The 121,768-nt window shown below is 32.6% G+C and overlaps 5 protein-coding genes and 1 long non-coding RNA gene across 8 annotated transcripts; 1 reads left to right on the forward strand and 5 right to left on the reverse strand.

The window, feature by feature from the left end:
* Positions 1 to 6,296: 6,296 nt before the first annotated feature.
* On the reverse strand, positions 6,297 to 24,288 carry LOC128186978 (uncharacterized). The gene is made up of 11 exons (XM_052856977.1): positions 23,910 to 24,288; positions 22,346 to 22,376; positions 21,313 to 21,353; positions 19,946 to 21,118; positions 19,498 to 19,574; positions 17,466 to 19,044; positions 15,619 to 15,678; positions 15,371 to 15,418; positions 13,088 to 13,129; positions 8,632 to 8,724; positions 6,297 to 6,466 (listed from the first exon to the last, which is right to left on the reverse strand). The coding sequence occupies exons 4-11, from the start codon at positions 21,087 to 21,089 to the stop codon at positions 6,297 to 6,299; spliced, it is 3,213 nt and encodes a 1,070-aa protein (XP_052712937.1). The 5' UTR covers positions 21,090 to 21,118; positions 21,313 to 21,353; positions 22,346 to 22,376; positions 23,910 to 24,288.
* Positions 24,289 to 24,292: 4 nt separating this feature from the next.
* Positions 24,293 to 37,803, reverse strand: LOC128186980 (N-lysine methyltransferase KMT5A-like). 2 transcript variants are annotated; one of them, XM_052856982.1, is made up of 6 exons: positions 37,305 to 37,803; positions 29,938 to 30,031; positions 29,612 to 29,647; positions 28,280 to 28,376; positions 26,884 to 27,037; positions 24,293 to 26,537 (listed from the first exon to the last, which is right to left on the reverse strand). In XM_052856982.1, the coding sequence occupies exons 2-6, from the start codon at positions 29,965 to 29,967 to the stop codon at positions 26,312 to 26,314; spliced, it is 543 nt and encodes a 180-aa protein (XP_052712942.1). In that variant the 5' UTR covers positions 29,968 to 30,031; positions 37,305 to 37,803; the 3' UTR covers positions 24,293 to 26,311. The 2 variants fall into 2 exon arrangements, with proteins under 2 accessions (XP_052712942.1, XP_052712940.1); XM_052856980.1 differs by lacking the exon at positions 37,305 to 37,803 and adding an exon at positions 36,723 to 36,956.
* A 2,529-nt stretch (positions 37,804 to 40,332) lies between these two features.
* LOC128186979 (dysbindin-like) lies at positions 40,333 to 45,167 on the forward strand. Of its 2 annotated transcripts, none has more exons than XM_052856978.1 (8): positions 40,333 to 40,480; positions 40,789 to 40,887; positions 41,180 to 41,240; positions 42,049 to 42,181; positions 43,239 to 43,394; positions 43,497 to 43,637; positions 43,914 to 44,039; positions 44,720 to 45,167. In XM_052856978.1, the coding sequence occupies exons 1-8, from the start codon at positions 40,422 to 40,424 to the stop codon at positions 44,926 to 44,928; spliced, it is 984 nt and encodes a 327-aa protein (XP_052712938.1). In that variant the 5' UTR covers positions 40,333 to 40,421; the 3' UTR covers positions 44,929 to 45,167. The 2 variants fall into 2 exon arrangements, with proteins under 2 accessions (XP_052712938.1, XP_052712939.1); XM_052856979.1 differs by lacking the exon at positions 40,333 to 40,480 and adding an exon at positions 40,511 to 40,626.
* Positions 45,168 to 49,215: 4,048 nt separating this feature from the next.
* LOC128187592 (uncharacterized) lies at positions 49,216 to 55,970 on the reverse strand. The gene is made up of 4 exons (XM_052858007.1): positions 55,961 to 55,970; positions 54,762 to 55,310; positions 51,319 to 52,450; positions 49,216 to 49,246 (listed from the first exon to the last, which is right to left on the reverse strand). The coding sequence occupies exons 1-4, from the start codon at positions 55,968 to 55,970 to the stop codon at positions 49,216 to 49,218; spliced, it is 1,722 nt and encodes a 573-aa protein (XP_052713967.1).
* Positions 55,971 to 61,065: 5,095 nt separating this feature from the next.
* On the reverse strand, positions 61,066 to 66,185 carry LOC128186981 (uncharacterized). The gene is made up of 3 exons (XR_008244015.1): positions 65,599 to 66,185; positions 64,746 to 64,781; positions 61,066 to 61,150 (listed from the first exon to the last, which is right to left on the reverse strand). It is a non-coding gene; the product is annotated as an uncharacterized LOC128186981 (long non-coding RNA).
* A 19,354-nt stretch (positions 66,186 to 85,539) lies between these two features.
* On the reverse strand, positions 85,540 to 99,164 carry LOC128187593 (uncharacterized). The gene is made up of 7 exons (XM_052858008.1): positions 98,883 to 99,164; positions 90,797 to 90,904; positions 88,727 to 88,757; positions 88,443 to 88,496; positions 86,548 to 86,690; positions 85,829 to 85,912; positions 85,540 to 85,544 (listed from the first exon to the last, which is right to left on the reverse strand). Exons 1-7 carry the CDS (start codon positions 99,109 to 99,111, stop codon positions 85,540 to 85,542), a joined length of 654 nt encoding a protein of 217 aa, XP_052713968.1. The 5' UTR covers positions 99,112 to 99,164.
* Between the last annotated feature and the right edge of the window lie 22,604 nt (positions 99,165 to 121,768).

A 121,768-nucleotide genomic window follows, 5' to 3' on the forward strand; every position in this document is an offset into this window, starting at 1 on the left:
TCGACAACCTGTTCTATAATCTAGCTATATATTCTTCATAAGACAATTTTGAAAATCAATTCAATGGATCCAGGTTTTACACCAAATGATATGTTAATAAAAATAAATAACTCTGTTTTTTGAATTTTTACCTGTATATACATGCTAGATTTATTAATGTTTTGAAACAGAAAAAATGAACTACTAGTATATGGAGGAAAGTCTTATTTCGTCCAATTCCAAAAGGTGCTACAATCGACTCAAGAATACCTTTAAACTACGGACGAATCAGCTTATTATCTGTCGTTGCAAAATGATATTGCACTGTTTTAAATAATAGAGTTCAACGTTAACAATTTCTTGAAGAAAAACGGCTAATATTCTTTGATACATAGAATGGCTACCAGCGCGATATATAGATATCGCGAGGACCATCTTTTTACCAACGCAAACCTTATATTCAAAACCGCAAATCCATATACATGTATATATTCATTGATCTTTTTAAAAACACTTGATCTCGTAAATGAAGACCTTAGAACTACATATATTACATATATTTCAACTTCATGGAATCAATGGTCCCAATATAGAATCTAAGATAATGCCATTTCTAGTTTATTAACAGAAACATTTTCGTATCATGTGTAAATGATATTCGTACAAATTGGTTTCTTTGTTCAAATGGTGATTATATATGCCGACGACATTGCCATGCATTCTTTGTGGAAACGAATATGAAATGCAAAATTATCCTGATATTTTTTAATTTACAGATTGGTGTATGCAATGGAGATTGATTGTGAACTGTGCTAATTTAAATTTTAAAAAAATTATGCATTTTAGAAGACGAAACATTTCCCAAAATAAATTCAAATTCAGAATTAGGAAATGAGGAGATATATACAGTACGTATATATAAATTATTTGGGTGAATCCGGAGGGAGAGCATTATGGGCAATGATTTACAAAATTTATAAGAATAAAGAGGTTGGACTTAATACCCTTGAAAACTATTTCATTCTTATGTAGTGCCTATTTTACAGTATTGTTCCGGAGTCTGGGAATTCAAAACATATATATATATATATATATATATATATATATATATATATATATCTGCTTTCAACCTTAGGGTGACTATATATTTTTTTGAACCTTAAGGGGACATTTCGTATAATTTGATATGTTACTCTCAACACTATATGAGTTACATGAACATTAATTGTATGGTTACCAAAGGCCAATTTTTTATAGAAAATCATAAAACTCGTAAAGAAAAAAAATATACAATTTTCGTGTCCCCTTAAAATTTAGAAACCATGTCGCACAGTTTACGGGGACATTTGTATATTTATTTACAATGGGCACTTTAAGTAGACCAGATGTATATTGATATATTCCAACTTAAGGTGCCCAAAATTTTAATTTATCTCATTTAAAGTGTTACATTGTGTTCTTTTTGTATTTATAATGAGATAATTTTAAATAGTTTAGTGAAACATTCCTTACATGGCTGAAGGCCCGCCATTAGGATAAATTTATAATATCATCAAGTTATTCTTACCATAAAGAAACTTCTTTTCTTATCAGTTCTTTAGTTCTTTAACTTCTAAGTTTGCGATGATTCCTACTTTTTATTATATATATTTTTTAATCTCTAATATTACAGAGGTTAAAATTCAGTTAAAGGCATGTCAAAAGGTGAAAAGGTGTAGGTATTTTCTGACTTTGAGAAGCGAGTGACAAATAAAAAATAACTACACAAATGTATGAGATATTTAAGTGCCTACATAAGTGTCTCAAACAATACCAAAGTTCCAAATTAATTCATTTCATTATCTGCATCTCAAAGTACAACTATTGGGAACTTAAAAAAATACCAGAAAAACGAAATTGGGCTTTCTAAAATTCTTTTATTACATATTCAAACAATTTTATAGGAACAATTTAATTTGTTCTAACTTCATTTCTTTAAAAACAACATAGAAAGTAAAACATTAATTGTACTGTTTTCAAAAATTCTTGAGCAAAAGTCAAAGAGAATTACAACAATGTGGAACATTTTAGTCAATGTCTTTCATGTTTCCCTTGAATGACCAGTCTACATTCAATCAAAGCTCAAAGCTGAATTTTTAATTCAGCAAAATATAATGCAGTCTGTCAGTTACAAAGTGATTCTTAACCAAACTTTTTTTTCAACACTTTGCACTTTTAGTTGAGCAAGACCGTGTTAAAACTAAATAATATGATGTTCAGAAGACAATCAAGTTTTAAATTAAACATCCATTTAAAGTTAAGAAATAACTACTGATCATAAAAGTAATTCATTATTGCATAATCTACTATATATAAATGTACAATCTAATATTTTTTCTCATTTTACAAATTAAGACTTAAATTCTTATAAGCAAGTTCAGAACAAAAATGTTATTCATCTTCAGTGCATCATTAATTTTTAATACTTTCATTTTTTTCTCAATATTTCATAGGATTAAATTCAGAAAATTGATGAGTTGTTTCATCAAACTAGTAATCTAATACATAAGTTTGCATCATTACTTAAATAAATGTCCATTTAATCAGAGTTATTTCATTCAATTCTTCAGTAGACAATTTCACAATAATTCAATGTTTTTGTTTAAATTTATTCTATGCACCTTTTCCAACACACGACATTATCATAACTTACTTTAAAATCTAGAAAATTAAACAAAGCATCTTTAAGATCAAGATCTAGTACATGCAATGTGCCTACAGGATTATGAAATTCAAGATATAAATATTTTCATTGATGCTTCATAAAAACAGCTTTGTTTGATTCGGTGTGGTGGGGCTAAACTTTTGGTGAACACTATGAAAAATCATGTTTCAAACATTTTCAATAAAATATAATGTAGATAAGGCTCGCGCCATGTTTTTGTTTACATAAGTTCAATATACCGGTAAAGGTTCTTTTTCAGGCTGAGTTTTCTAATTACTAATTCGTATGTAACTTAAAGAAACAGTTCCTAGCGTTTGTAACATTCATTTTTGGTCTAAACCTGAAATTTTTTCCTCAACATTTAAAATGTAAACAAAATCATGACCTCAGCTTTGGTTACATAATCAAAATTGTGAGCTCTATATCTCGCTTATAACTCCACGACTGAGGGTTTACACTCAAATTTTTGGTTGGTTATTAGAAATACCTAATTAAGTCATTGTAAACATTAAAAAGAGAAAAATAAATTTTGAACCAAATCGTGACCATGCCCCTTTAATATAAAAGGCATCAAGTTATTTGCAGTATGTAACATTTTGCAACACAGATCTTTTCTATAGGGATGTACAGGTTACATCTGCAATTATTTTTGGTAACAACAAATATCAATTTTTTTTAAAAGAAACATAATTCTAAAGGTCAATTCATTACAAACAAACAAGATATCTGTGAGCCAATACTCAAAAGTGATACCCCCGCTCTGATCTGAATATACAAAATAAGCAGTCGATATTTAACAGGGAGTTGACATCATTTTTAAAAAAATGGATCCCACCATATGGCATGCCTACACAAAGAAGTTAAAATTTTAAGCCTCTGCTATTAATAGGTGCCGAGAAATTTTTGACAACAATTTGTTTGAAAATTTAAGCTAAAAAAACAGTCGTCATTTAACAAAAAGTTCACATCTGATTGGTACAAATTTGGATCCAACAATACAGCATACCAAAACAAAGAGTGTTTTAAAATTTAAAGCATTTGCAATCAATAGTTCCTGAAAAAATGAGACAGAAATTTGTACAGAACAAACAAAAAGACAGGCAGACAGACACACAAGGGTAACGCAGTATACCCCCTCTCCTTTGGAGTGGAGTATTAAAATACAATAAACCAGAACAATAAAAATGCAGACAATATAGCAATTCACAGAATACTGCATGTACATATAGGCCACGTTCCATGTTTGTTTTAAAAGGAGCATGGTCATGATTTAGGTCAAAATTTATTTTTCTATTTTGAATGTTCATCATGCTCAAGTAATGCATTTCTAATAGTCAACCAAACTTTGAGTTTCAGTTGTCCAGTTTTAAGCAAGACACAGGGCTAACAATTCTTTGGTATGTTAACAAGACTTGTGCCATGTGTTTGTTTACATTTTGAAATTCCAGGTTAAGACATGAAATGAATTTGACAAATACAAGGAGCTGTTTATTGATGTACAAAACAAATTAGCAGATAAAAAAAAATTCAGCTTGAAAAAGAACTTTAACCAGTATATTAAACCAATGTAAATTAAAAAAATAAGACACAAGCCTTTTTACAAAACAAAGAATTGAAGCTCTGCATCTGGCTCATAACACTACAACTAACACTCAAATTTTGGTTGGTCATTAGAAATGCATTATGCTAATGCATTATAAACAATAAACAAGAGGCCCATGGGCCACATCGCTCACCTGAAGAGCAATAGGTATGATAAAATCAGCTTAATGGAGTCATAATACAAACAATCTGGAAAATGTACAATAATACATGTAAATTTATACCATTGTGGCCCCACCCACCCCCAGGGATCAAGAATTTCACAACTCTGAGTCTACACTACCTGAGGATGCTTCCACACAAGTTTCAGCTTTCCTGGCTGATTAGTTTCTGAGAAGAAGATTTTTAAAGATTTACTCTATTAATTCCTATGTAAAACTTCGACCCCCCATTGTGGCCCCACCCTAACCCCGGGGCTCATGATTTTCACAACTTCGAATCTACACTTCTTGAGGATAATTCCACACAAGTTTCAGCTTTCCTGGCTGATTAGTTTCTGAGAAGAAGATTTTTAAAGATTTACTCTATATATTCCTATGTAAAACTTCGAGCCCCCATTGTGGCCCCACCCAACCCCCAGGGGCCATGAATTTCACAACTTTGAATCTACACTACCTGAGGATGCTTCCACACAAGTTTCAGCTTTCCTGGCTGATTAGTTTCTGAGAAGAAGATTTTTAAAGATTTACTCTATATATAACTATGTAAACATTCGAGCCCCCATTGTGGCCCCACCCACCCCCAGGGATCATGAATTTCACAACTTTGAGTCTACACTACCTGAGGATGCTTCCACACAAGTTTCAGCTTTTCTGGCTGATTAGTTTCTGAGAAGAAGATTTTTAAAGATTTACTCTATAAATTCCTATGTAAAATGTTGACCCCCCATTGTGGCCCCACCCTAACCCCGGGGCTCATGATTTTCACAACTTTGAATCTACACTTCTTGAGGATAATTCCACACAAGTTTCAGCTTTCCTGGCTGATTAGTTTCTGAAAAGAAGATTTTTAAAGATTTACTCTATATATTCCTATGTAAAACTTCGAGCCCCCATTGTGGCCCCACCCAACCCCCGGGGGCCATGAATTTCACAATTTTGAATCTACACTACCTGAGGATGCTTCCACATAAGTTTCAGCTTTCCTGGCTTTATGGTTCTTGAGAAGAAGATTTTTGAAAATTTCTCAAAATTTTTAATTAATTTCTAATTATCTCCCCTTGAAAAAGGGCGTGGCCCTTAATTTTCACAACTTTGAATCCCCTTTGCCTAAGGATGATTTGTGCCAAGTTTGGTTGAAATTGGCCCAGTAGTTCTTGAGAAGATGTTGAAAATGTGAAAAGTTTACGGACAGACGGACGGACGGACGGACGGACAGACGGATGGACAGACGACAGACAAAATGTGATCAGAATAGCTCACTTGAGCTTACAGCTCAGGTGAGCTAAAAATGCAAAAATAAAAATCTGACCAAAATCGTGACCACTCCCCCATGAGGTGTACTAATTGCTAATATCTGACTATAGTCTGACCCAAGATATTTATGCTGCATATTTGAACGATTTTAAATAAAAATACACATACCTGTGACTGAAGTGCAATTAAAATCGATGAAAGGGAAAATTCCCAAGATAACTTCATTCATACATTATCATTTTTCCCTCGTAAAAATTCACAGGAACGAAAACAGATTTCCTACGGAGATTTATAATGGGGAATGTTGACATCTTTTCTCTATTCGGAAGTACTCGGGACACCTTGCGCAATTTTTCAACGTTATCATCCGGGCGTCTTCATCTCCTTGGCAATGGAAAAACCTCGTAGACTTTTTATTTTTAGCCGTGTACTGATACCCGACAAGCTATAGGGGGCGTTTCAAAGGGGAAATCTTGGGATTTTTCCATACTATTGAATGAACATCGTTTGAACCAAGAAGTACTTATAAATATTGAGTAATTTAAGAAAATATGCGGCAAAAATATCTTGGGACAGACTATAGAAATTCACAAGATTCATACAGCCACCAACTCCAACTCTGCAAGTTTTTTGGAAGTTCTTAGCCTCGCCGTTTTTCTCTCATTAAAAATCTTTGTTCTGGCTTTAGAAATTTTTGTCTTTATATGAAGACCATCTAATGATGGTACGTTATTTGTCTGCAGGAAGTCTTCAATTTCTTTCTTACCTGTAAAAAATAAAGAGGAGTGATGATTTGTCATTGATTATATTTTTAAAAACATGTTTATGAACACCACATAAATAGGCATAAAGTCATAGGCATAAAGTCATCATTTTAAACATTAATATTTTAATCAATCTCAATGAAATAATCCTAAATTCGGTAACAAATTCCCCAACCGACTTCACTGAAGGGAACTAGAGCTTTTTTATCCATCTGTCTATCCCACTTCAGTTTTTCACAATTTTTTTCATTATGGGTTTGAAGAATATAAATATGAACTTGCTTCATAATGTCAAACAACAGATCAAGTATACATTTTAGTAGCCTCTGGTCGTCATATTTTTGAGAGAATTGATTTTTACATTCCAATTTTTTTAATGACTGGATTCGGTGTATGTACTCAATAAATGAGGCCAGTATGTGGTCAGTAATAATATCATGTACATGTATCATTACTTTTATCATTTCTTACAAACAAAAAAGTTCTGTAAACTGTGTCAAGCATTGTGCTGTACATTTTATCGGCAGTTTTTTTTGTATTATAACAATCCAGTGTTATCGTGTCTGGGCTGTTAAATATTAAAGTTTGGTTTGAGGTTCGGAGTACAGAAGACTGTGATGATATTGAGTATGACAGGGAATTCCTCTAGCAGGAAACAATTAACTTGGCAAAATTATACGAGATAAAATAAAGAGTATTAGTTTACCCACTTTGTATTTAATTTCAACATCGACTGTGTCTGCTTCGCTTCGAATATGTATTTTTAAAATGGATTTTCAAGGTTGCTAGCTGTTTGTTGTAATTATTTTTCATAATTTCATACTATACAAGAAGTCTTTAATTTCTGAAAATTTCAACATTTATGATGGGGGATATTTAATACAAAAGGTCTCAAAATTTTGCCATTCTTAATTAAAGGGGTACCAGTAGGGAACGTGTATTGTTTATGCAATACTCTCAGTGAGCTAATTTTTTAAAAAGTTTTAGTTATTGATTTATAAGCAAGACTCATTACACACAATTCATTACAATGTAAACAAAGCCCATGTCTTAAATCTAAAGCTGTTTTATAACCTTCATGTATTGCCATGGCAAAATTTGAGGCCACATTAAACCAATTTTATAATTCTTCTATACATATGAAGGAGTCTAAAATTCAGCCACACCTTCCGTTATAGCTACCTTTAACAAGTCGCCAGTATCAATGTTTTTTTTTAAATATATCTAAACTTATTTTAGCAACAATCTGTCCACCACAGTCAGCAACAAGTGTTTTTAGGTCCCATGTTTTGAACATGCCTGTTTTCAAGGGTCAATTTGTCTGTTTTGTCACATGACTTATGTCTAGAGGACAGACTTTGCCTCATGGAGAGGCAAAACATAATCAGCATCATTTAGGTCAATCATAGTTAATGTGAACATATGAATTTCTGAATTTGCTATTAACTTATAAGATAAATTTCAACAATTGAATGACAACAATTTAATTATTCAATATCTAATTATCAAACAAGTGAGAACAATTTATATTTATCAATATTATCCATATGCGTGGCCTCTGCTTAATGTTCTCTGAACGAAAAACAACTGCCTGCAATTTTTATGTAAATTTATAATATAAAATGTATATAATAATATATAATATCAAAAATTAAAATTCAACCTTTATAGTCAACCCTCCCCCATTGTTGCCCACCCTACCCCCAAGATTAAAAGGTCTATATGTATGATAAGAGTAAAATTTGGTCCAAAATGATTCAAAATTTTGAGTATTTAGTCTTGTATTGATAAATCTTTATTTAAGAGGTTTTCATTTTTCAAGCCTGCACTCAATGTTTTCTAAATGAAAAATAACTGAGTTAAATTTTACATAACTTTATGATGTAAAATTTAAATTATAATATAAAATATTATATAATAATTATTTAACATCTAATGCAGGTTATGTATTTTTTGGCTTGTCGCTACAATCATATCCTGCAGGAATCACATTGCAATAAAAACTTTAACTTAAGTCTATTCTCATGCAGTTAGTGGTCTTGTGACAAAATAGTCAACAGACAGGAGGGCTAACAGCTACAACTACATGTCATTAGCCAGGTTCGCTTGAAGTTACAATTCAGATGATCACCTTTAATTTACAGTTCATGAGCAAAGTGTAACTTACATGGTAGATTGCCTGTGTTATGGTCTTTCTGAGTCAATATGTACTTCCTGAAAAAGGATTTCAAATTGGCTGTATCTTCCTTTGACCATTTCACTGTTGAAATACAGAAAAAAAAACATTGATAATTCAAATTTGTTGGGTTAGGTGATGTAAAATTAACATTACGTTTCTCGGCCAAATTTCTCCTAAAAAAAAAATGGAGGATGGTGGCAATTTTTTTTAAAGTAATAAATAAATAGATGCGGGAGGGCTTTTTTATATATTCATTGGCCATCTTGGGTTGCAAAAGCGCATACCTTATGAAATTGTCATCAACACAACCTGCCCCCTCCCTCCCCCCCCCCCCCCAAAAAAAAAAATTCAGGGCCATACTTAAACAAGAAAAAAGCTGTCAAAATGACAGCAAACCAGGTTTTCTTTTGTGTGAACAGTATCCATTATACATTTGTCAATCCTAAATTGATATCCAATCCAGAAAATTAAGACACTTTATAATCTATAGATAAAGTACAATATTGTCTATATTTAAGGAATAAAGAATCATTCTTTGAGTATTTTGATGTGATAAATTTGATCGAGCGTGATCAAATCTAATAAAGCCCAAAGGGCTTTATGATAGATTTGATAACGCCTCAACCAAAATTTTCACCTCATAATATTCAAATAATGATTCCTTATTACTTATATTTATATATTTTTTGGTTATTCTATGAGTTTTTATTTATATGTAAATTTCTTCTCAGAAAAACTTAGGAGGAATTATCAATACAAAAGGAGTACCCTTTTGGCAGTCACCCATCCGCCCCCCATTTCCAGTTTCAAAAACTGGATTTTTCCTTCAGAAGACCCTGTTAAAAATTGTTTGTTTGGAATTGCCACCTTAGGGTTTTCAGATCCAGGAGAGAGGAAGGAAATTTCTTTTTCAAATTCGTTTGATTACATAAACATAGGTAATCACAGATTACAAAGCTCACCGAGACGAGGCATCACCCCTATGAGACCACCTTTATCATATTGTATGAAAATCATACTTTATGATCTTGGATATTCATGGATTCTGTTTTGACACAAAATCATATATCATCTGTTGAAAAATTGTATGATAATCATATGTTCATATATTAATCAATATAATAATATAAAATTAAATATTGCATCCTATCATACTAACAATATATATCATATAATACAATAAAATACTGCAATAAACAAAGATGATATTGTAAATATGAAATGACATTGTATTGTGTTTAACCTTATTGTATTTGATCACATAATACAACATTATTATATATAATACAATATTGTATTATATGATACAATATCATATTACATAATACATCATAACATTGAAACATATGATATTATATTGTATAATATAGTATGATATTTTGTATTGTATGATATTTATATAATATGTATAATATTTGATACATAATATGATATTGTATTATATGATACAATATAATTTGATATAACATTGTATCATATCAAATGATACAATATTATGTGATAAAGTAAAATATTATATAATACAATATTATATAATACAATATCATACATACATATTGTATCATATGATACAATAATATATCATATAAACCAATATCATATTATACAATATCGTATGATACGATAATATATAATATTACAATATGATATAATACAGTTTCGTGTGATATAATTGTAAATTACAGAATCCAATATCATATTATACAATATCGTATGATACAATATAATATTGTATCATAATATACAATACTATACAAAACAGTATCATGATACAATATCATATCATAAAATATCAAAAAAATTGATACAATATCATATCGCATTATATAAGTTTTTACAATATAACATATGATATTATATTGTATCATATTAAACAAAAGTGTTTCATATCATACAATACTTTATCATAGGAATCATGTTATATCATTTAACAACAACCTCATCTTTCTATCAAGCAGGTTTAAGTGAGGTAGGAGATTTCTTTAGCATCCTTGATAATGGAGATCAGGCTCTGCATCTGAAGCAACCTCTGCGTTTCATTTATATTATAGTTAAATCAACTATGCAAGCTATCATCTATAAAACATGTGACCTGTTCAAAAAAATCTAAACCTCATCCAGCATCCGAAACCTTTAACTCAGATTCAGCATTCAAGCCTGTCAGGTGCATCAGTATACATAAGACGCATCTCCATGCAAGTTTGGTGAAGTTCAGACCAGTAATAACTAAGATATCATCATCAGAGGGCACTAGCAATTAAAACTTAACCTGCTCCAGCATCCGCAACCTATGGCTTAGATTCAACATCCATGCCTGTCAGGTGCATCTGTATCATAAGACACACCATCCATTCAAGTTTGGTGAAGTTAGGACCTGTAATAACTAAGATATATTTTTTAGCATCCTTGATAATGGAGATAAAGCTCTGCATCTGAAGCTTCCTCTGTGATTCATTCATATTACAGTTTAGTCAACTATGCAAGTTGAAATAGTACTATCATCTATTAAACATGTGACCTGTTCCAAAACACTTAACCATATCCAGCATCTGAAACCTATGGCTCAGACTCAGCATTCAAGCCTGTCAGGTGCATCAGTATCATAAGACGCATCATCCATTGAAGTCTGGTGAAGTTAGGACAAGCAATAACTAAGATATAATCATCAGAGGGCACCTGTTTCAAAAACTTTAACCAGCTCTAAAAACCTTAACCTCCTCCAGCATCCGAAACCTATGGCTCAGATTCAGCATTCAAGCCTGTCTGGTGCATCAGTATCATAAGACGCACCATCCATAGCAGTCTGGTGAAGTTAGGACCAGTAGTAACTAAGATATCATCATCAGAGGGCACCTGCAACAAAAACTTTAACCAGCTCTAAAAACCTTAACCTCCTTCAGCATCTGTAACCTATAGCTCAGATTCAGCACCCAAGCCTGCCTGGTGCATCAGTATCATAAGACACACCATCCATGCAAGTTTGGTGAAGTACGGACAAGCAGTAACTTAGATATTGCTATCAAAGGGTACCTGCAACAAAAACTTTAACCTGCACCAAAAACCTTAACCTCCTCCAGCATCCGAAACCTATAGCTCAGATTCAGCACTCAAGCCTGTCTGGTGCATCAGTATCATAAGACACACCATCCATGCAAGTTTGGTGAAGTACGGACCTGCAGTAACTTAGATATTGCTATCAAAGGGCACCTGCAACAAAAACTTTAACCTGGTCAAACAACCTTAACCTCCTCCAGCATCTGAAATTTAGGACTCAGATTCAGCATCCTAGTCTTTCAAGTCCATAAGTAGGTCCAGATGCATCATCCATGCAAGTTTGGTGAAGATAGGACAAGTAATAGCTTAGATACAGGACATGCAACAAAAACTTTAACCAGGTCCGGACGCCGACGCCGACGCCGACGCCGACGCCGAGGGTATAGCATAAGCTCCCCCTGACTTCGTCTCGGTGAGCTAAAAATTGATAAATACTGTAGAATCATTAGATTTCGTGGTGGCTCAATTTTCGTGGAATTTGTGGGTACCTCTCAACCACGAATTAACATCCTCAACGAATTAATATATTAGGATACAAAAAGTCATATTTCCTTTGTAGGTTTCAGTGAATACACAAAATTACGTCCCCATGAACCTGTAAAATTTAAGCAATCCACGAAAATTGGCCCCTACGAAATTTAATGATTTCACAGTAGAAACATCAATAAACAGGAAATGTTTCTTATCTTTGTTCTTGTCATTCAATCTTCATATATGATTAAACTTTATTCCATTTCTTTACTGCCGATTTTTGACAGATAGTGAAGCATAGCATGGAAAAAGATACTGGCAGAAAAAAACAATGAAATAAGTCAAGTCCAACATGTTGAAATGAAAATGATTCATGTTATGCTTTGCAGGATGTGATGTAACGAATTTTTGACTCACTGAAAAAGTATCAAATTAACATTTTAACTATAATATTTAAAAGTTACATACTCCAAAGTCTTGTCAAACTGATGGAGATCATTTACTCTTCAATGCTGGGATAAAATATTTCTGATCCAAGTAATTCTGATAATAACTGAACTGTCCCCTCCATATTTATTTCAATTTTGACATGTGAGACTTGTCTGATTCCACTACTATCTTTTTCCATGTATCATCTTTACTAAAACTGCTTATCCCATTACTTTATTTTTACTTCACCATTTACTTGAATGGAAATATATGCATAAAGGAGAAGTTTTCCTCCTCAAACATTATCTGACATTTCAACTGAACTAACTTGTAAACAATTAAGAAAAATATGCAATTTTTTTTTAGCAGGGGTGGGGAAGGAAGGGGTGATTATAGTTACTGTTTCAATTAGGCTGGAGGCAATTCCAAACAAACAGTAATTCTATTTTGCCCCAAAATACATTGACATTAATAATACATAAATATTTACCAGTCTTTGGGTTGTTCTTCTCTTTTGACTCTAGAATTTCATCTAAGTAGGAAAAAAGACAAATTAATCATAGGCCTATGTGATATGTTAAATATATGGTTTCACATCATCTGTCATTCAAGTTGCTTTTACATAAGTAATATTAACATTAAGAATTTAAAACTAAGGTGGCCAATTTTGGATTTTGTTGCACATGCTTTTGTGCTTGCCATGTCTATACAAATTGTTTTGATACCATTTACCAATATTAAACCAAATAACAAATTACCAATCAAAACAATTTGGGATGTTTAAAAATCTGGTAATATAGTAAAGATAGGTAATGTATTTTTTATGATGCCCCCTAAAATAAAACCAAATGATTTGATTTTCATAAAACACTGCAGGTACAGGAGCACTTAAAAGGGACTTGGACACAATTTGAGATCAAAATTCTTATTTTTATTTTTTTCGTATAAAATGGTTAACTTGTGCATTTTAAATGATTGACAAAAATATTGAATGTTAAAATCAAGTTAAAGCGAGATACAAAGGTAAAAATTGATTGTTATGTAAGCAAAGCTCAAGTCTTACAGTTGTTTGCAAAAAGTGTAATGTAGAGAATGACCATTTCTTAGACAAAATGACATGTAAAAAACAATTTAAACTAATTCAATATATTCATAAATACTATTATCAACAAAAGAAAGATACAGCTGATTGAAACTTACACCAATATAACACATATGTAAAAAATGACAATATTTGAGCTTTGTTTACAAAACAAAGAATTATGAACTCTGTATCTTGCAAATAACTTGATATTTGACGTAGCATTATAAACTTCTATATTTATAAGTATAAACATTGAAAATAGAAAAATGAGATTTAATTTTTTTAAAGTCAAATTGTGTCCAAGTCCCTTTAAGTCGATCGACTGAATATTAAATATGTTTTTCCTATTACAGCACTGATATAATGAAAGTTGACAAAACAAAACAATCCTATTCTATCCTATATCCTGTATCATGCATCCTATACTGCAAACCAGCTCTGTCCTATCCTGTCCCATACAGTCCATATTTAGGAATAAAAGATAAATGAAACGAAAAAAAGAAATTCATGACTTTATCAACTAATATTATGCTTAAAAGAACCAATTAATACAGGTACATAAACTTGAGGATTTTCAGAGCGATGTAGCATTTTAACCAGTGCATCGATAAATTAAATAGTATGTGAAATGTACAAAATTATGTTAACAGACAGGTACACAATTATGGTTTTGTTTTTATTTGATGTTCATATCATAAACTGCTAAAATGCAAATAAAACAACTAATATAGATGCAAGGAATTATTGATTAATATTTTTATCAATTACTTTTCCGTATCGTTTAAATTCTGAGTGATTGATGTTCTGTCGATACGGGAATTTATATTTACTTGAATCAATCAAAATTGTTTAATCATTTGATTTTGTTAAAATATGAATTTGTACGAATTTATGGTGAGTTGACATTACTTAATTCAATCTGATCACTTAATTATCAGGCAGGAATATACGTCCAAGTTATCGGGCATCGTAGACATTATGTGAACGTGAACATATGAGTGCACACATAAAGTATGTTTCGTGTCTATTTCTGTATTTTTCGAAATGACAGTCAATTAAAACAGTTTAACTGCTGCGTTCTGTACACGAAGCGATAGAAATATACTTAATATGTTGAAAATTTATACCCTGTATTGTGAACACTTCCTATGTTATCCACGATTTGATAAAATGTAACATACGCATCAAAATTTTTCACCATTTAGTTAATTCAGCACAGTGCTAGATACTCATTAATGTTTTACTTTGTATAACAAATAAAATTGATGTTTTAAATGTATTAATTGATGCTGTAAGGTAATAAATACACTGATTTTCGTTTTGCAAAAACGTTATGAAATTTGATTGGCTACTGGATGCAGAAAAAGATAGGATAGGATAGGATTTAACTTCTATATTTCTATCATGTATTGTGCGTCCTGTATCCTATCCTATCCTTGTCAACTTTCACTATGGCAGCACTGTACTATAGTTTTTACAACAATAAAATAATAACAAGTTGTTAAAAAAAAGCATTAAGAGATATTTATTCCCCCCTCCCATGAAGAGGAGCCTAGCCCTTCCTTGAACCAAGTAACAGCCCTTTACCATACAATTTGGCATTTGTCATTCAGTTTTGGGGTTTACTAGATGTTCTTGCATTTAATGCTCAGATTTAAAGCTGTACATTTAGATTTGGTCACAACTTACCATCCATATCAATTTCTGGACCCTGTGATGATTCCATATCATCCAATTCTAGTAAATAAAGACAATTGCATTGTTTGTTCATGTTGTATGAAGACATCAAATTTTAGTTAAAAACCACCTATAAATACTACTGACACTGAATATATTAAGTGTCATTCAATTATGGGTTTAAATTGTAACTGTTTTTCTCCCTCATAATAATAATTTGAAAAGAGCAGTAATATGATGATGACAATACAATGTAATACCTTCACTGGCCTCTTCTTCCACCTTCTTAGAAACCTCTTTAGAAACTGACATATCCTTTCCTAAAATTACAAGTGAATGAATTTTGGAAAATATATATAAATAAGAGGGAAGAAAGGGACATATCCTGATTTTTGTTAAGAGCTTTGATGATTTTATATTGTAATTTTGATGCATGATCAATGCATTTTTAGATCCATTAAAAGCGAGTTTTTAACTAGTTTGTTCTTTTAATGAATAAAAAATGAATAGAAAAGGCAGGTCTAATAAATAGAAGATTACTATACGAAGAAATCAAGCAGATTTGACATGACTCATATCTAAGATATTGCTTATCAATTGGCAATCAGAACTGCCATAAAAATACGACTTAAAATCAATATATTTGCATAAGCAAAGGTTAGTCACATCAAACAAGCTTACTGAATAGGTTGGCAAATAACACTTACATGTAAGGTCAAGCCAGTTCACACGTACAAGTTAAAAAAAATTGAAATGGGCAAGACCAACTGAACTAATTTGCATCTTTTAAACAAGAGAACCATGGACCATATTGCTCACCTACAGAACAATAGCCAAAAAAATACTGTGGTTTCATCAATTTTCGTGAGCAACAATATTCATTGATATAATGAATATCACAGTTTAAAGGATAAGTAAATTATTGGATAATGTTCATAACAATACAGATTATTATTAAAAGTTGCACTTCAACGAATATCATATTTTGTTGATTCAATCAACAATGAAATCCACAAAAATTTGTATTTAACAAATATTGATGAAACCATAGTAATTGCCATGATAATAAAATAAGATATATGTAGTCATTATAATAAAAAATATTTGGACATGAGAATTGTTTATCTCATCATTTAAAGCCCCTTGTATCTTCGGTGTTCAAATTATTGCAAGTGGAAACAATAAGAATGCTAGTATAGTTAAAAATACTACAACAATTTAACAATAGGCCAACAGGACATAACACTCACCAAAGTACCATAGCCCACACACAGAACTGTGGAGGAATCTCATAATTTAATGCTTGTATAACTCTTTTAATCATTACATTATTTACAATGATTCATTTTTAGATATGAACAAGCAAGGGAAGAAAACTTCATTTACCTTTAACCCTCCCCCCTTCCCATCCCACCCAAGGGGACATGAAATTTACTGGTTCAGGGCTTTACTAAATATGCAGTAAGTTTCAATTCATTGCCAGTAAGATAACGGAGATTAAAACATTATGTGCAATGGTTCTAAATAACCATTTTAGCCCCATCCTAGAGTTAAAACCCCTACTCTGACATTTATAATTTTGGTAGAGGGCCTCCTGGTCTTCATGAATTCAGTTTTGGTATACCGTATTTTTCGGGCATAGGCTATTTTTTTTGTCTGATGCATAAGACTTGGCTTATCCCCTGGATTGGCTCATTGTAGGCTCAAAGTAGAAAAAATCAAACACTAAAATACAAAATTCAAAATGGTGGTCATGACGAACCCTCTTAGTATTAAAATATAGTGATTTTATTATTATTTGTAATGACAGGCACATTTTTTGCCCAACCGCAATTATCTTCCTTTCATATGAAAAATAAACCATGAAAGCCTGTCGCCAAGGATTCTTTGTACCAAGTTGGTTGAAAATGGCAAAATGGTTCCATAGAAGAAGATGGAATGTGAACGTTTCAAATTCGTTGGACAAATTAGAAAATCTCACTTCGGCTCAGATGAATTAAAAACTAAATGTTGCAGGGGGTATCAAAAGGACAAAAGCTGAGGCTTAGGTTTAAAAATCTACCATTTGATATTGATTGCATTCATTTTGAACAAAGATTTTAAATACCTTCATCTGCATCAGTCAGCATGCGTCCCATTACACGCAGAGTCCTAATTCCAGCTGGGCACTGATAGTTGTCTTTATTAATTTCCTTCTCATGTCCCATATGATCCAAAAATATTTCCTGGTTTTGTGGTAGCATGTGTAGACTTGCATATATAGTGGACAGTCTATGTCTCATTTTGCCTGCATTTATGGTCATACTGACATCTGCTCTACTGCACACATTTTTTAGAGCATGCCAACCGGAACAATGTGACTTCCCAGATTTTGTTGCAAATAAAAATGGGTTTTCTGCAGAGATACCATACAAGGTTCTATATTGGATAAGAAGTCTTATTCCTGGAACCAAATCTTTTGGAACGAGAACTGGAACAAACTTTTTACCTTTCCCTTTAAGGTAAACAAGTTTAAACTGTCCGACCAGGAACTTTTCGGCCGCATCTTCCACATTTTCTACCTGCTCCTGCGGAACCCAGACATTTTGCTCAGCATCTTCCCACTCTGCTCTCAACATTCTAGATGCCTCTTCACCTCGCCTTGCATTAAACAGCGTCAGTCTTGCTACAATCAAAGTTCTAAGCCATGTATATCTTTCCATGGTAAAATTGGAAACATTTTCAGAAATTTCTTCACTTATATAGCGTTTCAGTATCTGAATATCAGTCTCCTTTGGAAGATTTTCAGGTTTTCTCAATTTCTCCATGCTATTCTTAACACACATTTGCCGTGCACCTGAGAATAACTCACATGACTTGAATTTGTATGCATCTTTGAAAATTTTCAGTTCTTTAGCCTTTGCGTCTTGCATTGTTTCCGCAAAATGCCCATGCAATGCTTTGATAGATCTTAGAATAATTGCATTCAAGAATAGTTTTTGTCCATGTTTCTCTTTCCTTTCAGTGTGGTCATCAACAATAGAAACCTGTTGGTCAATAGCATCATAGAGATCTTGTAAATGACTTCTATTAAACATTGTTTCCACAGAATTTGTTTCTGATTCACCACTTATGTCACAAAATGTTAAGTAAAGTCGAGCTAATTCTCTCATTTCTGCCATAACTACCCTTTTCACTTCATTTTCTTTTCCTGTTTCATGTCTTCTTAAATTGAAGTGCCTGAAACCTATCAGCTTTATCATTGGATCTGACCTGCATAACTCACCAACTTGGCCATCACGAAAACTGTTCAATATTTCCCTGAACTGTTTATCATCATCCATTCTGGTTTTTGCTTTCTGTAGTAATCTGGGTTTGACTGGATCAGGCTGAGAGACAATACATTTATGCTTGTAAAAAAACCTACTGGACACAAAACTTTTGCATGAAGCACAAACACGCAATTGATCCTTTTGGTTTGGCTGTCTTTCTCTCATCAATGGATCTCTGTTGTCTGAGATTAAAAGTACGTTATATTCATATATTCCATCCTTGCGCTTTCTGTCAAAGAAAATGTTTTGTTGCACGGTACTTTTTTTCAAAACTTCCGCAACTTCGGGTTCTGATTTGTGTTTCCTCATTATATGCCTCTTCAGTTTGCCATTGTGGATAACTTGCCTACAGTACACACAGTACCTGTCAGGTTTCTGAAAAAGATGTCACTTAAATAAATGAATATGGAAATATTGTAAAAATTTCATGGGGGTATTTTTTTTTAGAGATAGGGGCCTGGGGGCACTGCTTGAAGTTCTTGGCAAAGATTCTGACTCTCTCTTAGAACCTATGACTGCCCAGCATCCAGATAATCAAGACCAAGTTCTTTATCTGAAGCTGCCTCTATTTATATAACCCATTAATAATTCTATCAACAGTGCAAGTTTGACTGGGGATGAACATGATTTACTTCATCGTGTAACAGGCTCCGAGACAATTACACAATTGGAGAAGTTCTAAAATCTTAACCTGCCTAAACATCTGGATAATCAAAATAACTCTTTGTAATGTATGTAAAGCTAGCTCTGTGGTTCATTCAAAAAGTAAACTCATTCATGCATGTTGGGACCATTATTTACATATATTTTATGTCTGAGCAGACATACCTTGTACACATTCGTTTTCTTCTGTGATGCATTTTCTGATTTACAGCTATTTGTGTCACCTGTCAATAGCATGTCACCTGTCAATAGCATGAAGTAAATATTGGTTAAAACACACTTATGTAAAAAAAAAAAATAAACACTACACATTCTATTGATCACTTGATATATAATCAACATGTAACCAGTATGCTATTTAATTGAATAGCTTTTTTTTCCAACTACATGTATCATGAATATGGTTTCAATACCAAAGATACCAAAGTTAACAAATTCCAAAAACTTGACAACTTTCCACAATAAATTATCTTAAATAATTGAGAAAATAGGTTATTTGTCACAGAAATAAATTAATATTGATCATGTCGATCATGTTTAGAAGATATGCATCTTTCCTCTTTTAAATTTTTAAATAACTTACACAATTTACAACAATAATAAATATAAATACCTTTCAATGGCATTTCGGCATTACTGGTGTCCTCTTGGGTGTCCTCTTGGACAGTCAAGGAAGACACTCTTGGCATTTCGGCATTACTGGTGTCCTCTTGGACAGTCATGGATGACAATCTGGACATCTTTGCATTTCTGGTGTCCTCTTGAACAGTCAAGAATGACCCTTTTGGCATTTCGGCATTACTGGAGTCCTCTTGAACAATCATGGAAGACACTCTGGGCATCTCAGTATTACTGGTGTCCTCTTGGACGGTCAAGGATGACCATCTTGGCATTTTGGCATAACTGGTGTCCTCTTGTACTGTCAATGATGACACTCTGGGCATTTCTGCATAACTGGTGTCCTCTTGGACAATCAAGGATGACCCTCTGGGCATTTCGGCATAACTGGTGTCCTCGACAGTCAAGGATGACCCTCTTGGCATTTCGGCATAACTGGTGTCCTCTTGGCCAGTCATGGATGACAATCTGGACATCTTAGCATAACTTGTGTCCTCTTGAACAGTCAAGGATGATCCTTTTGGCATTTCGGCATAACTGGTGTCCTCTTGAACAGTCAAGGAGGATCCTTTTGGCATTTCGGCATAACTGGTGTCCTCTTGGACAGTCAAGAATGACAATCTGGACATCTTAACATTACTTGTGTCCTCTTGGACAGTCAGGGATGACCCTCTGGGCATTTTGGCATTACTGATGTCCTCTTGGACAGTCAAGGGTGACACTCTGGACATTTCCACATTCATGGTGTTCTCTTGGACAATCATGGATGACACTCTGGGTATCTCAGCATTACTGGTGTCCTCTTGGACTGTCATTGACGATACTAGGGGCATGTTGGCAATTCTGATGTCATCTTGAACAGTCAAGGAGGATCCTTTTGGCATTTCGGCATAACTGGTGTCCTCTTGGACAGTCAAGGATGACAATCTGGACATCTTAACATTACTTGTGTCCTCTTGGACAGTCAGGGATGACCCTCTGGGCATTTTGGCATTACTGATGTCCTCTTGGACAGTCAAGGGTGACACTCTGGACATTTCCACATTCATGGTGTTCTCTTGGACAATCATGGATGACACTCTGGGTATCTCAGCATTACTGGTGTCCTCTTGGACTGTCATTGACGATACTAGGGGCATGTTGGCAATTCTAGTGTCCTCTTTGACTGCTGTGTTCAAAAAATTCATAAAAATCAATTTTAAGTTAGAGCAAACCAAATATTGATAAATTAAAACAATTAGCCAAAATTAACCTACTTTGAGAAGAAACATAAATCAATTTGAAGAATCACTTTATGAAAAATTATTCAATTCTAACAACAATCTTGCTGTACATTCCCACAACCATTTTTTTCAACATTACCTGCCAGTGATGAAATGGGCCTTTCAGCATCACATTCCTTCCTAATAAAGAATATGAAAACTAGGATCATTTTCCAAACCAAAATATTTAGATATCAATTTTCTGAATTCCAAATTGAGCCAAGTATGAAATAGGATACTACTTATGAATAATGATCAATGGTGTGAACATTGTAAATATTTTTCATCCGAAAAATGACACAATTTTGCCAACCTTGAATAAATCATCATTATGCCTTCTGTCATTTTCTCTATATATATTCAATACTCATCTATTTTCGCATAGTATACAAAGGGATGACAACCGCGGTTTTTACAATTATGAAACGTAGATACATACGATTGACATCGAACAATGAATATAAATAACCTTTCCAAAAGCACATAATACTGACGGGAATTCTAAAGCTAAAGTTTCAAATAAACATTTGAACAAATTGATTAAACATTTGTGAACGAAATTGTACTTGAGAATCCAGAAAACCCTATTCTAAATGATGCTTGATATAGGAATATATAGGGAAAAATTAAATAAGATTTTGTCTGCTAAACAACTGAAGTTTCCTCGGTAGAGTCCTTTGCATCTCATTTCTTGAAAAGAACATAAACGTTTGTTAATTTATTTATTGAACAGCAACTTGTTGATTAAATAATCAATCAAATCAATTGATTCATTTGAATGAACAAACGTTTGCCTTTCTGGTGACTAGACAACACTCGAACAGCTACTTATCGAAAGGCACGCCAGTATATTCAACAGTCGGCATAATAATAATAATAGTGTTGTGCATATACTATGCTTAAATAGTGGTCAGAGTTTGATACAGGCTCGTGCACTATATATCAAACCCTGACTACTATTTAGGCATAGTACTTGCACAAAACATCACTATAATATAAATATGCAAAGAATTGTTTTCAACCTTGAATAACCTAATTTAAGAATGTGATACTATTTAGATTTCTTTCCATTATTTTGAAACAGTATAACACATCAGTAAAATTCTTTCAACATTAAGTTCTGCTTTACTTACCAAGACAGTGCGTTCAGTTCAGAAAGAGGAACTGTAAAAAGATTTTGTTGAAAGATTAATGTAAGGAAATAGTAAGAATCTGTACATCCTAGAAACAGGTTTTATAAATCATTTAAAGGGTTTTAAGTTTAGTGAATTGCATGCACTTGACTGCCTCATGTCACATCATTAGGCATAACTTCGGTTTAAGAGGGCTAGATGGTCATTGTCATTTTTCAACAATATCAGTCTCCTTTAAAAGAAGAGCTCTGTATAAAACTACCGGTATATATATATAAGCTTTGCTATTTGGATTTGTGTTTTTCTGATTATTATGGCCAACATAAAAAAAGAATTGCTGTAGTTTTCAAGTAGTATTTGATAGGCAACTTGTTGATTACCCAATGCCCTTAAAAATTACATTATCAGAAGCGATATATATTTTTAAAGGGACCAAGACACGATTTGAGCTACAATTTTTCATATTTGGTTCTCCATTTATAATGTTTAGAATTGTAAATATGCATGGTTATCTTTAAGGCTTCATCTAAATTTGAAAGTCAATATCGAGTAACCTGCAAGGAAAGAGTTTAGAATTCTTTGTTTTGAAAACAAAGCTCAAGTCTTGTTATTGTTTACTATGTGTTGTATTGTATACATTTTGATCAAGTGTTTCTTTCTTTGCTGACAATATTATTTATGAACATATTAAATCAAATTATCTTGTTTGCCACAAGTCATTTGTGACTAACTTTACTTTACATTATCTGTAAACAAACACAAGACTTGAGATGTTTTTTTGCGTAAAAATGAGTTTTCATCTCTGTATTTAGCTTGTAATTTGACTCCTAACATTCAAATTTTGTCTGATCATTCATAATGCACATTCAAACCATTTTAAACATAAAAAAGTAAAATTTTGACCTCAAATCGTGTCCAATTCCCTGTAAGTTATGTTAAGTAAGAATAGTGTATGTAGGACTAAGAGCTGGTCCTCTTATAGTTATCCCAACTTGGAAGGAAGCTACCCAAAATAAAACACAGATAAGTACTTGAAATGGCCCCTTAAATCATCCCAACAAAGATGCACAAAATCTAAAGTACACAAACAAAAGATATGAAATTGGTCCCCTTAATCATCCCAGCAAAGATATACAAAAGTGGTCCCCTTAATCATTCCAACAGATACATAAAATGTAAAGTATAAAACAAAAGATACTAAATTGGTCTCCATAATCATACCAACAAAGATACTCAAAATGTAGCGTATATATACATAGGTTATTGAATTAGTTCTTTTTATCATCTCAAATAAGAATCATTTAATATGATAAAAAACACATTAATAAATAAGTCCCTTAATCATTCAATATAGGATAAACAACATGATTATGACCTACTCTTTAATAAGAAACTTAACTGGTCCCCTTAATCATCCCAAAGAAGACACACAAAATATAAAGTACACATATATCACTTTATTGGTCTCCTTAATCATCCCATAGAAGATACCCAATACAGACGTCACTAATTTGGTCGCCTTAAAAAACTTAGATGAATAAAGAAATGTATGATGAATTCTTACCTACAGAGGAGAGACTATCGCTATATGAGTCTTCCACCAAAGATGACTCATTTAAGTCAAATGGATCTGAGTCACTATCTGCAAGAAAGTAACAATTATATACATTAATGTCAATTTTTTAAAAATAGATTTGCAGCAGTTATGAAAAAAAAAATTGAAAAAAAAGTGGCCCAAATCATTCTTTCTCAATAACTTATGATTTCACAACTGACAAGACTTGTAATAAAAATGATTTGCCATGACCAATCATTCACATCATGAACTCTATGTGAAAGATCTTGAATACATGTATATCTAAGTTGGCATAATATTGAATTCAAAGCCTGATAACTCAATCTCCAAATTGCACAAATTAAGTATTTTTTTTTGGGGGGGGGGGGGGGGGGGTATTAATATGATAAAAATTCACAAACTATTTGGAAAACAGCAATTCATTAATGGCCAATTCCCCTTTCCCTTGTGGTGCATAATTACCACAAGATGCATCATCCAGCAAAATTTGGCAAAGAGTAGAACCAATAATTACTTAGATGTGGCCATCAAAAAGCACCTGATTCCAAATATTTGACCTGCTTCAAAAACCTTAACTTCCTCCATCATCTGAAATTGACTGCTCAGATTCCAAACATCCAACTGATCCAAGCATGTCATTTGCATTTAAAGTATCATAAGATATACCATTCATGCAAGTTTACTGTAGTAAGGACTAGTAATTAATAACTTAGTAATGGCCATCAAAGGGCACCTGCTCCAAAAAATATAACCTGTTCAAAAACATTAAACAACTCAAGCACCTGAAATCTATGGGTCAGATTCAGCATTAAAGACAATTAAGTACTTCAGTATGAGAAAATGTATTATCCATTTAAGTGTAGTAAAGCATTTAGATGTTTCTATCTAAGGGCACATGCCCAAAAAACTTTCACTTGCTCTAAAAACATTAACCTCTTTCATCATCTAAAATTGATGGCTCATATTCAGCATTCAAGTATGTCAGCTGTATATGTATCATAAGATGCCATCCATGCAAGTTTAGTAAAGTAATGACTAGTAATAACTTAAATATGGCCATCAAAGATTGATAAAAAATAAAAGGAATAAGTTATCAAAACATAGAAAAACAGCAACTAATAATAATTTTGTCAACTAAATGCAGATAATTCAATAACTGGAATAAGTTATCAAAACATAGAAATACAGCAACTGATAATAATTTTATCAACTAAATGCAGATTAATGTTGGTGTAAAACCTTCAAATAATACAACAATAAAAAATAGTATTTTTCCAATTACCATAGGTATACAAATCAGGTATAATTTTTTCCTAAAAGAAAAGGATGAATCTTAAATTGATAATTGGCAAGACTTAACCATTAATTTTATTGATAAATATTAAGACTTTTAAAGTCCTATAACACACCTGGCCATGTAGACAAATTGAATACCGCTTATTGACATGGTATGATAATTTGTCTGCATGGCCTGGTGAGTTATAGGATAGGACCAAAGATATCCTAAAATAAGCTTTTATTTATATTGATTTTTATGTTTATTTGTAATTAAATATTTTTTTATCACACTAAAAAGTCATTATACCCGCTCCTTGACCAAAATATGAATAACAAATGGAGCAGCAATAAAAAATGTTTAACAGTGTGCTTCTGCTGCTAAAAACTTTGCCCAGAAAATTCTTTTTAAGACTGAATTTTTAAGTTTTAACAATTATTTTTTAAAAGTATGTATCAAATTGTTTATGTAACTTTGAATGTTTCATTAAATCTTACAATAAGAAATATATTAAAAACTTTTAACGTTCACTTGTGCTCGTACTCCGTGATCAGATTTGACATTATTAAAAATTGAATGTCACAGATTTCCATTGCAAACATAAGGGAAAAATAACATAAACTGGCATCTGAGAACTTTGGCATTTTGTTAATTCTTGCCTTAATATTCTAAACTAAAAGATTCAAATATTTACAGAATTCTTATTCTTTTTTTTCTTTTTTTATAATAAACCATTTCTGCACTGAAACTGGGGTATATTGATATAACTTTGAATGCTTTAATCATCCAAAATTTTCATAATTAGCTGTAATTACAGTATACCCTATCTGAACTATACAACTGCACATCACATCCCTTCTCCACAATTATTACAGTCAATGCACATTTTGCACAAAATACAACCAGCCAAAAAAGCTTAGTGCCTGTCCAGCAAAAACATCTCTAAATCAAATAAGATGATACTATTCATTAAGCTAATAAGATTTTCTTGTTTAATTTTAATTTAACAGGCATTTAGCACACTCCTAGTTAATAAAATATTGATTAACAGACATTGCATTACCTAATTAAAATTCTTTTTAATAATAAACCATAAAAAATAAGCATTTTAAAATTAAGTTTCAACATAAACAGAACATGCCTTTTTTCTCCACCAAAGATTTTTGTCATCTCCATATGGATAAGACAATTCGTCGCCTACTCCTATGTCTTTTGTAGCAAAAAGACATAGTTTCGGCCTCCCATCGATATCCAGTAGTTTCATCCTGGCGTTTGCGTCCTTGACATTGTTGTCGTTCACATACTGACAAATATGGTCAACACAAGATGCAGCATCAATGCTGAAATAAAGAGCAAAATGAAAGCATCATAATAACTATATAATTTATATATATTTATATACATCATTAACAAAGTAAATTATTGATATACATGTATAACTTTTTTTGGCAACTTTTATTGATATGAAAAATGAAGATACTGTGATAAGTAAATAGTCATGGATATTGATTTTCATGTATTAAGTGAAAATCAGTTTAAAGGGTAGAGTAATGACCCTTTAAATTCAACTTGTTATTAGATATTGCATTACAAGAACACTCGATTTTAGTAATTTTTTAATCAGTTCAACAACGAAAACTACAATATTGGTTTTCAATGAATATTGATGAATCTACAGTAACTTACCAGTATTGCTTTCCTTTATGAAAAAAATGAAATATCATGTTACAATCCAGCTTCTTGGAACGAACAGCAGACTCTTCTGGTGAAATATTTTCACCGCAATATTCCAGCAAAAACTCTCCTTTTTTGAACTGTTCTTTTGCAAAAACACCAAAACCTTTAGGATGATAATGAATAACATATTTTGAGTGTTTCAATTTCTTCCTTTCAATTTAGCGTCATTTTGGCTCTTCTCAAATACCATGAAGTAAGAAAGTTAATCTAGTATTTACATCAATGTAATGCATATCATTTGAAAATTTGTTATGCTTTGTCTCTAGCTCATCCTCATCCCTAAACAGAAAACCATTCTATACTTTCAACGATTTGTGTCACATACTTTACCCGCAACGTTATTTTTTACAAGATAGACAATAGGATAGGATACACGCACGATAGGATAGGATTAACACACGATAGAGCAGGATACACGCACGATATAATAGGATTGATACACGATAGGAAAGGACTCATTATCACTAAGTTATAAGCAGAAATTTTATTTATTTTCAAACCAAATATATTGCTAAATATAGATGCGTCATTTGAAATTAAAAAGTACTGAAAATATAAGTTGAGGTTGTCTAAAATTATCTGTATTGTAGATATACACTAATGTTGTTTACGTTACTGATCAGCCGATCGCGGAACAGCTCAGCCTGATGAAAATTCACAGGGAAAATAGTGGCCTAGAATAAAATTCAATCTTGTTCTGAATTATTATAAAATCTATTATTAATATAATTATTTTTTTAAAGATTATTGCATAAAATATGTACATCGCGTAACGTACAAGTTGTGTGAAGCAGTAAGACACTCTCGGTGTACGATGTAATAAATTAAATATACAGGTAAATATGTTACCTTGTTCCTTAGAATTTCGACTGCTCATATTACTCATATTACTCATTTATATCCGTTGTGTAGAGATGATTATATTTCGTTTATTTTTTTTTAAAATATCTTTGAAATAAAGTAATTGGCTACATCTAACTCAATATTGTTCATTTGATTGAGTGCTTTATCTAGTTGTGCATTATTATTCGATAAATTATTGTTTGCTGCTTACTGAATGACTTTTAACTTGAATATAAAATCATTTTCCCACGATAAGGTAGCATATGATTAACACGACAGGATAAATGAAAAAACTGATAAAGTAAACGATAAACATGATAGGATTAACGCACGATAGGATAGGATTAACGCACGATAGAACAGTATACAAGCACGATACGATAGGATTAACGCACGATAGGATAGAATAGGATTGTAAAAAATAACGTTGCGGGTACTGTAGCTCACCTGAGCAACAGTGTCTCTAGATACAAGTATATGTATTGTATAACCTCAAATTTACCTTTGAAATCAGAAATGTATTTAACTTGAAATCCGTCTTTATCCAGACCAGACTGAATATAAAATTTAGCATCCTCCTCTGGTGACAATCGCCTTCTCTAGAAAAAATTATGTAGAAGAACATTAAGTAATTTTTGGACAAATATGGTGATGCTGGCTAAAAGAAGAATTGCTTATTTCAGACAAAATTCTGAATTTGCCTTGTTGAATCAAGATTATGGTGTGGTTGGGGAAACCCTACAGAAATGAAAAAAAATTATCGTAGGACACTATATACGAACTAGTTATGGTTATTGATAAGAAAACAAAGCCTAAATCTGAAATAGCTAAGGATTTTGGGATTAACCCAAGTACGCTCACAATTATTTACAAGCAGCGTTCAGCAGTGATTGAAGCGCTTGAGTACGGTGATTATTCCCTAAAATGTAAACGAATGCGATCAGGGAATTATAATGAGGTTAAAGGTTGTCTTTTACTTTCTCAATTAAACTTTCAAATAATATTATTCCATGTTCAATACATGTATCCATTATATAAACGATGATCAAATTAATTTGTTCGGGTTTGTTCTTCTTTATTTAAGATCGGGATTGAACTTTTACAAAATTGCGGCTTCATGTCAGTCGATTTCGCTTATATTGAATTACGGATATATTGAAATAATTTGAATTGTCCCCTGAAATTCAATATTTCCGGAGTAGGCTGTATATTCAATATTGGCACTTTTGGTGATGCTACTTTCTTTAATTCATTGCAACAAAGTCACAATTGTGTCTAGTGATATTTACTCTATTGCGTTATTATATCTGTAATTTCACATCACTAATTAAGCTACAATATGCTTTTCCAATTTAATTACCATTAAACAGGAATTTATAGACATAGACAGGAAGACATATTTGCTTCTTTTTTTTACACAATTTAGTTTAATAAATAAAAAAATCTTTCAATATTTTCTCTATTTAGGAATGGGAAGTTTCTTTCGTGTATTTAACAATGTTTAGAAGGAGTTGCAGTAGAAAATTCTGCACGATCTTAAGAAGACTGTCGAGCATTGCAAAAATCTAAGACAACATACGGAATACAACATGTTGGCCACACATTTCAGTTGTGAAGATGCCTATTTAATAGCTGTGTTCAGCTTCAAGGCTGCAGAAATAAAGCTCAGTAGCTGGTTGCAAACACAAAAACTTTATTATGCAAAAACACTAAGTAACTAGTAAGTAACGTATGTGTTACCAATGTTAACACAAACGTTGTTGATACATTGCTTGGTTGCGAATACAAGAACTAAAGTATGCAAACACATTAGGTAATGTAATATGTTACCAACCTTTCTAGGGTCATTCTTCTTCAATCCTGCTTTCAGCTATGATTAATAAAGAAAAGTTTTTTAAAACCATTTTATCTAAAAATACTATTGTGTACATGTATAATCATCCAATAAATAAAAAAAGCAAATTGTGATTACCCAAAATAAAACAAAACACAAACATAACTCCTTCCCAATATATATCTTTAAAAAAATATGACTGCAAAAGACTCACTTTATATATCTAGATGCTTTATCTATCCAACAATTCAATTTAGAACAGAAGCATATGGATGAGAAAAACAATGCTCAACTGTATTGTAAAGCTATATCAATAAAACTCTCACCATGCGTTTTCCATAAGACAATGCAGCCATCTTCTGAAAGCTAGTTTTTAAACTAGCAACCACTTTCAAACTAGCAACCACTTACTAAAAACATCTGAAACAAAACACAAAAAAAATACATTGGAATAACACAGTAGTAATAGCACCTACAGTAATACATGTACAATGTACATGATGTACGGCATGACAATCAAAGTACTGAAGAACTGAAAGCCGGGCTCTTTGGATGTGTTATTATGCATATTGTGCAGAAATGACCAACAATCCCCCCTCTCTCCCCCCTCCCCCCTCTCTCTCTCTCTCTCTCTCTCTCTCTCTCTCTCTCTCTCTCTCTCTCTCTCTCTGTTGACAAAGCATCAGAAAGCGACTAAACATCAACATGCTTTTAAAGGAAATACAACAATATTCTTCTCATACGCAATTCTCAGGGGAGTTTTTAAAACGCCAGAGGACACAAAACCAACATACACTCTGACGTCTCAATAACTTTATATAAAAGGAAATAACTCTGTTATGACAGTAATTCGAATTACCGAAATCTCTCTGAATTTTCGAACTCTAAGAATCTCACAACAGCTAACAAATAAGGACATTTCTTCGGAGTTGGATAGGTGTTTGTAACCTGCCTTTATTTGAATGACTACATTTGGTGAAATAAGATTTTGAGGATTCCATTGATTTCCGTAAATTCCAGTTATTAGGGACTGTACATGATTCTCATGGGAGTTTTAACAAATCAATCTTACTAACATTGCCGGAACGATAGGTGTGCCACCTCAAATTTTAATTTCGTGGGAAAGTGTCCCAACGCATGTAACCCTTGAATTACAGGTTTTGACGTGTTCCCCATTAATTCTGACGATTTCTTTGGTCAATAATTTTAGAGAAGTGACCCTCACCTTTATGTAATGACAAAGCCCGGGGAAAATCTCAGAACAGCATGGGAAGTAGCAATGTTGATAATCTTAGATATGCATTTTTACAATTTAAACAATTTATTACACTGTTACAACACATATGATATGTATTTGAAGATAATGTGTGACTTCTTTAAAGTCATTATTTGCCGTGATATACTGGAAATGCTGCAAAATCTGCAGGTACCCTCAAACCGAAATGACCCGTTTAGTGAAATGAGAACTGTAAACAACATGTTGACAAACCAAGAGTACTGGCTAGTATACGTTTCATGTTCTACTTTAAGAAGTTATAATTTATTTGACTCAATTAGGACAATTTGTTAAAATAAATTCTTGTTTGAATCACTCATTCACTATGCTGTCATGGAAGTTACAATTTTCACAAGTTATTAAAGTAGTTGCAACATTCAATTTCAGTTTAATAAACTAAAGACGAGTTAAGTTATTAATTATCTTAATCCATATAAAAGTGTATTTAATAACATTAACATGTTAATTTACACCATCTAATAGTTATACAGAGTTGGAGAAATGGCCTAGAAATCCACCAGACATTGTGTCCTATAAATTTTCAAAATTTGCCAGACATCTTGACAATTATTCAGACAAGTAAATAAAATGACAAAAATACACGTTTAATATGTGAAAACATTTTCATTGTTTATATTTAAAGCCACTCGGCTTGAATTCTGTTTACTTCAATATGAACAGTTCTGAAATGGTTTTGCAGTGTTTGTTTCGCTGCAGTTTTGTCAAAATTTTGTAATGCCTTCTCATGTTATGTAGAATCTTGGTAAAGTCTAGAGGCTTTATGATCATATATACTGCTGATGTTTAAAAATAAGTTAGAATACCCTTAAATACTGAGCCTAGCAAGGCTTATATAAAGGTAACACATACCTATATGAGAAAATCATTTTCAAAAATAGAAGTTGAATTAGGGTTAAAATCATCAAGCATTTCTTCCATTTCATTGGCGCCGCCATATCGGCCGCCATTTTTTTAACAAAGTTAACTCGATCATTAAATGGTTGTTGGTCATTTATGTTTACTACTTTTAACTTCCTCTGAACTTGATACGAACGTCTTATTACCGGTAAATTGATAAATGGAGGAAACCCCCAAATATCAAACAACCAATCTTTGAGTTACTCAATTGAATTTTGTTTTCTATACTGCGTTTCAAAATTTACCAGACACAATGTCCAACGGAGTTCTAACATTTACCGGACAAACATAACTAGAACTGTCCTAATGGGACTAATACCCCCGCTAGGCTAATTTCAAATGGGACAAATAATTGAATTGAATAATAATTAAGGTTTGGAACACATACAAAAAAAAATTCTAGAAAAGTAATAAAAAAAAAAAATAGTTAACAAAGAAAACTTATAATCAAAATTGTCAGAATTTCACTGTAAATACATATCTATAACAGTAATACATTTATAAATGTATGTATTTGATGATATATTTTTTTAATTTAATTGATTTAAAGAAAAACCAACAAAATGACAATAACCCCTCCCTTTGCAGTGTATAGAAATACCGGTAGCCAACCAATGGTCTTCTGTTGATAAAACTTTCAATATCTTTCTAATAAGAGTCTTGACAGATGCAATTAGTTGTTTCAAATTTTCCTCACTTTCTCCTATGGCACAATTGAACTCCAAATCAGAAAATTGATCCCATAGGACTATGATTTTCTTTGATGAGCTTGTTAAATTTAATAAACTCCCAAAACATGACCATAATTACAATACTATGTAAAAATATGTAAAAAAGAAAATTTAATATTACAAACAATTTTAAAATTGCCAAAACACTTCAATCATATCAGTAATTTTGAAATTCATTTAAATTAATGCCCAATAGGGTCACTTCATCAAATTACTTGACAAATAAATTTAAACAACCTCTAAAAATAGTTTAACTTCTTTAATAATAATTATATTATTTATTTCCTTATAATGATAGACCTTTTGGTTTACATGAAACAGTTTTAAAATAGCCCCAAAACCATCACCCATTTTACAGATTATCAATTTCCCCTAAACACATGCTCCATCTGAACCATGGCTCAGATAATGGCTCCCTTGGGACAAATGAATTCAGCCACACTTGTCTTTGATGTTCTCATTAGCTCCTAAGAATTTATCATTGACAAACAAAAACTTTGCATTGTCAGTTGATAGAATACTTATAAAAAATAATTTTTTTTTATTAATTAAGACATAAAGACAAAAAACTCCATCTGGATGTATTTATATAAATATATTTTAGAGTGTTTTCTATTAATTAATTAATAAAATCTGTAAGGATTACCTCCCTTACTTTTCAACATTAGTGTACAATATATAGAATAAGGAAAATGAAAACTGTCATAAAATCATTAAATCTTGTCTGATCTTAAAAAAAATTGCAGGTGCACATCTTCAGATGGTGTTCAACATATGTACAAATTTTCAAACTGTTCCATGCAGTAATAAAAAATTCTATAGGGGGGACAAAGTTGCGTCTACAGACAGACGGACAGACGGACAGACGGACAGACGGACAGACAGACAGACGGACAGACGGACAGACGGACAGGGTGAAACCAATATACCCCCCTAAACTTCGTTTGCGGGGGTATAAAAACAACCACAGATCACTGGCAATCCGGCACATTTCGCCAACTCTGGTAATAGTAATACTAAAAGATTGAAAACTGTTCACACTGCTCTTTCTCAACGGACATTCTGGACATTCAATTAACATTTGGTGAGTGGATTTAGTATTTTTTATTAGAAAAAAAGCCTAAGAACAGATAGTTGTAGAAATCTAAATAAAGCTAATATTTGTTCAGTTTTATGTTGGGACATCTTTATTTGATAAACGGGGAAAATGAACTTTTTGGCGACCTGGGGGTAACGGTTACCGTAGAAAATTGTCAATAAAACACCTATTTTTTGATGCACTGGTTTTCTTCCTTTAAGAAATTAATTTAATAATCTTTCTTTGATCGACATATCAATGCAAAAATTTACCAGAAAACTTCACCACTGCGTGTATTACATTGATCATGAATGTTTTCCGGTGAATGAACATAGTTTAAATGTCGACAAAAATAATATGTATGTATAATTTTTGCAAATGCCGTTGTAATTTGATAGCCAATGTGGTACTTAGGGATAACAGACCTTATCTTCGCACAAATTTATCTCGCATCTAAAATGAGCGATTGTTACGAACATCGAATTCACAATATTACGTCACAATTAACTAATTTATAAAACTCAATGAAAAATCATTTATGACGCAATATATGGTAGTTTAACTTCATATATACACACTTTATAAGGCGCAAGTAGTGGCTGACCTTGCTATAATTTAACATGTTAAAATACGCTTTTCAACATAATTTAACATGCATAAATTTCTTTAGAGGATGTCACAGTACTGTAGTGAGCTTTTTATTTGCTTAAGTTATTTATTGCCATAGACAATTAATCTGGGAAAAATATGGCATTGCCTGGCGGATCAAGAATAACACTGATGGTTCTACCGCATCTATAGTAACCGAGTGTCAATTTTCTTTAAAGATTTGGCATCATTATGGGTTCTAACTCTTTAGAATCTCTTTATTTTGGAACAATACATGGATTCCCATGATAGAAATCTTGGTACCAGTACTTTTTTTAAAGTAAAAAATTGACAGATGACGTTAAATATAGGCCTACTTGCCTAAATAAACTTTTTTTCTTCAGTTAAGGTGAAAAAATCATTTTACTTTTAATTGATAGTTACAATTTTGCTAAAAAAAAAAAAATAGAGCCAGAATGCAGGATTTTGCATACCAAGTATTTATTTCCAAAATTTTCCGGGGGTGGCCCCCCATAACCTCCCCCCACCAGGAGGGGGACACACCCCCCTCGTCGCTCCACGACTCGGCCAGCAGCCTGTGGCTGCTGGGCTACTTATTCACAGACAGGGCTAGTAAGAAATTCAATTTGGTAGCCCTGCAGGCAACCATGAATTTTAAGTTAGTGTCTACCCCTGTATAGTTTAATTAACATAGTTTGAGCCAGGAAACAAATCATTTACATTACAAATTGTTCAATACTCGTACTGAAAATAGGTTAAACCGTTCCTAACTTCCTGTACTAAAGATTTGAAGTATTTTATCGTGAAAGAAATGTTTAGCACACTCCATTAGTTGTTTTGTTTCATAAATCCACCTCAAAATGATGTGCACTGCCTTTTTTATAGTTGTTACAGTATCTTATATGAAAAATTGTAAGAAAAATAACGACAGACCACACTTTGGCATGTACCACAATTAAAATGAAGTCGATCACATGGTCAGACTTATTTTATAAATGATATTAAATCAAAATCATCATACAAGTATCATATTTCAATTTGGATAGAAAATCAATGGCAGAATTTTTCCTAGATTATTTTTTTCCTCACAACAAAGCTTTTTCCAATAATTATGTTCTTGGGAAGAAATACAAACAATTTTTGAAATGGTCCCTACTAAAAATATAATTCGATTTTTATGTTATATTTTGATAAATCTGTAGTTACTCTAACATGTCTAACTTATATAAAATTTTCATGAAATTCACTATTGTAGAAGTGAATTAGGTCCGTCGTCCTTAATTGGTATATCTATCGCTTGGAATATGCTGAATTAATAGGAGGATGCACAAGCTGTAATGACGCTACAAGTGTTCTGAATCATGATGGCCAATATTCTAAAACACTTCAGCGTTAAAAATTTCAACCACTGTGTTACCGTGACAGATTATACATGTATATTCCCAGAACATCCAGGCTTGCCGTAAATGTTGATCGTTGCCTCAAGCAGACGAAATCGTGAGACAAGTTAGACAACACTTAATTTTTTATTTCTTGAAGTAATCAATGGGTATTGTTTATAATTAAATGCTATATTTTTAATATTTTTAATGTATATATAGTTTAATAATGTTTGCTTGAAATTAAGGAGTATGAACTTTTCATTTTGTTGACTGTTTATTTTGGAAATTCCCGTTCTATGAATAGTGCTAAATCAGAACAGCAGAGAAAAGTAGATCTGGCTAAAATTTTATTCACCTTTTCATAGTAACTGCGGTACTGCTGTTTTGCAGGGCAAATTGATGTAGTTTGGTGAAATATGACATAATGTCAATTGTTTTATCTACGTCATTTAATTGTCTATCTACCAAATCTTCGGCAGTACCACAGTTATTTGAAGACGTCTATTGCTGCAGGTACCAAAGAAATTTTTCAACAAATCAAAAGAGTCAATATCTCGACAGACTTTCAGAATACAATGTTTAAACGCAATTGTAGAAAAATCCCAAGATATGATTTTAAATTTTGGTCTGGCAATGCTGAACTGAAGTGAAATCAGATTTTATGTCGTATATGATAAAAAATTTGACTTATTGATTTATATGCAGACTTTCTGTATTGCAACAGACGTTGAAATATTGTACGAGGTACTCCGAGTGACTTTCGAATGAAGAAAAGATGTCGATGTTTTCCAGTCTGTTCCATTATAAATCTCCGTAGGAAATCTGTTCTCGTTCCTGTGATTTTTTACGAGTGAAATATGGTAATGTTTGAATAATGTTATCTTGGATATTTCCCCAGCTATCTATTTCAATTGATGTTCATTCACAGGTAATTGTATTTTTATTAAAAATTGTCCAAATGTGCGGCATGAATATCGGGACAGACCATCAAGGTTATCATAGTGATATTTATCAATAACCTGTGGGTGAATTTAATCATATATCAACGGTCGCAGCGTAAACATTTTATCTCTTTGTTATTGTTTGAAAGATTATGAAATAATTTGAAATATCTTACCAGGATCCGTTGAAAGTTTCCAAAACTAAAAGGCTCATGGTGGTCTACCATTTCTTTAACGGTATTTCAATAACTCGTACATCAATGAATTCGAATTCTGTTTTAAAAACCCAAACACAAGCATGCAAGCAATATAAACTGTGCGAGTACGAGACCTTAATCGATCGACAATAATTATTTGAATCAGTAATTTGATTTAATTCATTAATATTAAATCTATCGACGACACATTGAGCCCAGCAGCCCTTGGTAAACTTGTGAACTCCGGACCCCCCCCCCCCCCCCCAACACACAAACGCACACACACCGCGAGTCATACAACGTTAGATATTCTATATTGCAAATTAAATTTTATAAAAAAAAACCACTCATCGGAAAGTTGAAATAATTATTATACAGACAGAACCACCGAATGAAATTTGTAAGAAGGTTGTGTGCCACGGTATTCAAATTGTACATTAGCGGCGTTGGATGCGATGTGCATTGTACATTAAAATATCGTCGGCTATTAACTTTATTGTTGTTTGAGGTAGTTTTCCCTACGAATAAACAAATTTAAAGAATAAAGCAACATTTACTCACCTTGTGACCGGTGACATTGAAAATGCAAGATGCCATTTTTCTTTAGAAATCCCCGGATTATGTTCGAAGTACCCGGATGATAAATGCGCGTAGACAAAATTGAATTCTTCACGGTGAGGTAAAAATTCGAATTTTTATGTGTTTCCATATTACGAAATAAACCATCCAAAAACCTTCCAAAATGACCATTGTGACTTATGATTTAAAAATTTTAACTACATACATGGCAAAATTGGGAGAAATCGTCGAATTTCCGCGGTACCCTTGTTGCGTATTTTTATGTATTTTGACATATATGTGGTCAATGATTGTGGCACCTTTTAAATCTTTAAAATGCAACAGAACAAAAATTGTTAACAAGATACAGTAAGGATATGTCTTTAATTATTAGGCAATTAACAATTTACTATTAATCAAGGTTGCTTTGGCATACAAATTAAGCATGAATATTAGGGAACCCGGTTTGGTGTCCCCTTATTCTACAGGTCCCCTTAACATGTATATAAATTCACAGCCGGTGTCCCTAATGTTGAAACTCTGTATATATATATATATATATATATATATATATATATATATATATATATATATATATATATATATATATATATATATATATATAATAAAAGAAAAAAAGCAACACTAACTGCAAAACATTTTTTTCTTTTATTATATTTTTACCGGACACTGAGAAAATACTTTTGTGATTTGGATATATATATATATATATATATATATATATATATATATATATATATATATATATATATATATATATATATATATATATATATATATATATAGAAATTCGACATTAATAATTAGATACTGGTATACATGTGTTTTCCGTATCTGTGACATAAAAGAATTTAAATTTAATTTCAAATATTATGAAGATAAACGGAATTTGAAAACAAGGTCTCTACATAAGCTCGGTAAATATGTGACGTTCAAACAAAATGATCAATTATAACCCTAAAAACAGGTAATGAACATAACCAAACAGGAACCTTCTTTGATGGCAAAACTCAGATGAATTTGGTAAAATTGAAAGAGCAAAAACGTAAAAGATTATAGTTTTATTCACTTTTTATTCACTTCAATAAAAATGTTGTGGTGAAGACTGAAGAACATGATGAGAAAAATAATTTAAATCTACCTTTTCGAATAATTGATATGTATGCGTCTCTATTTAAGTCTATTCTCTATTTAAACGTGATTGGCGAATTTTTGGATTACTTGCGTATACGCAATATATATAATTAATACAGTCCAAGAAAGAAGATCCACGGATTCTGGATTACATGGAAAGTTGGGGGGGGGGGGGGGCATTGATGAGGATGGGGTATAGGGCAGTTAATACAATTGATTACAAAATTCCCATGGTTACATTTACACCTGTTGTTTGATTATAGTGGAATTAAAGAAATCTACTAACTCCCCCCCCCCCCCCAACAAAAAATTAATTAAATTTTGAAATTTCACTAGAATATGATTATAACCGGATAAAACACAAATGCCTGTTTTTCTGAGGCATGCATCGTTCATTTTAAAAGATATAGAATTTAGAGAATATACGTATGTATATGAAATGTGGCCGCTCTAAACGAAGAAAAGGGTATCGAACTGCAGACCACAAATTTCAGCAGAATCAGTATTAAATAGATCTTCGAACATATCGAATTTCGGCACAACTTATGTTCCAAAGCAAGCACACGGTTGGAGTGTGCTAACATTGCGAAGCATGGCACTCTCGAGGCAAGATTCCAGGGGTAGGCAAGATTCCAGGGGTAGGCACGATTCCAGGGGTAGGCACGATTCCAGGGGTAGGCACTTAGCACGGAAACCAGGATTGCCCTCACACATTTTTTTCTTATAAATTGTTTTGCCTTATTTTTTTTGAACAGTGTTAAAATTGTAAAGAAAGTTCACAAACATATATTTAGAACACGTTTCAAGATATGACAATATATACCCCCCCCCCCCCCCCCACACACACACACACACGCACACACCAACCCACCCCATAAGGATTTTGGGGTCGATGAAGTTAGTGGTTCTTTAATTCTTTCTTTTTTTTATTTCCCCTTTTTATTCTCTTGGGTTTTTTAGCTTATCAATTTTCTCTCGTTTTCAAAAATGAAAATACGTGTCTGCGAGAAGCGAATTGATAAAGGAACAAAAATACATTGGATTCGTAAATATATTGTGTGGTGAGAATATTATGCGAAGATTTTGCGCTTTTATCAGTACCTTTACAAACTGTACATGTATGAAGAGTAAGAGATGTTTAGGAAAACTTCAAAATTGTAAATGTAGAATAGCACGCTTATACCGTTGATATATCCAAATTGTTTGCTTTCAAAGCTGGGTGGCATGTAGGAAATTAAAAAAATCGGCGGAGAAATATCACTATTTCCACATATATCCAAACTTTGGTCCGTTACACAAGCGGAAAAAAACACAGATTTAAGAGGACTGACCACCCCCCCCCCCCCCCCCATATATCATATGTAATATATCTTTAATCAATATTGCTATGGATATGATATTTATTTTTTAAATACCGTATTAAGTTAACTTTTTCCGTTTTAATTTGGGTTTTTTTCTGTTAAACTGCCACATACATAATACGTGAGCGTCTATTAATAATCGTTTAAGGGCCTAAGGAAAAGCTAGCTCATTAACTTTCCCCATTTTATTCAGATGAAAATATATCAGTTAGGAACTTGCGAATCTTGTTGTCAAAAGCTACACATTGTATAGTTTTGTTGCAAGATGTCAGATGCTTACATGATCAGAAAATTGTTATTTTATATGACTGTCCGTCTTATTACGGATATATATACACGTACATGCAGCATTCATTGCTTCTAGTTGTTATGATTTAATGATACAACGTGAATGTAAGAACAAAACATCATAAACGCTTGCTATGCAAAATATTTTGTAACATATTTAGATTATATACTGATCTAAAATCAAATATTTGCACTGATAGTCGACTGAAGATAAATTTTAACAGCAGGCTATAAACATGATATACATGTAGCTAGTTAACCGTGCCTGTAGATAAAATATAGTAATAGTACATACAGGCCTATCTAATACAAGAAAATGGCAGCTTTTGAAATAGACATAGTTACAATGAATATCATTGGAACACTGAGATCGGGGTAAGTTTTACATCGAGCTCGAAATTCTCAGCAAAAGTCATGTGATCGCTCAAAATGGTGGTTGGGAAGAAAATGTAAACATCATACGATTTTTTACAAAAACTACTAAAAACAAACATGAGTGTGTTTGAAACATTGAAAGCTGGGTATGTATACAGTGTATAATTAATTGTTTGTGCAAAGCTACGTTTGAAAAACTCACTGTTCTATGGTATGCATGTCTTATTGATGTTCTTAAAGGACGATCTAGATGTGTGTACATGTCTGCATGCGAGTTGCATTATGGTGGTCATTAATTTTTTGAACAGGCTAAAGACATTTACTTCACGTGACTCAAGCAATGAAACCACAACTCATGATTCCAAAACATCATTTAATTTAGATGCTGGAGCAGATCTACTTCAAAGGTATAAATTAATTTGATCTCTCAATCCTCTTTTTTTTTTTATCATTTCCACGTGTACACGAATTGGATGACTGTAATTATTGATGCCCTTTTTAATAAAACCAGTAATGTCTATATTAGGTTTATATATTTCTGATTATATTGAGAAATATAGTACCAGGTACATGTATTTGGTTGAAATCTGAAATCATATTGATATAATCTTACATGAAGTTATGCTTCTCTCTCAGGTAAAGATTGCATTTTAGACAATTGAACACATTGAAAATTGTAAAGTATAATTGCTCTCACAGATATCAACTTATATGGAAAGAGCTCCATGAAAACACAGAGCAAAATGCAAGGCGAGCAGAGGTAACTTTATCCAAGGACATTAATTAGACACCTATACAAGTACATAAGTTATTACTTAAAAAAATCTTTCAGAGAATATATTTATAAACACATGTATTTATCATAAGGAAAGGTTTGATATACTCAGCATTTTAGGGTGCTAGTATCTGTAAAGAGTACAAAAGCATGTTTGTGAGAAATTAATAAATTATATTGAAGTTCTCATTACTGTTTCTAAAGGCATAAATAACAGAGACTGGCAACTGATCGAAATCGCGCGGTCCCTATTGTAAAGTGTTCCCAGTTTAAATCAGTATATCTTTCTAATAAACAATTATATCGAAATTAAAACAGCTAAAACCTATTACCAATACATTCAAAATATTATATTTTCATGAGTTTATGTCATATAAACAATTATATTAAAAGAGGAGTTTTAGGAGGCAGTTGGCTACCCGTCGTCGGAGATTTCGCCAATGTTTTATGGCTGGCCAATGTATTTTCTATATATTACTCTTATTTTTCAATTTTTTGTTTCAAAAATGTCTTAAACCTATGCACACTTTTTATTAAAACAATATACTTTTGGTTCAAGTTCATTATCTCAGTTTACTCAATGTAGTTCTCAAAGTAAGGTTGGTCCCGTACCATTTTTCAACAACAAAACACCCTAATGGCGGAGTTGCCAATCTTTGTTATTTATGACTCTGCTGTTTCCAAAACAACAACACATTTATCATTTATAGTGCATTTGAAATGATTGAACCTAATTGTTTTGCAAGGTAAGCTAAGAGATAAAATTATTAATACTGTATTTTATGAATTTCAGGAGGTTGATGTTTTGATAAACAACCTTTTTGTGGAATATGACAGAAAAAATGAAGTCCTGGGAAAACTCCATGAAAGTGTGAAATCACTTCCTCTCATTTTATCGGAGCTACAAAGTCTTACAGATGTTTTAGGTTTGAATAAATAATAAACTTAACTTTCAAGACTGATATATTCCAGAGAAGCATGAAATATTCTCGACTCTTTGGATCTTACAATTGTAATATACAAAAACTCTTACATGAAAAAACATTGCATTTCTCATTCAGATTTCATCACCTGTAACTGTACTATACACACATTGTTACATGTACTTATTTTTGCTTATCCACTTGTACAATAATTCTGTCATTTCAATTTGTCTGAATAATTAGTCAAGGGTAATGATCATGGGTCTTGACTTAAATGCATTACAGATTTAATTTATTATTCGTTTAACTACTGAACTTTAATTAATAACCAGTTTACAAAACATTGTCATGTTCTATTTTTTTATGATGTATGAATAAACCATACCTTTGATCAACATTGAGCTAACTAGCTGTCACCTATTCTTTAATAAGCTGCAGGAAAATAAGAAATTCATTTGTATGTTTTTAAGGGGCATGGTCACGATTTTGGTATAATTTTCTTTTTCTTTTTTCATTATGACATTGCTTTAGGAATGAAATTTGAGAGTCAGTCGTAGAGGGGTCGGTCGTAGAGTTATAAGCAAGATACAGGGCTCACAATACTTTGTCATGTAAACAAGGCAAGTGCCCTGTTTTTGTTTACATAGGTTCAATATGTCAGTAAAAAAATCTTTTTTCAAGCTGATTTTTCTATCTTCTTATTTATTTTAAGCATAAATAAACAGTTCTAATGTGTAACACATTCATTTTAGGTTTAAAACTGAAATTTTAACTTCAACATTCAAAATGTAAACCATGCAGAGCTTTGTTTACATGGCAAAGAATTGAAAGCTTTGTAACTCGCTTATAATTAAATGTATGACACTCAAATTTTGGTTGCCAATGAAAAGTACCTTATTGAAGCATTGTAAACATAAAAGTAGGAAAATTAATTTTTTACCGAAATTGTGACCATGCCTCTTTTACATATCTACCGGGGGTATATAAAAAAAATATCGCAACAACAGTGTCACAAATATTAGTGTGACTTTATAAACAAACTAGGCTTTGATGTTTTCAGCTACACTAGATGAGGAGTATGACCATGTAGAGTCAGCACTGATACAACTGGAGAATATATGTGAGAAACAGGAACTACAGAATGCAAAACTGGTGGACTCTCAAAAACTGGCAGCCTACCGCAACAGGAAGATGGATGATTTAGAGAAGTTAAAGGGTACTTACAATGTCTGATGTCCACTTTTTTTTGACACACTAATTAGTTATTTATTAATGACACTTTTGTAATTATGAAAAAAATATATTCTTTTTCCCCCAGTGCAACTTGCAAAAGACCATATGAAATCCGTTCAGAAATTAGAAAAACATAAACAAAAAGAGCTGAAGGAGAGACAGGAAACATTCCAGAGTGCTTTTGACCAGGATATTGACTTTTACAGAACACATGGCAGATTAGAACGCAAGTCACACTTTTTTTTACAGATATATAAGAAATGGTTTGGTGTTTTTATATTATATCAGAGTAACCGAATTATCAGTTAAATTGCTAACAGATTAAGTGGAACCCTCTGTACTAAAAGTGATAAAGCAATTAAAACATTCAAGAAAGAACTCGCTTATCAAAATCAATGATTGTGTTAAAGTTACTCATAGTTTTGTCTGTTACACAATATTTATAATGAAATAACACATATAGCCAACGTATAAACATAATTGTGTATTCATACACCCACAGGTTTGTCTGTATCCAGTTCAGACAGTGGTAAGAGGGCTGACCTTGGAGACATAGTGGTGGACACTGACCAGCATGCCCTGGATGATTTCCTCCAGGAAGAGGACACCACACCCTCTGTAGAAGCAGGTCTGTATTACAGTGGTTGTACAAAGTTCATAGTCATCATATAATGAAAACTATATATTTTATTGCCTACCTTATATTTCTCAACAAATATATGTACTTTTTAAGCTCTTTCTATCGTTTTGTCTAATTGTTGATGAATTTTGATGATAAAAATTTTTTAAACTTGATAATTAGAATCAATGATAGGTATTGATATTCTAGACTTCATTATTCTGATATGAATGAAAGAAATATCCCCCCCCCCCCCAATATTTCCCACAAAAGCAATATTATATAAATAGTGCCTGTTTGGGAGGGTAACAGTTGAAATTGACACCCCTCTAAAACCATTGTCAACCGACGCGAAGCGGAGGTTGACAATGGTTTTAGAGGGGTGTCAATTTCAACTGTTATCCTCCCAAACAGGCACTATTTATTTTATTATACTGAATGTCTTATTTTAGAGAAATGTTTACTGCTTTTGTATAGAAATGACGTGAATTTTACGGTGAACCGTACGCGCATAATTTACGCGCATGTAACAATTCGTTGTGTTACCCTTTGCCAAGTGTGTTGCTAACGCTGAGGGTAATAGAACATATTATCAACTGCGTCTAAACCAATCAGATTTCAGTATTTAACATGAAAGTTTAATAAAATAATATATATTATGTGTTACCCCAATATTTCATTTCATACAGTAACCACCGATAAGACAGAGGACACGCTCAGTGATTACGAGGAAGACCCGCTCGTTGTTAGGAGCTCAGAGGATGTGGAGGTCGAGGACGAATACTACGAGGATGACCTTGGGGCCTCCCACGGGGACCAGGAACCTTACTCAGACTCCGAGGATGTGACGGAGGGGAGTGATAGTGAAAAAACGTCCACCACTAAGCCACAAAGCTGATGCATTGTGCTTGTGAAACAAAATAATTCATTACTTTCATAATATATGAACTATTTGAAGTTTATTTCATTTGTGCTTTATAGAAAAACAATAACGCATGAATGTTTGTATTACACTTTGTGATTGTTTTTTAATGTGGAAAATAATGCAGTTATGAATATACAATGTATTAGGTTACACACGTTTTAATTATGTTTATCAATTATATGCTGTTATATTAAATAATCTATTGAATACATCATTTTGATTGATACTCAGATAGAGGGAGTACATGAGCTTGTACATGTGGTTCCAAGTATAATAGTAGTCTGTTCTACATGTATCGTTTTGGAATTCAAGATACCCAAATATGTGTTTATGAGTCAATTAAAATCTACATTTTGACCTGCATAAGTTTGGTTTCTGAAACCAAACTGCATTTCCAGGTTAATTAAAGACAACTACTCATTATCATGAAAGCTCATTCCCAAATCCTTTTGGCGTCGGAAGCAAATTGTAATTGGGGGGGGGGGGCTAGTTTTTTTTCATTTATTCTTTCTTTATTTTCTCCTTGTGGAGATTTCATAATGCATAACATATTTACAGTGTAATAATTTCAAAACGCAGTGAAAATAGTTACTAGTATGTACAAAATAAAAAAGTGATTAGAAATAAAAATGTCAGTGCATAATGGGGCGGCTTCTTTTGAAGTAATACGCTGCAGCGTCTCTTACAAACCGAAAATTAAACAAGTGTAAGTCATTGCTACCACGAGCAGCGGTAATGGCGGAAGATGATCTTGCTCCTACATGTAAGAGGAAGAGATAACTGTCACGTTGGTTCAAACCAAACAAGCCAGCACTTAACTCAACACTGAATTCGTTGGTGAAAGTAATAGTGTTTCTGAACAGGAGGTGGTAACATGCTCGAACACTTTGGTAAAAGAAGAGTTTCAATGTACACAAGAGACATGTCTCTGTAGGTATGTCTTGAAGCGTCCACAGTTTAACAACAAATTTGCAGAGTTCCACTTCATACATATTTCTAGGAATTGGCAACGGGGGGCTTTCCTGCAATTATGATGTTGAATGGTATGAAGTCGGGATCTGAAATCATCCGTTGACGTCTGGAATGAAGATGATATTCAAGCACAGAGGCTTTAATTCACCAAAATTTTCCATTCTGATTTCGGGGGGGGGGATATCCTTCGTTTAGGTAGAGTAAGACTGTATTTTGAAAGGATGGAGATTATGTCCGGAATGAATCCGTATGGCTTACAAACCAGGGAGTAGAGGTATGAGAAGAGTCTGTGGAGGAATATCCTTTTGGGTAGAGTTTTGGTGTCAAGTATACAAAGGCGACCAAGGAATTGAAGTTTTGGTATGTTGATTTCAGAGGAAATCAAGTAAGGACTTGCACATATTGGATCTGATTTGTTTCGGAAGCATCATTGCATGTTTGCAGATAAAATGTTGAACAGTGTTGAGATTTTGAGTATCCTTTTGCTTCAAGTCACACCATAACTCAGATCCATAAAGGACGGAGGGGAGGACAACTTTTTTGGCGGATTTTAGAAATAGTTTTTGGATTTAGATGCTCGGATGCTCGGATATATTCAGTGCAAAATAAGCTGCTTTTCCTTTTAATCTACATGCGTTTGCTGTTCGTTCGCTAGGGTCTAGTGAATTCCTAGGTGGTTGTACGTTTTTGCAAGGTGAACAGGATGAGCACAAGTTGCCATACATAATAAAAAGTCGGGAGGAGTCTCTGATGGGTGAAAATTGAGAATACTAGATTTAATTGCGTTGAAATTGTATCTCCATCGTTTGGAGTAGTCATGCTATTTCTAGCGTTCTTTAGAGACCGCTGGGCGAAAGTGCTATTAGAGAACTGTCATCAGCCAACGTTGGATTGAAGCTAGTTATGTCAGATATACCAATGTGAATGGACTGATCTAAAAGTTCCCGCAGCAGATCATTGATAAACACAAGGTATAAGAATGTAGAAAGAACTCCACCTTGCCTGACTTCTTTAGATAGTGCAAACAAAGTATTATACCGCACTAACGCGCTGTATTCAATTTGTCTGCACCGCGCTTGGTGTGTTATAGGTCCAACGATATCCAAATATAAGCATTCAATGCCTAACTGTCAAAATATATCTATATGTGAAAGGAGAAATATGTATCAAATTTAACTTCTTGAAAAATGCTAATTAAATTTCCATTATAAACTGATATTGTTCACCTGAGTTGAACTGGTGACATTGATTTCGGTAGGCGTATTCGATGCGACTTTATATATGCCATAAACCTTCAACATCTGTAAGATGTATTATCAGGATCGATGAGAATTTGGCGAAAAGGTCACGTAATATGTAAACGTATGCTTATATTAATTTCTTCAAATACGTGTACACCTCGACTATTGTACCAAGATCATGTATTTATTTTCGGTGTGATGACACGTGTGTCTATCGAGCATTTTCAGGGAAACTCTATCGCAGAATTAGATTCAAGAGCATTATGATTTTCCTCCGACATTATAGAGGAAAGCGATTTTAACTTCTAAGATATTTTACGGAACATAACGAACAGAGAAGCACAAAGGAGTTGACCGTGATCAGTGAATGGACTTATCACAAAAGGTCTGTGATATTGCGTTTGCAATTTTGTTCGAGGCTTGTAATAAAATCAGAAATGAATTTTAACTGAATTAACTCCTTTGACAAATTGCGATTGTAATTTTCAAGAATGCATCGTTTCGATGTCGATCCATAAACATTATTCTGTTTACAGGCCAGTATCTTGCATGAATCATTCCCGTTAGACAATAGAAGTGAGCATCATGCAGAGCAAAGATGCTATCGAATATTTACTATATAGAAAGTAGACGGGTGAATATGACTGAATAAAATACCTATATGAGGAGAGATAAGATGCTGCAAAATTAAAATATCAATAAATCCGTTATAATTTTTCTTAATTAAAATAATTGAAAAGCATGTTTATTCAACAAAACATCGGTTTGTAACTTTATGTATATTAAATATTTGTAATAGGTTGATTTACAATAGCGAATATGTGTCAAAACATCCAAATAGTGACATTTTTAGAACTTCAATGCCTTTTCTCTTGTAGAGTCGGTCTGAGCTCCATATTTTGTCATAGTCTAATTAAGGTTTAATGGTAATCAAACAGATTTTTGTCAACAAAAACGTAGAAAGATGACATATAACTCATGTAATGATGATATATGTCTCATATAACATTTGAACAACACATTTTCTTGTTACTGAAACGGCTCAGTGGTTAGAGCACCAGGCATTAGGTAATATTAAAGAACTAGGGTTTTTAGGACGTGGGTTCAATACCACCAAAACTTGAGGATCTTATTTTTTCCTTATATTTTGTTAAAACATTCTAAACTGAATAGAGTTAGAGATTTTCCTTTGCAAACATGAATTATAACATCAAATATAATTGATTGAAAAAAACAAACATTTTTGAAATTGTATTTTACGACTAAACAGAACGGGCATTTGTGCTATCTAATTTCCCCATTTTCTTTATCTTCTCCTGACACAAGCTGTATACACAAACCTCCATCAGGACGCTGATTTGACAGATCGTCAATGTGTACACAGGTAGCTCTGAAGTCCAGTTTAACAACTGAACGCGTATATATATGATCAAAGGGCTTGCATAAAATACATGTATACGAAATTATCGGTGAAATATACAACTTTATATTCGTAAAATGTACATCACTGTATACCTATCAATCAAAAGTTTGAAATAAGTGCGAATCCATTTCATTTTTATATTTTCTATATCATGTACATGTAAAAAAAAAAAACTATATGAAATGTAAGACAATTTAAAATTTAATAATTATTACATACTTTGCAAGTATACATATGTCTCTGCTGTTTAGTTTGTCAAAATATATAAATTATATAAGTATTTATACTCCACTGTCTGCAAGTTTTAATTTTTCTTTATCAAATATGTCGGATTATTTATATCCTAGCTCCAGGTGTCAAACATTGTAAACTTTTGAATGAATATAAAATTAAAGGAGATTTCCTAAAATATGGCAGCAATAAGTTACCTAAAACAAATTAAATGTTCACTATACGGCTACATTTGCGACCCCCCCCCCCCCAAAAAAAATGATAAATAAATAGAAAACATCAAAACCTGCCCCATGGACAATTAATTTCACTCAGAACAGTAAAACTCCGTGTTTTTTTGTAAAATAATTTTTAAAAAGTTAATCATTAACAAATTGAAAAAGAAATGTTTTGTCATATGATGGATATGTCCTTCAGACACATACTGATACATAAAAAAATTAACACTTTATAACATTCAAAAATTTTATTATTGCAAATTTTTTCAGACCGGGAGTTACAGACCTGCAGCTAATATCCTACGTGAAAGTACAGTAGAAAATCTAAACTTCGATACATTTTCACCATGTGGCCATATTGGCCCTACCCAAGGATCCTGAACCCCGACCAAGGGGTCACAAATATCACAATTTAGTTAAAGAAGTTTCATGAGTATAATAAACATGCATTTAGTTTGTCTTTCCCTGCTGTGGATGAAAGAGAGGAAGATAATCTAAGATGGAATACATTTTCATTATATGGCCATATTAACCCCGTCCTAGAGCCTGACCCCCGACACAGTGGCCATAAATTCACAATTTTTGCTCAAGGCTTGTAGAATATCATAATAATGCATTCAGTTTACCTAAATGAATAATAACTTGCACACAACGGAGTATAAATATTTAGATAATTTATATATTAATTGAATTTTAAATTGTCTTACATTTCATATACTATATAGTAGTTTTTTTTTACATGTACATGTAGAACCTGTTCATACAAAGAGCATGCCTAGCTTGCGTATCGAATTAACTGAGAGACAAAAACACCATATGCAGGTGATGAAGGTATTGTCCTTTCCGATATATTTCATTTTATCAAACAAAATATACAGCATGACTACTTTAATATATCGAAAAGGACAGTTTATTGCTACAACATTGAAGTCATCACGTTTATCATAAAGATAAAGTTTGTTGTATGTATAAACCCGTGTTAAAAATGCTAGTTTTTAGAACGAGATTTGAATTGGGGACTGGGAACTTTAGGCTTACTATTAAGATTGAGAACTGAGAGAATCTGCGAGGTGTTATGTAAATTCTATACGATCACGCTTAAGAAATTTGTCAATTACCAGAACTTCGCGTGAATAATGTAAAATGATATGATTTAAACAATTAGAAAATGCACTCAAAAGTCTATATTTATTACCATGTTTTGTCTGTCCTACAGGCGACATTTTTTTCAATATGTTTTTATATCTACACACAAAGAGTTTTAACATATCAAATTCAATAAACAATGAAACTCAGTTTCTCCTTAAACAATGACAAGTTTATGTGTCCAATTATTATAAAACTGTGTGCACTTTAAATGAGCACATACTTTCTTCGTTCAACTTGTCAGATATCAGTTATCCAAATACATAACTTATCAATAGCTAGGAAACGTAATTTTAGGAGGAATAGATGGTCATGTCCATCTTTAGAATATATATAAATCTCCCTAAGCTCTGTATAAAGATATAGCAAAACATTCAAAATTTAAATCCTAAATACCGTGATACTATTTTTTTTTTTACTAAATGATAGTTTATTTAAACAAATCACATCTAAAACATTTTGGAAAATCATATGTTTTTTGAAATTTGTTGACCACCCAGCCTCCTTAAAACATGTAGCCGTAAATTATGAAAACATGGAAAATTTTATGATTCTGTAGCAAGTATTTTTTCTAAAATGGGATTCAATATCAAGTAAAATTAAACTTTCATTTTTAAAATATTTAATTAGAGTCATTGAAATTCAAATGAAATACTTTTAGATGTACATAAAAGAGAAAAAAAAGCTTGAATTTAGTTGACTGGTTAACATACGTTTGAGTGAAATCACTCTAAATTATCTACAGCTCAAAAGAAAACAAAAAAATATACAATGGCATGTGTAAAAAAGAATATGCAGGTAAAGAAATTATCCACACACACACACACACACACACACACACACACACACACACACACACACACACACACACACACAAACATAGATTTATATATATATATATATATATATATATATATATATATATATATATATATATATATATATATACACACAAGTGTATATAAATAACAATAACCAAATGTTACATGTACAAGCATATGTACTTGATATAGCATAAACATTGATAAAGTATTTTTCTTATCATGATTTAAGACTTGTTTGGTTTTTTTCTAAATATTTTTTATATTTTTCTTTAAAAATTTCCTCAGATTTGAATGGATGGTTTACTTGCCCTTCTGGTACATTATATTTTCTTGCCAACTGGAACACACACTCCTTTCCACAATCTCTAAATTTATCAAATTTACTTGCTGCGCCGTTAAATTCACAGCAAAGGTTACCATATGTACCATTTGCAGGTCTCAAAAGCTGAATGATTATGTCAACTTTACATTTCTGAGCAACTGGCATGAAGGTTTCGTGTTCCTCTGATGCTGATTTAAATAAAACTATCGTCAAAATATCATGAGCGAGAGTTTCACTTTTTTCCTTATCCTCACCTTGAATAAATGTAAAACCATGCTGTGAGATAATATTTTCTAGTGTATTATGTGTTATATCGATACTTATCCCAGCAACTTCCTCTAGTTCCCTTTCGAAGTTGTGCTCTTGAACACACATCAAATAAACAAGGCAATGGAAGAGTGTAGGAGAATCTTGTCTTATTCTATGAAAGTATTGAATTAATGTCTGAACAGGGTTGACAGAAAAGGATTCATCAGAGAACAGCTCATGCTGATTACAATACATTAGACTTAAGAAAGGACCCCCAATGTGACCTTGGTTCTTAGATAGCTTATCTAGCACTGATTGAAATCCAACTGTTTTAAACCAACAGTCGGAATCCATTTTACTGCAATGTCCCTGTTTTACTTGTTCTTTGAAAATCAATAATGACTCTGCTTCTGAAAGTTTATCCATATCTACTATGATGTTTTTCTTGTTAATTAAGTAAAGTTTTAAACTTTTGTTGACTTCATCAAAAACATGTGTGTGAATTCCAATTACAACTTTGATATTGTCACCAGCTCCTTCAATTGCACCAAGAGTCTTTTCGTTTTTTTCAACATCAGTCTGTGAAAATACACAGTTCCCAAATTGTCCAAAGAGATTATCACAAAGTACGATTGTCGGTCCATTGGTGGAGATTTTCTCTTGCAAAATTTCAGATTCCACCCACTCTGTCTCCCAGTCTTTTCCTTGGAAGTGGTTTTGGATGGCTTTTAAAGCATGTGTTTTGCCACACCCAATCACACCTTTTAGAATCACAACATTTCTTGATTTAAGAAGTCTTAATGCTGTGGTTACGTTTTCCGTGATGACAATACCTTTCTCCACAGTACAATCTGGATTTAGCTTTATACCTTAAGAACAAAAAGTATAAAAGTGTGAAACATAGGCCATGTGTAGATACATGTGTTAAGGTAACAGTTCAAAAATTTATGTACACAAATTCCTAGTGATCTGTTGATTCATTTTGCAAAATCATTTATCTCTTAAAACAAATGGCAATAAATCTGCAATAACAAATGTAATTAATTCACAATTTATATCTATACATCTTTCTCTATAGACGATCATATGCCTTATAAATTATAAAACCCTGTGTTTTAATCTTAAGCTCACTTAAGCTTTCACTCAGCTGAGCTAAAAATTAAAAATAAAATTTTGATCCAAAATCATATCTAAGACCTTATAAGACATACACCAGTTATGTGGGTCATTGTGTTAGCGCTTTGTATTCATGTCTCTTTATTTAATCAAAATACATTCTGTTGTCAGTCTTTTCATCAGACATGTACAAGAAACCATTCACAAATAAGAGGCCAATTGGCATTAACGGTCACCTGAGTAGCATATAACCCATACACAAACTTGTCAAGGAGTCTCATATATGCATTTAATTAGTTTTCTTTCTGGAGTAGAAAAATTATAAATCTGTAATAACGACCACCTTCCTGCCTGAAATCTTTCAACATGAACTATGTTACCTACAATTTTGGTAAAAAACTTAAAGATCTGGTCTACAAAATCATGAATTCAGTTTTCCTTTTAGGTGTTTGGGAGTAAAGAAGATAATTTTTAAACACTATATGCATTAACACCTATACATCCATTTGGGCCCTGTCCTAGAGTCAAAACCCATACTCCAGGGGACATGAAATTTAAAATTTTAGCAGGGGACTTCCTGGTAAACATAATTATGAAGTCAGTTTTTCATACAGATGTGCGATAATAGAGAAGAAGATTTTTATACATAATATGCATTAACACTATATCCCCCCCTCCAAAGTCCTGAACCCCTGACCCAGGGGCCATGAATTTCACAATTTTTTGACAAATATATATGGGAATAGAGAAGAAGTTTTTTAAAAATTTAATACATTTTTACTATATGGCCATATTGGCCCCACTCTAGAGCCAGAACCCCTGACCCAGGGGCCATGAATATCACAATTTTGGTAGAGGGCTTCATGGACATCACAACATTTTCCTAGCATGTGTGGGAGTAGAGAAGAAGATTTTTGAAAATGTGGCTTTTTTTGCATATTTGGCCCCGCCCGTGGCACCCCAGGGGTGGTAGAGTCATGAATTTCACAATTTAGATTCTTCTTACCATAGAGATGCTTCACACCAAAAATGGTAACAATTGGCCTGGTAGTTTTCAAGAAGAAGTTAAAAATGTAAAATTGTTACAAACGACGCGCGACGACGGACGAAGACCAATTGCAATAGGTCACCTGAGTGACTCAGGAGACCTAAAAATATCTAGCATGACGAGGGAAACCAATTGTACTGGTAATCTAATAGTATGTCAAACAAGTATTCCTTTTAAAGGAATGATCAGCAATAATGATATATAGATAGGTAGAAGCAATCAACATGATCAGTTTGATGTAAAATAATTTAAAAAGTACTGTATTTTTACAAAATATGGAATATTTCGAATCTGTACACCATAATTTCATCTTTATAAACCGTCAACAAATTTAATTAAAAAAAAACTGGGGAAAGCCGTTCATAAACTCCTTGTCTAGTTTTATATTTTTAACGTAATTATTAAATGTTATTGTATCTTCTTCTTCAGAATACTGAGTAGGGCTCTTCAAAGAGCATTAACACGTATAGAAAGAAAAAGTTGTATCAAAATAATTGAATGCGACTGAAAAACATTGAATGCCATCATAACTTGCTATTGAGGTCGCATTATAACGTAACCTTGTTTATAAATCAAGCCGTCTTCCTAGCTATTATGCAATATCAATAGATCCGAGGTCAGTTCATGGAGCATCTTCTTATGATCAGTTCATCGAGGTCAACTGCATTACTGAATGAATCTTTCGATCGAAATTCTTATGCGTGAGACAAAATGTGCATTCTTGAATTAACAGGTCGAACTGTATTTAATGTATGTTTGCATTTCTTAAGGTAAATGAATTGAAATAAAGCTGAGTAAAATGTTATATTAATAGTAAACCAAACCTTCAAGTTTTTATAAGAACTACTTATGCAAGCGAAATGTGTGCGCACGTGGAAGCATTTGGCGGATGCCTCATATGGACACAACAGTGATCGGCTGAAGCCGATCACAATAAAACAACATTTAAATCTGACAAATTTGAAAGTTAAGCCCCCAAGTTTAGTTTTTTAAAATGCTATAAAAAATATCCTTACTGTTTATTTTTTCCTTCATCAATTCAGATCCTTCTGTATTCTCTTCATCTTTACTTGAAGATTTCATAATACCATCATCCCCCTGAACTGCTACAGTTCCATACTTCTGTTTCATCCGTTTATACACATCTTCAAGGTGTTTAAACTGCGAGTCATTATCGCAATACTTGTTCCACATAGATCTTATCCTTTCAATGTCTGCACCAACATGCGTTTCATCATCTGGAGGTTCATAGTCCCAGCCTCTGCTTGGAGGTTTTATATTCTCACAGAAGTTACGTAGCATTGCAAATACCAAGGATGTATCCAATTGGCTATAGTCATTGATATCTTTCAGACTTTGAAGATCTTTTATTAATTGTTCGGAGAAATGTTCATTGACAGATTTTGAATGAATAACAACTTTCTCTTTCAAATCATTGACACGAAGTTCTTGTTTCAGTATGTGAACTAGATACTTCATAAGCTCTTTAAGTTCTTCTATTTTCTTTTCGGGTGGTTCAACATTTGTGTCTGTAAAATAAAACAAACACAATAAATAGAAATATACTAGGTATGTCAAGTCGGTCAATTTTTAGTACTCGGTTACTCGGACGTTTTTCCGATCGAGTACCCGGGTACTCGGTTAAAGTGTAAATAAATATGAACAAGTACATTGATAACTGTAAAACCTTGGTCACTTTTGTAGAAAAAAACCCACATGATCTAATGGGAGGTTTCCCCGTAAGTGTGTTTCCGTTGTAAGAATTATAAGCACTTAGTATTTCAAGACCTTTGAAGTCGGTGGCGGCATTTTAGGTCTGTTTAATTTCTCTACTGTGGGCTATCTAATTTATATAATAGACTATATCAACGATGTTCAGTGAAAACAAATCATTGAAGTAAGCCAAAAATAAGGGTAGAAGACAGCCAAAGGTGAGAAAAGCTAGGTAACAGGTGCTTGGTCACGATAATTACTATATAAACACTGCCACGGGCGATAACGGTCATTTAGCATATTTAGAGGCGTAAGAAATCCTAATTACTGTATGTACAAGTGCAATGGACATTTTAAGTTTTAAAACCGATGTTTTAATGCATTACATGTATTAAATAAACTTAGAAATATTAAAAAATATATATCTGAGTAACCGAGTACCGATTTTAGTACATATATTCGATACTCGGACATTCGATCGTGTACCCGGTTAACCGGGTACTCGTTGACATCCCTAAAATATACATATCAATGAACTTGTTGACTCTCTTCTTTTCATATGTTTGTCATAATGCCAGAAAACTGCATTTATCATGGTTGTGGTTTTGGTTGATTTTTGCTGTCTTTTAAATGTTTGCAATGCTTCAGTAAAGCATTTCTCATAGTCAAGTAACATTTGAGTGTCAGTCATCGAATTATAAGCTTCTAGATACAGTGTTTAGAATTTATTGGTACGAAAACAAAGCTAAGCTGGGTCATTTTTTGTTTTACAATTTAAATTCCGATAGGAAAATTCCAGGTTTAGATGTAAAATTATTGTGACCAATGCTAGCAACTTTTTATTTATGTTTGAAACAAATTAACAGATAGAACAGTCAGCTTGAAATGAACTTTTAAATGTATATATTGAACAAATGTAAACAAAAACATTGCATACGCCTTGAATACATAACAAAGAATTGTAAGCTCTGCATCTTGCTTATAACTCTACAACTGACAATTAAATTTTGGATGATCATTAGAAATTCATTACTGAAGCATTGTAAATAATAATAACAATAATAAAGAAAAACAAAAGACCCATGGGCCACATCGCTCACCTGAGGAACAATAGGTATGATAAAATAAGTTTATGGAGTCATAATACAAATTATCTGGACAATGTACAATAATACATGTAGATCCTGTATAAATAAAATCCATTTCCCCCCTTGATATTCTTCTGTTTATAATCATTAGTCACTTTTCTAACAAGATGATTTTATAGTCATATCACATGTGAGTATTGCAGTTCTGAAGAAGATCCTTAACAATTGTTTATATATGGGATATAAAGCTAAATCAAGCTCTGAACCTTTTTGTGAGGCCAAAGAATTGTCCTGAAGCCAAAGTCTGAACAATTATTAAAAATCATCTGGCTGATTAGTTTCTGAGAAGAAGATTTTTAAAGATTTACTCTATATATTCCTATGTAAAACTTTAACACCCCCCATGTGGCCCCATCCTACCCCAAGGATCATGATTTTCACAACTTTGAATCTACACTACCTGAGGATACTTCCACACAAGTTTCAGCTTTCCTTGCTGATTAGTTTCTGAGAAGAAGATTTTTAAAGATTTACTCTATATATTCCTATGTAAAACTTCGACCACCCATTGTGGCCCCATCCTACCCCCAAGGATCATGATTTTCACAACTTTGAATCTACACTACCTGAGGATACTTCCACACAAGTTTCAGCTTTCCTTGCTGATTAGTTTCTGAGAAGATTTTTAAAGATTTACTCTATATATTCCTATGTTAAACTTTAACACCCCTCTATTATGGCCCCATCCTACCCCCAAGGATCATGATTTTCACAACTTTGAATCTACACTACCTGAGAATGCTTCCACACAAGTTTCAGCTTTCCTGGCTGATTAGTTTCTGAGAAGAAGATTTTTAAAGATTTACTCTATATATTCCTATGTAAAACTTAGACCCCTGATTGTGGCCCCATCCTACCCCCAAGGGTCATGATTTTCACTACTTTGAATCTACACCGCCTGAGGATGCTTCCACACAAGTTTCAGCTTTCCTGGCCGATTAGTTTCTGAGAAGAAGATTTTTAAAGATTTACTCTATATATTCCTATGTAAAACTTCGACCCCCCATTGTGACCCCACCCTTTCCCCAAGGGTCATGATTTTCACTACTTTGAATCTACACTACCTAAGGATGCTTCCACACAAGTTTCAGCTTTCCTCTTTCCTGGTTGATTAGTTTCTGAGAAGAAGATTTTTAAAGATTTACTCTATATATTCCTATGTAAAACTTAGACCCCCCATTGTGGCCCCACCCTACCCCCAAGGTTCATGATTTTCACAACGTTGAATCAACACAACCTGAGGATGCTTCCACACAAGTTACAGCTTTCCTGGCTGATTAGTTTCTGAGAAGAAGATTTTTAAAGATTTACTCTATATATTCCTATGTAAAACTTCGACGACCCATTGTGGCCCCATCCTACCCCCAAGGATCCTGATTTTCACAACTTTGTATCTACACTACTTGAGGATGCTTCCACACAAGTTACAGCTTTCCTGGATGATTAGTTTCTAAGAAGAAGATTTTTAAAGATTTACTCTTTATATTCCTATATAAAACTTTAACACCCCCCATTGTGGCCTCACTCTACCCGCAAGGATCATGATTTTCACAACTTTGAATCTACACTACCTGAGGATGCTTCCACACAAGTTTCAGCTTTCCTGGCTGATTAGTTTCTGAGAAGAAGATTTTTAAAGATTTACTCTATATATTCCTATGTAAAACTTAGACCCCTGATTGTGGCCCCATCCTACCCCCAAGGGTCATGATTTCCACTACTTTGAATCTACACAACCGGAGGATGCTTCCACACAAGTTTCAGCTTTCCTGGCTGATTAGTTTCTGAGAAGAAGATTTTTAAAGATTTACTCTATATATTCCTATGTAATACTTTGACCCCCCATTGTGGCCCCACCCTACCCCAAAGGGTCATGATTTTCACTACTTTGTATCTACACTACCTAAGGATGCTTCACACAAGTGTCCTCTTTTCTGGTCTTATGGTTCTTGAGAAGAAGATTTTTGAAAATTTCTCAAATTTTTTCATTAATTTCTAATTATCTCATCTTGAAAAAGGGTGTGGCCCTTAATTTTCGCAACGTTGAACCCCCTTTGCCTAAAGTTGATTTGTGCCAAGTTTGGTTAAAAATGGCCTGGTAGTTCTTGAGAAGATGTTAAAAATGTGAAAAGTTTATGGACAGACGGACGACAGACATAATGTGACCACTGATCAGAAAAGCTCACTTGAGCTTTCAGCTAAGGTGAGCTAAAAGACTGACCAAAATTGTGACCTAGCCTTTTAACCCTGCCTGGTCTGATTTTTTTGCCTATTACATTATTAATCTATTTTCAATGCAAACCAATTATCTAAAAACTTTAAACACTTTCACCAATTTGCAGTGATACTGAATATATACGTAAATATGTTATTTTTGTTCATATTCCTCATTCTATGGTTTTGAGTAAAATAAATCAAACTGAACTGAACAAAATTGGTCTCCTTCCAAAGATAAAATGAAAGAAAAAGGTAAGCAAACTAGCTCACATACCCCACGCTCCCCCATTACTTGACAATACTAGACATAATGAATGGCATGGTACCCATTATTGATATACATTGTAAAGTAATTATGTATATTGAAAATTATTACTAAATACAGTTAACTGTTGAATCATTTTTATTTGTGGGGGTCAATATTTATGGGCAGCCAAAATATTCCTGGTTCGTGGGGTTGTATTTCGTTGATAGCAAGTTCTGGATAATTTTAATAAGTATCAAACAAATGTATATAAACTCATGGAGATGTAAATTCGTAGGCAAGGATTATCCACGAAAGCCATGAACATTGGTCCCCTACAAACACTAATGATTCCACAGTAAACAGTAATACAGTAGTACAATGGCATATTTCTGCTCTCTTCGTCTTCTATCTTGTAGGATATTTAGAGAACAAAAATCATCATTTAATTGCCATCGAGGTGTTCATTTGAAAAAACCTCAAAGCTTTTTGCATTTACAAAATGTATAAGAATAAAAAAAATATGTATATGCAAAATAATGACAAACACTTCGAGAATTTTTAGAAAATTCTTATTACCGAATCCATGTCCAAGTTACACTCCGGTTACAACAGTATACTTATCATTACACATATAACAAATCAGTATGTATACCATACACACGCAAAGCAAATATACAACAGTATTAATTAGCTAGTCAAACAAAATCAGTTGATATCATGCTTGTCAAAAGGGTGCTGTTTAATATAGTAATGCATTAAATTTAAAAAAAAGGAGGAAGAAATATGTTAATATTAGCTTGAAAAAGTTTAAGCTAGTTAATACCATAATTTAAGCTTTAAAGAGATGGATATATCTTTAATTTTTGCAAAAAGCTAATTTAATCTATCAGCGATTCTTTATTGACATCTAATCTCTTCTTATTTAAAGATATTGACAAGAAGAAAAACATATTTCGTAAGGGTATTTAAATTTGACATATTTTATCCATTGAAAGTTTTTGGAACACTTTGCACAATTTTTCAAGATTACCACCCTGATAATTCATTGTCATTTGCAATGCAAGTTTCCATAAATATTTATTTTGAAATATATTTCTGCATTCTTTATCCTCACATTTTATTAGAGGTGTTTCAAAAGAAAAATCTTAAGACTTATTTATACTAGTAGATCAATTATCATTTAAACCGAAATGCATTTATAGATATTGAATAAGTTAGGAAATTGTGATAAATAAAAATCTTGGAATAGAGTATAAACTACCTTTTTATATATCAGTGTATTTCAGATATGATATCATACACTGTAATGAAATTTTACATGTATTTCGAGTAAAACGTTTCTCCTCAGAATTATGAATTTTATACTCAGATTTTTGCTAATGGGGTAAACGAGATAAAAATGAAACATTTTTAAATCTTATTAATATCTTTTAGAATTTAAACACAGAAGGGATTTTCACAAGACCTAGTTGAATTTCTGCTGGATGTTTGTGTATTAAACCATTCTGGTATTAGGATACGACAAGAAATAGCCGGACTTTTTAATTTTTCTCTGTTCTTAGTGTTGATTTAGATCCAAATAAAAATAGGCATCAAGCTGTCTGAATAAAATACTGTAAAATCAGAAATATTCGTTGAGGATTAAATTTTGTTATTTTCGTTGCAGTATAAATCAATGAAATTAAATTAATGACGATCTTTTTAACCCAAATGTTAATGAATATAGAGTTTATTACGATGTGACAAAATGAAATGCCAGCGAAATCTTATTTCGTTTAAAAGCAACATTTTGACTCGACAAAAATATGTGCTTCTATAGAAGTTTATCTAAAAAGATTAAAAGCTATTCTGTTAGATAATTAACACACTCTTATTCTATTTACATTTTTGTTCTTCTTCTTTAATACCTCCAGTATTGCTGGTATTTGTTACCTTTTCTAAGTTTAAAAATGTGGCTACATTGATAGTCTATCTTTAAAATGTCTTTTGTTTAGATAATCAACACAAGATCAAATTGTATTTGTCAAGTTACCTTTCTTTGTTTTTGTCTTTTCATGTAGAGCCCAAAAATCTGGCTTTTCTATAAAGTATACAAATGTTACAAAATATTCATAACATAACCATATTCACTTGTATCTTAATTTAATCAAATACTATACATGATGTTAATCTATGTAAATGAATATTACATTAAACAATTAATATTTAATATAGATATGTTGTTTGTTGCTTTGAAACTAAAAAGTTTGTGCATGATTTCATCATTTTTCTCATAAATTAAAGAATTACCATTATTATAAATAACATAAAGTATTGAATAAGAAAGTTCCTAGTGTGGTGAATCTTTCTTATCACGCGCATTTCTAAAAAGGGGGATCCCGGGCCCCTTTGCCTGGAAAACTCAAATTTATTAAATTCATATTGTGCAATTCCTGAAAACAGGCCTTGGACCCCCCTGGAAAACAATATTATCCTTCAGAACCCCCCTCCCTGGAAAAATGTTCTGGATCCGCGCATGCTGACATATAATATAGTTATGTTTCTTAATTCCATAAACTGACCCCCCCCCCTTAAAAATAGCCCCTTTCAATTTTGATGATTAAATGTATCATTTAGAACAAGAAACAGCTGGACTTTCGAATATTTTACTCTGTTCTTAGTGTTGACTCAGTTCCAAATAAAAAAGGCATTCAACTGCCTTAATTAAATATTTTCTCCAAAAGGATGAGTAAGCTATTCTGTTAGATAATAAACACACTCTAATTCTATTTACCTTTTTGTCCGTCTTCTTTAATACCTCCAGTATTGCTGGTATTTGTTACCTCTTCTAAGTTTAAAAATGTGACTACATTAATATTCTATCTTTAGAATGTACTTTGTTTAGTTCAATCAACCCAAGATCAAATAGTATTTGTCAAGATACCTTTCTTTGTTTTACAGGTTTTAGTCTTTTCTGGTTAAGCACTAAAAATTGGCTTTTGTGTTAAGTTTATAAGGGTTACAAAATATTTATTACATAACCATGGTATACAATTGTATCGTTTTTTAATAATATACATGTATTATACATGATGTAATTCTGTGAAAATGAATATTGCAGGGAACCATTAACAAAGACATCAAACAAGTATTGTTTGCTGATTTGAAAAAAAGTATGTGCATGATGGTTCATTATTTTTTATAACTTCAAGTATTACCACTATTATGAATCATATAAAACATTAAATAAGAAAATTTCGTAGTGTGATAAATCTTGCTTATCATGCGTGGATCTAAGGGGGTGGGGTGGAGTGTCCTGACACTCCCTCCTCAAAATTTTTAATTTATTTAATTCACATTGTAAAATTCCTGAAAATGGGCCTTGGAATCCCCCCAAATCCTGGAAAACAAAAAATCCCTTTGAATCCACCCTCTGAAAAAAATCCCTTTGAATCCACCCTCTGAAAAAAATTCTGGATCTGCGCATGCTTATACATGTAGTGAAGTTGCTAAATTCTATAAAATTGATACCCCTAAAAATAATTAGCCTTTGTAATCAAAATATCTTCATAATATGAACTTGAACACCAATTGGAGTCCCTACCTGACAATTCGTTTTAAAAAAACCTTGAATCAACTAGATTGAAGGCTGGTTATATTAAGGTATCTCTCTTCATCAAGGTTTATACTTTTTATGATACTATGTCAAAAGATAATGGTTTACATATTCTGTTGAATAGTGTGTATATATCACTTTTGTTGAATATAATCATAGCTCAATGGTTAAAGTATCGGTCTTGTGTAACACATATCAGGAGTTCGAATCATTTTTGAAAGCATAATTTGTTTATCAAAAATGATTTTTTTTTGGCCTATTTGACTTATGGATGTCTTGTAAATCGTGCTTCACGCTATCTTTCATAAAAAAAAAATATTCTGCTGATTTGATAAACTGTTTCAAGTTGTAGTGAGCCACCTTAACTTAAGGATTACGTTTACTCAGGGGTGAAAAAAAATCCACTAATAGGAACGAAAAACTACTTATTGTTCATTGTAGCCCCACTATTGTGGTGCTATTTTTCACTTTCAAATAACTAGGTCAATGACCTACTTTTTCTGCTAGTGACCTCTAAATGTTTTTTGAAAAAATTGGCAAAATGTGTCAAAATTGTCCACCATATTCAAGGTTTTCTTTATTTTTTAATTATTAAAAATAATAAAACAATTTGTAGGTTGAGAAATGATAAAATAGGAATAGCTTTACTAATTTTATATTTGAATTAATCGTTTTAAGTTCATATTTTAAGTTTAATTTAGTCCGAATTTCCTCTATCAATTTCCAAAATTGTACCTATTTTTGATCGAGTTTTACAAAAAACTGACTAATAGGAGATCCAAACAATTGATTGCCTAAAACAGTATTTTTTGTTTGTATTATATTGTCATTAACATTATATAAGGTCAATGATCAAAATTTTGAGATATTTTATCTTGAATCGATTTTATGTATTTTAAAGATTTTTCCAATCGCGTGCCAGCCAGTGATGTAAATTTATAGACGAGTAAATACAACCATAATTTATGTAAAATGATATGAAAAAAAAAATAAAAACTTAATTTTTGCAATTACACTGCAACAGAAAGTTTTTAGGAGAAAATAAGAAAATGAAAAAATTAGTCCGAATTTCCTCTGTTTCAATTTTAATCTACCTTTGTCGGAGCATATCTTCCTCAAATAAACAAATCATGGATGACAATATCGATATTTGTTAATAACGTTGTTATTTTGTGTTTTTAAAACAACTTTGGACTTCGGATATTGAACTTTGTAAAAATATTTTTTAAAATCTCAAACCCTGAGTAAACGTAATCCTTAAATAAACTTTAATAATCTTTTCACCAAAGGATGATATATGCAAAGTTTTGCTGAATTTGGCTCAGTACCAGGAGTAGTTCTGGAAAGTGAAAATGTTCAAAATTTTACGAATGGTCAGACAGGTGCTACATATAAGTAATCAGAAAAACTACTTTAACTATTGAACATGAGTGAGCTACAAATCAAGGTCCTAAGGATATTGTGTGAGATTACTGGTATCGCAACAATTTGAAATTCTAGCAAAGACATAAAATGGGCAACAAATTGAACACAACATCATTCTGCATTGATCTAAACTACATAGGTATTCAAGTGTTTTATTAAATTAGAGTTTATCCTAGTAAGTGGATGTTTTATGTTTCTAACTCAGTGCATTTTAACTTAACTTCTTAAATTTATAATCATCTACTGTAAATTTCTTATTTTATGCGAGTTCTTAAACCTATGATTCTGCAGCTGAGGTTTTGTTTCAAATCGCAACAATACAACTTTTTCTACTTGAAAAGACTTTATTCAGCAATTAACTAGGTAGTAAACTGGTTTGTAGTGTTTATTGTATCATAGATAGCCAAAATAGATAATCTTAAACAACTTTGAGAGAGACTGAAAGGTAGCATTCCACCAAGAATCATTCCCAACGAAAATTAAGGTAATAGTAATTTTCTCTAGTATATGCATACAACTTTGCTCACATTGATCTTATCAGTAAAAGTATATGGAAAACTAGTTCAGTATTGTCAGCAGTTTTTCTAAATCATGCATGGTTTTGATTGACAGTCATTAAAACAGTACAAGCCAGATGAGAGTATAAATAAAATACCTGAATTGGTTTCATTTTCTTGGACATGTCTGACATCTGTAATTACAATGTATAACAAAAAAGTTAGAAAAAACATTGCTTCCTGATTACTATGTTGCATTTTTTTTTTTACATATTTCTTCATTGTTTTAAAAAATAAAAAAAAAGGTACAACTGTGAAGGATATTTAAAGGGGCATGGTCACGATTTTGGTCGAAAATTATTTCTCGGATTTTAATGTTTACAATGCTTCATTAAGGTATTTTTAATATGTAACCTAAATTTTTTGTCATTTGTTGAGTTATAAGCGATTTACAGAGCTTACAATACAAAGCCTTTGTTAACATTTTGAATGTTGAAGTGAAAATTACAGTTTTAGACCAAAAAATATGTTAAAAGTTTGGAACTGAAGGTTAATAGATAGACAAATCAGTTTGAAAAAGATTTTTACTGGTAAATTTAACATACGTTAACACAAACAGGGCACGAGCCTTGTTTACATGACAAAGAGTTGTGAGCTTTGTATCTTGCTTATAACTCTACAAGAGACTCTCAAAATTCATTTGATCATTAGAAATGCATTCCTAAAGCATTGTAAATAATAAAAACAAAAATAAAATTTGACCCAAATCGTGACCATGCCCCTTTAATGTATATTCTTTTATCATACGGACTACTTCTTCCATGGCACATGGCTCATAGGCCTTATTGGTCACCTGAGTACCATAGCCCATACATGGCCAAAATGGACAGCACTGCATGCTGTCTGCAAAACTTATTTGTTTCATTATATAAAATGTAACTACATCGTTGATTCTCTTAAAGGAAATAGTCTAGCAATTAATGACCAATTCAATGACATATCACTACTTACCTTCTTTAAGCAGTGGAACTTGTGTACTCTGTGCTTCACCATTTTCAGCAATAGCTGTAAGATATGAAAACATGAACATTTTATTTTACATTAAAGTAAGCTTCAATATATAATTTAAACAACCTACTTCGCTTCGTAAATACTGGCATGTGTTACAAAAAGACAAAAACCAAGTACTGTAAGCTTAATCATTTTGTTGTAAACAAGTTATAATAACATTATTAGCATTCTGTTCATATAATTTGGCAAATGTAGAGATTGAAACAATTTTATCAAATTAACAGCTGTCATATAAGTGAGTTTTGCAGTCAGGTAAAGGCCTCCAATAGATTTCAGCTCATGAATACCCCTTAACCGTTCATAACGTTAGCTCCGTCCAATATTTATGTTTTAATCTGATTCTTAGTTTCGATTTAGTAAGGCGATCGCTGTTGAAATTTATCGATAAACCGCTTTAGATAACCATTTTGAGTTTTTTAAAACAATAGTGAAGTTTGAATTGTGCAGATAAGAAATAACCAACAATGAACGACGCCAATCTTTAAATTTTTTGCGCTTTACAACGTAAGATTATCTGCCCTTGATCGTGATCATCAGTGCGATTGAAAATCGTTTCAGAAGCATAGAGTCATATATACCTTTATCAGTTATCGACGAAGTTATTAAACTTGAACGAACAATGCAAAAATTAAGCATGTTGCTGGTACAGCTTTAGTTGCCCCAAGCACTTTTTAGATAAAGGAATTAATTCTTTTTAAGTAACTAACAATTTTATCTTTATATCGTATATCGTTCAACTTTTGCGACAAATGAAGTTGTTCTCTTTTTTTACGTATCACGTGCTACACAGCTGATGAGCGGGCTGTTTTCCGGTGAAAAATGTAGGAGAGATCAATAATAATATAATGTATAATATTAATCATTGCCATATTGGAATACGTTTGTATAAATCATCTGAAATGAAGTCTGTTTTAGTGCAATTATTTCATACGGTATGGGGGTCCTTAACGTAGCTGCGTTGTGTCGTTAATATGAAAACACAAACACTTGATGGTTTTGAATTATAGCTATTAACAGATACATAAACCTATAATTATATATATCTATATATACACTCATGTATATTTCATAAATACATTTAATAGAATATCATATATGATAGTCTAAGGGTTCTTACCTTAGAATGACTAACTATTGCAATTATTTCTTTACAAAAGTGTTCGACAGAGAACTGTACGTGTTTTTTGGGGGGTGCTTTTGATGAGTAGCCTCTGTGTAAACTGAAAGAGTATCAAATACTAAATATTGTACCTCAATAAATCAAATTCTCTCTGTGTTATGAAAAAAATGCCCTGTAGTTTTGTTTTGAAACATGAAGACAAATAATCAAAGATAACAGAGCTTAATATGTAGTTAGCTGAGGCATGAACTACAATACAGGCAACACGGATCCCCTATTTTCCAGGCACCCCTGCGGTCTAAATTGCAAAACGGTTTGAAAAAGTCAGATCTCAGGTAAAACTGCGTACTCTCACGAAAGACTCGTCCTGCAAATCAAGACCGCCGCGGTCTTGACCATCGGTTACAGATGAAAAAAGTATCAACTGAAACGCGAGTTATCTCCCTTGACTAAAAATGATTGACAGCTACACGAAACTATATATCATATTATTAACCATCTAAAATAACATATGATATTTTAAAAAAAAGTTTTAAAATTGTTAAGTTTAAAGTGTGTGATTTAAATAAATCAGCAATTTTATTGCTATTTTATTTAGTTTCTTGACAATGTATTTTTACAAACCATCAAAACTGTCGTAGCCTATTTAGAAATAGGTAACTTTGCTTTGCAGTCGAAGTTTTATTTCTTTCTTCTCCCATCTTATTAAATTGTGAAAAAAATCATAGATTTTCTAGGTGAGAACAGAATTATTTCAGAAATCATTTGTATCATACATTATTCAGCTGTGGAATACTTGAAGTATAGGAGTAAGAAATAAAACCTCTGTAAAATTTTTAGATTTAAGAATTTATTTTACATTTCTAAAACATATCTAAAGCTCCCTCTTTTTTTTACACATGGAAAGCCCAAGCTAGTGACATAATACATGCTAAGCTAAAACATCATTGCATACTCAGCTATGATATCGCTAGAAACAAATTTTATCTAAATCTGCTACAACTAGACCATTTTCATATAATTATTACTCATCTTTAATAAACGGACGATAAGTCATTATCCAATGATATTAACAAGCAATTATTCTCATTGTATATCAACAAAACTGGTAGATTCGTTTAATACAGTTTAATTTCATGTTTCTTAAACTCGTAGATATAATATATATTGCTATTTTGTAATTGTAATGGACTATATATTTGGTACATGTATTATCCAATATCTGCCCCCATTTTTTAAATGGTATCGTACCAAAATCAGATCTTCATAAACAGGAATGGGGTAATGGTAATTTGTACTGGTAATTGAGTGTATTTATTACAAATTCTGATGTAATTGAAAGTAATGTGTAATTGGCCAAATTGTCAATTACATGTAATGGTAATTTAATTAATTACTTTCAAAAAAGCATGTAATTCCAATTACTTTTCAATTACATTCAATTACACACTGATGTTCATATAAATATAAAGTTGTCCACTACCCATTGTTCCCCACACTGTTAATGGCACAAGGTCAAGATAGGAAGAGTAGCTAAAAAGCATTGAACTATTGTTATATATGTCATTCTAAATATTTTTCAAAATGAATTTTATCAGTGATTCAATATTTAATCATAAGTTTCCAAAATTTAATTAAGTACATGAATTTGATGATTTGCTTGATCTCTTTTTTTCACAGAAATTATTATTGCCCTTCTTATTAGAATAATTAGTGTGACAATTATCATTGAATTAGTTTAAAAAATCACTGTTTAATTTACAAACAAAATCAGTGTTACCTAAATTATATAAACTATCAAGTCATGCGTTGTAATTGATAGTCTAAAATATATAGAGCTGAATGCATGGCTTCAAATGGGTTTTAAGTTTTTGATGCCTAACATGTCCACAGGGTTTGTTCCCTGAATGCAAACATTTGATGATTACATGCAGGTATAGAACAACAGGTGTGAATTGTGTTTTAATAACAATTATTGTCTGTCCTGTACTTGAGATTAACCTGTATTTTGGCATTGTATTTATAACTTAGAAAAAAAAATAGTGGATAAAAATGCAAAGGAGAAAGTTTTCATATAATAGTTTTGCATGCAGGAAATACTTTAGTTGACATGAAAGGTGTAGGTTAGGAGATATGACTTTCAAATTTTTATTGAATATTAAGGTGGTATGGGACACCTTCATGTTGTGACTACCGGGACGTGCGTTTTGAAATAAACAATAAAACAAAATATATATTTTTTCTTTCCAAAAATTGTTACTTATCAGAGTACTAGTTATAAGGAAATTCTCAAATAGTGAAAGTATTTTGAATTTGATGAAATTTTATTTACATTATACACATACCTCCTTAAATGTTTATGTGTTGTAGATAAATCATGGTTAAAGTAAATTTTGATGAAAATGTAATTTGTTATTTAATTAATTACATCTGCAAAGTAATTGTAATTTAATTAATTACATTTCAAAACTCTTGTAATGGTAATGGTAATCTAGTTGAAGAATTTAAGTATGTAATTGTAATTTGATTAATTAATTTCCATTGTAATTGATCCCATCCCTGTTCATAAATCAATATACAGAGGATGCCTAAATTTAACCTTTAACCTAATTTAACCCAATTTAATCTTGATTTTAGTCATTTTTGCTCATTCGCTGTTGATCTTTGATATCACAAAAATGTACTATTTTCTGCAAATTTGCAAACAAATGAAAATATTGTCATTTTTTTATCTTTATATTTTGCATTCGGAAGTATAGAGCGCATGTCTGCTCAAATACAATTTTAACATGTGTGTTTATATAATCATACACATCCCAGGTAGCACAAAACGCTTTCATAACATTTTATTTTGGTTGTAAGGTTGATTTCCAAGAAGGTTTCATAAAAACATTTTTAGAACGTTTTAAAAACATTTTATTTTGGTTGTAAGGATGTTATAAGAAAACATTATCAATACAACATTTTAAAAACATTTCTGTTTAGTTTTGGCAACAATGTAAAAACATTATGAAAAATGTTATGGTTATTAAGCATAAAAACATTCCTAAAATGTGTTACTAAAATGTTTTATTTCTGGTTTTTATAACACTGTCAATTAGTAATTCTGACCAAAATTGCTTTTATTGTATTGGTATTTCAAATGTATATTTCTTTATCGTCAGAAGACTGCTTATCATACAGAATGAAAATGTTATAAGACAGCATGATAAAAACATTCCCCGGCAATGTTTGCAGAACGTTTTTAAAACATCTAAATAATCGAATTGTTTTTCTCTTTTATATGCATGCTACGGACAAAATAAAAGTTAAGCAATAATTACATTATAGAACACTGTATATTAAATATCATTATTAAATCAAAGTACTGAGAGTACTGAAAGACGGGGTCTTACAGATTGAATTTGTAATTGTCCTGGATTTCCTCGAATATGTTTCCAAAATTTATGAGTTTGAATTAGTTGTTACAATCTATGTAAATTCGGCTTTTTTGCAATTGTCTGATAATTTGTCTAAATTTTACTCAATCCCGGCCTTCATAATTGTAGAAAATTTTATGTATTTTATGTAAAACAAGCACTCTGGGAGTATTGCATAAGCAATAAACGTCCCTACCGGTGTGTGGAAAATGTGAAAACAATGCACTATTATGCAGAATATCGCACCCGAACTTTAACAAATTGGAATATAAAAAATTAATATGTCAACCAGACACTACAAAAGTGTAAACTTGATCTGTAGTTTGACATTTTGAAGCTGTTCAGCAAATTTCATATTATTCCTCAAACGCATAAAGAAAAAAAATTGGAAAACTGAAGTGGGACAGACAGACGGACGGACGGACAGACGGACTGACGGACGCAGAGGAAAGCTATAGTCCCCTCCCAAGGACTATAGCTTTCCTCTGCGTCGTCAGTCCGTAATAAAAGTTTTATGAAAACCCCGAAAACTGCTGAGATAACAAACAAAGTGAACATTTGTATACCGATAACAAACACAGGCACCTGACGTTAGAAATATTTTTTTTACAATAAGATTCCAAGAACTTTGACCATAAAAAGATTTGTCATGGTCGCCATTTTGATTTTTAAGACCGACTTATCTGACACGATTTTCTTCATTTTCTTCATTTGCGATTCATGCAAAATTATTAGGTAAAAATAAATCCGTTCGCCACTTACTACTTTTTTGTGTAAACACGTGCATCACCTACACGAATTACGATACAACCACTACTTTCATTAAAAACCATACTCCGAAAATCAGAGACATATATAACAGAGATTGTCAACTCCGCCATTAGCGTGTAAATGTTACGGGACCAACCTTACTTTGAGAACTACAAGTGCAACAGCAATCTTGTATAAGTCATTAAATTTGAACCAAATAGTGAACATGAACATGAACCTGTAAATATTTTAAGCATGTTTTATTTATGAAACATTTACAAAAACTCTTTATTTAGTTTTTAAATTACTTTTTAAAAACTTATTGACTTTTCACAAAGTAATGGTAATGCATTACTTTACTCCTGTAATGGTAATGTAATGCATTACTTCAAGAAAATTTAGTAATAGAAATGGTAATTTAATGCCCTAATTCATGAAGTAATGGTAATGTAATGCATTATTTTACAATGTAATTCACCCCAAGCCCGATTCCAACTAAGCCGGAAAACATGAACCTTAACATTTTACTTGGTTCTTCAATTGATAAGATTGTATATATTATATGATGTATCAGTCTTCCAAAATGTATAATCTACTATAGATTTTGCTTACAATGCATTGTATAAAACTTAAATTCAGTTTAATCAACTAAAGAGCCAACGAACGAGAAAGCTAATTCAGACTTGTTTTTATTTTCTTTGTACAAAATTCCTTTCGAGACGAACAGCAGTCAAACCGCAAGTAGACTGGAAGCCAATGAAACACCTATTTAATTTGTAAAACATCTGTGTATAACCCGTCCCGATTTTAACTTCGGCTTGCGCATGACGTTTGGTAGTATTAAGGTGAAAGATTCAAAATAAAATTCACAACTTTTCAAAAATTTAATGGCACATTGCGTTTAGGAACATTTATTTTGATTCCACCATCAACTTTCTCTATTGATGAATGAGCTAGTACACCAACTGAATCGTCAACGGCGCTGTGCATTCAGTTACGTAACTCATTCCACATTTGAACCCAAACAAGAATATTTTGATCAATAAAACTATTTGTTTATTTTCTAAATATAATTTTGTTAAAAAACAGAGGACTTAAAAAGATTTAATGCGTGTTTTTATAATACATATTTACTGAAAAGCATGAAAACCTTCTGCACTATTTTCTTACGCGTAGACTCAATTCATGTGTTCCATGCGTGCCTTCCGGTTTGAGACTTCGACTGACAGTAAACCAATAGACGGGGTCACGTGACCCCGTCTGAACCCTCCTCCAGATAAATTGATTTTCATATTTATACTGTTTGTTGTATTTGTTTTTTAAATTTTAAAATATCAAAGAGACAGAACATGACAAACATGCAGTTTGATTAAACATGCATCTAACTGTAAAAAAAATATGAAAATATTTAGAGGGAAGGGCATATGGTTTTCCCTTTCAATGTGTATTATTTCGCGGGATGCCATAGCTAGGGTGAAAGTAGCCGATCCCAGTTATACAGTTTCCGCGCTTTTCGTTATCTAAGTTGGTCAGAATTTTTGAAAAAAAAACCCACGCCATTTTACAAAGAGCAAGGATTTAGAATGGGGGATATTTTTGGTAAATGTAAGTATTTTTTATCTTTCAATGCAGAATAATAACTTGGGTAGTGTGTAAATATTTAACTGCTTTGCGCTATGCCATATCATATCTGTATACTGCTTGTGTTATTTATTTGGCAATACATGTGTTCATATGCTAGCAATATGCAACTCATTTATGGTAACTCCAATACCATGTTTTTTTTTTTCAACTTTTTAGGGCTTTTCGACTTTCGGTCGAAAAGACCTATTGTTTTCGTCTTTTTTTATTATTATACTAGACAGTTTTCTGACAGCGATTTTTTAAAAGCTGTCAGATATATTGATTCAATTATGTAACAGTTATACAGCAAACCTTCCAATCTATGGAATCTAAGGTTTTGGACTTACGGTTCCGGAACTTCCGGAACCTAGAGGGACAATTCTTAAAATTAAAGAAACCGCAATGTTTTGTATATTTTTTAAGTTTGAACGTTCAAATTTTAGAATTAGATGTACCTTGTCTAGCGTGACTAAATTGTAAGCGTTGACAAGTATCTATATCTTACCGTTTTTGAAATATAAAGCCCACAAATTTAGAAAAGGGGGGATGAAAAAACAAAAACATCCAAATGACCTTTAAAATTTTATTTGATGGCTGGACATTATTAAAGTAGAAGAAATTGATATACATTCCAAGTTTCATTTAAATATGTTGACTTCTTCCGGTTTAATATTTCAATTAAAATCGTCTATGGGAGTTTCAATGTTAAACAAAAATCACGCGTCATTCGTTTTCTCAAAAAGTTTTCAGTTAAATGTTACAATATTTCATCCATATAATGACACACACAGTCCGCAGACCGGAAAAAGTTTTGGGTAGACAATTCGAAAAAATAAGGGGTCTGCAGGGGCCAACGTGCAAAACAGCCCTTCAGTTGTAACTTTTTTTATTTTTCATCCGATTTTTACAGTCTTTTCGGCTTATAGTTCAGAATAGAGAGTACAACTTAAAAATTATGCCACTTTTTGACTCCTTATAGGGGTTTGAAGGGCCTAAACATCACAACTTGTTTAAATTTCAAAATTATTTTTTGGAAGAGTTGTCTCGCTTTGCTAAAGAAATGTAGAGTATAAATACTCTTTGCATATCAAGTTTTGCGTCCCAGAAATGGATACTTACTTTAAAATGATTTTTTGAAAATATTCCTCTGTAAATTAGAACTGTAGCTACCTGTAAAGTTCTGGAGTTATCTTTCTTTTGACATTGCACTACTCATAAATTCCTATTTAAGCAACTGGTTATATCAAGGTGTTCAGAAAATTTGGAAATAGATTAGAGATAATTTTTTTGACATTTTAAATAAAAATGGGAAACTGGGGCTGTCGAAAAGCCCTTACTTTTTGTTGAAGACAAAAAAAGTTCTAGTAAATACAGTTATTATATTTTACCAATTACCAGGGGGTTGCTCCCAGAGCTTGACGACAGCGTACCATTCCAGAGTGAGAATTTTGGTGTCTTTGTGTTGATGTTAGCCGAAGATATGACTTTTATGGAGTATGAAGCATAAAGGTATTTGAAATTTATTTCCCAGCTTTATGTATGTATTTTTATATAAACTACATGCAATTGTTGATTGAAATGTAAAATGCATCACGGGAGAAACAATTTTAATGATTCAATTCCACTGACAAGCTGTTTTATTTCTGGTTTTTTTCTTTGTTTCAGGGCAAAGAAATTCAGTAAAACACATCTGTTGCAACCATAACAATCGAAATGTGTAAAAACTATTCAGACAATTGTGAAACTGTGACCATTTGGATGCTGTGAAATCTTGATATTTAATGACAATGGATTATACTGTGAATTCTTTTCGTTCATTTTGTGAAGTATAGTTCTGTAATAATACAGTTGGAATATTTTAAATGATGTTGTTTTGTTGTGTATGAAAGTGTTTAAGGCTTTAAGGCTCATGTCTTTAACATTTAAAACTATTGTATTAAAAATAGTAGGTTTTAAAAGTAGAGAGAAAGTTTTATAAGGAAATGAAAATGATTTAAAAAATGTTCCCTTAGTGATAACAAATAATGTTTAGAATATGTTTCTTTCAAACGTTTTGTAAACATTTTTAAAGAAATGTTTTTAGGATATGCTATTATAACGTAACAAAAACAGATTTACGTTGTAATAACGTTTTAAAAAATGTTTTGTAAACATTTCTAGAAATGTTTTAGAAAATGCTATTATAACGTAACAAAAACCACACAGATTCACGTTGTAATAATGTTTTTAAAAATGTTTTGGCAACATTTCTACAACGTTCTTAAAACGTTGCGAAAACGTTGTTGTGTTAACATATCATACTACAAAAAAGATACTTGAACAAGTATGCTCTTGATGTTTTTCAGTATAAAAATCATCGGAAAACATCCATATTTTGCGACAAAACACAAATTTATCAAAATAAGACAATCTTTGTTATAATGATGTCATTTCTACATTATGACGTCACTTTTGTGAATGCCTTTTACACATATTTTTTCACAATGATTTCAATATTTTAAAAGCTATATATATATATATATATATATATATATATATATATATATATATATATATATATATATATATATAACATTAATTTTTTTTTGGGGGGGGGGGCGAAAAATGTTGATATATTTTAATGTTGAAAACCTCGAAAGATGATAGAACTTGTGTCCTTACAATTTGTATATGTATGTTATAAATATGTTCTAATCAAATCAAGTATTGACATTTTTCCGTTTAAACTATGCAAGCTGCATCTATACTAATGTATTAAAATAATAGACTCGAATTTTTGGGCTTTAATACCGAGAAACCGGGAGAGAACTGTGTTTTGTTTTATATATTCTAAACATCATTAGTACCAATTTGTTTTTATTTTTTCTCAATTAAGCTTAGCTAATAAATAACCAACGACAATTCCTTTAAAAAATCCGGAAATCAAATGTATTATTTGGATTTTACATTTTTGCGCATGCGCATTAAATTAATGCTAATCACGGAAGGCTCATTTATGTTTCCATAATATCACATTTGCATGGATAAACTCAGAAACGTTATTACAAATACATGCAAATTTCCATTAAAAATTTGTCATACATTCTGTTTATCAAAGGAAATTCGAGGATAACTCTAACTGATTGCATTTTAATATGTAAGAGGGCAAAGTATTTTTAACATCGGGTTCGAGATTCACATTTATATTTTCTATAAAAGTTAAAATTTGGAAATGAAAAAGTATTTTTATGTTTATATCCTAATTGAATAACTGTTATAATATCAGTATTCGGTTGTAAGTAATTTATATTATTAATTTTTTACACTTGTGAATCTGTCCATTGATTGGTCAATTTACGATATAGGCAGTAGGCCATCTTTTGGCGGCATTTTCATCGTAGATGTTGACCGGGAAAGACCTTTTTGTCTAATAGATGTAAGTAATGATATTTTTGTCTTGCATTCATATTAGATCAAATACTTATGTTACAAGTGATTGATTATTCTATTTATAACTATATTTTGTGGAATTATAAGTTCTGTGTAATTAACAGATCGAAAGTTGTTTATTTCTAGTCAGAGAATTGATGTAATATTGACATCTAGTCAGTTGTGTATAAGTACGTTTATAGGTTAAAATAATAGGTGACCCGATGTTATAAATGATTGTTTGATACGAAACGCTTTTATTATAATAGTGGTTCCTTATCAAATATGTTTAGTTTTTATAAAATTGAGAAGTAAGACCTGATATTTATATTGAACAGTCCTCATATGCTGACGTCACAGTCACAGTGACCGGAAGCCCTAATACAGCATTCCTTACTTAGGTTTGTAAACTGTGTACATTATTATTACATTATTTATACTTCATATTATTTCTTGCTTAGATGTTATGTTGTATGATAAAGTGTAATAGCAAGAGGTCATAAACATTTTTTATGAAATCATGTCAGTTGATGTATGACTATCATTTTCAATTATTTATATTGTTTATTTTAGGACCACTGTCAATATTACCAAGTATTACCAATATTACCATATAATAAACTATCAAGAATAAAAGAACTGCAACATATAAGGATTGTGTTTTTTATGTGCTACAAATGGCGTTGTGGACAGGATTCTTGTGATTTCCGACAGTGTGCAGTATTATAGTTACCATGGAACAGCTCATCCAAGGACTCTTAGACAAAATTAAAATTTTGGAGAGTAAAGAAGACCAAGATCATCAGGAGAATGTGGCGATGCGTCAAGAAATTCAACATCTACAGAAAAAGGTCTCAACTTTAGTAGAGTCAACCGAGTCCAAAGAAAATCCCACACCTGTAGTATACGTGAAATCGGAAAGAAAATTCCCTAAGTTCGGTGGGTACCCAGAAAAAGACACAGATCCCGATGTTATAGACTGGATCTCAGAGATGAGAGAACACATCAGAGGAACGACATCAAAAGACAGACACACTGACTTCGTAATGGATCATCTTACTGGAAATGCCAAGGCAGAAATCCGTTTACATCCAATTGAACAAAGACGTACTGGAGAAGAGATACTTAACATTTTAGAACGTGTTTTTGTGATTAAGGACACTGTTACACAATTACTTCAGAAATTCTACCAAAGAGATCAAAATGAGAGCGAGACCCTAGAGAACTATTCACGTATTTTGATGCAAATGCAGGAGCGCATTAATAAGAAAGTTGATAGGAAGATGCAGATAACTGATGTCAATCTAACCGAAAGATTTATAGATGGTATTAGAGACAGAGTTGTGCGACAAGAACTGAGGAAAATTGTTGTGGAACAATCAACCATTCCATTTCAAGAGTTTAGACTCAGGATGCTTAAGTGGGTCGATGATAATCCACCGTGTGAAAATAAACAGGTGAATGTTTCATCAGCAATTGTGAATAATTCTGACCCTTTAACAGACATGTTGCAGACACAACAAGCGATGCTAGAAAAACAACAACAACAGATTGATACTATTGCACAAACATTAGAAAAATTTCAACAACCTGATTTTCATCGAAGAGGAAGCAGACCAAACAGAGGATTTGTACACAACCGAGGAACCAGAAGACCAGCTCAAGTTATTTGTTATGCATGCAACGGACAAGGACATTTTGCTTCAGAATGTGCAAACCGTAAAAACGAATTCTCACAGAACAAAGAAAACAGAAGACCTTATCAACAGTCAAGGCCAAAATTTCTGAACAGTGACCCAAAAGTGAAACCCTCACAGTGAAGAGTCGCCTGATAGAGGGAAGTGAAAAAGACTCGTGTGATATTATAGAGAAAATAAAAAATGCTGCAAACGACAGTCCAACTACAATAGTTGAAATAAATGGACAACCCATCAAGTGCCTTCTCGATACAGGAGCAGAAGTTTCTACTATATCTGAAATGTTTTATAAACAGTTCCTACATCAACAAGATATTACAGACACGAGAAAATTTCTACGACTGTCAGCTGCTAACAAAATCACAATACCATATCTAGGATACATTGAAGTTGACTTGAAGATTCAAGACCAATTATTCAGTGACGTGGGAATAATAGTTGAAACTGTAACAACAGATCCAAAAGCTGTACAAGTGATTCTTGGATGTAATGTGCTGGAACATATTAGAACAGCCTGTCAATGTGATAATGTTATTATGAAAGACCCTATATGGAACAATGTTATGTCTGTCTTAGCGTTAGCTGAGAATGAAGTAGATGTGAAGATTGGACTTGTCAAAGTGGCAGGAAGAGAAACAATAAGAATTCCAGCAAACTCTATGAAAACCAAAGTGGGATCAACACGACAAAATAAGAAAAAACACCCATACGTAGCAGCCGTCCAACCTATTTCTATTGAGAATGGATCTCTACCTCGAAATATACTGGTGGTGGATACTGTTAGTGTTGTTGAAAGTGGAAGAATTCCAGTAAGAATGTTAAACATTGGAGAAGAAAATGTTTGGATTCAACCAAAGACTCGTATTGGAACTCTACATCAGATAGAAATTTTGAAGAGTTCAGACCAAGAATATACAGTTGATATTGAACCAACAGAATTGAACATTCGTAGTGTCTCGGTGTCGAACAAAACTTTAAATTCTGATAATTCCGAGCTAACATCTAAACTTGATCTTGGAAATGTTCCATTTACATCCAAGCAAGAACAGAAACTGCTTGAACTATTTTCTAAGCATGAAGATGTGTTTGCGAAAAGTGATGAAGATTTGGGTTATACGACAACTGTAACTCATCCTATAACTGTGACAGATAGTCAACCAGTGAAAATTCCTCATAGGAGAATTCCTCCAAATCAAATTTCTGAAGTGAAACAACATATAGAAAAACTGTTAAACCAAGGAGTTATTCTTAAGAGTACCAGTCCATACGCTTCACCTGTTGTGATCGTCAGAAAGAAGGACAAAAGCATAAGACTCTGTGTAGATTATAGAGCACTCAATTCAAAGACCGTCAAAGACGCATATTCACTACCGCGCATTGAAGACAGTTTGGATATTCTAAATGGAGCCAAATATTTCAGTAGCATAGACCTGATACAAGGATACCATCAAGTAGCAGTAAGAGAAGAAGATATTCCTAAGACAGCATTTCGTGTAGGTACTGGTGGACTTTACGAATATGTCAGAATGCCGTTTGGCTTGTGTAATAGCCCAGCCACCTTCCAGAGACTTATGGAGGCATGTTTAGGGGATGAAAATTTCAACATACTAATTCTTTATTTGGATGACATCCTAGTGTTTTCAAGGACAATAGAAGAACATATTGATAGATTAGATCAAGTGTTTATGAAACTTAAATCCAATGGATTAAAGATTAAACCGACAAAGTGTCATTTCTTCCAAAAAGAAATAAGATTTCTTGGACATATAGTCTCTGAAAGAGGTGTATCTACAGATCCTGACAAAACAGCTGTTATTGAGTCATGGCCTATTCCAACTACAGAAAAGCAACTCCGCTCATTCCTCGGACTAGCTAGTTATTATAGGAGATTTGTCCAAGGATTCGCTAGCATAGCAGCTCCTCTTCATGCATTACTATCAAGACCAAAGAATACCAAACTGAAAGCAGAGCAATTTCAAAAATTATGGACTGACGAGTGTACCAAGTCATTCAACGCCTTAAAGGAGAAACTTATTTCACCTCCAATTCTTGGTTTCCTGAGTTTTCACAAGAATTCATTTTGGAAATAGACGCAAGTTTTGAAGGACTCGGAGCAGTTTTATCTCAAGAAAGACCAAACGGAAAGATTGTGATAGCTTACGCATCAAGATCACTTAGAAAATCTGAAAGGAATATGGAAAAATACAGTTCTATGAAGCTTGAACTTTTGGCACTCAAGTGGTCAGTTAGTGAAAAATTTCGTGATTACCTTCTTGGATCGAAGTTTGTCATTTATACCGACAATAATCCGCTCAGTTACATCAACAAACCCAAACAACGAGTAGATGCAACGACGATGAGATGGATAGGAGAGCTAGCTCAGTTTGATTTTACAGTGAAATACCGTTCTGGTAAGGTTAATCGCAACGCGGATGCGTTGAGCCGTAGACCTACTTCACTGGAAGAAGAATTGAAAGTTTCCTTTAATAGGATTACTCAGAGCACATCGTTAGAGATGTTAGATAGACGTTTACCGACTCAGTTGAATTCAGAAGAGATGTCAGACTTTCAAATGCGGACAGTGAGCGCCATGACAACGCTTCCAGAGTATATTCCTGCAGATATATCAGCACTTCAAGACCATGACCCGAAGTTGAGAAGAGTTCGTTACTGGATGGAGGAAGATCGTAAACCTTCAGTTAATGACTTGAAAAAGGAGCACAAAGATGTGAGAAAACTTCTTAATCAAAAGGATAAACTTTTCATTGACAATTGTGTCTTGTACAGGAAGATCACAGATGAGACCGGTGAACAGAGACAGTTATTACTTCCTGAAGTCCTAAAGAAGACAGTTCTGGAAAATATTCATAACCATGCAGGTCATCAAGGTGTCGAGCGAACATATTCTTTGTTGAAGAAAAGATGTTTTTGGCCGAGGATGCTACAGGATGTCCAGAAATGGTGTAAATCTTGTGAAAGGTGTTTAATAGGGAAAGCCCCTGTTCCAGCCATTAATCCTGCAATGAGTAATTTAATAGCTTACAAATCTCAAGAAATTCTCGCCATTGACTTCACTGTATTAGAAAAATCATCGGATGGACGTGAGAATGTGTTAATCATGACAGACATTTTCTCTAAATTTACTCAAGCTGTACCGTGTAAAGACCAGAAAGCAACTACTGTGGCAAAAATTCTTGTTAAAGACTGGTTTGTGAATTATGGAATTCCTAAACGTATTCACAGTGATCAGGGCCGTAATTTTGAGAGTTTCATTATTCAAGAACTGTGTAATTACTACAACATTGAAAAATCCCGCACAACACCTTACCATCCAGAAGGGAATGGACAGTGTGAGAGATTTAATAGAACCATGCATGATAGACTAAGGACATTACCTCCGGAAAAGAAGAAGAAATGGCCTGAATATCTTCCATACTTGGTGTATATTTACAATGCCACTGTTCATTCATCGACCGGTTACTCTCCACATTTCTTGTTTTTTGGACGAGAACCGATTCTTCCCATTGACTTGATGCTTGGATTATACAAGTCCTCAGATGATGACAGTGAAAACTTACCTATGGATGTCTGGATTCAAGACCATAAAAAGAAGATGTTGGAAGCATCAAAGTTGGCGTTGTCAAATACAGAAAAATCTGCAGAGCAGCGAAATCATCAGAAAAACAAGAAAGCCAGTGTTTCATTCATCCCAGTTGGAACAAGAGTTCTTACGAGAAACCGCACCCTTGGAAGGAATAAAATTCAAGATACCTGGTGTTCCACTCCATACAAAGTTGTGAAATATCTTGGTGATAATGAGTATTCTATACAGCTGGCAGATGGATCTGGCCCGATCAAGAACGTGACAAGGAAAGAAATCTTAGACACAGGTGAAAGAGTGAATTCGAGTGATGGATATTCCAGTTCTGAAGGATCGGATCTTGAGTATATTCCAGAACAGGCCATACAAATTCAAGACAAAGAAGAACACTCCGCAACCGCTGAGGATTTAGAAGAAGCTGCGATAGAAAAACCATGTGCACCTGCAGCTAACAGTGACGATTCAGAGGAAGAGACGGTAGACGTGACACAGCCTCGACGAAGTAAGAGAACGACCGCAGGAAAACATTCCAACCCGTTCAACTTACCTAAAAGTACTGTACCGTGCAATCAAATTTCCGTCCAACCGTCAAAATTCAAGGAACTCAGTGATGCGATTGTGAATCTTGGTGATACATTAAGTGCTACTTTAAGTGATTCGTGGGCAAGACAAAATCAGATGTGATTATGTAGTAACGAAATCAGATTAAATTATATAGTTTCATTGCTTTGTGCATATATACCTGTACTTTTTGTAAGTTAAATTTTTTTATTATGTTTTTATGCAACCTTTTCATTGCTGTGGAAAGCAATGATAAAAAGGGGGGAAATGTGTAAGAGGGCAAAGTATATTTAACATCGGGTTCGAGATTCACATTTATATTTTCTATAAAAGTTAAAATTTGGAAATGAAAAAGTATTTTTATGTTTATATCCTAATTGAATAACTGTTATAATATCAGTATTCGGTTGTAAGTAATTTATATTGTTAATTTTTTACACTTGTGAATCTGTCCATTGATTGGTCAATTTACGATATAGGCAGTAGGCCATCTTTTGGCGGCATTTTCATCGTAGATGTTGACCGGGAAAGACCTTTTTGTCTAATAGATGTAAGTAATGATATTTTTGTCTTGCATTCATATTAGATCAAATACTTATGTTACAAGTGATTGATTATTCTATTTATAACTATATTTTGTGGAATTATAAGTTCTGTGTAATTAACAGATCGAAAGTTGTTTATTTCTAGTCAGAGAATTGATGTAATATTGACATCTAGTCAGTTGTGTATAAGTACGTTTATAGGTTAAAATAATAGGTGACCCGATGTTATAAATGATTGTTTGATACGAAACGTTTTTATTATAATAGTGGTTCCTTATCAAATATGTTTAGTTTTTATAAATTGAGAAGTAAGACCTGATATTTATATTGAACAGTCCTCATATGCTGACGTCACAGTCACAGTGACCGGAAGCCCTAATACAGCATTCCTTACTTAGGTTTGTAAACTGTGTACATTATTATTACATTATTTATACTTCATATTATTTCTTGCTTAGATGTTATGTTGTATGATAAAGTGTAATAGCAAGAGGTCATAAACATTTTTTATGAAATCATGTCAGTTGATGTATGACTATCATTTTCAATTATTTATATTGTTTATTTTAGGACCACTGTCAATATTACCAAGTATTACCAATATTACCATATAATAAACTATCAAGAATAAAAGAACTGCAACATATAAGGATTGTGTATTCTTATGTGCTACAAATATATGAAAAAATCCCAAGAGTTCCAAAGATGAACATGGTGTATAAATTCGAAGGGAGTAAAACACTTCGGTAAAAAAGTGTTGAATTCTTCATTTATATGAATTACATTTTTAGATGAAAGGTATTTACAGCCTATAAATAGTTTGTTATGAATAATTTAAGGAAACTCCATACTCGTAAATTTCTCTGATGAAAGTTGAAAAACAACTAACTTAAACTTAATAGACTTAAATATCATATTATTAGAAAAAATATACATGTCATCACACTTTTTGAGAAATCAGATAAACATGAACTAGAGCATATTTTAATATCAGAAAACCGTACTTTTTTGCTAAAAGTAAAATCTTTGTAGGCAGAAACTTGTTTATCTTTTTTAATTTTATTGTCAACTGTGTAGAAAACTAAAACTACAAACACATTTTAAATTGGTTGTTTCGATTAGAAAAATTAAAGCATTTAGGAATACACCTGAGAGAAAAGTCAGAAAAAGAGTCATTCCCCCTTAACATAGATGAAATGTATTTAAAAAATTGGAAATTTAGGATAAAATTAAGCTGCAAAAATTTCTTGAACTTAACAGTTATTCTAATTACATCCATGTGATTGAATAAAACTATCTTGCACACATTTTAAAGAATCCAAAGTTGTACAATAAGGTATGACATCACAGAACACTGAATCTACTTTAACTGTTATTTTCAATGCAACTTCATTAATTTCCTCCAAAATCGTTTCGGGGCGATTCTGAATTTTTTTGTTACATGTATATCACGAGTATATGGGAGACAATTTAACTGTGGCAAAGAGACAGTTACGTTATCTAACTTAGCAGAGTGAAGTGGAATTAATAGCATTATTGTAGGCTTAAAGCTTGGTTATGTAAATGTCAACAATACGGTGTGTTGATGTATCTATTTCGTAAATGTCCGATATCATATCCAATACAAACCCGTGCACGCACGGGGCAAAGTCTAGTAATATCTGATTTTTAAGTTCTTAATCTACATGTTTATGGGCAAGGTTTTCTGTGCAGGTTATACCGTAAAGTTTTGTATATGATACACACTCGTGTATAATAGGCATCCCCCAAAGTTTGCCAAAAAAGGAAAAAACCAAAACAAAGGTGCTATGTATAATACGCACCAAACAAATGTCGAAATTAACGGCCTTCAGTTTCCAAATAACTATCTATGTTAAATGATTATTTTGAAACCCAAGCGCAATTACTGAAATTTCGTGATCAGAACTTGGCCCAAGCGATATTAGAGTCAAAGTTTCACCCCCCCCCCCAAAAAAAAAAAAATTGATAGAGCATACAATGTGAGAGTGGAAATTAAATGGACGGAGGGGAAAAAATAACAAATGAACTTCATATTAATATATTGTTATCAATCAACCGAAATATAATATTTTCTTACTGAACAATAAGTAAACGCTGAACGAATGGTGAGCACAAGGTGAATGCTTTCTGAACTCACGGTGAGCACTTAGTGAACGCTGAGCGCGAACGGAGAGGAGCGAAGTGCACAAGGGGTAGAATGGGAAAGTAGTAAGTTTCAGGGACTGTATCACCATGATGTTAGAATATCCACCAAGCGGTTTATGACAATTTGAGGTTGCGACGACATTTTTCAATTTTGAAATAATAAGTGCTGTTTTATTACTGCTTGATAGTTTCAAGTGTAATTCTTTACAAGAAATGGAAGGAGGTAATTATTTTGCATCACAAAACGACATGGGAAACTGTACATGTTATTAAATGCATACATCTATAATGACTTTTCAAAAAATCAAATGCAAACTAATACATGTACTATACACATTTCTTTTCGAATTCTTGTATATATCAAGTTTATGTCGCGATCATTTCCTGTGTATAATGATTCACCAACACAGTTTTCACACTATTCATGTCGCCAAGACAAAAGAAAAAGAGAGAGCGTTTTAGTCATAATTTTATCAATAGAGTACTTAACAGGTATTTAAAATTTAAAATATACTAAATTAGATATTTACTATTCAAAAATTTACGATCCATAAGAGAGTAGTGAACATTGTGATTGAATCCAGCATGCAGTTTCAGTCTGAGTCCATGTGCTACACCTGACATTCGAACCAGTCAGCGATCTGCATCGGGTGCTCCCTTCATAATAAGGGGAAACAGTTTCGTTCTTTTATTTTTTTTTTCAAGTAAAGAAAAATGAAGTATGTATAACATGAGGCTCATGGACCTGATGAATGACCGAATTGTAGCTTTTGCAAGGTATATTCATGTGCAATATAATTAGAGGGATAATGAAATAATTTTTATATTCCGGATTGTTTGATCCAATAAACTTTCTAAATCAAAAACAAGTGAAAAGCTGTCAATGTGACGGCAAACCGGGTTTTCTTTTATGTGAACTATATCCATAATCCATGTCAACCCTTAATTGAAAAACACTACCTATCCAGAAAAAAGGAGTACCCTATATGCATTATTCTGCAAGAAAATGACTTCAAGTTCAACAACTTGTATTTTTTCATAAATAACTTAAACTCAAAATCCAAGAAATATACACATTTCTGATATATGTACGAAATTGATCTGCAAAAGAACAACGTACTACCTTGAAAACTGTAGGAGGAGTTATCCATAAGGGTACACATTTAGCAGCCGCCTGCTCGCCCGCCCGTCCGCTCGACCGCCCGCCCACCATTTTCATCATTTCAACAACCGAATTTTTTCTTTTAAAACCCGGTGTAAAATTAATAAAAAGTTGTAACTGTATTGTGAATTAATCTTGAGATGATGTACAACAATATTCTTACCTGTATTGTCATCACCATGTTGAAAATACTCTCTAAGATCTAAAAATAAGAAATTAATTTACAAGGCATCTTTGTATCATATAGAACCACCACTCTATTAAACCTGAACCAAGATTACATTTTAACGCAAAATATTTTCCAAAATCCAACGTTTTTGTTACTAAATACTGAATCATTGAAAAGTTCTATATTTTATCTTATTTCTAGTGCATTTTCAATAACAAAGTGTTTGAGGCTGGTATCACAGAGACTAGCAATAAAAGGTAATAAATGAGCATAATGGTTTAGTATATTTTCTTAATAAATATAAATTTAAAATGTGATGATCTGTGAAATGTCAACAACTTACATAGCTTGATGAAGAAACACACACACTATTCCTTTCATCATATTCATTTATCATGGTACACATAGCTTTAAGAGCTCTTGGACATTATCGTCATAAATTATGTGCGGGCATGTTAGCTAAACGTCAAAGAATTTTAGGAAAAGTTTAACCATACATTAACCCATTTGTGCCAAATGGTCAACTTATTAATTTTTTAAACTTTTCTTTGTTCAAGCTAATGTTAATCTAAAGAATGAAGATGGTGTTTAAAAGCTAAATGATAGATTAAATACTCCTCCCGAAACATCAATTGTACTAATAGCATTTCAATTAAACATGTAAATACTTGTTATCCTCTGCTGGACTTTATCTTTGAATCCAAATTGGTTTCTGACATAGAAAACCACCATAACCACTACCACAATAATCAGAATGATCACCACTGCTACAGCCACTCCAACCCCAGTGCCAGAACCATTGCCTTCCGATCTGAAAAGTAAAGAAAACAATCATATAAAAAACAAGCATTCTAATTATAAATAGTTACTCAATAAATATTCATTACAAATTATCAGATCCATCTGAAAATAAGAACAATTTTTCTAGGTATATATGATCATCTTTTAATACGAACTAACTCGAACGGCATACCTTTAAAAATAAACAATTTCTCTGATTTATTTACTGACTTCTTTATCAAGAGTGTAGTCTAACGTAATATTCAAGGCTTAATTGACTGTGAATGTTGGCTTAAAAAGATCAGTGATAAAGCTACAAAGTAAAAATACAGGAACCAATTGTTTGATTCCCAGTCCAGTTATTGCGTTTTTCACTTATGTACTGAATTTAAAGAACCCCCTTTCTTATTCAAAATATAACTACACTATAAATTCTTATATCTAATGCCATAATAGCTAGCCCCAACTTCTGCACAGACTAAAAGATAAAGACATTAATGATCACCCTACAAAAATATACCAATCTATTAATTGATTAATAAACAAAATGTACTGGTTGATAAAAACATATGTTTAAAAGCAACACTCAAAATGTGAACTATGTTACAAGTAATATCAAAATAATATTTTGTAAATAAGCTCAATTTCTGCAAAAATATTTTGTGGGGCTGGGGTGGATATAAGGTTGATGACACCTTCCCTATGCATTTTAACCAAACACTCAGTGTATATGCTGGATGCACAGTTGTAGGATTATTTTTAAGAAGTAACGCATATTAACTGTATAGGCAAATAGATTCGCTCCCTTACACTACATAAACCAATTTTTGTTACTAATATCCATGTACTAAGATTGTCTGCTAAATATCTTGGAGAAGATTTCAAAAGATTGCAATTTAAAAAAAAAAGTTTATATCCCAAACGTAAAATGAAGAGGGTTGGGGGTTATAAGCTTAATAAGAAAAAAATCAAGATGTTTAAATGTTAACAGACGACAGATGAAACAGACAGCACTATATTCACTCAAATTCAATAACATAAATTTTTTTTACCACACCCCATGCATGTTATCACTGTCTTACCCATCTTTTATTAGAGAGCCATTCCTACAAATCAAAATATAAAATTCATAGAATTATTACTTTAAAAGCTTAATAAAATACAAAGTATTTAAGTTGACTTTTTTTCTAGAAATTCCTTACAGTCGTGTACACATCATGTTTTATTTTGAATATCTTAAGATAAATGAAAATTATCGATTAATGTTAAGCATACCTCCTCCTCGCCTATAAAAATTCAGTTCGGGGTTGTTTGAATAAAATTGTTTGTTTTCAGTTTGTTTATAGAAATTTGATACGGGACAAGTTGTTTATATGACTTTAATGGAATTTCAATTAAAAAGGCGTCAACTTCCCTAAGGGTATACATCAGGGGAGAGGCGTGTGCGTAGGGGGGGGGGGGGGTCATGCCCTCAAGCACATGTGGAAGGTTACATATTGAAATAAATTGTGATTGGTATGAAAAGGAATTCTTATAGCGCCAAAAAAAGTTCATATCGGAATGATTAAAATGATAATTGTAATATTGCAATAATATCTACATCATTTAAAAAAAAATGAGCACACTATTGTAAAATACATTTTTTATTCAACTGGTACAAACCTGATCAGACAATTGAGTTCAATGTTTATATATATATATATATATATATATATATATATATATATATATATATATATATATATATATATATATATATATATATATATATATATATATATACCTTGCGTCATCAATGGTGATTGTTGGGGTAGTTTTTTGTCCCAGGGTTGTTGTTCTTTAAGAAAAGATTATTTACTGTTACAGTAGTATATTAATAACAATCATTCATTTAATTACTATTTTAGCAAATTCCAACCAATTTTCCAGTCACTTTGAATTAAATGATTTAAGTAAACGTTTAATGTCATAAAAATAATTTTTAAAAAATTAAATAAAACATTCACCTTACTATTATGTTTCTATCAATAAATAATCATAAGTAAATGACCAAACAAATTTACTTACATCCCATAAAAATTTTCATAACAAATTTTGTCTGAAAAGAAAAAAAACCCAATTATTTACAGCATTAAAAGATCTAATTTCTGAACTTTACTCATTCCATTTGTTTCTTTCATTTTAATATATTGAAGACTAAATTTATATCCTGGTATCCATTTCAAAGGAGCTTTACAAAACAAAATATACGTAAAAAATTTCAAAGCACATTCATTTAAAATATTTAGGATGCTTTTAAACATGTTTAGCTTCCCTGACCGAAAACAATTTTACAACATTTTTTTTTAATCTATCTATCTACAAAAGAAATCCCAAAGTGTAGCTCCGCCCTACCCGAGGAATTATGATTAGAATAAACATTAATCTACATTACCTAAGCTTGCTTTTCTTAAAGTTTCAACTTTTTTGGCCAAATGTTTAGAGAAGTAGATTTTCCAAGAGGTCTTTCTATCTATTTCAATTCTCATTGTGACCTGACCATACTTACTTATATCATAATTATAAACAAACTTGAATCACCTAAAATGTAACCATACCCTACCTTAGGAATCATAATTTGAGCTAACTTAAAAAAAAACAATTTAAATACTTCACCAAAAGTTTCAACATTTTTATAGCCATATGGTTTTGAATTATTGGTAAAAATTCACCCGTTATTCTTCTGGGGTTCGTGATTTTAACAAATTCTTTACTCCTTAAGATACTTTCACTTTTCATTCTTTTTAGTTAAATGGTTTAGGAGAAAAAGATTTTTAAAGACGATTCTCTATTTATTCCTATGTAAAAATTACACACCTCTTTGTGATCTGACCTTGCTTCCGAGGATCATGATTTGAAAAAAAAATTAATCTACTCTGATATTGCTTCCACGCAGCTTTTAGATGTAGGAAAAGCGTCATAGTAAACGTTTCTAAGGAAAACAATTTCATAACTTACGTACATTCACCTGAAGAAGGATGTAAATCCAGAAAGCGCTAGTGAATTAAAAACTTTGGATCTGTTCATTTTCTTTTTCTTTTTTGATTATTTATACTGTGTGATATCACCTTTCACTCATTTTGACCGTCAAAAAAATCGTGAAATGGTAAAGACCATAATATATATATATATATATATATATATGTGTGTGTGTGTGTGTGTGTGTGTGTGTGTGTGTGTGTGTGTGTTATGGTTTCAACGTTTACAATGCTTAAGTCAGGCATTTTTGATATGCAACTAAAATTTAAGTGTCATTTGTTGAGTTATAAGCGAGAGCTCACAATTCTTTACTAGGTACAGAAAACAATTTTTTACATTTTGAATGCTGAAGTAAAAAGTCGAAATATTAGACCCTAAATGAATGTGTTAATTGTTAGAAACTGTTTATTCATGATTAGAATGAATAAGAAGATTCATTTGACAAATCAGCTTGAAAAAGATTTTTACTGGTATATTGAACCTATGTAAACAAAAACAGGACACGAGCCTTGTTTACATAACAAAGAATTGTGAGCTCTGTATCATGCTTTTAAACTGATGACTGACTCTCAAATTTCATTTGTAAAGCACTGTAAATGATAAAAAACTGAAAATTGAACGTGACCATGCCCATTTAAGCAAATGATTGATATGCTTAGTCAAGTACCAATATCGATTATTGAACACATCATATTTAGTCAGAAATTTTATCTCAGAAATCAATACCAGGATGTCGCTACATATATAAAATATCAGAAGTTGTAGCATTGAAAAAATTTAGAAAAAATATATATCTTAAGCTCACTTGCATTCATATTTATTTCCCAGTTTTAAAAAGTATGTTTATTCTCAAAATTTTATTAGCCAAATTTTTTTTTTAAATATCGAAGTTACAAAGGTGGTTAAAAAGACATCCACGGGAAAAAAAACCCATTTTACCCGTACAAATGACCAAAATATAAACGAGTACTTTTATTTCTATACCTGATAAAATGTACAATTAGTTGTTACATGTTAATTTACATATACAAAGAGTCGATCATGACATTGTTTATTGTTTATTTGTATCTCAATAATATTTTATCCACATAGTACAAAAGAATTGCGAAACAAACTTACATCGCCACAAATCGGAGGGAAGATACAAATCTTTGGGGCATCCTGTGTCAGCCTTACAATCCACAGAGTCCATGTTATGAGTCTGCGCATTCAGTATTACACATTCGTCTGTAAAAAGAAAACATACACCAGGAAATAGTATGGTAATCCAGACATCTCTCTGCATTTTCTGCTAAGAGGCCCTTATTAAAACATTTTTGACATATCATTGGCATAGGTTTTGATTAGGTAATTAAGGGTTCTGGCCAGCTAGAGCTCTAGATACCTGTGATATTGGTTCCAGAACAAAAATATCAGTTCCGACCAATTTGGAGTATCGATACTATCGCGTTGAACTCCGAATGATATAATTTCCTCTCTGTAAAAAGTTATGAACATGGTTTCCCTTGTGTGGAAAAACTGACCTGGTATAGAATGTTTCACTATCCGGTTTACAGACAACATTACGTTAATGTTTTGTCTATATGTTAGCGTGTATGTATTTTTTCTTATTTTAAAATTTATTGCAAAAAACTGTAAAGATATCAAACTAAAAACAATATTTGATAATTTTTAGAATTGGTCATTTTAAAAAAAGTATATGAAAGTAATATTCCATGAAATGAATTGCCCTTACATCAATTTTATTTCAACACCTTGGATATCACTTATTTTTATCTTGAACTTTTTGTCATATATTTTATGATAGTACCGACGTTTTAAAAATAATTGAATTTTCCATTATATTTTTTCTGAAATGTCACCGTCTTTAACTAGAATTAAGGAACATGGGGAATATGCTGAGGCGTATGCTCACAAAAGGCCACAACCTTATCATTGGTAGGTTTCAAATGACAATCCCGCATTAAGTATTATAGGCGCATTGACTTCAAATACTTTTTATTCCTGTGGCTACATATCTTCGTATAATTTATCATGTCCGTGTACATAGAATAAAGAATTCCAATATTTTGTCTTAAAGTTCATTATTTGTACCCCCTCAACATGAGTATTAAAAAAAATGAAGATAACTTATTCTATTCATCAGTTAACTATAAAACTATAAAATGACTAAGTGCATGTGTTTAATTCATTATAACGCAATTATTTTTTTTCTTTACGTCAAAATGACTAGTTTTTCGAATTTAAACAAAGTAAGCTAAGATATAAAAATATTCACAACACAATTCATTAAAATCGAACATCTACATGTAATTCAACATACTTACGTTCCAAGATGTCATCGCTAACCGCTACACCATGGAATCGCATGTTTAAATCAATTTTTAAATAACAAACTCGATTTAGTATTGCATAACATAATTTAGTCTTGGCCATTTGGTGATCATCTTGAAAACTGAAGAAAGAAATTTTGTTTATTACCTTAAAGTGGGTTTTGGTATCATTCTTGGTAAAAATAAAAGAAAGATAGACATTTACCTGTTTAATCAGTAGACGTTTTTAAACAATTAGCGTGATGACCCGCTGTTAAAACAAGAGGCCCATGGGCCACAACGCTCACCTGAGGACCAATAGGTATGATAAAATCAGCTTAATGGAGTCTTAATACAAACAATCTGGACAATGTACAATAATACATGTAGATCCTGTATAAATAAAATCCATTCTTCCCGCTGGATATTCTTATGTTTATAATCATTAGTCCCTTTTCTAACAGGATGATTTTATAGTCATATCACATGTTGAGTATTGCAGTCCTCAAAAAGATCCTTTACAATTGTTTATATATGGGATATTAAGCTACATCAAACTCTGAACCGGGAGAGGGCGATCTAAGTTTTTGAACTTGTGTCCAATCCCTGTTGTAATTTTTGTACAATAAAAATATGTTCAAATCAAATCAAATCAAACCAAAGATTTACTATATATTCCAATGTAAAACTTTAACACCCCCCCATGTGGCCTCACCCTACCCCCAAGGATCATGATTTTCACAACTTTGAATCTAAACTGCCTGAGGATACTTCCACACAAGTTTCAGCTTTCCTGGCTGATTAGTTTATGAGTAGACGATTTTTAAAGATTTACTCTATATATTCCTATGTAAAACTTCGACCCCCCATTGTGGCCCCAACCTACATCCAGGGGTCATGAATTTCACAACTTTAAATTTACACTACCTGAGAATGCTTCCACACAAGTTTCAGCTTTCCTGGCTGATTAGTTTCTGAGAAGAATATTTTTAAAGATTTACTCTATATATTCCTATGTAAAAATTCGACCACCCCTATTGTGGCCCCACCCTACTCCCGAGGGTCATGATTTTCACTACTTTGAATTTACACTACCTGAGGATGCTTCCACACAAGTTTCAGATTTCCTGGTTGATTAGTTTCTGAGAAGAAGATTTTTAAAGATTTACTCTATATATTCCTATGTAAAACTTCAACCCTCATTGTGGCCCCACCCTACCCCTGGGAGCATGATTTTCACAACTTTAAATCTACACTACCTGAGGATGCTTCCCCGCAAGTTTCAGCTTTCCTGGCTGATTAGTTTTTGAGAAGAAGATTTTTAAAGATTTACTCTATATATTCCTTTGTAAAACTTCGACCACCCCATTGTGGCACCACCCTACATCCAGGGGTCATGAATTTCACAATTTTGAATTTACATTACCTGGGGATGCTTCCACACAAGTTTCAGATTTCCTGGCTGATTAGTTTCTGAGAAGAAGATTTTTAAAGATTTACTCTATATATTCCTTTGTAAAACTTCGACCACCCCATTGTGGCCCCACCCTACATCCAGGGGTTATGAATTTCACAACTTTGAATCTACACTACCTGAGGATGCTTCCACACAAGTTTCAGCTTTCCTGGCTGATTAGTTTCTGAGAAGATTTTTAATGATTTACTCTATATATTCCTATGTAAAACTTCGACCCCCCATTGTGGCCCCGCCCTACCCCTGGGGGGGTCATGATTTTCACAACTTTGAATTTACACTACCTGAGGATGCTTCCACACAAGTTTCAGCTTTCCTGGCTGATTAGTTTCTGAGAAGAAGATGTTTAAATATTTACTCTATATATTCCTATGTAAAACTTTGACCCCCCCCCCCCTCCACATTGTGGCCCCACCCTACCCCCGGGGGTCATGAATTTCACAACTTTGAATCTACACTACCTGAGGATGCTTCCACACAAGTTTCAGCTTTCCTGGCTTTCTGGTTCTTGAGAAGAAGATTTTTGAAAATTTCTCGAAATTTTTCATTAATTTCTAATTATCTCCCCTTGAAACCGAGTGTGGCCCTTAATTTTCACAACTTTGAATCCCCTTTGCCTAAGGATGATTTATGCCAAGTTTAGTTGAAATTGGCCCAGTAGGTCTTGAGAAGATGTTGAAAATGTGAAAAGTTTACGGACAGACGGACGACAGACAAAATGTGATCAGAATAGCTCACTTGAGCTTTCAGCTCAGGTGAGCTAAAAACTATAGTCTAAATATCCAATTTTATTAGCATTTTCTTTCTAAGTTAGCAAAACCATAATCTTAATATCGATTAAATTTGAATTCAAGTTTTGGCAATACTAAATGCAAATGATAACTTATGCTTAATAAATGTAATTATAATGGTTGTATGCCTCGGTTTCTTCCCCCATGTTCCTTATTGTTAGCATATTGTTGAAAATATTTCATTTGTTGATAAGCTTTGAAATAAAAAAAACACATTAAAGAAAAACATTAAAAAAACCCATCCAGATCGTTATAATCATAAAGTCTGTTGAAAAAAAAATATATATTTACAGATCAAAATTAGATGCTGAAAAACTTAGTGGTTCAGGTGAATAAAGGATATTCTTGTCAAAGAACCGAGAAACGCATAATTATAGAGCTAAAATTGTGTACTTATGTTTAAAGGTAAATTTTATACTCCGTTGGAGTAAAGGAGGGAACATTGGGTCAGGAATGATTATTCCTACGTGAAATTCTATGCTAGATAAGGCAATCTTTCCGGTCGAGGGGACTCTATCCGGGCCACTATTTCCTGTGGGAAAGTCTATATTGGGGTAGACCTTTGCTATAAAACCTAGTCATTATTACTGGCCGCAAGAAGGCGGTCGATGATGATAATAATATGAAAATAATAAAAAAAGTTGCAGTGCGTTTCTGCGGAGCTATTTTACACTTCTCATTCATTTAGAGGCTTTGGTATAGAAGAAAAGTCTGTTCATGTGAAGAAGACATCAAAACAAAGAGATTTTTATACCATTAATTTGTTTCTCTACGTTAAGAATTGAGAAGGGGGTTGTCTTGCTGGTAACTTTTAAAATATGTTGAAGAATGTATCATTGAAACAAATTGATACGGAGGACAAATATATTTCCCATAATCGAAGTACCATGCAGGCAATGCAAAGTACAGGTATTTTCCCATCCCGGCCCAAGGAAACAATGTTGGATAGACACTGGTTGATCCAAAAGTAATGTCTTATTATCGCTGTATATAATAATATATCAAAAATTTTATAACCAAAATTTTAAATCGAATTATAATGTCGTTGAGTAATAAGAGACATTAATATTTATAGCATGATATATATATGATATAACTGTGTGGTGAATTTGAGTCTTTTTTAAGGTGTTTAATTTTGGAATGTATTTCATGCTTCAGAATTTGAAAACGCTCCAAACAATATAATATTTGGAAACAGATATACTAGTAACAAAAACCTTTTTCTGTTTTTAAAAAGAGGCCAATTGGCCTTAACGGTCACCTGAATACTATAGCCCATACAAACACTTGTCGAATAAACATTTAATTAAGTTTCATTCTGGAGTAAAAAAAATTATAATCTTGTAATTATTACCACATCCCTGAATGAGATCTTTCAAAATCGGTCATGAAACCTAAACTATTAGCAAAAAAACAAAGATAATAATAGAGCACATGACAAGAGGGGTATGGAGCCATCTTGTACAATTGAGGATAAGAATATAAACGTTTCTTGAACTGGCTTAATTCTGCCCGAAACTGACCAAAAACTTTCCCAAAAGATATAAAGGCAATAAATATGAGATTCTACATGTTGTTTTGTTTGCAAACTATGCATACAAGAACATGACAATGCGTTTTAATTATCAAAACAGCTGTCGAACTATGCATTATTTTTGCCTTATTTTGAAGGTTTATAATATTTTGAATTCGGTATTTCTTATAGGTGTGTAGAAATAAAGAACATCATTAAAACATATATGGAATTTAATAGTATAAAGCCATATTGCCCCCCCCCCCCCTTAATAACCATGCATTCACCATATATTTTAACAATATGGCTATTTTGGCCCCGCCCTAGGGCCTTAACTCCTGACCCAGAGGTCATGATTTTCACAATTTAGGTAGACAACTTCATAGACATCATAGTTATGCATATAGTTTTTTGTCAAATGTATATTGGAGAAGAGATGAAGATTTACCTAGAGTCAATACACTTTTGCTTTACGGACATATTAGTCCATCCCAGAGCCATTACCACAACTGCAAATATTAAGTTATGGCTTACGTTCTAACGTTTGCCACCTAATTATATAAGTGGTTAATCAAACAGAACACAAACAGTCTCTGTATATTAAATGTACTATAAAGTTCAAAATTTTAAATGTGTTTCTTGTGAACTTCATACATATTTTCAAACTTGGTTCTGGTATTGATGTGTGAAAAATAATTGTTGGTGTAATTTTGAAATTTCATGTTGCGATATTCTTAAGGTGGCTTTTTTACATATGTACTAAATTTATAAAACTAAATATATTTTCTGCTATTTGAAGATATTGGTATCGAGTAGTATTGTTGCGTGAATACTAGGATGAGAAGAAGATTTCTGACAATTTTGCTTTTTTGCATATTTGGGCCCACCTGTGGCGCAATGGGGCTGGCAGATCCATGAATTTCACAATTTAGATTCCTCTTACCAAAGAGATGCGTCACACCAAAAAATGGAAATAATTGGTCATATAGTTTTGAAGAAGAAATTAAAAATGTAAAATTGTTAACGCACGACCGACGACGCATAACCCACTACGACGGACGAAAACAATAGCAATAGGTCACATGAGTTTACCCAGGTCCTCTAAAAACATAGGGAACGTTACCGTCTGTTTCGGATAACATCGCAGTATCATTTGTCTTTAGATCAAGTAATAAAGGCTGCACTTGCGAATTGTGATACGTTGCATTTATTTTTTACTTCGATCGATAGAAATCATTTGAAAATGTTATAGAATTGATATATCAACCTAAAAGTGAGAGCAAGTGAACAGGGTACCCTTAATGTTGTACCATTTTATAAAAGCATATACTAGAGTATCATGTTAAATAATAAATTAGAAAGTGGAACGTGATTCAGGCATGCAATCTCAAAATAACACTCAAAATAGTTTTAATTAATGAATATTTTTACAAGAAAATAACACAATAGAACATATTTACAAATTCTCCATTACTTTTATACCCACTCACTCTCGTTAAAAAACTAAATGCATAAATCTAAACCACAAAAATTAAATTCCCTTCTTGACAAAAACTAGACAGCTAAATAATCTTAAAGTATTAATGTTCAATTGTTAAACACACTTAGACAGTAACGTTAATATGATCAATGTTGCCAAACATGTTCACTAGAAACTTCTTATCCACGTCCACTAGCGAAAGTCCAACAAGTACATGTATCACTACAGGGTTCCACTTAGCCCAACAATCGACATCTATATACGGACGCCTGCGCTGATGGTTTAATAACGACTTCCACAAGTCCACCCTCATCACTATTTCTGGGACTAAAGTCATAAAGCTTATTGTGGTGTTGCGTGGTAGTGAAACACAGTCCTTCCAGATCCACTCATGTACTACCTCATGCTCATCGACCACTGTCACAACGCTACAAAGTCAATACTGATAAGTCAACTGTATCAATGTGTACCGCGTATATATACTCATATAGGCAATAACCATAGGCAACATTATTGTATGGATAAAGTATATACTATCTTACAGCTGTCTATTTTGATTCAAATAAATATACATGGTTTGTTTAAATCAATTATGAATATATCTTAATCAACTACCAGAAACTCACTTCCGTACAAAACATTCAATTGTTTAGAGAAACACAAATACAAAAGACACTTCAGTTATCGATAGAAATAAGAATGGCATATTTGAACTTTCTCTCCACTGTTACACCTGAGGTGTGTTCAGTAGAGCGAGAGCTCGCGAGCGCTCGCCAAAATTTGTGTTCCGTGTATAGGCGAGTTCTCGCGAGCACCCGCTATGTTAAACACAACACAGGTTAGTTTTGTGAACGGTGGCAAAATCATATATTTGTAAATAACTCAAACGACAAAGTTTTATATTATTTGCGAAATAGCAAGAATACATATCGAATGCACTGTATATTACTCACCAAGGTCTGTTTTCCGTGTCCGTGCTATGAAGTAAATCAAGCAGCTAAGTATATGCTGATAGAATATTCGTTCTCTTCTCTTGCATCACGACCGCACATTCGGGGAACAGTTTGATTCGACAAAATCACATAGGATCACGTGTTTATTTACTACCAGCCGGGTAGTATAGCGCCGCAAAGCTAGCTTGATATCTGTGATTGTTACAGATAGTCAGAAAACATTCGCTTGGAAAGAAAATTATTACGGTAAAGCTATGTTATATGCCATCAACTATTTTATACCATGACCTTTGAAGACCCATTGATAAAACTGATTGCACACTAAATAATCAAATATACTACTTCAACTATCACAAAAAGTAAAGAAGTTATAATTACTAAATGAAAAAATTATTAAAAATGTGAATAGAGCACAGAGGCCAATCTTTTATAAAGGATTAAATTACGCAGTTCTACAAGAACGCCTAGGGTCTAGAAATGACGTGGCTAACGTGCAGCGACTATCCTTACCTCACGCTCTGTAAAACATATTATCTTTAAAAGGATTATCATAATGCATCGATATTGTCAGATCTGAATTAAAATTAGTGTGTTTTTTAAAACACGAAATGTTGTCCCTTTGCCCCGATTAAATCGCGTCTGTGACATTAATTTTAGACAACCCTCGTACATGTGTACTTACTTTCTGGAATCCACCTTTGATAAGTGCAAATCTCTCCGTATCGACCCAATTTGTTTTCTATGGCTGAACATAAATAAACAAGGCTATCAACCAGACAGTTCTTTTCCTTCGATCTCATATCCCATTCAACAGCAGTTTTTGGGCAATCCGAAACTTCTACAAAATTTTGAGCGGCCAAGGTAAACGTAATAGTAACGATGAATACCGAGCATAAGAATAATGACGACATATCCTCGAGGAAAAAATTGTAGACGCAGCAAACAAACAACGATGAACGAACAAATTACTACAAGCCTTGTTATACTAAATTAAGATGAACTTTCAGTTTGAGTAATTGGCTAATACGGAAACCCTATAGTACCATAAGTAATAGCTTTCCAGAAATCTCGCCTGACTAATCAAAATTATTCCATAGAAGGCATGTATCAATTAGGCTTTGATTTAAAAAAATAATTTGATTTTAATTTTCGCTGGTGTTAATTACTTCATAAAAACAGAACGTATAGATTCAAGAAGCAGTAAAGGTATTTTTTATATAGTGCATACACATGTATATCACTTGCAATTAAATTATTTCATTATATCAAATTATCTTTAGAATGTAGAAGCATCCGAAAACTGTACACCTGAAAGCGGAAGAAAGAACTGTCAAGTTTTGAATTGAATTTGTTATGTTAAGATGCAAAATCAAATGGCTTTTTGTCATTTCCAGCCGTAAGAGGAAATGGTTTTGTTTTCAAATAAAGCTACATTGGTACACACAATGTGTTCTTGAGTATTCAGTATTCGCATGATCTCCATTTGGACTTGTCCACTAATCGGTGCGTAAAAATTGTGAGTATTATACATGTATTATGGTGCGAAGTCCTACTTTACCTGCCACCCAATGATGAGATCGTCGATGCTTTGAATGAACTCCATGGATTCAAGGGGGGGGGGGGAAGGGGGTCAAATCATTTTTTTGACATTTGTTTTGTAACACCGATATACCCGAAGATTATAATTTTAATCGACTATTTTAGAAGGAATCTATTGTACGAATTGACATACACGTTACTAGAAATTGTTTAATGTGTTATATTAAAAGTTTAAAAACATAAATTTCTAAACTGAACTATAACAATATTTTCACCAAAAAGATCTTAAGCGCAAATGTTTTTATCCGTGAGGTTTCGTGAAGTTGCGGTTACCCTAGTTGAATGTCACTCGACTCACAACTGAAATACTAGCCAACTTTCACGAACGTATCTTATATTTGGTTTGTATTTCTGACTGTAAATTGTAATGTTAAATTTCTAAAATCCATCATATTGAGAATCTTTTTACGAACCAACATACTGTTTTTGGAGGTGACTTTAATCTAATTTTTGATAAAGAGTTAGATTCAATGAATTACAAACGCTTGAACAATCTCAAATCAAGACTTGAATTATTGAGACTAATCGAAATTTTTAACCTTAAAGACATTTTTCGTGAAAACAATCCAATCTGAAAAAGTATACCTGGAGAAGGAAAACTCCAGCAAAACAAGCCAGACTGGATTTTTCCTTATTTTAGATACATTACAAAATATGTCTCTAATGATTAAAATAGAAAATAGCTATAGGTCAGACCATTCCCCAGTTGTTTTATGTATAAAAAAAATGAATTCTTAAAAGGTAAAGGAATATGGAAATTTAATAACTCCCTATTACATGTAACTGACAAAGAATATATCAAAATAGTAAAACAAATAGTTATGGATATTAAAAAACAATATTCCTGTTTTGTGAACTATAAAAATAATATATCCTCTGTACCAGATGATAATATACTGCAGATTACTATAAGCGACCAATTGTTTTTAGACCTATACATTGCTCATAGAAATAAGAGGAAAAACTATCTCGTACTCACTTTATATTTTAAAAAAAACTCTTGAAAGAAAAGATATGATTAAAAAGGAAAGTTTAAATCTAGAACAGAATTTGACCCAGCATTCTAGTCAACAACTTGACGATAAACATAGTGAATTGGAAGAAATTAGGAATATTAGATTAAAAGACCAATGTATACGATCAAAAGCAAATTTGATAGACCAGGGAGAAAAACCAACAACATATTTTGCTGATTTAGAATCAAGAAACTATATATATAAACAAATATTGGTAATTGAGAAGGAAAATGGATCAATAATTAGAAATCAACAAGAAATTCTAAGTGAAACAAAGAAATTCTTTGAGAACCTTTATACAAGAAAGGACATAATATAAACAGAAAATATACATGAAAAATTGAAAGACTTTAATATACCTAAACTAAATAAAGAAGAATCAGAAAATATTGAAGGCCCTATTACAAACACAGAAGTTTTAAATTTCTTAAAAAACATGAACAATGGAACAACATTGGATCTTTTATTACGAGAGCAAATAATAACTCAAACGAACTGCATTTTACAGAACCAAATAAGTTAGGAATTATAACTTGCTTGCCGAAAGCTGGAAAAAAAACCAGTTTCTAAAAAACTGGCGTCCAATAAGTCTTCTAAATGTTGTTTACAAAATAGCACCAGGGTGCATTGCTAATAGAATTAAGTCATTATTAGACAAATTAGTATAAAAAAGACCAAACTGTTTTTATCAAAGGAAAGTTTATTGGAGAAAATATAAGACTCATATATGATTTAATGAATTATACTGAACTACATAAATACCAGGTTTACTAATGCTTATTGACTTCGAAAAAAGCATTTGATTCTATATCTTGTTATTTTTTAAACACTAGATGTTTTTAAATTTGGAACCACTTTTTAAAAACCTGGATAAAAACCATTTATAATGGCACCAAATCATGTGTTTTGCAAAATGGATTCACTTCTGACTATCTTCAAAGGGGCTGTAGACAAGGTGACCGATTTTTTTCATATCCTTTTTATTATGTGCAGAGATTTTAGGGATTTAAATAAGGAATCATTCTTTGAGTATTATGAGGTGATAATTTTGGTCGGGGCGTGATCAAATCCAAAAAAGCCCGAAGGTCTTTATGATAGATTTGATCACGCCCCGACCGAAAGTATCACCTCATAATATTCAAAGAATGATTCCTTATTACTTATATTCATATAATTTTTAGACATCGTACGATTAAATACTTAAATAAAAATAAACAAACCCCGCTGGCGCCTCATTTTCGCGTCATTTGTATTATGGGTTATATAGTACAAAATCGATACGTAGTGTTATCACAGGCAAAGACACTGGAAAATGTAAATATTTAGAAATGATAGGGATATCAGAGGAATTGTTATAGATGGAATAGAATATAAGCTTTCTCAATATGCTGATGACACCTCTCTTATTTTTTATGGTTCACCTCAGTCTATCAGGATGGTATTTTTAGTTAGAGTTTAAGATTATTTCGCAGATCTATCAGGACTTAAAATTAATTACACAAAAACTAAAATGGTTTGGATTGGGAGTAAGAAATTTTCAAGAGATGTATTTCACCACACAAGATGGAAACTAATTTGGAATAACTCAACCTTTGATTTATTAGGAATAAAAAATTCTGTACCTCTAGATGAGATGTCTAGCCTTAACGATGAGCCTGAAGTAGTGTCAGAAATTAAAAGGATTTTAAACCAATGGAAATTAAGAAAAACTCACCCCAATTGGTAAAATCTCAGTAATAAAAACATTGATTCTGCCAAAATTAAACCATCTGGTGCTCTCTTTACCTAATTAAGACCCTGATTTTACAAAAACTTTAATTAAGGAAAATTACCAATTTTATGGGGAAGCAATATTCACAAAGTAAAAAGAAACACTATTATACAGGAATATGGATATGGAAATTTAAAAATGATTAATTTTTACAGATTTTAGCTCAGCTCTTAAATGTAGTTTGATTAGAAGAATGAATTTCTCAGACACATAATGGGTAAATCTTTTAGAGGCAGGATTACAAACAAATATTAAAAACCTATGGGCTAAAGGTATGGACTTCTAATTCATGTAAAAATAAAAAAATATTTTTTGGAAAGAAGTTTTTAATAGCTGGATTTTAATTGTAAAAGCAACTAGACAAGAAATTAAGAATGTTCCATTAAGTTAAAAACAGTTCTTTTTTTCTAAAACACTATTTCAATGCTGGTTTTATACATATACAAGATCTTTTTTATAATGAGGGTGTTTTTCTTAGTCTAGAAACAATAGAAAATCTAAATATAAAAACAAATTTTAATGAATATGCAAGCCTAAAGAAAGCAATATTTGAAAGTTTAAATAAAGACAATATCAACACAATGAAATACAAGTCTGGCCCAAGTATACCCAGACAAATAAATATCTTCTTCACCAATAAAAAAGGTTGCAAAAACATATATAAGAACTTATTAAGGAAAAAGAGAGCCAATTGCATCTGTAAATAAATGGCTAGAAAGGGGCTTTATTTCTAACAACAAAGACTGGAACAACATATTTGAACTTCCATTTAAAACTACTAAAGAGTCAAAACTCCAATGGCTACAATTTCAAATTTTACATAGAATAATACCAACAAATGATTTTCTTCACAAGATTAAGGTCAAAGAATCCCCAGTCTGCTCCTTTTGTAAAAGAATTAATGAGACTATTGAACACTTATTTGTAGATTGCTATTGTGTAAAAGAACTTTGGGAACTATGCGAGGAGTGGTTGTTAAGGAAATTTAAAATGCAAATAACACTTGACAAAAACTCAATTTTATTTGGAAAATATAAAGAGAGAAATTCGTATAAAATACATAATAATCTTTTAATTCTAATAATAAAACAATACCAATTGTAAGTAGATATTAAGAAGTTCCAAAACTGAATTTCAGTGCACTTGAAAATATAATAAACAGAATATCTGTAGAGAAATATATTTTGCTTAAAAACTGTAGATTCTCAGATATTGAAAGGCACTGGCAAAACATATGTGACTTATTAATATGACATACTAGTTTTATTTATCAGATTCAATAGCTAATATGAAATACTACCCCCCCCCCCCAACACACACAGTTTTCTCTCAAGAAAGTCTCTCTTTCATCTTACTTTCACTGACTAACTTCCTTTTTCAAGAAGTATACAGGTACATTTGTAAAGAAGTTACATGTGTAATTTATAGTATATATATGCGATTTAGGCCTACATTATATTTTTAGACTTTAAGAGACAATCTGTTACATTCTGAGATATGTGTACTTGTATCCTTTGTATCCTTTTCTGCTCTCTTTGTGAATAAAATTTTTCAAAAAAAGAAAACCAAAAAAAAAAAAAAAAACCCCAATAAAAAAAAAATAAATAAACAAAAAGCAAAAGTTCTTAAAATCCATATGAAGATTTCGGAGGAAAATTCAATTCGTTACACTCGCTCCACTGTACGCTGAATAAAAACTCTAAAACAAAACAAAACTTCGACATTGGTGAAATAACGGTTCATGGCATACCAATGAAAACCTATTTTTATAGTTCCTAGACAACAACTTTATAACGTGCGGAGATTCCAGCACGGACAGTCCCATATAATTCTGTTCAGAAAATCGAAACTAATGAGCGAATATCCAGCACAGTTAGTCATATATCACATACTCCGCAAACGCGCGGATTTCCAGCCCAGTTAGCCCAACATAACACTTTCTGTGCTAACGTGCAGGGTTCCAGCACAGTAAGCCAAACGGTGTCTTTAAATATTCTCTATTACGTTTTTTTCATTTTTTTAAAATTGGCATTTCACTTTTTTGTTAACAAAGAGATGGTAATGACATGCCACAAAAATAAATATTGATACATATATACATACGTGTATAAAAAGCACTAAAAATGGCTAACGACACGAACAATAGAAATTGTCAAATTTTCGGGACAACCAGTCCCTTCTTCAGGACTAAAAAATAAATTACATGAGTACAAAACAAAGAAAACAAAATCTAAAGCTACTACTAAACTACTTAAGAAACTATAAAAAAGAACAGCTACATTATAAACATTTGTTCACATTCTTAAAGAAGGTGTTGCTACTGTCGCCGATCGCTCTAAAGTAATCAATCGACTGCCAACTTCACGCCTGATTAAGTTAATTAGCTAATTAAAATTGGCGTCCGAGTTATCTAATGAAAATTTGAACCCCCGTTGTTAACTCGTACGGCACTTATGATATAGACTCGAATTTTGATTAAAAAGAGATAAAATTCAATGAAAATAAATAAATAAAATTGAAAAAAATGATTTACAAATAAAAGGTAGTAAAGAAACTAAAAAATGAATGGAAGAGGCGCAGTTGACAGATTTCATGAAATTGCTATGTGGGTGTCAGGTGATGTATGGCTATGAGACGTTCATTTTAGTGAAGTCCATTTGTTTGTTCATGCCATCAGGTCTGAATGATTTGAGTCTGTGCATCCAGAACTTTTCCTTGCTCTTCCTCTCCGCGTCTGTCCAATGAGGATTATGGTCAATAACCAATACTGTCATGTCTTCCCATTTGTGGCCACTTGTATTAAAATGTTCTCCGACGGGCTCCTTGACTTTTTTGGTCTTTATGGTAGAGCGGTGGTTGTTGATCCTTCTGCGGAGGTCACCTGTTTCACCGACGTATTGCTTAGAGCAGACTTTGCAACTGATGAGATAGATGCAGTTGTCTGTGCGACAAGAAGTGTTGCCAAATATCTTGTAGGTGCGACCTGTGATGGGGCTTTTAAAACTGTCCGCGTTGGTGCTGTGTTTGCACAACAGGCATCTGGTATCGGAACATGTTTTAAAACCACCATTTGGCAACGGGTTGTCTAATCTTGCCCTCACTACCATGTCCTTTAAGTTCCTCGGGCGTTTAAATGCAGCCATTGGTGGATCCTTGAAAAGATCAGCCATTCTTTCGTTAGTGTAAAGAATGGGCAGATTATTTTTAAGGATGGTGTTGAGGTTCTTAAGGGCGGGGTGATATGTAGTGACAAGTGGAACCCAGCTTTTGTCTGTTTTCTCTTTGTATTGTAAACCTGTCTTTTGTAGTAATCTCATCAATTGCGGATTGAACTGTGTGGGCTTTATAGCCTCGATTACACAGATGGGATTTTAATATTCTGCTCTGTTCTTCAAAGATCTCATTGACCATAATCCTCATTGGACAGACGCGGAGAGGAAGAGCAAGGAAAAGTTCTGGATGCACAGACTCAAATCATTCAGACCTGATGGCATGAACAAACAAATGGACTTCACTAAAATGAACGTCTCATAGCCATACATCACCTGACACCCACATAGCAATTTCATGAAATCTGTCAACTGCGCCTCTTCCATTCATTTTTTAGTTTCTTTACTACCTTTTATTTGTAAATCATTTTTTTCAATTTTATTTATTTATTTTCATTGAATTTTATCTCTTTTTAATCAAAATTCGAGTCTATATCATAAGTGCCGTACGAGTTAACAACGGGGGTTCAAATTTTCATTAGATAACTCGGACGCCAATTTTAATTAGCTAATTAACTTAATCAGGCGTGAAGTTGGCAGTCGATTGATTACTTTAGAGCGATCGGCGACAGTAGCAACACCTTCTTTAAGAATGTGAACAAATGTTTATAATGTAGCTGTTCTTTTTTATAGTTTCTTAAGTAGTTTAGTAGTAGCTTTAGATTTTGTTTTCTTTGTTTTGTACTCATGTAATTTATTTTTTAGTCCTGAAGAAGGGACTGGTTGTCCCGAAAATTTGACAATTTCTATTGTTCGTGTCGTTAGCCATTTTTAGTGCTTTTTATATTCAGTTTACTGGCTTAGTATCTATATATTAGATCCGACACTTTAAAGATGCCTAGTGTTGTTGATTCTATTCAGTGCTTTTTATACATACGTGTATATATATATAAGTCTTGTGTCAAGAGAATTAACATGTTTGTCTCACGAAAGCATCTCTGTTTGTTTGGGGTTTTTTTTTAACAAACTATATTGCGTAATTAATCTAACTGAGAGAAAAATTTAAACTTAAGTTCTCATAGCAGCTTGTAAATAATATATATTTAGTATGATACGCACGTTTTACCTTTTCAAGACAAAATAAATCGCCCAGTGGATCGAGAAATATCGAGTAAATATTTCAGCTATATGAATACATCTTTATTTTTATCCAAACTGAAATATTTTTGTTAATAATGATAATCCAACATCAATTATTACTTGCATTCTACAATAATTATAGACAATAGGTAACAACTTGTTGCGATGACACCCCCTTTCCACCGTTCAGACATGTCTATCTATTTTTTAATCATGATTACACACGTGCTTTGTGAACCTTCTTTTTTCTTAAAAACTTTTGCTAACTGTTGCTGATATCCCATATAACATTTTCATTAATTGCAAATTTAAATGTTGACAAGTGAAACATGCATCGGATTTATCTTTTTAATGGAAAATGATATTTTAACCTTATACTAGTATATACCTAAATTAAAATTACAGTAAAACCCGGTTATAGCGAAGTCTTAGGGACCAATGGTTTAACTTCGTTACATCCATATAATGTGAAATGTGAAAAAGGCAAATTTAAAAAAAATGAGATTTATATCCCTGGCAATTCTATTCAGATCTAAATATTTAAAAATTCTCTCAAGAGTCAGGACCACGTGTCCTCTGCAGACAAATCAATTTTTAAAAAAATTCATAATCCACTGAAAAATTAGATCACATATATATGAGCACAATCTGCTTCAAAAATAAAATATCCACTGGCACATTGAAAAAAAAATAGCTCAATCTAATCAATCTATCATTGCAGAAAGAAGGGCTTACAACTTATAAATTCCGTTTTTAGAAGTCTGGTCCACTTTACAAGGTAAAACGTTAAACGGCTAGTAAAAACTATTTTTGGTCCATCATTATTTTTTTTATTTTTTTTTTGAAGGAGGGGGGGGGGGTTAAGTTATACCTTGTAAACACACGTTTGATTTATATCAAACAGTAGCAATAAGAGAGGGTTAAAAAGAAGAAAAGTATGCATGAGTGATTATGATATTAACTGTAGCTAATAAGATAAAATGGAAAATAATAAAGATGCCCTCCCGAACCTAAAAAAATTATTTCTTTTCTGTTTTTTCTATGCGTAACCTTTAAACGTCAAAACACGGCCTACGAAAATAATTTCCAAAATTATCCTTTCATTGAAGGGTGATTCGGTTGGATAGGAAAAAAATAAAATAAAATACAAGCTGTCTGATTTTCTCACCATCGTTATAATAAGAGACATTTGAATGTTTAATGTATGCTCAGTTTCTGAAATGAGGGAATGCATGATAAGCAACAATATTGAATTTCAAGCATATACATAAACTATACTGTAGGATTTCCACCCTTTTAGAGCCAGACTACCACCAACGAAGGCTAAAATTACAAGTATATTTCTACCTTTTATCCGTACGGTGTCCCATAACGAGACTTCCACACACTTAACTAATTTATAAAAACTTTTATATTAATATGGCATGATCATTAGAATGTTTATGCTAGAGGGGGCATATACAGTATAACCAAGTGGCTAGCAGTGCTAGGGCAATATGTACATTTTTTTTATTAATTCTATAACATCTTTTCACTATCTTTCATAATCTGCATTTTATTCATGCTTGCAGTTAATTTATACATCTATCTTTTTAGAATTACGAGGAAATGTAAAGTCTGCACTGATACACTGGAGAATACATGTGAGAAACAGGAACTTTAAATACTCTCAAAAACCGGCAGCCTACCGCAGCATGCAAAAAGATGGATGATTAAGAGAAATTAAAGAGTATCTACACGTGTTTGTCTGATGTTTATTTTTCGACACATTATTTATTAAGGTCTTCCGTTTCCAACGGAAGACCTTGTACTGATTCTGTTGGAAATTCTTCATTATTATTAAGGTCTTCCGTTTCCAACGGAAGACCTTATTGTTTTTCTTAGGTTTCTTTTTCCCTATTATTATTATTATTTTTTTTTTTCTTACCGATTTTGTGCACGCGATTTCTCGGAAACGGCTCAACTGATTAATGTCAAATTTTCAGTTCTGATAGGTATTGATCTGAACCTTGTTGGAAATTTTTTTTGTTTATGACGTCACTTCCTGTCTTGAGATATCATGGATTTATCGGTTTTTATAGGGGTATTTTGTCACGAGAACTGCTCTTTTACCATTTAAGATATGATGTTGAACTTTTCAGGGCTGATAGACGAAAGACTGAAATAGTGTCTAATGGTCATTAATCATCTTTATCTCAAAGAGCGCCGAAGCTCGCCCGAGCTTGAAAATTAGGATAAAAAAGGCGTCGTGATTTTTCTTGGTTTTCTTTGAATATCTCTTTTCATGAAGACATTTTGTTAAAACATGTAGAACAAAAACACTTAATTTAATCAAGAGCTTTCATTTGAGATCATGAAAAAGGGGCTGGCCCTTCAAATAAGGGGCTGAGGGGGCTCTAAAGTATTTTAATGATAACTTTTTACCGTGAAATATTTTGTGATGCGTTATAGAAGCAATTATGTTTATTCTTAGGTTATTTACCTATACATGGCAATCATTTACTTCTATGTTACGTAATTAGGGATTTTAAGGGGCCAGAAGTCCAAAACTTTGATGCTCAATATCTCAAAATGAAGAAACATTTGGATAAGCAATATTTAACAAAAGATGCTCAAAATATAGAGCTTAACAACATGAAACCATAATTTCCTTGTTATGCGGTCCCTAAAAGGAGTTACAGGGTCGGCCCCCAAAACGACCCTCTCAATATATCTTGAGAACGGTACATAATTTGTAAACACTTTTTGAACAAAATGTGTTTGAATTGACAAAAGCTTTCATTTGAAATCAAGAAAAAGGGGCTGGCCCTTCAAATTAGGGGCTGAGGGAGCTCTGAAGTCTTTTAATGATAACCTTTTACCGTGAAATATTTTGTGATGCGTTATAGAAGTAATTATGTTCATTCTAAGGTTATTTACCTATACATGGCAATCATTTACTCCTATGTTACGTAATTAGTAATTTTTAAGGGGCCAGAAGTCCAAAACTTTAATGCATAATATCTCAAAATGAAGAAACATTTGGATAAGCAATATTTAACAAAAGATGCTCAAAATATAGAGCTTAACAATAATCAACTATAATTTCTTTGTTATGCGGTCCCTAAAAGGAGATACAGGGTTGGCCCCTAACACGACCCTCTCAAGATATCTCGAGAACGGTACAAAATTTGTAATTACTTGTTGAACAAAAAGAGTTTGAATTGACAATAGCTTTCATTTGAAATCATGAAAAAGGTGCTCACCCTTCTAAGAAGGGGCTGAGGGGGCTCTTAAGTCTATTAATGATAACTTTTTACTGTTAAATATTTGGTGATACGTTATAGAAGCAATTATGTTCATTCTAATGTTATGTACCTGTACATGGCAATCATTTACACTTATGTTACGTAATTAGGGATTCTAAGGGACAAGAGGTCTAAAGCTTTGATGTTTAATATCTCAAAATAGAGGAAAACTTTGGAAAGCAATATTTAACAAAAGATGCTCAAAATATTGAGCTTAACAATGTACAACCATATATATAGTTTGTTATCAGGACCCTAAAAGGAGTTTTAGGACCGGATATCCAAACGATTTTTCCCAGATATCTCAAAAACGGTAACCAATTTCTAAATACTTATTAGTGGTACACAAAAATACCTTTTGACTAAAATGAATAAAAAGGAGCTGATCCCTCAAATAAGGGACACCAAAGGGATAGATAGTCTTTCACCCATTACTCATAGATCCCGCCTCCTTTTCCGATTACGTTTCGTTGATGAAGGTCAAGAGTAAGGTCATTGCATATTCTAAAAATCGGACGGAAGACCTCCTCGTTGCTCGCAACGAGATCGTGTCTAGTTTTTCTTCTTCTTTTTCTTCTAGACGTTTCTTTAAACTGTAATATCTCGCTTGTTTGTCATTAGATTTTATTCAAATTTTTAGGGTTTATTGAAAATGACAATAGCTTACTATAGCACAAAAAAATTGTGAAATTGCTACTTCCGGTTTTGAGTTATTCCCCTTTGAATATTTTTTTAGTGGGTCTCGTGTACCTGCAAAGGCTCCGAGTTAATCCGTAGCAAGTAGTTTTAATTTACAAATCTTTAATGTAGACATCTTGAACGTTGTCCTCCTAGTTTTACATGTTTGATTAACCCACGTATACTCCTTAAAAAATTAAATCGAAATTTATGTTTCAAAAAGTGTTAAATTTTGCATATATCTTTGCTCAATAACTTTTTAGTTGTAAATATTTTCTAGACACATATAGAACAAAATGTGTGCAGAATATTAAGAGCTTTCATTTGATACCATAACAAAGGGGCTAGCCCCTAAAATGAGGGATCTAGAGCCCTTAAAAGTCTTTGCTTCATAACTCTAAAACGGTAAATTTTTCGATATGGGCGTCGCTGCAAAAAATGTTGTTTGTGACTTTATTGATCTCATTAAACTGTTTTTGTGTTCGGGTATTGCATAATGTGAGGGAAAAAGTAATATGTGTTGACCAGTACTCGCGGCAATTGGCCAAGTTAACGAAACTCTCCCTCACCCGCAGCCGAGAAAATCGGTCACCATGGTCGCGGCTGGGCTACCTAGCGGTCAGCGGTTATCTAATACACGAGAGTTGCGTATCTCATATACGAGTTTATTTAGCCGCGAACTCAAGAATTGTTTTAGTTTTGTTTACACATAAAAGTTTATGGACTAAACGATTCGGTGTCAATTAAGAAATTGTTCAGTTAATTAATAAATTTAAAGCAATGTCATACTCAATCTAAAGCAATATCAGACATTGATCAATTGTGGGTTTTAAGTTTAAAATAAAGAACTTTTATTTGATAGAATATGGTCATTATACTGCAAACTTTACAAATCGCCCTGGGTTCCGAGCTGTGCGTGTCTGTGCGTTGTACCTTTACGTAATCTATTCTTTGTCCACGGCCGAGGAGATCAGCCACGGCTGCACTACCTAGCGGTAAGCGGTTATCTCATACACAAGATTCGCACACCGCGACGCACACTTAGATGAATATGAACGTGTTTGAGTTTATATAGTCGTAAATACAAGAACTGTTTTAATTTTATGTTATAAAAGTTTGTTCATCTTGTATTTATTTAATTAAACATTTGATTGAAAATGAATATTAATGAACGGTATTACTCCAAATCGGAAACATCGTCAGAAATAAATTAATGGTTGGTTTGTATATCTAAAAATTTTTAACCCCCCCCCCCCCCCCCCGAAATATTAAATGATGATCATCCCTCGAACATGGCCGAGGAGATATAGCGCGAGTGGACAAGTGATCCGCGGTCGGCTCGTGTTCTTCTACATGTACCTTACCACGCGTTCATGTTTCATATTTTGCACGGACAGAACTATATTTATTATGTTTTAACTATTATTTAGGTTTAAGATGAAAAATAAATTTATTTTACTTGTACCGCTGATTAAGCATTGATTTAATTATACGATAGAGTACAAGGTAGTTTAAAAATCAACTCAAATTATAATCAAAGTTCCATGTTACATGTTTGCGGTAGGTGCTTATAAGCACGATAAAAGAATGTCCTGAATTGTCCTGAATTGTCCTGAATTGAGGCATTTGATGATTATTTGAAAGAATATTCAATTGAGTTTTAAACAACTTAAGATTAGATTCTATCGATCACATATTAATCACTCTGTAGTTTTTCTAATACATGGTCGTTCGTTTGAGTGTGGAAGCGAACTCATTGCTGCCCCCCCCCCCCCTCCTCCCGCCCCGCTGACAAGTGCTCGCGCTGGATTTTTTTTAAATTGGCGAAAAGATATCCAGATATGTCGAAAATCATTTTTTGCGACTTCTTCTTATGTGTAACATTTTCTCCTCAACATGTTTCACTTTCCCACCCGTTTGTTTATTCGGTCAGTCTGTGTTAATTCAATCGCCACGTGCGACCGAAAATTCTGTGTCGCTTTAGCGCACACAACTCAGAACACTTGCAATTGAGTAACAGTTGGAAGGTGCTTTTATTAACAATAAGACTATTATTCGAAGTCAATCATCTTCACATTAAAGATGTGAAATCCTTACCTGAGAATGTGGCTAATAAATCAACCTGTTGACCACGCTAAACTTCTATAGTTATGAACAGAATAATTCATAATATATTATAATTGAAAGTTGGAAGTCAAACTTTGACACGTTGAGGAGAAAATGTTATAACCTTTTAATTGAAGTTGTGTATTATGAGGTTGTAATGCAACTTTATTTACTTACAATGTTAGCTACAGCCAGCTAGTGGAATACTAATTTTAGGTGAACAATGAATACCCAATATATTAAAATACAAGATAAATAGTTTCCAGAACTATAATACTATGCATGTGTATATGAAGGTTGCACCCTCATTTGTATAACTGTAGGTGAGGAGGTAAAGGTGTATCGATATACATACAATGTATGACTGCACATACGGATTCTGGACCGTGGCTACAGACGATACACATGATAGTCTTTTAATACATCAATGCGCAGTTTGATCTAGAAACTGACCAGTTTCATAACTTCTTCGAATTTCTCTAACACGGACTGTCTAATTCCTTCCCAGAATTCCAAGTTTTTATCAATTTTATAAATCAACCCACTGACATAGAAATAAGGATGTTGCATATTATTACATCGTTGAGAGATGTAATATTCATTTCTGTAAATAAGGCTATTTAATTCACGTTACATAGCGGTGTCTCTATGACAGCACCATCTGGTGTAAAATTTAGATGCTCGCTTTTGCATAAATTCTCCCGCTGATCTTTTTTTTTTGCTGATTATATATTATTTTGAATGTCCAAGTCTACTCGTATCATTAAATAATATCAGACGACACACATTTCCCTACAGAAAAGCTCAGAGATGCCATCAATTTTGACTAATTACTAAATTTTGTCAGCACGTAACAATTCTAAACTTGCACATAGTCTTCAAAAATTTAGAAAGATTTAAATAAAGAAGTTATCTTAGAGAAAAGGTCACGTGTTTTGTAGGCGTGTTCGGTTTTTTTTAAAATATACAATTCCTGACATGAAACATGATTACATACAATTTATAACAATGCTTGCTACCCTTTGAAAATTTAACTCGCCATTTAACATCTCAAAGATTTTAAAGAATTTTTGAAACGATTACACAAACTGTGTTTGACAAATAGTTTTTCTAATACATTTTATTCCTTTCTTTTTCAAAGCATGTTTTATATACAGGCTTTCAATCACAACACGTTTTTATAACAAAAGATGAACTGAAAGTTTAGTCATTATGATCGTTTGACACCATATCACATATATTTTCAACCCGCAGCAACAACGGAAGACCTACTCGTGGCTTTGCCACGAGCTCTGCTCTAGTTTAATAATGATATTTTTACTTGTAAGTATAACAAAACATATGTTATCCCTCCAGTTCAACTTGCAAAATCTGTTAAGTAATTGGGGAAAAACAAAAACAAAAAGAGCTCAAGGAGAGACAGGAATCATTCCAGAGTGCTTTTGACAAGGACATTGACTTTTACAGAACACATGGCAGATTAGAACGCAAGTTACAATTTTTTAACTAAGGTAAAAAAGCAAAACTCAAAACCCATGAATCCATTGAAGTTACTAATGATAATTTTCTGTGACTGGAACACAATATTTATAACAAAATAAAATATACAGCCAATACATACATTTGTTAAACATAAACATAATTGTGTTTTCATACAACCACAGGGTTGTCCGTATCCAGTTCAGACAGTGGTAAGAGGGCTGACCTTGGAGACATAGTGGTGGACACTGACCAGCATGCCCTGGATGATTTCCTCCAGGAAGAGGACACCACACCCTCTGTAGAAGCAGGTCTGTATTACAGTGGTTGTACAAAGTTTAACGTCATCATATAATGCGAACTACATGTATATATTTATTGGTTGACCTTATATTTCTAAAATACTTTTATTGAATGCCATTTGAGAGTTTACTATAATTTTGTCCAATTGTGTATGAAAATTTATGGGGAAAAATAATTTAAACTTGATAATTAGAATCCATTATATGTATTGATATTCTAGACTTCATTATTGTGATATGATTGAATGACCCCCCCCCCCCCCACCTCTCAAATAGAAATATTTACATCTACCAAGTATTATTTACTTTATTTCTTACGGAAACGTATACAGTTGTAGTTAAGAAACAGCCAGACTGAAATCTACACCCCCAATTTATTGATTGGTTCAAATCTACAGTGGCTGAAACTGACAAGATACTGACAGGACTGAAAATGACACAACTTGTTCATCGATTGCTCGAAACCTACAGCAACCTAAGAAAAATCAGGGACTGCACGAAATAATCACTATGATGTCAAACTCAAAATCTGACAGGAGTCAGTTTGGCTGTTTCTTTTAGCTAACGTACTTATGTACATTAATAGTAATTTAGTGAATTTCACTACCTTTTCATAATCAACTTGTTAATTTTAAAAGAAAGATGTTAATATTGACAATATAATGCTTTCTTTGATGATTCATGCGGTTATGAAGGTAGCGATAATTGTAGAAAAAAATAACATAACCCGCAAACGCGGTAACGCAGTTACCGGTATGTATTTTTTCTGCAATGTCGCTACCTTCATATCCCGAATGAATCACTAAAGAAAGCAGTTATTGTTTGAATAATATTATATTCCTCTTCTATTATGTTACCCAAATATTTCATTTCATACATTAACCACCGATAAGACAGAGAACACGCTCAGCGATTATGAGGAAGACCTACTCGTTGTCAGGAGCTAGGAGGATGTGGAGGTCGAGGACGAATACTACGAGGATGACCTGGGGGCCTCCCACGGGAACCAGGAACCTTACTCAGACTCCGAGGATGTGACAGAGGGGAGCGATAGTAAAAAAAAAACGTCCACCACTAAGCCACAAAACTGATTCATGCGCAATGTGCTTGTGAAACATATATTCATTACTTTCATAATATATGAACTATTTCATTTGTGCTTTATAGAAACACAATTACGCATGAATGTTTGTGATTGTTTTTTAATGTGGAAAATAATGCAGTTATGAATATACAGTGTATTAGGATACACACATTTTAATTATGTTTATCGGTTATATGCTGTTATATTAGATACTCTATTGAATACATTATCTTGATTGATACTCAGATAGAGGGAGTAAATGAGCTTGTACATGTGGTTCCAAGTATAATAGTAGTCTGTTCTACACGTATCGTTCGGAATTCAAGATACCCAAAACTGTGTTTATGAGTCAATTAAAATCTACATTTGGACCTCCGTAAGTTTGGTTTCTGAAACCAAACTGCATTTCCAGGTTAATTAAAGACAACTACTCATTGTCATGAAAGCTCATTCCTGAATCTTTTTGGCGTCGGAAGCAAATTGAAATTGGGAGGAGGGGCCTATACTTTTTTCATTTATTCTTTCTTTATTTTCTCCTTGTGGCGATTTCATAATGCATAAAATATTTACAGTGTAATAATTTCAACACACAGTGAAAATAGTTACTAGTACGTACAAAGTTATAAGAAAAAAAATGTCAATGCATACTAGTAATAGGGGCAGATCCTTTTGAAGTAATACGCTGCAGCGTCTCTTACAAACCGAAAATTAAACATGTGCAAGTCATTGCTGCTATGATCAGCGGTAATGGCGGAAGATGATCTTGCTCCTACATGTAAGAGGAAGAGATAAATGTCACGTCGGTTCAAACCACACAAGTCAGCACTTAACTCAACACTGAATTCGTTGGTGAAAGTATTCCTCCTGGTGTCTCGAAGTGTTTCTGGACAGGAGGTGGTAACATGCTAGAACACATTGGTAAAAGAAGAGTTACACAAGAGACATGTCTCTGGTAGTATGTCTTGAAGCGTCCACAGTTTAACAACAAATTTGCAGAGTTCCACTTCATAGATATTTCTAGGAATTGGTTAGAGAGCAACGGGGGGCATTCTTGCAATTTTGATGTTGGATCATCCATTGACGTCTGAAATGACGATGATATTTAAGCACAGAGGCTTTCACAATATTTTCCATTCTGATTTCGGGGGAAATATCCTTCGTCTAGATAAAGTAGGAGGTGATTCAGGATACTGTATTTTGAAAGGATAGAGAATACTAGTATGTCCGGAATGAATCCGTATGGCTTACAAACCAGGGAGCGGAGATATGAGCAGAGTCTGTGGAGGAATATCCTTTTGGGTAGAGTTTTGGTGTCAAGTTCACAAAGGCGACCAAGGAATTGAAGTTTTGGTATGTCGATTTTAGAGGAAATTGGAAACAATTCCAGTAAGGACTTGCACATATTAGATCTGGGTTGTTTCGGAAGCATCAATGCATGTTTGCAGATAAAATGTTGAAAGGTGTTGAGATTTAGAGTATCCTTTTGCCTCAAGTCACACCATGACTCAGATCCATAAAAGACGGAGGGGAGGACAACTTTTTTTGTAGAGTTTAGGAATGGTTCTTGGATTTAGATGCTCGGATATTATAATAATTATAATCAGAGCATAATGATTTTCCCCCGACAATATAGAGGAAAAGAATTTTAATTTCTAAGATATTTTTACGGAACTAAACGGACAGAGAAGCACAAAGGCATTGACCGTGTTCAGTGAATGGACTAAACACGAAAGGTCTGTGATATTGCGTTTGCGATTTTGATCGAGGCTTGTAATAAAATCAGTAATGAATCTTAACTGAATTAACTCCTTTGACAAATTGCGATTGTAATTTTCAAGAACGCATCGTTACAATGTCGATCAATAAACATTATTCTAGTATCTTACATGAATCATTTTCCCCCGAAAATAAAACTTCGTATAACAATATACAGATACGTTTAATTTTTATGCCTAAATTATGTTTTCATTACGATATCTAAATGGGTGTGTTTCAGCACAAGTCGGTTAGTTTAAGCACATAGAAAAAGTAGTGACCTAGATTATTCATACGCTACTTTGACCTCTTGATCCATAATGATGTTATGCAGGGATAACAGCTGATTGCGCAATCAGCGTTATATAAGTGAAAACATTTGCAAGTGTAAATAAAAGTTCAAATAAGGAAACATAATTGCAAAAGTAAATATAGAAAATTACACGTCGCAGATTTCCAATGCAAACATAAGGGGAAATATACACTAAATGTAAATATTTAGAAATAACATTCTTTTTCTAATTCTGATTTCCAGAAAAAAACAATTTTATAATAACAAAATAACAAAAGTCTGAAATTCAGGGCATTGTTTAGGAGATGACAAGATCTGCTAAAATAGCAAGACTAAATCTTACAGACCTCGGTGTTGAATACCAATAAAATCTGCTGTCAAAAGACTTGAAAACATATTAAGCTTAAACTAGAATATCTTTTAAAATAAAGTGATCATTACTCCACAATATTCTCAGCACCTTCTTTTATAATATACAAAGGCATAGAAACCTAAACAAACTTTTAACTCGACTGGAAGGCAAATCAATTCGCCCGTTTGACAATAGAAGTGAGTATCATGCAGAGCAAAGATGCTATCGAATGTTTATTATATAGAAAGAAGATGGGTGAATAAGACTGAAAAAATACCTATATGAGGAGAGATAAGATTCTGCAGAATTAAACTATCAACAAATCTGATATAATGTTTCTTTAAAAAAATCATTGAAACGCATGTATATTCAACAAAACATCGGTATTGTAACGTGTAGGGGGTAGACTATCTGTCAGACGTTACTATGGGATAAGGGTCTGCGTAGAATCAGACATCGGAGAACAAAACCGATTGACACATCTTGTTCTACCTGGACCAGGCTATAGATGAAACCGAGCACTATCTCAATTAGTTGTCTTTGACCTGTGGCCTAAACCAATGTCTCAAAGCAAGTGCCAAAGCACAAGGTCTTTGTGCTACCTGGTGAGCCTTTACCAGGTTACTTCTCAGTAACAAGGGTATCTGCACTACTACTGGGTTTATAAAACAGAGGTTCAAACGCCTCGTATACCCAAGTTCCCTATAGAGGATACCAACACCCCTTGTAGCCAAGATGCTCAATCGAGGATACAAACACCTCGAAGAGCCCGATACCCAAGAGAAGATGCCAACACTTCTCTTATCTTATACCCTCTATCTAGTTCTCTGCCGAGCTGTAGCTAACGATAGACCTATATCCGTCGAGAACGTGACCACTGCTTATGTGACCAACACTTACAAGAGTTCCAAAGAGACGTACACATACTTTAACCACGTAGTCAATCTCACACAAGCTCATGGAAGAGCATTATATAAATAAACCGCTCTAAACAATAAATGGGTGTTTAGTTTCATCCATGCCATATTTTAAAGAAATAATACTGCCAGTATTATACAGAAACCTCTGTTATCTCTTAATCTAACTATTTATATATAATGATTATAATATTGTAAAGAAAATGAAATAATATACTTATGATTGGAGATAATTAACAAACATTTAATTATGTTAATCAAAGTAACTAAGGGAGGTAACTCATCAACAAAAATGCGTGCCTCGCTACAGTATAACCCTTATGTATATTAAGTATTTGTAATAGGTTGATTTACACTAGCAAATATGTGTCAAAACATCCAAATAGTGACATTTTTAGAACTTCAATGCCTTTTCTCTTGAACAGTCGGTTTGAGCTCCATATTTTGTCACAGTCTAATTAAGGTTTAATGGTAATCAAACAGATTTTTTTTCAACAAAAACGTAGAAAGATGACATATAACTCATGTTATGATGATATATGTCTCGTATAACATTCGAACAACACATTTTGTTGTTACTGAAATGGCTCAGTGGTTAGAGCACCAGGCATTAGGTAACATTAAAGAACGAGGGATTTTAGGATGCGGGTTCAATACCACCAAATCTTTAGGATATATTTTTTCCTTATCTTTTGTTAAAACATTCTAAACTGAATAGAGTTAGAGATTTTCCCTTTGCAAACTTGAATTATAACATATCAAATATACTTGATTGAAAAAAAAACCAATTTTGAAATTGTATTTTACGACTAAACAGTATGGGAATTTGTGCTATCTTATTCCCCCATCTTCTTTTTCTTCTCACGACACAAGCTATATACACATATACCTCCCTCAGGACGTTGATTTGACGGATCGCCAATGTGTGCACAGGTAGATCTGATGTCCAGTTTAGCATCTGAACGCGTAGATATTGTAGATATCCTTTTTTGCGCATCTTTCCAATATGATACATATTTTCTGAGTATGGTTACACGCCAATTTGAGCTCACTTGGCCAAATTGTTTTTAAAAGAAATGTTTTAAAAGATTTTCTCTATATATTCTTTTATAAAAATTTATCCCACAATTGTGGCCCCGCCCTACCCCCGGGGACCATGATTCGAACAAACTTGAATCTACACTATCTGAAAATGCTTCCACTCAAATTTGAGCTTTCCTGGCCTTATAGTTTTTGAGAAGAAGATTTTAAAAGATTTTCTCTATATATTCCTATATAAAACTTGATCCCTCAATGGTGGCCCCACCTTACCCCCGGGGACTATGATTTGAACAAACTTGAATCTACACTATCTGAGGATGCTGCCACTCAAATTTGAGCTTTCCTGGCCTAATAGTTTTTTAGAAGATTTTTTAAAGATTTTCTCTATATATTCCTATGTAAAACTTGAGCCCCAAATTGTGGCCCTACCCTAACCCCGGGGATCATGATTTGAACAAACTTGAATCTACACTATATGAGAATGCTTCCACTCAAATTTGAGCTTTCCTGGCCTAATAGTTTTTGAGAAGAAGATTTTTGAAAAATACCAACACATTTTAAATAATTCTCAATTATCTCCCCTTTAAAGAGGGCGTGGCACTTCATTTGAACAAACTTGAATCCCCTTGACCTAGTGGTGCTTTGTGCCAAATTTGGTTGAAATCTGCCCAGTGGTTCTTGAGAAGAAGATGAAAATATGAAAAGTTTACAACAACGACGGCGACAACGACAGACAACGGACAAATTGTGATCAGAAAAGCTCACTTGAGCCTTTGGCCTTTGAGAGAGTTATTAATCTATACCAATGCAAGACTGCTATTCTTAGACACTATCCCTTTTGATAAGGACATCAATATTTTACTCCATGGAGATCAATATTTTTCTTCAAACCTCAAGGATATTGTTTTTTTAGGCAGTTTATAAATATATTTCTGCATTAAAGCGCTCTGTGATATAGCAATTTTATCACAAATATGGGTCAAACTTTATTACGATGACTCTCACTTGTACGCAAGAGTTACCTTATGGACATGTCCCACAAACAGTATTATTTTACAGAAAAAAATCAAATTGGATGCTTTGAAGACCTAGTAAAAATCACACACATAAGTGGAAAACTCCTGACACAACGCAGAGTTTTTTAAATGAAAAAAAAAAGTCTTCAAAATCTTGAAAATTAAATGCAAGATAAAAATAATGTGCTTACGAAACACAGGAACTGATTATGACTTTTAATTATGTAAAGCAAATGTTTTTGTGTATAATTGATAGATATGTATTGTATGTTTACTAGAAAAGTTTAATGTAGCAAGTAAATTATGCGTTTTAAAATGTACTGAGAAGAGATAAAATATACATGTGACTTTCCCGAATTCATTGAAATGATTTGAATAAGTTTACAGCTAAATACAACAGAACAAATGCACTTTGAAACGTTGATTAATGAAATTGCGGCGACTGAATATTGCACGATTTTTTTTCTTCGGATTTTCATTCACGTCCTTTGTGAGCAAATAGAAATAAACCACTCGAAATCGAA

The sequence above is a fragment of the Crassostrea angulata genome, chromosome 6 (genome assembly GCF_025612915.1).
Source record: "Crassostrea angulata isolate pt1a10 chromosome 6, ASM2561291v2, whole genome shotgun sequence".
NCBI lineage: Eukaryota > Metazoa > Mollusca > Bivalvia > Ostreida > Ostreidae > Magallana > Magallana angulata.

What these genes read in the sequence shown, in the direction of transcription:
- LOC128186979 (XM_052856978.1), top strand. Translation starts at nt 40,422, where the DNA reads ATGGCAGCTTTTGAAATAGACATAGTTACAATGAATATCATTGGAACA. An exon ending in GGAGCAGATCTACTTCAAAG is followed by an intron (nt 40,888 to 41,179) that starts GTATAAATTAAT and finishes TTGCTCTCACAG; the next exon opens with ATATCAACTTATATGGAAAG. An exon ending in TGATTTAGAGAAGTTAAAGG is followed by an intron (nt 43,395 to 43,496) that starts GTACTTACAATG and finishes TTTTTCCCCCAG; the next exon opens with TGCAACTTGCAAAAGACCAT.
- LOC128186978 (XM_052856977.1), bottom strand. Translation starts at nt 21,089, where the DNA reads ATGCCCCTAGTATCGTCAATGACAGTCCAAGAGGACACCAGTAATGCT. An exon ending in TCCAGAAATTGATATGGATG is followed by an intron (nt 13,130 to 15,370) that starts GTAAGTTGTGAC and finishes TTTCCTACTTAG; the next exon opens with ATGAAATTCTAGAGTCAAAA. An exon ending in GAAGAACAACCCAAAGACTG is followed by an intron (nt 8,725 to 13,087) that starts GTAAATATTTAT and finishes GTATTTCAACAG; the next exon opens with TGAAATGGTCAAAGGAAGAT.
- LOC128187592 (XM_052858007.1), bottom strand. An exon ending in GATGAAGGAAAAAATAAACA is followed by an intron (nt 52,451 to 54,761) that starts GTAAGGATATTT and finishes TTTGTTCTTAAG; the next exon opens with GTATAAAGCTAAATCCAGAT. An exon ending in AAATATAATGTACCAGAAGG is followed by an intron (nt 49,247 to 51,318) that starts GCAAGTAAACCA and finishes TTTATGTATCAG; the next exon opens with TATGTGTCTGAAGGACATAT.
- LOC128187593 (XM_052858008.1), bottom strand. Translation starts at nt 99,111, where the DNA reads ATGTCGTCATTATTCTTATGCTCGGTATTCATCGTTACTATTACGTTT. An exon ending in TATGAAAATTTTTATGGGAT is followed by an intron (nt 88,497 to 88,726) that starts GTAAGTAAATTT and finishes CTTTTCTTAAAG; the next exon opens with AACAACAACCCTGGGACAAA. An exon ending in ATCACCATTGATGACGCAAG is followed by an intron (nt 86,691 to 88,442) that starts GTATATATATAT and finishes TTTACTTTTCAG; the next exon opens with ATCGGAAGGCAATGGTTCTG.
- LOC128186980 (XM_052856982.1), bottom strand. Translation starts at nt 29,967, where the DNA reads ATGGCTGCATTGTCTTATGGAAAACGCATG. An exon ending in TGTCTTATGGAAAACGCATG is followed by an intron (nt 29,648 to 29,937) that starts GTGAGAGTTTTA and finishes TATTAATCATAG; the next exon opens with CTGAAAGCAGGATTGAAGAA. An exon ending in AGAAGAATGACCCTAGAAAG is followed by an intron (nt 28,377 to 29,611) that starts GTTGGTAACATA and finishes AATTTTTTCTAG; the next exon opens with AGAAGGCGATTGTCACCAGA.